General features: G+C 48.2%; 7 protein-coding genes across 13 annotated transcripts; 6 read left to right on the top strand and 1 right to left on the bottom strand.

Moving 5' to 3' along the window:
- Positions 1-26,598: 26,598 nt before the first annotated feature.
- On the top strand, positions 26,599-39,182 carry Znf8 (zinc finger protein 8). Its single transcript, XM_052171048.1, has 3 exons — positions 26,599-26,770; positions 31,012-31,138; positions 36,832-39,182. Exons 1-3 carry the CDS (start codon positions 26,705-26,707, stop codon positions 38,250-38,252), a joined length of 1,614 nt encoding a protein of 537 aa, XP_052027008.1. The 5' UTR covers positions 26,599-26,704; the 3' UTR covers positions 38,253-39,182.
- Positions 39,183-44,000: 4,818 nt separating this feature from the next.
- Zscan22 (zinc finger and SCAN domain containing 22) lies at positions 44,001-56,023 on the top strand. 2 transcript variants are annotated; one of them, XM_052171073.1, is made up of 3 exons: positions 44,001-44,114; positions 50,498-50,982; positions 53,311-56,023. In XM_052171073.1, the coding sequence occupies exons 2-3, from the start codon at positions 50,580-50,582 to the stop codon at positions 54,426-54,428; spliced, it is 1,521 nt and encodes a 506-aa protein (XP_052027033.1). In that variant the 5' UTR covers positions 44,001-44,114; positions 50,498-50,579; the 3' UTR covers positions 54,429-56,023. The 2 variants fall into 2 exon arrangements, with proteins under 2 accessions (XP_052027033.1, XP_052027040.1); XM_052171080.1 differs by lacking the exon at positions 44,001-44,114 and adding an exon at positions 44,122-44,403.
- Positions 56,024-66,295: 10,272 nt separating this feature from the next.
- Positions 66,296-70,748, top strand: Rps5 (ribosomal protein S5). Its single transcript, XM_052171153.1, has 6 exons — positions 66,296-66,411; positions 67,026-67,134; positions 69,485-69,694; positions 69,831-69,959; positions 70,448-70,546; positions 70,634-70,748. The coding sequence occupies exons 2-6, from the start codon at positions 67,027-67,029 to the stop codon at positions 70,700-70,702; spliced, it is 615 nt and encodes a 204-aa protein (XP_052027113.1). The 5' UTR covers positions 66,296-66,411; position 67,026; the 3' UTR covers positions 70,703-70,748.
- Positions 70,749-70,847: 99 nt separating this feature from the next.
- Rnf225 (ring finger protein 225) lies at positions 70,848-73,718 on the top strand. The gene has a single exon (XM_052171118.1). It carries the CDS (start codon positions 71,685-71,687, stop codon positions 72,669-72,671), a length of 987 nt encoding a protein of 328 aa, XP_052027078.1. The 5' UTR covers positions 70,848-71,684; the 3' UTR covers positions 72,672-73,718.
- A 28,828-nt stretch (positions 73,719-102,546) lies between these two features.
- On the top strand, positions 102,547-108,917 carry Znf324 (zinc finger protein 324). 2 transcript variants are annotated; one of them, XM_052171014.1, is made up of 4 exons: positions 102,547-103,001; positions 105,324-105,450; positions 105,881-105,997; positions 106,720-108,917. In XM_052171014.1, exons 1-4 carry the CDS (start codon positions 102,921-102,923, stop codon positions 108,132-108,134), a joined length of 1,740 nt encoding a protein of 579 aa, XP_052026974.1. In that variant the 5' UTR covers positions 102,547-102,920; the 3' UTR covers positions 108,135-108,917. The 2 variants fall into 2 exon arrangements, with proteins under 2 accessions (XP_052026974.1, XP_052026982.1); XM_052171022.1 differs by lacking the exon at positions 102,547-103,001 and adding an exon at positions 103,014-104,841.
- Positions 108,918-113,962: 5,045 nt separating this feature from the next.
- Positions 113,963-123,373, top strand: Znf446 (zinc finger protein 446). 4 transcript variants are annotated; one of them, XR_007975439.1, is made up of 7 exons: positions 113,963-114,298; positions 115,027-115,407; positions 115,480-115,684; positions 115,929-116,023; positions 118,152-118,233; positions 118,391-119,265; positions 123,028-123,373. XR_007975439.1 is itself a non-coding variant. In XM_052171106.1 (6 exons), exons 1-6 carry the CDS (start codon positions 114,206-114,208, stop codon positions 123,072-123,074), a joined length of 903 nt encoding a protein of 300 aa, XP_052027066.1. In that variant the 5' UTR covers positions 113,963-114,205; the 3' UTR covers positions 123,075-123,373. The 4 variants fall into 4 exon arrangements, 3 of the variants coding, with proteins under 3 accessions (XP_052027066.1, XP_052027059.1, XP_052027047.1); XM_052171106.1 differs by lacking the exon at positions 118,391-119,265; XM_052171099.1 differs by lacking the exon at positions 123,028-123,373 and having other exon boundaries at positions 118,421-120,533.
- A 4,619-nt stretch (positions 123,374-127,992) lies between these two features.
- Slc27a5 (solute carrier family 27 member 5) lies at positions 127,993-137,585 on the bottom strand. 2 transcript variants are annotated; one of them, XM_052170998.1, is made up of 10 exons: positions 136,898-137,585; positions 136,357-136,566; positions 134,407-134,565; positions 132,868-132,992; positions 130,851-131,045; positions 130,442-130,532; positions 129,361-129,559; positions 129,011-129,108; positions 128,363-128,493; positions 127,993-128,283 (listed from the first exon to the last, which is right to left on the bottom strand). In XM_052170998.1, exons 1-10 carry the CDS (start codon positions 137,583-137,585, stop codon positions 128,107-128,109), a joined length of 2,073 nt encoding a protein of 690 aa, XP_052026958.1. In that variant the 3' UTR covers positions 127,993-128,106. The 2 variants fall into 2 exon arrangements, with proteins under 2 accessions (XP_052026958.1, XP_052026964.1); XM_052171004.1 differs by having other exon boundaries at positions 137,150-137,585.
- Positions 137,586-139,753: the final 2,168 nt, after the last annotated feature.

Genomic DNA, 139,753 nt, shown 5'->3' with positions numbered 1-139,753 from the left:
GTAGTAGGATTTGGGTTTTTTTTTTAATTTCCTCAGTTTCTATTGTTACATCTCCCTTTTCATTTCTGATTTTGTTAATTTGGATATTGTCTCTGTGCCCTCTGGTTAGACTAGCTAAGGGTTTATCAATCTTGTTGATTCCCTCCCTCCCTTCCTCTCTCCCTTCCTCCCTCCTCCTCCTCCTCCTCCTCTTCCTTCTTCTTCTTCTTCTTCTTCTTCTTCTTCTTCTTCTTCTTCTTCTTCTTCTTCTTCTTCTTCTTCTTCTTCTTCTTCTTCTTTCTCTCTCTCTCTCTCTCTCTCTCTCTCTCTCTCTCTCTCTCTCTCTCTTTGGTTTTTCAAGACAGGGTTTCTCTGTGTAGCCCTGGCTGTCCTGGAGCATACTCTGTAGACCAGGCTGGCCTCAAACTCAGAAATCTGCCTGCCTCTGCCTCCCAAATGCTGGGGTTAAAGGCATGCACCACCACTGCCCAGCCTTATTGATTTTCTCAAAGAGTCAGCTCCTGGTTTTGTTGATTGATTGTATAGTTCTTTTTATTTCTACTTGGTTGATTTCAGCCCTGAGTTTGATGATTTCCTGCCATCTACTCCTCTTGAGTGTATTTGCTTCTTATTTTCCTAGAGCTTTCAGGTGTACTGTCAGGTTGCGAGTGTATGTTCTCTCCTGTTTCTTTTTGGAGGCACTCAGAGCTATGAGTTTTCCTCTTAGCACTACTTTCTTCATGTCCCATAAGTTTGGATATGTTTTGCCTTCATTTTGTTAAATTCTAAAAAGTCTTTAATTTTTCTTTATTTCTTCCATGACCAAGTTATCATCGAGTAGGGCATTGTTCAGCTTCCATGTGTATGTGGGCTTTCTGTTCTTTTTGTTGTTATTGAAGACCAGCCTTAGTCTGTGGTAATCTGATAGGATGCATGGGATTGTTTCAATCTTCTTGTATCTGTTGAGGCCTGTTTTGTGACCCATGGTCAATTTTGGAGAAGGTACCATGAGGTGTTGAGAAGAAGGTATATTCTTTTGTTTCAGGATGAAATGTTCTACAGATAACTGTTATATCCATTTGGTCCATAACTTCTGTTAGTTTCGCTGTCTCTGTTTATTTTCTGTTTCCATGATCTGTCCATTGACAAGAGTGGGATGTTGAAGTCTCCCACAATTATTGTGTGAGGTGCAACGTGTGCTTTGATCTTTAGTAAAGTTTCTTTTATGAATGTGTGTGCCCTTGCATTTGAAGCAAAGATGCTCAGAATTGAGAGTTCTTCTTGGTGGATTTTTCCTTTGATGAGTATGAAATGTTCTTTTTTATCCCTTTTGATAACTTTTGGTTGAAAGTCTATTTTATTGGATATTAGAATGGCCACACCAGCTCGTTTCTTGGGACAATTTGCTTAGAAAATTGTTTCCAGCCCTTTACTCTGAGGTAGTGTTTGTCTTTGACACTGAGATACGTTTCCTGAATGCAGCAAAATGCTGTGTCCTGTTTGTGTACCCAGTCTGTTAGTCTATGTCTTTTTATTGGGGAATTGAGTTCATTGATGTTAAGAGATATTAAGAAATAGTGATTGTTGCTCCCTGTTATTTTTGATGTTTATTTTTACATTTGGGTGGTTACCTTTTGGTTTGGTTGAAAGATTACTTTATTGCTTTTTCTAGAGTGCAGTTTCCCTCCTTCTGTTGGCGTTTTCCATCTATTACCCTTTGTAGGACTAAATTTGTGGAATGATATTGTATAAATTTGGTTTTGTCATAGAATATCTTGGTTTCTCCATCTGTGGTAATTGAGAGTTTTGCTGGGTATAGTAGCTCAGGCTGGCATTTGTGTTCTCTTAGGGTCTATATGACATCTGCTCAGGATCTTCTAGCTTTCATAGTCTCTGGTGAGAAGTCTGGTGTAATTCTGATAGGTCTTCCTTTATATGTTACTTGACCTTTTTCCCTTGCTGCTTTTAATATTCTTTCTTTATTTTGTGCCTTTGGTGTTTTGACCATTATGTGATGGGAGATTCTGGCCCAATCTATTGGAGTTATGTAGGCCTCTTGTATGTTCATGGGCATCTCTTTCTTTAGGTTAGGGAAGTTCTCTTCCATAATTTTGTTGAAGATATTTACTGGCCTTTTAAGTTAGGAATCTTCACTCTCTTCTATACCTATTATTTTTAGGTTTGGTCTTCTCATAGTGTCCTGGATTTCCTGGGTATTTTGGATTACGAGCTTTCTGCATTTTTCATTTTCTTTGTCTGTTGTGTCAATGTTTTCTATGGTATCTTCTGTACCTGAGATTCTCCCTCCTATCTGTTGTGTTCTTTTGTGATGCTTGCATCTATGACTCCTGGTCTCTTTCTTAGGTTTTCTATTTCCAAGGTTGTCTCCCTTTGTGATTTCTTTATTGTTTCTATTTCCATTTTTTGATCCTGGATGGTTTTGTTCAACTTCTTCACCTATTTGGTTGTGTTTTCCTGTAATTCTTTAAGGGATTTTTGTGTTTCTTCCTTAAGGGATTCTACCTGTTTACCTGTGTTCTCCTGTATTTCTTTAAGTGAGTTATTTATGTCCTTCTTAAAGTAATGAGATGTCATTTTAAATCAGAGTCTTGCTTTTCTGGTGTGTTGGGATATCCGGGACTTGCTGGTGTGTTGGAGTATCCAGGACTTGCTGTGGTGGGTGAACTTGGTTCTGATGATGCCAAGTAGCCTTGGTGTCTGTTGCTTGTGTTCTTGCCCTTGCCTCTCACCATCTAGTTATCTCTGGTGTTAGCTGGTCTTGCTGTCTCTGACTGCGGCTTTTCCCTCCTGCAAGCCTGTGTGTCAGTACTCCCGGGAGACCAGTTCTTTCTGGGTGGAATTTGGGTATGGAGAGCTGTGGCACAGGGTCTGCTCTGGGGTGCAGATGGAAGCTGGAAGGGTCTGTACCAGGCTGCTCCTTCGTTCTTGTGACCTGAGGCTCTGGGTGGGTCCCTCTGAGCAGAAGTGGTGGTCTTACCTGTGCTCACAGGCATGCCAGCACTTCTGGGAGACCAGCTGTCTCGGGGCGGTATTTTGGTATGGAGTCCTGTGGCACAGAATCAGCTCTGGGCTCCAAGACAAAGATTCTTGATACAGTGATTGGAAATGTGGTTTTCCCAGGATAGAGCTCATTCATTCATTGCACTCAGGATATGCGAGTCCCTGCAATTTCTCCAGGTGCAGGAAACTCGGTTGCATGATTTGTGGTAGTAGAGGACTGCATCTGTACTCATTTTTAGAAAATAAATAAAAGAAGAGGCTGGAGAGGTACCTCAGTGTTTAAAATCACTGCCTGCTCTTCCAGAGGACCTGGGTTCAGCTCCCAGCACTGACATGGCAGCTCACAACCACGTGTAACACCAGTCCCAGGGTTTCCAATGCCACCTTCTGAGTGAGCTCAGAGTTTGAGATCACCAGGAGTTGAGCCACTCCCTACCCAGTTCTGTACTTGGGTACTGAAAATGGATGGCACACAAACACAAGTGCAGGAAAAATCATTTGTACACATAAAATAATAACTTAAAAAAGTAATGGGAGCTGGAGAGATGGCTCAGTGGTTAAGAGCACTGACTACTTTTCCAAAGGTCCTAAGTTCAAGTCCCAGCAACCACATAGTGGCTCACAACCATCTGTAATGAGATCTGATGCCCTCTTCTGGAGAGTCTGAAGACAGCTACAGTGTACTTACATATAATAATAAATAAATCTTTAAAAAACTTAAAATAAAATTTAAAAAAGAATTGGAGTGTAGCTCAGTTTTAGAGCACTTGCCTATAATGTGAATAGTTCTGAGCTCATTCCACACTATCTCAAAAAATAGAAGAAACAGAGAAATTTTAAGATATCTTCTTTGCCAGTGGTCTTACAATGAAGGACAAAGAGCTAAAAACTGAACATGCTAAGCTTCTAAAAGTACTAGTAGATTGTAAGGTACGTGGGCCCTGCTACCAATCAGAACTGGTAAGGCTGAGTGAGCTAGGAGTCTGAGATCAGCAGGAGTGGAGCCACTCCCTACCCAGTTCTATACCTGCTCTGGAAAGCTAACCGTGACGCCCCACTGAGAGGACGTTGACTGTGAGAGGATGTTGGCAGTCAGTCACTTAATGCAACACCCAGAGTCCTTCCTCCTGCCAGTAGAGCACCCCAATACCTCAAACTGAGCCAATAGGACACACCCACCCTAAATCCCACCCACCCCACTCCTAAATGTTCTTTATAGTTCCTGTCCCCGGGAAATAAAGCACACAAGTTGTTTCATTGAGGAGGATCATCTGCGAGTGGCTGTCTTTACTGAGGTGTAATGCTTGAGGAAGAGTGCTCTTTCCTGAAGCATTCATCGCTTGACCTTGGACCTGCTTGGCTGCCCCCCCCCTCAAGCCACTGATCCTGCCTCCGCTGACTTTGCTGTGCTGCTGCCGCACCTCAGCCACTGGCCCTCTCAGGCCACCCAGACCTCACTTCCCCTCTAAGATCTGTCACACTCTTGGTATTCCCGGCCCGACCAGAGCCCTGTGGAACCTGTTCTCCTGGCTCTGCTTCTCCCTTTGGGCAGCCAGCGGATGACGGTAGATCCTGTTGCTCATGGGTTCTCTAGAGACTTTACCAGGGAAGACCCATTAACTATGGGGGACAGGACTTGGAAAAACCACTGGAAAATTGTCAGGGTGGTATAGCGTGTATGTGTGTTGTATACATACACAGGAGTTCTACTTACCCAGAACATTTTACATGATCATCATTTCATACGGATGAAGTAACTAGAACTACGGGAAACCTCAGGGCTTTATTCATGCTTCATGTAACATGAGGACCAGCAGGAAACCGCATGCTTCATGTAACATGAGGACCAGCAGGAAACCGCAGCAAGAGCTTTTCCTATGACACTTCCTTAAAGTTGGAGGTAGGTTATTTTTCTGGTCTCCTAGATCACAGGCTTTTAGTTGGGTTTTATGTGTCCCGAAAAGTTGAATTAAAGTTTTCCAAACTGGATATAGTAGTACACACCTTTAATTCCAACACTTGAGAGGCAAAGACAGGTGGATCCAGCCTGGTCTACAGAGGGTGTTGTGTGTACACAGAGAAACCCTGTATTGTACATATTAACAAAAAACCAACAAGCAAACAACAAATTTTTGACAGTCCTCTGACAAAGCTTCATCTTGCATCAATGTCTCCTGTGGGGTTGGTGTGTGGTTGGTAAGGCATTTTCTCCATGGATTAGAATTTCTAGAATCCATGATAGTGGCAAGATTAACTCTTAAAGAGATCTTTAGGGGTTTATGTCATCAATCCTAGCACTTTGGGAGGAAGAGGAAGGTAGACCTCTGAATTTGAGGTCACCCAGGGATGCACACCAAGACTCTTTTTCACAAAACAAAACAAAACAAAAGCAATGGAGTGGTTTGTGGATTGAGAGATATCTCAGCAGTTAAGAGTATGCATTGCTCTTCTAGAGGACCTGAGTTAAATTCCCAGGATCCACAGCATGTAGCTCATAACCACCTATAACTCCAGTTCCAAGGGAAATCCTATACCTCTGGCCTCTGCTGTCACCTGCACTCATGTGCGCATAGCCACACACATAAACACATATAATGTAAAATGAATTTTTAAATGAAGGAAAAAAAGACCTTTGGTTTTGTTTATTTTTAAAATATTATTTTATGTGTATATTTTGCCTGCATATACATCTGTGCACCACATGCATGCTCTGTGCCCAAAGGGGATAGGAAGAGAGCACTGGATCCTTTAGAACTGTGATTACAGACAGTTGTGAGCCACGTGGGCGCTCAGAACTGGATCCAGGTCCTCTGCAAGAACAACAAGGTATAACCAATGAGCTACTCTGCAGCCCCTGGTTTTATAAATCTTAACATCAAAATATTTGCAATGATGAATTCTTTAGTAAGGCTGAGTGTGGTCAGGATGCTATCTCATGTTTGGGGCTATACAGATCCACATTCTGTCAGAAACAAATGACCCTGTGTTCTCCATACTAGCCAGATGTCCCTCTTTGAGGCCTTGAGATTAACCCCTTTTTTTCTATATCATGCTATATTTCCTAGGAAGATTATTCAATGATTAATCATAATGTGACATCAAGATAGAAGAAACACTGTTTACAATGCTCAATATCTGGTGCAAAACTACTGACACCTAGCTCCCTTTCCCTGCATTTTCATCTCCAAGCTACAGTTTTCCTTAACCAAGAGGCTGCTTAGACTGCTCAGAAGCCATCTCTGTGGGATCTTCTAGGGAAGTAGAGTAGAATTCTTTTGATGAGTTTGACATTAGAGCAAAGTAAAGGCAGTGACCACCTGTTGACTTTCAAGCCTTGAATAGCTTGAATAGCTCAAGATGTCTTCATACAATCACAAGCCTGCTCACCGAGCTTTGACATCATTGATTATTTTATTAAATCATAACATCAGCATTATAAAAGTGCCATCATTACAAAAAAAACAAAAACAAAACAATACTTTTCCTTCCTCCTTAGCCACTCCCACTGGGTCAGTCAGCCCCTGACCTTATTTTGCACTACAAAGCACAAATTCAGCAAGCTAAAAATAAATGTCTAGCCAGGTATGTCCTATAGACATGAGCACATACCCAGCTGGTAGCAAATGCAGTTTGAAAACAGAGTTATGCAAGGTGAGAGACAGATTAAACATTTGTGGGTATAAGTTCAGTCATCAAATAGCACACCCTTCTGTCATGATACTTTTTCAATTGCAGAGACATGGTCATTGTACCAAGCAACCTTTCCTGATACACACCTATCAATCCTGATACCATTTTTCCAAGAACCATTTTTGTCTCTACTGAACAGAGATATTTTCTAATATCTAATAAATAGCTTCGATATTTTCAGAGTCTCTGTTAATCAGATATAACTTCCCTATTTTATAAATCTGTTCATCAGACATGGTTTCCCCATTTTAAGTCTCTGTTGATCAGACATAGCTTCCTCAGAACAGGTGTGCAAACAGGACCTACAACTCTCCACGACTGCTCACTTGGTGTGACTGTAGCTGTTTCTCTAGGGAAATGATTACATGTCCCAAAATAGCCAGGATTTATGGTCACATCTTGAGTGGTGATAGAGTCAGAAAAAAAGAGAGGAGGGCCTTACCCCTCAAAAAAGCATTGAGAAAAACATAAAATTAACCACAGGGCTTCCAGCCTATGTGATTCCTGCCTTGCCCATGACTGACAAAGTGAAACTAAGTATAACCGTGGGTCTAGACAGCATAGCAAAAGCAAAGAGAGTTTGTAGCACATGCAATCTAGGTAGTAAAGCCTAGAACACTGCCTGCTCTTCCGTAGTCCTGGAGTTTGATTCACAACACCCACGCATGTCAGCTCACAACTGTAGCTCAACTTTTGTATATCCAGGGGCACCATACACCCATATTGTGCACAGAAACACATGCAGACAAAACACATAAAATACAATTTAAAAACCAGAAAACAATGTGTTCTTGTTAGTGACACTAAGGTAAAAGGAACTGAGGCAAATGCTGTCTGGTCCGAGGAGTCTACCTGGTACTTCCTTTGCCATTCCGTCTGGTTCTGTGCTTGTTCTGCGAGCTTCCGCGTGGGTACCGGGGATTGAACCTGGGTCCTGTGAAAACGCAAGTGCTCCTAAACACTGAGCCATGTCTCCATCCTGACAAAAACATTACCATAAGCTCAACTCACAAGTTTAAAAACTCCAGATTTTGGTTTTCAGTAACCATCACAAAGTCTGGACAGTTCTGAAGCCCTGTGAAAAAGTGCCAATGTGTGAGAACCAAGTTCCTTAGCATTTGAATAAACTTGCAAATGCTGAAATTTTCTTAATTTTTCTAAATGTACTAAATATATCAGTAGTGACTTTTTGCCTTGTTTTTCTTTCTTCTTTTTTTGTTTCATTTTTTATTTTTTGGTTTTTCGAGACGGGGGTTCCTCTGTGTATCCCTAGCTGTCCTGGAACTCACTCTGTAGACCAGGCTGGCCTCAAAATCAGAAATCTGCCTGCCTCTGCCTCCCAAGTGCTGGGATTACAGGCTAGTAGCCTGGCTCTTAACCACTGAACCACTCCCTCCACAGCCCCCAGGGGTGACTCTTAAGCCTCCTTTCCTTTTCATGGCCAAAGTTTTCCACTGGAGATTAGCACTGACTATGAGGAATGTTGAAACTTCATTAATCATAGGATGAGCTCATGAAGGGAGGACTCTGAATGTGTGGAGACTGTGGAGAAGCCCATGCTGAGAGCGCACACCTTGTACATATGGAAGGAAGAGGCCCTGGGGTGGTTTTATCTGGGTGCAAGCAAGAGCTTTGATGTCTTCCCCACAGCTATTCAGACTGAAAAGAAGCCACAGTTATGTAGTCAGTGTGGAAAATCATTCAGCCACCATTCTAAGTTTCTTGTACACCAAAGAGCAAGCAACAGGTCGTTCGGGGTGAGCGCTGGGAGCAGCGTACTTTGGTGCTGGAAATCTTCTGGCCAGAGCTATAATCTTATTATATGTACACCAGAGGATCCGTGCTGCTCATGTGATCAGTGTGGGAAATCCTTTACCCAGATCTCTAAACTCACTAGGCATCGGCCTACTCACATAGGAGGAAAACGGGGCAATTGTTATGACTCTGAATGACACTTCAATGTCGCTCTATCCTTACTGTACATCAGAGTTCATACTTCAAAGAAACCTTTTAAGTATGCTCACTGTAGAAAGTCTTTTGGGGGCCGGGCGGTGGTGGCGCACGCCTGTAATCCCAGCACTCTGGGAGTCAGAGGCAGGTGGATTTCTGAGTTCGAGGCCAGCCTGGTCTACAGAGTGAGTTCCAGGACAATCAGGGCTACACAGAGAAACCCCGTCTCGACAAAAACCAAATCCAAAAAAAACAACAAAAAAAAATTCTTTTGGGTCTGGAGAGATGGCTCAGTGATTAAAAACACTCTGCTTTTCCAGAAGACCTGGATTCAATACCCAACATACACATGGCAGCTGACAACCATAAGAGTTACAGACCCAGAAGATCAAATGTCTTCTCTGGCTTCTGAAAGCACTAGGTTCACATATGGTGCACAGGCATACATATAAGCAAAACAACCACACTTGTAACAAAATAAAAGTTAAGAAAAAAAGTCACCCAAAATTCTGACTTCACGACATATAAAATGACACACAAACAAAAGCAATATGAGAGTAACCAATACAGAAAGTCCTTCATTTGAAGTATTCGACTCTGTAGACATCTGTGAACGCATACAAGGAAGAAGTCAGTCATAACAATATACTCACTGGTTAGGTGGCAGTGGTGCATGCCTTTAATCCAGCACAGGAGAGGCAGGACCAGTTGGTTATCTGTGAGATCAAGGCCAGCCTGGTCTACAGAGTGAGTTCCAGGACAGCCAGGGATACACAAAGAAACTGTGTCTCAAAAAACAAAATCAAACAATGAAAAAACCACTACTTGCAGTAAAGCCTTCATGGAGAGCTCTCAGCTTATTGAACGTGAGAGAACTCATACTGCAGAGAAATGTTGGAATGTGCTTAGTGTGGGGGAAAGTTATGTTAAGTGTTTTCACCTTCTTTCCTACTAAAGAAGTCATTTTGGAGGGAAACCATATAAATGCTATGACTGTGGGAAATTCTGCTTCAACTTCATCTTGTTTAACATCATCAGACACATACTGGAGTGAAGCATTATGAGTATAGGCATTGTGGGAAGACTTTTTGTTTTGTTTTTTAAGACAGAACTTCTCTGTGTAGCCCTGAATGTTCTAGAACTCTCACTGTAGGCCTCTTAAGTCTTATATCCCCTACCTCTTCCTCCCGTGTGTTGGGATTAAAAGCATGTGCTTACGCTGTGGGAAGACTTTCAATGTACATCAGAGTTTCATCTCATTGTTCACCAGAGTATATGCATGGGAAATAAACCTTATCAGTGTAACATGTATGTTAAAACCTTCAGTTATTAGTCATACCATATTGAGCACCAGAGAACACATACTAGAAAAAAATCTTAATTTCTGACTGTGAGAAAGCCTTCAGTAATGGTTGTATGCTTAGATTTTTCAAAACCTACTTTAATAAGGGTTCTCAAATGCTTTGAGCCCCCTTCTAGCCCACTGTCCAACGGTAGGGGAAAAATGGTAAACAGGACAGGGGGGTGTGGACCTGTTTAGGAGTTCTTTGGAGTGATTCCCATCTCCATTTGTCAGCAGTCCAGTTCAGTAGTGTCAGGATAGCAAACACAAGTCAGCAGTGGTGGCATGATCCAGCAGAAACAGCCAAGCCTCTGCCAAATCAGCATGAGTCAGCAGGAGAGACCAGGCCCAGCCGGAATGCCAGGAGAAGTTCTCTTCCGTGCCTCTCTCAACAATGCGACGATCGGTGAAGATGAGAGGCCACTGGTGCATGGCACAGCTAGCTATGCAGGCACACCACCACTGTCTGCTGGGTCCTGTTATACTCTTTCCCATCACCACCTGTCCTCTCACTGGTCTTACTTCAGGAAAACACCACTCGAGTCTGTTTCAGCAAAACATTACATGAGCCTGCTTCAACAGAACATCACATGACACCACCAGAAACTTCCACTTCAAATGGTCATCTTTGGTAAACACATAAGAATGTACTCTGCTGAGAAACGGTATGAATGTAACTATCGTGAAAAGGCCTTTATTCAACAGTGTCAACTGACAGGGCATAAGAGAATTCATGCTAAAGAAAAGTCTTAGCAAGTGCACTGGCTTTAATACCAGCACTCAGAAGGTAAAGACAGTTGGATCTCTGAGTTCAAGGTCAACCTGGTCTACAGAATGAGTTCCAGACAGTCAGGGCTACACAGAGAAACCCTGTCTTGAATAACAAATGAACAAAAAAAAGTCTTATGAATGAAAAAAATTTAGGAGAAACCTTCAATTGTAAAACAACCCATATTCAATACGAGAATATTAATGAACAAGAAACTACGGTTAATTAAGATAGAAGACTCCATTGCCACACCCTCTGCTAAAAATGCGATAGTTAGGATGTAGCTTTCAGAGTAGGATACAATGATTACATGCATCAGAGATGCCTGGAATGTATGTTAAATCCACATTATTACTGAGATTATCCTGTACCATTTCATAGGGTTCCCTTAGGAAAACTCAGAGCCTACACATACCTTTAATTCCTGGGGAGGCAGGGGCAAGAGGAGCTCTCTGAGTTCGAGGCCAGCCTAGTGTACAAAATTAGGACAGCCAGGGTTACACAAAGAAATTCTGTCTCAAAAAACAAAAACGGGGGGGGGGGGGGGGGGGGGGGCGGGGGGGGGGGGGGAGTGATTTGAGAATCTGTGAATAGGATAACTATGAAAAGCATTCACTCACACAATCAGAGTTATGATATTCATTATGGAATGAGTTGGGTTTTTTTGGTTTTGTTTTGTTTTTTGTCAAGATGGGGTTTCTTTGTGTAACAGCCCCAGCTACCCTGGAACTCGCTTTGCAGACCAGGCTGGCCTCTAACTCACAGATATGCTTGCTTCTGCCTCCTAAGTGCTGGGATAAAAGGCATGCACCACTGTCACCCAGCTAGATAATCTTTTTATTCAGATGACTAAGTCAGACATTATGGTAGGATGGTGTGGGTGCTGTGGACCCCAGGTGAGGCCTGGTACACAGTTAGGGAGGCTTCCATGTTGCTCTAACAGTACGAGTGCCTGTGCCCACTGGCATGACGGAGCCACTGCAATGATGCTAGGCGATCCTTGCCAACCAGTGAGCCTCTGATTGGGCCTGGGACACAGTGCTGGCTGCTTTCCCATCTGCACAGAAGCTCTCTCTGGAGCAGACTGAAAAAACCCAAGAAAGCAATCCAGTAAGCCGCACTCCTCCATAACTTCTGCATCAGCTCCTGCCTCCAGGTCCCTGCCCTACTGAAGTTCCTGCCCTCGCTGATGAACTGTTATGAGGAACTTTAATGAAATAAGCGCTTTCTTCCCCAAGTTACTTTTGGTCATGGTGTTTCATCACAGCAATAGTAATCCTAAGACACATCCATTTTCCATCTTTTCTTTTTTGAGACAGGATTTCTCTGTGTAACAGAGCCATGGCTGTCCTGGAACTTGCTCTGTAGACCAGGCTGGCCTCAAACTCATAGAAATCTGCCTGATCCTACCTTCTGAGTGCTGGAATTAAAAGCATATGCACGACCACCCTGCTGCATTTTACATCTTTAAATTACATATTTATCCCTTTATTTTGTGCGCATGCATGTGTGTGTGTAAGTGTATATATGTGTATATGTGTGTGTATGTGCGTGTATGTGCATGTGTGTGTATGTGTGTTTATGTGCATGCATGTAAGTGTGTGTATGTGCATGTGTGTGTGTATGTGCATGCGTGTAAGTGTGTGTATGTGCATGTGTGTGTGTGTGTGTGTGTGTGTGTGTGTGTAAGTGCAGTGGACATATGGAGGTTAGGTTATAGGACAACTCTCTTCTGCTAACTTGTATGAACTCAGGTTATCAGGCCTGCCTTTTACACCTTTATCCACACCATCTTGCCAGACCACTCTATTTTATAAAAACAGTGACAAAGGCCTAAACTAATGTAATTATGATGGGGGGAAAAACAGACTTGGGGCAAGACTCTCAGGATCCAGGCAGAGTGGCCCACACCCTTAATCCCAGCCCTCAGGAGGCAGAGGCAAGTGGATCTTTGTTCCTTCAAAGCCAGCCAGGGCTACATAAAAAGATCCTGTCTCAAATACTTTTAGGAGGTGAAGTTTTACAAACCAGTTTCGTTTTCTGATGCTTCAAAACATCAGAAGTTTCTGAAGGCTGACGAGAATACTTAGCCATTAACACTTGTTACTATTGCAGAAGACCAGATTCAGTTCCTAGTACCCATGTGGTGGTTTACAAGCATTCATACCTCCAGCTTTAAGAGATATGACATCTTCTTTTGACCTCTGCAGGCACCAGACATGCACTTATTACATGTATATGCAGGAAAAACACATACAGACAATAAATCTTTAAAAAAACATCTTGAAGAAGTATTTTATGGCATCTATAGTTTCTTACCCTAATATTGATGGAGTCAGGAGAACCAACCGGGCGTTTGTTTGTTTTTTTTGATGTGTTGTTTTATAGAACAGGGTTTCTCTGTGTAGCTCTGACTGTCCTGGAACTCACTCTGTAGTCCAGGCTGGCTCGGAGATCCCACCTGCCTCCAGCACTGGGATTAAAGGGCTGCACCGCCACTGCCCAGCAGCTAAATGGCTCTTTTCTCTCTGTTTTACTGGTTGGTTCTTATTGAGAGCATCTTGGGACATTTTTGTTAGAAGCAGTGAAAGAAAAGTGGACTCCTGTGAGGATTCTGTGTCCAAAATAACATATTCCCAGCCGGGCGGGTGGTGGCGCACGCCTGTAACCCCAGCACTTGGGAGGCAGAGGCAGACAGATTTCTGAGTTTGAGGCCAACCTGGTCTACAGAGTGAGTTCCAGGACAGCCAGGGCTACACAGAGAAACCCTGTCTCGAAAAAACAAAAACAAACAAAAAAAACCAAACAAAAAAACCCTACTCCAAGACTGGCAGTTGATGCCAGCCGAGAGAGCTCAGTCACACTGCATGTCTCCAGAGTATTTTAGGCCTGCTTGGCATGGTGGATGGGTTCTAAAAGGAAGGATGTCCCAATAACGAACGTCCTAGAAAACCCTTGTAAAATCTGCAAAGTGCATTACAGCCTCACAGGTCACAAATCAGCACTTCTGCCACATTTTGTGAATGGAACGGTCAGGGAAATCCCAGAGTCAGGTGGGGAAATAAATTCCACCTCACTGACAGATGAAAATTTGAAGCAATACTTAGATTTATCACAGAGCTTCAGCAACTGGATCAGAAGTAATAAGAGAAGGAGGACTTGAGGGTCATCTCAATCTGCAATATAAAAACTTAATGGACTGAAGAGACAGGAGAGTCCTGGTCTGAGGTACAAAAGTAATATGTGTGCTTTTCAGATGGGTTTAGACTCAGGACCACAAAGGTGAAGCTGCAGAGTTTAAAATACTTGTCAGGATCAGGGAAAATATAAAATACCTCAACTTGAGCCTCACACAAAAGGCATAAGCATGTTATTAGACCATTTAACAGCTCGGCATTCACTGTCCCCTTCCGCCTAAGGCACTTTCCTCCCAAGCAACACCATGGCTCTGCCTGATCTCCTGCAGGTACCCTCTCATGTATTAGTTTCTCAGATAGTAAAGACGACCTAAATGGATTTTTACATGGCGGCACATCTGTACTCACAGCGGGTGGAGGACGGAGACAGACGGCTGGCTGCACAGGAAGTTGTCGGCCAGTCAGGGGCTCTCCGGAGAAACAGCCGGAGCATGAGAACATAAGTGAAACTTATTACAGTGCCTTACTGTTATAAGGTCCAGCTAAATCCAACAATGGCGGTCTCCAATGGAAAGTCCAGGGATCCTGTAACTGTTCAGTCCGTGAGGCCGATGGCTCAGCTGGTATTCATTGTATGGCAGAATTCCGAAGAAGCAGGCCACGCTGTCAGTGAGAGAATGAACTGGCCAGAGGAGTGAGGGCGAGCGAGCGGGGCGACACCAAGCCGCCTCCTCCACACTCTTCACAGGCTGCCGCCAGAAGGCGTGGCCCAGATCAAAGACCTGGGGAGTCTTCGCAGGGCAACTGATTACTCAGGGAAAGTCTTCCACAGGTGTACTCAGACACGTGGATTTCAGTTCACTCTAGATGTGGCCAACTCGACAATCAAAAATGCCCACCACAGCCAGCCTAGGCTACATGGGGATAATATATATAAACAATAATATAAAATAGAGACAGGTGTTCCTCTCAGTGGGTAGAGGTGTTTGCTGCCAAGCCCAACAACCTGAACGCAACTCCCAGGACCCACAGGGGAGAAGGAGAAAACCAACCACCATGATTGTCCTCTGACATCCACATATGTGGACAGATTGATTAGTTAATTAATTAGCTAATTAATTAAAATGTGCTACAATTACCATATTTTAACAGAAAAAAAGTATAAATTAGTAATTAGAGGAAAGTTCCACCTTAATATTTGTACCATCACTTTAGACAGCTGTTTAGTCAAATGAGAGATTTAAAAGAAAACTCGCTGGGACTGGCTATATGAGATAGCTCAGAGGTAAGAGTTTTGCTCTTCCCGAGGACCCAAGTTCAGTTCCCCAGCATCTATGTGCGGTGCAGTTGGCAATCACCTGTAACTCTAGCCCTAGGGGATCGACACCTTTGACCTCCATCAGCACCTGCCTGCATCGATGTGCACATGATCATGCATACTATTAAAAGCATTAAAAAATAAATATTTCGGGGGTTGGAGAGATGGCTCAGTGGGTAAGAGCACCGACTGCTTTTCCGAAGATCATGAGTTCAAATCCCAGCACCCACATGGTGGCTCACAACCATCTGTAAAGAAATCTGACACCCTCTTCTGGTGTCTGAAGACAACTACAGTGTACTTACATATAATAAATAAATAAATCTTTAAAAAAATAAATAAATAAATATTTCTTTTTTAAGATTTATTTATTATTATATGTAAGTACACTGTAGCTGTCTTCAGACACTCCAGAAGAGGGCGTCAGATCTTATTGTGAGATGGTTGTGAGCCACCATGTGGTTGCTGGGAATTGAACTCAGGACCTTCAGAAGAGCAGTCAGTACTCTTAACCATTGAGCCATCTTTCCAGCCCCAAAATAAATATTTCTAATAAAGAAAACTTATCTGCATATGGTAACACACTCCTTTAATCCCAGCACTCAAGAGGCAGAGGTGGGCCAACCTGGTCCACATAGCAAGTTCCCAGCCAGTTAGCATTACACAGGAAGGTGCTATCTCCAAAAAGAGAAGGGAAGAGGAGGGGAGGGAAGGGGAGGAGAGGGGAGGGGGGAGGGAAGGGGAGGAGAGGAGAGAGGAGGGGGAGAGCAGGGGAAGGGAGGGGAGGGGAAGGGAGGGGAGGAGAGGGGAGGGGAGGGGAGGGGAGGAGAGGAGAGGGGAGGGGAGGAGAGGGGAGGGGAGGGGAGGAGAGGGGAGGGGAGGGGAGGAGAGGGGAGGGGAGGAGAGGGGAGGGGAGGGGAGGAGAGAGGAGAGGGGAGGGGAGGGGAGGAGAGGGGAGGGGAGGGGAGGAGAGAGGAGAAGAGGGGAGGGGAGGAGAGGGGAGGAGAGAAGAGAAGAGAAGAGAAGAGAAGAGAAGAGAAGAGAAGAGAAGAGAAGAAAGAAAACTCCGTGAATGACTTACAACAAATGCTCTACACCAAACAACAGGTGTTGACGTTTGGTCTGTTGCTATATTTTATAATACTAAATATTGCCCCCCAAGGTCTGGTTGCCCACAGAGATGAGGAAATCTTAACACCACTCTGTAATTTAAAACTCTTGGTTGAAACAAAGATGCCTAGAGCCTACAGTTGGGCAAAAGAGAGGTAGTTGGAGTTTCTGTTATAGAAACGTGTCTGCGAGGGCTGGCAGATGAACTTAAGAGCCCAGAAGGGACGTGGCAGTCCGATCTTGAGGGCATTGACGGGGAGGCTTCAATGCCCAACCAACAGCTTAGAGGGCAGATGTCTACCCAGCTCTAGTGCTGTCTAAGGCTTGCTATACACACAAAGGTTTTGTATTTTAATCTGGGGACTGGCTGACCTAAGGTAGGGCAGAAACCCCTGGCTGGGATTAAGGAATTAATACAACCAATGGGCATTACTACTAAACTGTCAGCAAGGTCCCTGAGGCCTCTGATCTGCCTACTGTGTCACTCTCACAACAACCACTACAAAATTGCACTGTATTTTGAGAATGTGAAAGTGAAAGAAAAAGTAGCCTGAAACTTGTGGAAAGCTGTGAAGACCCCATCATCCAATTGTTCTTTACAACATTCTGATCTACCTGTAAAGACCCCCGATCATCCGATTGTTCTTTACAACATTCTGGTCTACCTGTGAAGACCCCTGATCATCCGATTGTTTCTTACAGCATTCTGGTCTACCTGTGCCAGCAACATCCTCACGTAATGTTTGTCTCACACCTTCTTCTCTACCTATATTTCTGAAACTGTAATAAAACACTATGACAGAGGCAATTTAAAGGAGAGGCCATCTATTTTGCCTTGTGGTCTCAAAGGGTAAGGGTCCGTGATGAGGAGCAGAGGCATGTGGACAAGGGACAATCATGGCCACTGGATCAGGAAGCTGAGAGCTCACATCTTTAGCTGCTGGGGAGCATAAAGCAGAGAGAGCCAATTAGAAGCCGTTGCGAGTATGTAAACTCTCAAAACTTACCCCCTGTAGGAGACACAGAGGCCCTTGTGCTCACAGATAAACTCTAGCATAGCTGATCTCAGCCTTCCTGGCGCCACAACCCTTTAATACAGTTCCTGGTGCTGTGGTGACCTCCAAGCATAAGATTATTTCATTGCTACTCCAAAACTGTAATTTTGCTACTGTTATGAATCATCATGTAAATATCTGACAAGCAGCATATCTGAGATGCACCCACAAAAGGGTCCCAATCCACAGGTTGAGACCCTCTGCACTAGAGGAACTAGGAAAGTTAAATGCATGGGGTCATTCCTCCAAAAGATGGGATGCATACCCGGTCTGATGCTATAAGAACATCTGGTTCTTTCCACGGATGAGTATAGGATTTAACATATCCTTTAGGCTATGTCTCCTTTAGGGAAAATGATTTTTAACAATAGAAGCAGCATTATCCTTATAAGGTAAGAAAATCAGGCCTGGAAAGATGCATCAGCACTTAAGGACACCGACTGCTCTTCCAGAGCAGCCAGGCTCAAATCCAGCATCACCAGGGCAACTCACAACTGTCTGTAACTCCAAGACCTTACATCCTCACACAAACAGATATGCAGGCAAAACACCAATGCACATAAAATGAAAATTGATTCACTAGTTAATTAAAGTGGAAAAATTAAAATTAGCATGGCATGTGGGGGTTAGGTGGCTGTATATACCCGCATTTTTATTTTTAAACTTCATGATTTAAGTATTTGATGGTATCACTCTGAAATAATTTTACCCTGTAGATTGTAAAGGATTCTAGTAATATGATCACTATTCCATCATTTGCAAAATTCCTTCAAATTGTTGCTAGTATAAGCAGGACCACAATCAGTTTTCAGGGGGATTTTTTGTTTTTGTTTTTGTTTGTATAGAACAGAGTTTATTCAGAGTAGGGGACGGGAATTAGTGGTAGAGAAAGGTAGAGAGAGAGAGTAGGGAGTAGAGAAGTGGAGTGGAGGCCAGCCATGACCACGTGGTGGGGAGGAGAGCCCAAGGGGCAGAGAGGTGGGAGTATGTGGGAGAGTGGAGAGCAAAGAGGAGTTTTCAGTTTTAAGAAGAGTTCTAGAGAGAAAATGGAGTATAATAAATGACTAATAAGACCCAAGATTGCTTTATCCCTGTGAGCAGAAGCAACAACTGTATTAGAAAAAGTATTAACCATTACATGAAAATATTTGAATTGTCCAATTTCTGTTAGATTTTAATCCTTGAGAATCAGTTCCACCAGTAGAGGGCAGTGGTGTGAAAGAACAAGAGGTGAGGGTGTTAATGAGATTTTTGAGCAGCCTGGTATTGGTAGAGAGGAGGAGGAGGCACATCAACTAGAGTTAGGGTGTTGGGGTTCTGTCTAAGCTCCACCCCACACCTACCTGGCAATAGCCAGGTATGCCCCGCCTCATAGATCTGACCCACTATAAGAGGGGCTACTTGCCCCTCCTCTCCCTCTATGCTCTCTGCTCTCCCACACACTCTTACCTCTCTGCCCCTGGGGCTCTCCTCCTCCCCCACCTCCACGTGGTCATGGCCGACCTCCACTCCACTTCTCTATCTCTTCTCTCTCTCTCTCTCTCTCTCTCTCTCTCTCTCTCTCTCTCTCTGCCTTTCTCTACCACTAACTCCCATCCTCTACCCTGAATAAACTCTATTCTATACCATGCCTGTGTGTGTGTGTGGTCCCTCAGGGGGAAGGGGTGCCTGGACAAGGGCCTGCCTGGGCACCCCCTTCCCCACACCGCCATGCCACACTCCCTTAACCCCCAATCCTCTCTTTTTAAGCCCCTTCGTTTGGTGCCGAGACTCCGATGAGAAACACCGTGGGTTTTGCTTAAGTCCTTTCATAGGTGACCTGCCAGAAAAGAATGAACGTGCTGAGTTGTGAGAACTTGAAGTCACTGTCTTACAGACACCTGAAGCAAGAGAAATCATTATGAAATAACGTTAGTGGGGTTGGGTTTAAATCTTACAGTTTCTAAAACAACAACAGCTTGAGTACAATATGCAGAACCAGTTAAAATATTCAGAGACTGAGAAACAGTTAATAAAACCTGATTGATTAGCTGGGCAGTGGTGGCGCACGCCTATAATTCTAGCGCTCAGGAGGCAGAGGCAGGGGGATCTCTGAGTTCCAGGCCAGCCTGGTCTACAGAGTGAGACCCAGAACTGCCAGGGCTACACAGAGAAACCTTTCTCAAAAAAATTTGTTTAAATGGGTTGGAGAGGTGGCTCAATGGTTAAGAGCACCGACTGCTCTTCCAGAGGTCCTGAGTTTAATTCCCAGCAACCACATGGTGGCTCACAACCATCTGTAATGGGCATCGAATGACATCTTCTGCTGTGTCTGAACACAGTGACAGTGTACACACATATATGAAATAAATATGGCTGGGCCTAAAAAATTTTAAAAAAGAAGAAAAAAACCTGGCTGACTACAGTGAGTTGGGACTGCTGAACTATACAACCAGGGATGAGTACAATCTTTTTGGTGGAGAATATGAAATGTATATATAAAACATAAGCTTCTTGTCCCTTCTTGAAAAGACATCTGTAAAAGCAGAGAAAACAGTCTCTATAGGATTTTTAGATATAATTTTAGGTCGGGCAGTGGTGGCACACACCTTTAATCCCAGCACTTGGGAGGCAGAGGCAGGTGGATTTTTGAGTTTGAGGCCATCCTGGTCTACAGAGTGAGTTCCAGGACAGCCAGAGCTACACAGAGAAACCCTATCTCAAAAAAAAAAAAAACCCAAAACAAACAAACAAAAAGGATATAATTTTAGGCAATAGCCATTGGGTATTTTAAGGTATCTTCAAAATACCTTAAAAGGAGATTTTTAGGATAATGATTATCTATAGATCCCATAACATGCTAATGCTACCTACCAATTATTGTCATCATGAAGCAAATAACCAACCTGCATTTTATTTAATGGAACCACCAGGGGCTGGTGAGATGGCTCAGCTGATAAGAGCACTGACTGCTCTCCTAAAGGTCCTGAGTTCAATTCCCAGCAACCACATGGTGGCTCACAACCATCTGTAATGAGACCTGACGACCTCTTCTAGTGTGTCTGAAGACAGCTAAATGGTATTTAAATATAATCATCATCAGAAGAAGAAGAAGAAGAAGAAGAAGAAGAAGAAGAAGAAGAAGAAGAAGAAGAAGAAGAAGAAGAAATAAAATCATTGGGCCAGAGTGAGTGGAACTGACAAGAGTGAGCATAGTTGACCGGAGTGAGCAGAGGTCTTAAATTCAATCCCCAGCAACCACATGAAGGCTCACAACCATCTGTACAGCTACAGTGTACTCATAGACATAAAAAATATAAATAAATAAATAAATAAATAAATAAATCTAAAAAAATTGTTTAAACAAAAAAGAACAACCACTTCTGACGGCTCTTTATTCCAGTAAGTGGTTTAAGATATGCCCTGACAATCATTATCAAATCTCTAATTTCTTGTAAATAAGAAGTTATGGATCAGTGCAGCGAATTATGGCATTATAAATTTCTATAACACCATTGCCCCGTTGATATATAATTCCTGTAAGTGATGAGGAGGAAAGATAAGCAATTGAAGGGGATTAATTCTATGAGCTACTGCGTTAGCAGAAGCATTATTTAATATGCTTTATTAACTAATAACTTTCTCTGTTTCAGGGTTTTATATGGAGTTTAACCAAGTATCTTAGTTAGGGTCTCACTGCTGTGAACACACACCATGAGCAAGGCAACTCTTATAAGAACAACATTTAGTTGGGGCTGGCTTACAGGTTCAGAGGTTCACTCTACTATCATCAAGGCAGGAACATGGCAGCGTCCAGGCAGGCATGGTGCAGGAGGAGCTGCGAGTTCAGCATCTTGTTCCAAAGGTAAACAGGAGAAGACTGGCTTCCAGGGAGCTAGAGTGAGGGTCTTAAAGCTCATGCCCACAGTGACACACCTACTCCAACAGGGCCAGACCTCTAATAGTGCCACTCCCTGGGCCAAGCAAATTCAAATCACCACATCAAGAGTCTCCAGAAAGCAACTTAAAGAGCAGAATCAAACACTTAGTAGTAATGGACAAATAACCCAATTTAAAACTGGAGGTACTTTGTAAAAATTTTAAGGTGATAGCAAATTTGTTGTTGAGTTGTTCAAATATATCCTAAAAAATTATTAGATAATTTTTGTTTGCTTGTTTTGTTTCGTTTTGTTTTTCAAGACAAGGTTTCTGTCACAGAACACACTTGAGTACACCAGGCTTGCCTTAAACCCACAGACATCTGCCTACCTCTGGGTTCCAAGTGTTGGGATTAAGGGTGTGCCACTACAGCCTAACAAGGCGATTGTTTTTGTATTTTACCTGAAGCTGTGTTTAAGTTTTGCTCTTTTAATGTGCTTACCATGAAAGCTAGGCACTGACTGAAGTATTCACTAGATAACTGAAAGGGGAGAATATCATCCACATGACCAAACTTTGGGAAATTAAATCAGCACCAGTTTAAATGCTTTGTGTACGTAATATTGACATATAGTGGGGCTATGATTGTGTCAATGGCTGCTAATTGTTTAAAGTAGGAAAAAAGAATGCAAAATGTTCCTTATCCTCAGAATGTAAGGAATAGAGAAAAGGCAGTCAAGTATAATAATATAATGTCCTTGAGGAATCATAGGGCCACCATTGTTTTCATAGTAGCATTTGTGAACCTCGTATCATTTAACAGTTAAAATTTAGGCCGGCCAGTGGTGGTGCACACCTTTAATCCCAGCACTTGGGAGGCAGAGGTAGGAGATTTCTGAGTTAGAGGCCAGCCTGGTCTGCAGAGTGAGTTCCAGGACAGCTAGGGCTACACAGAGAAACCCTGTCTCGAAAAAAAAATTATTCTTTGCCCTTTTATGAATTACAAAAATAGTGGAGCTCCAAGGAAACTAACAGAAGGTTCTATATGTTCTAGTTACAATTGTTCCTGTACTACAGGTTTGCTCTGTTTTAATTTTTCATCATGAAGGAGCCATTGATCAATTCATAGTAGGTCATCAGAGATCCACTGTAGTTATAAAGGTTGCATGGATGGCCCTTGATCAATGTTAAGGGGGTTATATTTTCTTACATTATAATAACAGATGGTTAACTAGTAGCTACAGTAAATACTGCTTGCATTTGTTGTAATAATATATCTCTTCCCCACAAGTTATATAAAAGTCCTAAAACGGGCTGGCAAGATAGCTCTGCAGGTAAGAGCACCTACTGCTCTTCCGAAGGGTCTGAGTTCAATTCCCAGCAACCACATGGTGGCTCACAACCACCCATAATGAGAGCTGATGCCCTCTTCTGGTGTCTGAAGACAGCTACAGTAAATCTTTGGGCTGGAGCGAGCAGGGCCGATTGGAGCTCCTAAATTCAATTCCCAACAACCACATGAAGGCTCACCACCGTCTGTACAGCTACAGTGTACTCATATACATAAAATAAATCTTTAAAAAAAAGTCCTAAAACAATACTGTACAGTTTCAGAAGAATCTTTAAGGAATCCTATTGGTCTCCAACATCTTGTAATGGTGGGCCACTAGACATTGGCCAGTGTGGGGGCCGTGCCCCTTGATGGCTGTGGTGATTTGAACATGCTTAGCCCATGGGAAGTGGCACTATTAGGAGAGGTGGCCTTGTTGGAGGAAGTGTGTCACAGCATAGGTGGGCTTTGAGAACTCTAGTGCTCAAGATCCACCCAGTGCAAAAGAGACAGTCTCCTGGTTGCAGTTGGATCAAGATGTAGAACTGTCAAGCTTCCTGGCAGGATGACAATGGACTGAACCTCTGAACCTGTAAGGCAGCCGCAGTTAAATGCTGTCCTTTATAAGGGTTGCCTTGGTCAGGTGTCTCTTCACAGCGATGCAACGCAAACTAGGACAAGGATAATAACTGAATGATCTGCCTTAGTATCTAAATGACTGTAAAGTAGCGGATCTCAACCTTCCTAATGTCGCAGCCCTTTAATCCTCATGTTGTGATGACCCCAACCATAAAATCATTTCATTGCTACTTCATAACTGTAATTTTGCTTCTGTTGTGAATTATAATATGTATATGCGATGTGCAGTATATCTGATCCCAAAGGAGTCATACATTGAGAGCCACTGTTCTAAAATTAAAGGAATACATTTCAGCTCAGCATAGAATGTCAATCTTCTGATAACAATCTTATCCATAACACTAAGGAATTTAACCGCACTGCATTAGACCCTGCTGATCTTCCTGAATGACTAGATATTGTTTTTGAGCCTGGTTATCTGGGCCAATTTCTGCCTCATTTCCAGGGTTGGGTGTTGCTCCCTTGGGAGCTTAAAGACTTACTATCCTTGTCAAATTAGGATCAACATTCCTTAGCCTAATGTTTGCCTGTTTAACATCATATGCAAAGGTAAGAGGCAGGATAACTAGAATACTTTTGCAATCATTTTTCAAATGTCTTTTATTTCCAAATTCAAAATAAGGCCCTTGAAAAGGTTTCTGAATAGCTGCTACAATGACTGCTGCAACATGAGGGAAGCTGCTAATAGCTAGGCGCTGTTAGCCAATGTTTAACAGTCGCCATGTTTTACTGGTGCTGTGGCAACTCTACACCGGGGGCTCCAGCAAGCCCAACCTGCCTGATCAGGATTATCACCATCGAAGTTTTCATTAAATCGTGCTGTGCTTAAATATGCCTAAAATAAACTATTTGGGGTCAGACTTCCAAAGTTTGAGCCAACCCTAGCTACTTGGTCCTGTAGTTCTGAGCTACCCTTTGCCTCCCTGGATCATTACTTTGATGGCTCTGGTGGCTGCAATGGCCCCCCACCCCCACCCCCTGCAGCAGGCCCCAGTGCCATGCTTCCTCCAGCAAGGTTGCACCCCAAAGAGCATCACCAACTGTTCGAATGCCTGAAACTACAGGGAAATTTCTCATCCAAACCACCACACTGCTTGATACTGAGGCAGGAAAGCACAGGAGACAGTTTAGCAGACTGAGACACGCCCCATCCTCTATTCAATGTGAGATTGTGTACACACAGTCCTCTTGTAATAACACACGTGGCAGCCTGGTTCCTTCAGTTTCACACACACACACACACACACACACCTCCAAACAATGCCCCTGGTAACCTCTACGGAGATTGAACCTCTGTCTACATCAGGCTGCCCAGACTTCCGTCTCTGAACAGTAGTATAAGTTCTCCTGTCCTTGGCAACGTTCAAATTAGACAATTTCTGTTCAAGAATATTCTCAGCACATCTGTGAATGAAGAATGGAGAAGCTAATCTGGTCTGAACTAATTTTGGATACATGCACAAGAAAGCAAAACTGTGCACTTTCAGGGGGAGACCCTGTTTACCACCGTATGCTTATGCATAACCGGGCCCACTTAGGTTTAAAATCAGATGCATTACAAAAAGGACTTGCACAGTAGAAAGGACGAATATATGACTTACTCCATCAATCAAAGTAGAGAGACACCCAAACTACATGTTTAGTAGCCAGCACCCCTTCTCTGGAGCCTTACAAAAGGAAGCTTGGAGCGCCAATCTGGACACTGAGAATCCTCACCCCGCACCACCCACTGCAGATCTTGAGTGGTGCACCTACAGAATCTGTAATATCACTTGCTCCAGATAACATTATCTTACTTCTTTTCTGAGAGCTCTTAATTTCAATTATTTGGAAAAGAGGCCAAGAACCTAAAATACCCAGGCCAGACCCAGAGCACCAGTTGTGGCACTGCTGTCATTGTCAGACCAACTCCTGCAGAGACTGGTGGGGAAGACGCCTCAGAGAAACAAAAGCAACTACTGGGCTGAAAGGAGGGAGAGACAGAGGGGGTAGAAAATGAAAGGACCTGTTGTTTGTCTGGACAGCAGCTCTGGAATAGAGCACTTAGCTCTCCTGCATAAAGACCTAGGTTTAATATCCTGTACTGGGGTGGGGGTGGGGTAGTGGAAGAAGGGCAGAGCCTGGTGGTCTCTGTCTCTTTAAGGGTATAGTTTATTTTTGGTCTTTTCCCATTATATCATCAGCCTAGTGAGAACTAGCAAGTACCCATTGCTTCTTTTCTTTCTTTCTTCCTTTCTTTCTTCCTTTCTTCCTTCCTTCCTTCCTTCCTTCCTTCCTTCCTTCCTTCCTTCCTTTCTCTTCTCAAGGCAGGGTTTTGTAGCCCTGGCTGTCCTGGAACTCACTCTGGCCTGGAATCAGAAATCTGCCTGCCTATTCCTCCCCAGTGTTAGGATTAAAGGTTTGTACCAGCACCACCACTTGGCTAGTACCCATTTTCTTTTCTTGCCTTTTTTTTTCCTGTTTGTTTTTGTTTAGGTTGGTTGGTTGGTTGGTTGGTTGGGGGGTTTTGGTTCGGTTTTTTGTTTTTGTTTTTGTTTTGTTTTGTTTGTTTGTTTGTTTGTTTGAGATAGGGTCTCTCTATGAAGCTCTGGTTGCCTGGAACTCACTGTGTAGACCAGGCTGGCCTTGAACTCAGAGATCCGCCTTCCTTTTAAAGGAATGTACCACCATCCCTGGCCCATTTTCTTTTCAAGGTATGCCTAGTTCTTAGTTTGTTTACAAAACAAAAAACAAAAATGTGTGGTGTGTGTGAGGGGGAGGGGGATATGTTTTCTGTCCTTTCTTCTCCATCTTCCAAACCCTCCCCGCCCCCATCCCTTAGAGTGTAGCCTTGAACATGTGTCGTAGAGCAGAACCCTGAACTCCTATTGCCTCCATCTTTTAAATGCTAGGATTGCGGGTGTACCTTTAAATGGTTGTTCTGGGAAGCCTTCTAATCATCAGTCCTTCAAAGTCTATTACATAAAGAAAGCTCTTAAATGCCTACATAATTTTTTCTCGGTTAAGTTTCAATGTAACCAGAGTACACAGCATAAGAGGAAAGCCCTGGCTTCTGGTGCATTTAATTCCCGCAGCAGGTCAGATTGACCAACTCTAACACCAAGACCTTGCTGCTGCGCGTTCGTCTCACTGAGCAGACGCATATATGCCCTGAACTCAGTCGTCAGGGTGGGAGGATGGTTTTCCGGGGAACTCGGCGTCCAAGTGATGCCCGCACCCATAGGTAACAGAACGGAAGGTGGCCTCTGCTGGCACCCAGACCTGATCCTTAAACAAGACCTATGGGTGGTTTGCACTTAGGCCAGGCCTCTCCCCATTGGTCAACGCTGCGCTGGCGGTAGCTTCCATTGCTTCACTGCCGCGTGGCCTTCTGGGAGTTGTAGTTTCAGCGTCCCTGGCGCAGCCGCCATTGTCCAGCGGGAGGCCGGTCTGGGTGGTTCCCACGACGGGGCTACGTTTAAGATCAGGGTCGCCTTGGACGTCTGTGGCTGACCTGTTGGTCTAGGATGGACCAGAAGGACAAAGCGGCAACAGTGACGATGGCCTCACGGCCGCAAGCAACCCAACTTCAGGTAACAATAACGACGGAGTGAACTCCGCGTCCCGCTCCCCCACAGACTGGCCTGTATCCCACAAGGGATATAAGCGCTGTGTCTCAGCCTCCGAGGCGGGTCCGAGGCTGGTTCTTCCTGTGTGCATGCTTCAGCCTCCTGTCTCCGTGCCATGGGCTGGAGGGGAAGGAGGTGGTCATTTCCCTGAGGACAGACAGGCCCCGCTCTGGCCAACGCCCTCCCATTCATCCCGAGAGACGGTTCTCGGAGGGGACAGGTTACAGAGCAACCACATTTCAGGACTTGTCCTCATGTCCTAAGGCGCAGAATCAACAGACTTGTAGGGGAACCTCCGCACCAAGACCTCTATTTTGCAAGTAAGGTATAACTTCATGGGGCAGAGGCAACAAGTTAGTAAAGCAGAAGTAACTACCAAAGGTCACGCCCTTCGGGGCCTTAGGAAAACTGTGGTAGGTTGCTATCAGTGTCTGTCAAACTCCTGGTCATCAAAGTTCTCCACGTGTAGACAAATTGCTTATTCTGTTCACTGTAGTCTACATAGCAGAAGCCAAGACCGTCGCATACATAGGTAATGCAACTTTGAAATTATGCTCTCTGGAGGTCAGGAGGTGGGTATTTGGTTTGCTTGGGGAAAATTTGCATTATTTACATTTGGTGTGCAAAATGAGTTTATGATAGTCTTAGATAGCAAATAATCACATTCATGTTATTTGAGTTTTTCATGAAATGTGACCAGAGTGTAGAACTGAGAACTGAGGCCTATGAACAGCATATGAATGAACCGTAGTGAAGGTGGATTCTCCGACCACAGTCAAGTCTCAGGTAACAGTCGTCAGGCGACAGTTTGTCAAGGAATGAGCAATGAGACAGGCAGGAGAGGAAGTGTATTTAATCTGTTGTCATGTAACAAATGGCACGCACACAGTGTAGTGACGTGAAATAAATAATTCATGGTTTCCGATGGGATGGAGTCCAAGAGTGACTTAGTTTGTGGATCTACTCTAGGCTCTTAGAGTTATATCCAAAATGGCAGGCAACAGTTATTACTGGAGACCTGACAGAGTGAGCCCAGAAGACCCACTGTCTGGATCGTTCCTTCACATGCTACTGGCAGGAGAACTCAGTGTTTCTCCATGTAGGCCTTGCTGTGGAAGCACTTAGGTCTCACGGTGTAATGTGTAGTTTCCTATAGAGTGGTATGATCCAGAAAACGGCCAGGTAGAAGCCGTGTTGTCACCTATGACCTCAGCTCAGACTTCATGCTGTCATTTCTACCGTATCCTACCAGTTATAGAAGGCAGCATGGTTGCATGCAGATCGGAGGATTACTGAGGGGCCGTTTTGGAGGCTAGCCTGCACAGGAGCAAGTATCTAAAATGGAGACCCTAGAGGCCCAGAACATTAGGGGTTTTTTGTTGTTTTTTGTTTGTTTTTTTAGTTTTTTCGAGACAGGGTTTCTCTGTGTAGCCCTGGCTGTCCTGGAACTCACTCTGTAGACCAGGCTGGCCTCACACTCATAGAGATCTGCTTGACTCTGCCTACCAAGTGCTGGGATCAAAGGTGTATGCCACCTCTGCCTGGCACCTGGTGACTTTTTTGTATTTAATTTCATTCATTCATTCATTCATTCATTTATTCACTTATTTGCGACAGGGTCTCTTGTAGCCCAGGCTGGCCTTGACTCTTGGTCCTCCCTGCCTCACAGCCTCAAGTACTGGAATGACTGTGTAGGACATCAAATCTGGCTGTGTTTTGTTTTGTTTTGCAGCAGGATCTTGCCATATAGGCCAGGCTGGCCAAGGAAGAAACCAAATCCTCCCCCAAATACCAGCAATACACCTTAGTCAGTTTCCCAGGTGGTAAGGTCATAAGCAGGAGCCACCAAAGCCGGGCAGTGGTGGCGCACGCCTTTAATCCCAGCACTTGGAAGGCAGAGACAGGCAGATTTCTGAGTTCGAGGCCAGCCTGGTCTACAGAGTGAGTTCCAGGACAGCCAGAGCTACACAGAGAAACCCTGTCTTGGAAAATAAAAAAAAAAAAAAAAAAAAAAAAAAAGTGACAAGGATCCAATCAAGTGTTCAGAGCAGTGGTTCTCAATGCTGTGACCATTTAATATAGTTGCTCATGCTGTGGTTATCCCCAGCCACAAAATTATTTTGTTGCTGCTACTTCATGACTATAATTTTGCTGATGTTGTGAATCGATATGCAGGATGTCTGATATGCAGCTCCCATCCTAAGAACCACTGTTTTAGGGACTGCTGATGTAGCTCAGTGGGAAGAGTGCTTGCCTAGTGTGTGTGAAGTCTTAGCACCACATTAAAAAAAAAAAAAAAGCAAGAAACTGGGTATGGTGGTGCATACCCACAATCTTGGGAGATTAGAACAGGAGAATAAGAAATTCAGGGCCTGCTATACCACTCCTGGGCATACACCCAGAGGATTCCCCAGCATGCAATAAGGACACATGCTCCACTATGTTTATAGCAGCCCTGTTTATAATAGCCAGAAGCTGGAAAGAACCCAGATGTCCCTCAATGGAGGAATGGATACAGAAAATGTAGTATCTATACACAATGGAATACTACTCAGCAATTAAAAACAATGAATTCATGAAATTTGTAGGCAAATGGTTGGAACTGGAAAATATCATCCTAAGTGAGGTAACCCAATCACAAAAGAACACACATGGAATGCAATCTCTGATAAGTGGATATTAATTAACCCAGAAGCTCTGAATACCCAAGGCACAATTAGCGTAACAAATGACTCCCATGAATAAGGAAGGAGAGGGCCCTGGTCCTGGAAAGGTTTGATGCAGCATTGTAGGGGAGTACCAGGACAGAGAAGTGGGAGGGGGTTGATTGGAGAATGGGCAGAGGGAAGAGGGCTTATGGGACTTCTGGGGAGGGGGGAACCAGGAAAGGGAAAATCATTTGAAATGTAAACAAAGAATGTAGAAAATAAAAAAAAGAAAATTTCAGGGTCATCTTTGGCTATATACTGTGTCTGGGACAAACATGGGATAATGAAAATACTGTCTCAGAAGAAAAAGCAGAGATGACTCAGTGGTCAAAGTACACAGATGAGAGGACTATAGTTCAGATCCCCAGAACCCACATAAACGCTGGTTGGGCATGGTGGCCCACTGTAATTCTAGCCTCAGGGGACAAGCAGGGGATCCCCAAAGCAAGTTTGCTGTAGAAACTAACCATATCTCTGAGTTCTGGGTTTGACCGAGAAGCCCTGCTCAGTAAATACGGTGGAAGAACAAGTGAAGATGATTCTCGACATCAGCGTTGGGCCTGCACACATACACATGCAGGCACACACCTTCATGTGTGCCCACACACATGTGCATCACATATGCATGCAGGCACATGCCTTCATGTGTGCCCACACACATGTGCATCACACACACACATGCAGCCTCCACACATAAACATGCAGCCTCCACACATACACATGCAGCCTCCATACATATACACACAGGCACATGCCTTCATGTGTGCCCACACACACACATGCAACCTCCACACATACACATGCAGCCTCCACACATATACACGCAGGCACACGCCTTCATGTGTGCCCACACACATGTGCATCACATATATATGCAGGCACACGCCTTCATGTGTGCCCACACGCATGTGCATCACACACACACACACACGAAATGGAAAAGCAAGGAAAGATGTCGAGAAGGACTGGTGTAGGGTTGGAAAGAACCTCTTGCACACTGGATAAGATAGTGAAAACTGAGCTAAGATAGTGAGTTAAAAAGAGGGAGGGGTGGAGATGGGACCTGGTCATCAGATAACAAATAATGCTGATGTGGCCTGGCCTTCAATAGAAGAACCTATGGACGACAAAGATCTGATCACCCGAGATTGTCCTCTGGCCTCTATGCATACACACAAACGCTCATCAACATACTCAAAGACAAATAAACCTAGTAGCCATTTGTATAGGTCATAAGCCTGCATGTCAGTGGGCTGGTCTGTCTGACCAGCCATAGGTCCGCTGTGGCTGGCTTTGTTGATCCTGCCAAGTGCTCTCATATGTTGTCATGGTGGCCCGTGCCTACCCCATAGTGCCCCAGTGGCTCCCAGGAGGGCTGAGGCACATCAGTCAGAGTGTACAGTTTCTCAGGACCCCTGCCTGCCTGTTTTCTCCCATTCGTCCTCTAGCGCATAGTTAGAGGGTCCGACTAATCGATGCTGCCTGGAAATGTTTCAGGAGCCAGTGACTTTCCAAGATGTGGCTGTGGACTTTACCCAAGAGGAGTGGGGGCAGCTGGACCCCACCCAGAGGACTCTGTATTGTGATGTGATGCTGGAGACCTTCGGGCACCTTCTCTCTGTGGGTGAGTCCTGCGTCCCTGCCTCGAGTGCTGGCGTCTCCCTGAGGTAGGGCTGTGGGCCTCTGACACAGAGCTAGCTCAGCCTCGAGTGCTCACTCCCTCTAGGACACGCTGTGTCCTCCCTGTCACAGCGAAACCCTCGTGTGAGTGTAAGATGCCCACATGTCCCGAGCTGCGGCCTGGGCTTATTTTTCCCAGGGCAGCTTCCGACATCCTGTCTTCCCCTTCCCGACATCCTGTCTTCCCCTTCCTGGGCCCTGATCGTCCCAAGCTTGCAGTTATCTCCCAGGCCTGCCATCCAGCCAAGAACCCCAGCAAGTGGGCGTCCCCAGTGAGGGGGCTCCAGGAAGCGCTGGAGACGCGCCTATGGGAAGAATATGCTTTCATGGCCCTCAGACCCCCGTTCACAGGACTGAGCACCAAACTAAAAGTATGACTGGTTATAGCCAAAGATGCAGAGAAAAAAAATGTGTGAAGGGAAAAGGCAGGAGGCAAAATCTAGATCAGTGGCTCTCCACCTTCCTAGCACTGTGAGTGACCCATTAATACAGTTCCTGATGTTGTGGTGACCCCCAGCCATAGCTTTATTTTCGTTGTTGCTTCATAACTGTGATTTTGCTGCTGTTATGATTGGTGATGTAAACATATGATATGCAGGATATCTGACATGTGACCCCCTTCACGACCTCCAGGTGGTCTAGAGGCAGCAGACATGGGTTTCCAGATCTTCAGACTCTAGAGTCAGAGAGCATGTGCTCAGTTCCTCCAGCGGTGAACTGTAATAGCACATGAGGGACTGTGATCTCCAGGAGGATCAGAGTCTGTCCTGGGGACACCCTGTGCCTAGTGAATACTGTCATTCTGGTGCTTGAAATAAAAATAGATCGGTGAACTTTAACCAGTTAGGATGGTGGGAGCCCACCCCAAATCCAAGCCAAAGGCCAAGCTGTGAGCCAGCTTCTCTTAGACTGCCAGCTTGTATGTGTGGAGGGTCCAGGGGGGCCTCACCCACCTCTGCTCACCAAAGCCATTTGCTTCCTCCCCAGCAGTGAGAGGCCTGCCTTGATTGTGTCTCTGCTGCGTCTTAGGTTCCGGGCCACACCCTTTCTCATTAGCCTTAGCAGCATCCTGCGCTCGGCTCCCATGGTGGCCTTCTCTTCAGTCCTCGAATGTTGGATTCTGTATGTTCCTCATACCCTCCGCTAGTCTATTATCACATGAACAGATTCTATTTAGGTATTAAAATCCTGTCCTGGGACTGAAGAATTGGCTCAGTGGTTAAGAGCTTTTGTTCTTGCCAGGGATCCAGGTTCAGTTCCCAGCACCCATATGAAGGCTCAACACACTCATGAATAAAATACATCTCAAAAATTTAAAAAAGCAAAAAACAAAAACCTGTGGCCCAGTGTGGTGATGCATGTTCTTACCCAAGCACTCCAGAGGCAGACACAGGTGAACCTCTGGAGGTCAAGGTCAGCCTAGTCTAAATATTGAGATCCAGGCAAGCTAAGGATACATACATACATACATACATACGTATGTATTATGTATAGTAAGAGCCTGTCTCAAAAACAAAACAAAGAGCCTTAAATCTATGTTAAGAGAAGCTCAGAAGCAGAGGGAAGAATTGTTGTTTAAAAAGCAGGACCCCTAACTTAGCTGTCACTGGTGCTGGCTTGGCATTTTAGAGATGTGCTAGGGCTGATTGTTGTGTGTTGCTCAGGGTTACAGTGTGACTACAATAGCTCTGGCCATCACATCCATGTTCCAGGTGAGAAGGGTGGGAGGAGGTGGGAACAGTGCAGGACACGTGTCCCCTGGTCCCAGTACTCTGATTGGGACTGGATTCCTTCCTCTTACCCTGACACTATTTACTGGGGAAGGTGGAAAGGAAAGGTCTAACACACAATTAAATGGGCTGGTGCACTGGGACTCTGACTGCTGGAGAGAGTGTGATACGGCTTTGATGACCCGTAACCAACAGCCTGCGGTCACCCCACCCAGATGCTTCAGGATGCTACGCCAGAGCTGCAGAGAGGCAGACTGACCTCTATGAAGAGGTGTAGACCCTCACCGAGTCTACGGAAGATCTGTTCCTTCCTCCTCTACTGGTTGTTGATAATACTGCCTCCAGCTTCTTTGGTGTCAGGAGCAAACCAACTCATGTGGACAGAGTTTTCACAGACAGCTCCTGCTGTGACTAAATCTGGGTTCTAAAATAGCTGAGCCGAGACTGTCTTGCACAGCAGGTGCGGCGTCAGAATTGCTGCAGAGTCTCTTAGTCAGACATGTTCTAGAAGCACAGGCCTCCTGAGCGCCCAGTTACAATGGAAACATACTTTGCATTAATGCTTGGGCAGATGCTCTACTGCTACTGTAGCAAAGTACTGTGACAAATACAGACCGGCTTGGCTGGGAAAACACAGATGTGGCTGCTTATGATAATGAGCTCCTGTAAGCCCAAGCAGTCGGCAGGAAAGTCTGCAAAACCCTGTCCCAAAAAAAAAAAAATCCCTCAGATCCGGAAGTCAGTGGGGTGGGAAGGAGGTCATCAGGGCTGACTGCTCTGGTCGCTCCAGGAGAGGCTCCACTGCCTTCATTTCCTCGTGTGCCGAGGCTGCCGTGCGCCGAGCCTGCCGTGCGCTGTGGCTATGGGGCCTTCTGCAGAACACGTCACTCAGCTCTGTACCCACGTGCTCACACTCAGACCAGCCCTTCCTACGTGGAACCTCTTGGTGATGTCTAAAATCCCTACAGAAGGGCACACTTCTCATAGTCTTAATCTGGGCCTGAATTTGGGGCTGGCGAGATGGCGCAGTGTTAAGAGCACTGACTGCTCTTCCAGAGGTCCTGAGTTCAATTCCCAGCAACCACATGGTGGCTCACAATCATCTGTAATGGGATCCAATGCCCTCTTCAGGAGTGTCTGAAGACAGCTACAGTGTACTCACATATATAAGATAAATAAATCATTTAAAAAAAAAAAAAGCAGAGTGGTGGTGGCGCACGCCTTTAATCCCAGTGCTTGGGAGGCAGAAACAGGCAGATTTTGAGTTCGAGACCAGCCTGGTCTACAGAGTGAGTTCCAGGACAGCCAGGGCTACACAGAGAAACCCTGTCTTGAAAAAAACCAAAATAAAATAAAAAATAAAAAGAAGAAAGAAATAAAAACCTGAATTTGGTCCCAGCTATCTCTATCTGTAGCTCCAGGAGATCTGATGACCTCTTCTGACCACGGGCCCCATACACATAAAATAAAAATAAAATTCAATAAAAACTTTTAAATTACAGTGTCCTCTTTGGCATGTAACAGTGTCCAATGACTGGGATGTGGTTGTCCTTGAGAGGCTATTGTTCAGTTTAGCACACTCTTTATCAATGAGAGTAATTCTTTTGTTTTAAAGGAAAGGGGTACTTATCCAGGCCGACCCCCGCCTCCCAGTGCAGCCATGTGATTTGGTGGGCTTGTCGCATCTGGCTTTGTTTCTTACCGGTTCCCTCTGATGGTTCCTTGACCTTACCTGATGCACTGTCTCAACCCTACCCTCACTTCCTTTTACCACAGTTCCGCTCTGGAGATGCTGTGACTTTCTAAACACTGTGGCTCACTAGTCTAGTGGGGGATCGACTGGAGCTGTGAGAGCCCCAGGTGAATTCAACAGCATTGATGCTTTCAACTATTGTGACCTGGCCCAGTGTGGTTACAGCTCAGCCCTCAGAGTGGCCTGAAATCTCCCACTCTGGGTCCTCTTCACCCCCCTTCTCTCTGGCAACATTGGTCTGGAACAGGGCTGCCCTGAGGCTGTATTTTAATAGCATCAGCTCAGAAGTCCATCCAGCAAGCATTCCTGAGGACTCACCCAAATAATAGTGCCTTTGATGCTAGGAGTGTAGTAGAAAACAGGACATCTAGACTGAGATGAGTCTTCACTCAGCCAGGGGTCTGAAGTGAAAATATCAGAGGTCATGGTTGAAAGAAAAACCTCCTGAGAAACAGGGTAGACGGTGCCCCCAGGACACACAGAAGGGCCTCTTTTCTGAGATAATGCTGAAGCAGATGTCAGGGGATGCATGCTCCAGGCAGAGAGCACAGTGTGGGGTGTGGTGGGAGGGACAGTAAGGAAGCCAGCAGGGAACTAAGTGAGAGAAGACAAGTTGGTAAGAATGGGGTCAGAGATGGAGAGCACAGTCTGCCTTCAGAAGTGATTTGCATGGCGAGCAGAGGGGTGCGCAGGATGGAAAGAGGAGAAGGTCTTTCTGGGTTTCTGGTAACGACTTCATTGAGAATCATAATACCATACGATATTCCCAGTTTAAACTGGAAGTAAAAGTTCAGTTGTGTGCATAAAGCCCTGGATATGATACACAGTTCAGCAAAACAAAAGAAAAGTCAAAAAACAAAAACCCACCTATTATATAATCCAGTAGTGATGGAGTGTATTCACAGATTGTCCATCACCAGTGTCTACTTCCATAATATTTCTCATCACTATTAGATAAATTTTTTTAAAAACAAGTGCTTATTTCTTCTAATTCTGAAGGATGAAAGTTGATTTGGTTCTTTTTTTTTTTTTGGATTTGGTTTTCTTGAGACAGGGTTTCTCTGTGTAGCCCTGGCTGTCCTGGAACTCACTCTGTAGATCAGGCTGGCCTCCGACTCAGAAATCCTCCTGCCTCTGCCTCCCAAGTGCTGGGATTACAGGCGTGCACCACCACCGCCCGGCTTGAGACAGATGTTTTTGAATATTTAGCCCCTGTCAGTTCCGGTACTGACTGGACCCTAGTGTAATGAGATAGATAGCGAATGAATGAACAAATGCACTCACCTGTGTCATAGGTGAGTCTTAAGCTGGGAAGAGGCCTCGAGAACGCTGAGGGTGGAGCTGGAAAGATGGGTCAACAGTTGAGAGCATCTACTGCTCTTGCAAAGGACGTAGGTTCTGTTTCCAAAACCCACAGGTTGGCTCACAAGTCCCTGTAACTTCCTCTCTGACTTCAGCGGACTCCTGCATGCATGTTAGGGTGGCCATGAAGGGAAGCGTGGAGTCCTCGATAAAGTGTAATCCCTGATCCCTGAACCAGCTGTCTGTGAGGTGGGGCCAGTGTAGTCATAAGAATAATTATAAGAAGCCGGGCAGTGGTGGCACACGCCTGTAATCCCAGCACTCTGGGAGGCAGAGGCAGGCGGATTTCTGAGTTCAAGGCCAGCCTGGTCTACAGAGTGAGTTCCAGGACAGCCAGGGCTGTACAGAGAAACCCTGTCTCGAAGAAACCAAATCCAAAAAAAAAGAATAATTATAAGAAGCAAGAGGGTCACAGCAAGAAAAGGATATGTAACAACAGAAGCAGAGACTACTGAGAGAGATTTGAAGATGCCACACTACTGACTTCCATAGGTTCTTCTGTGGAGCTTCCAAGAAAAACCAGCCCTGCCGACATCTGGCCTTTAGGACATCATCTGTAAGATACAAAGCACAGCTGCTTTGGGGCCCTCGATGTATGGTGGGATGTAACAGTGTCCTTGCAAGGAAATAGCACAGTTTTATTTTGTTTCCAGTAAAGTTGAGGGAGAGAGAGTTGGTGTCAAAAGGAGAAGCAGGTATTACCAGAGCAGGTTGTTATGGTCCAGGGTGCTGGGACCCGCCGCCCTCCCTCGGTCTCCCTCAACTACTCACAGCTCTTTGTGTTTCTTTCAGGCTGGATTCTTGAACCTGAAGATCACATACTGCTCATGGACCAGGGCCTCCCAAAAATGGAACCATCCCCCGTTACAGAAAAGGATGGATTTGCAAAGGCTGGGCTTTGTTGTTCTGTGATGGAGATAGATCAGGAAAGTGATGGCCAGAAGCAGGCACTCCAGGACCAGAGTAACTTAGGACAGGTGAATGATCCCAAAGAGATAGCAGTTCAAAGTCAAAGCCTCAAAAGTTATGGACTTGTGGAAACCCGAGTTCTTGGCTTAAACACGGATCTGTTAGCAGATATTTCTGGAAGAGCGTACGGCTATGCCTACGGCACAGAAGATGACCCAAGCTTTGTCAGTCAGTGGATAGATTCCTCAGCAGCACAGCCCTTCGATGACAGTGGAGGTCGAAAAGCCTTTGATCAGATTGTGCCCATTACAGAACTCACAAAAAGTCAAGTGCAAGACAAACCCTATAAGTGTGCTGATTGCGGGAAGTCATTTAACCATAATGCACATCTCACAGTGCACAAGAGAATTCATACGGGGGAAAGACCTTACATGTGCAAAGAGTGTGGGAAAGCCTTCAGCCAAAACTCCTCCCTTGTTCAACATGAGCGAATTCACACTGGGGACAAGCCTTATAAGTGTGATGAATGTGGGAAATGTTTTTGCCACAGTACACACCTTACAGTCCATCGGAGAATTCACACTGGAGAGAAACCCTATGAGTGTCAGGACTGTGGGAGGGCCTTCAATCAGAATTCATCCCTAGGGCGACACAGGAGGACACACACGGGGGAGAAGCCGTACACCTGCAGTGTTTGTGGGAAGGCCTTCTCCCGGACCACTTGCCTCTTCCTGCACCTGCGGACACACACTGAGGAAAGGCCGTACGAGTGCAATCACTGCGGAAAGGGCTTCAGGCACAGCTCCTCCCTGGCCCAGCACCAGCGGAAGCACGCTGGTGAGAAACCCTATGAGTGCAGACAGAGGCTGTTCTTTGAGCAGGCACCATCTTTAACAATGCACCAGTGGACAGGGCCCCTCAGCTGTGACCCACCGCTGAGTCAGGGTGAAAGGACTCAGCGGAGCGATAGGCCCTTCAAATGTAATCAGTGTGGAAAATGTTTCATTCAGAGTTCTCACCTCATCCGACATCAGATAACCCACAACAGAGAGGAAGAACCACTACGTGGACGTAGCAGAAAGCGGGAACAGCCCTGTAGGCGGGGCTCAAGACTCATTTGGAATCCACACTCAAACTCAAGAGAGCTTCCTATAGCCCAGGCAAAAGCAGGACAAGCGAGCAGAGCCCTGGCCTTGTTTGACCTTCATGAAATTATGCAGGAGAAAAACCCTATGCATGTTATTGGGGTAGAAGAACCTTCAGTGGACAACTCCATGCTGTTTGACACCAGAGAATCTATATAGGAAAATAATTCTTCGGGTAACTTTTGAGTTACCAGGCAAAAACAGTGTATGGGTGGCAAGAGAAGATGATACAATGTCAGTAGTGACCTCTGACCTTGTAAGGAAGGGGTGCCTCCCACACAGTTGAGGTTGGTGGTTCTCAAATGTATCAAACTCAGTTCCCGTTTTTGTTTGTTTTCTGAGACAAGGCCTCAGGCTCGCTATATATCCAAGGATGACCTTGAATTTTCTGATCCTTGTGTTTTCATTCACCTCCCTAATTCTGGCATCATGGCCATAAGCCTCTATACCCAGCAAAACAGACACCTTGCAATATCTTCTCCATTATCCCACAGTGAGTTTTCCAGTAATAAAACCTCTGCACAGGCATAGTGTGGAAATAGCATATGACCCTTGTTGTGTGTAATTTTAAAAAATTAGCTTCCATCTTTGCCCGGGACTGTGGCCCTTGCTCCTGGTTTAGCTCCAAGATCAGTCTCACTCCCGACTTGTGTGTTCCTCCCGGCTTAGCTCCGCCAACGGCCAGCCACTGCCTTTCCCGGGAGCTGCAGCCGATCCCCCGTTCTTTGTAAAGGATAGTTAAAGTAATTAATGGTGTATTGTGTGGTATCTTACCATGTCCCATGTGGGCCCATTTTTACCAGGAGATCCCAGTCTAGAATGTTCAGACTGGTTCAAGGTATACTGCTGTTCACAAAAGATGCCATAAGGGACTTAATCATGCCAAAGAGGTTTTGCAGAATAGTGATGAATTCTTATGAAAGTTTGAACAAATTAAAATGCTATTGTATTTGTGGGAAACTGCCCAAATTCCAAATGTACCCAAAGTAATGTGTGTTTCTATGTGAATTCAAGTCAGAATCCCAGTTTCTGTATCACACAGGTTAAGTCACGTGTAGCTCAGTTCCACACTTGACAGTCATCGCAGCATACTTGTCTCCTGTCCTCATTTCACTACCTGATCTGACGGGAAGTACCCGTAGACTCCTTCAACATCCTCTAAAGAAGTCACGGCTCCTATGAAAACCACTCTCTTGGAATATCCAGGGTTGTTAGTCAGAGGCACCCACCTGCAATAACTTGTCCTCAGGACATTTGGTAATGTGTTGGAGTCATTTTTGTCCCTGCAACTTGAAAGATGCTACTGGTGTCTGGGTGGAGGCCAGGGATACTGCTCAACATACTTAAGTGCCCAGGGCAACTCTTCAAAGAAATTTCTAGCCCCAAATATCAATAGTATCAACATGGAAAACCCCTGATATAAACTCAACCCAGAGGTTGGGGCGTGGCTCAGTAATAGAACATTAGCCTGGCATGTACAAAGGCCTTCAGTACAAAAGACACATATAATAACACACCTTATCTAAACTGTAAATTGATTGAGCAATGCTGTATTAACAGTCAGAAACATGAATAAATATATATGTATATGTGTGTATATATATATATATATATATACATGTATATACATATATATATATATACATATCAGTGTTGAGTAAGTCACTGATTTGCAATATTTGTATTCAGGGTGAGTAGTTCTTTTATCTTTCTGTAAATCTTGTAGCACTTTACAATGGACATTCTAGAAGACAAATGATGTATTTTCAGTGGGTCACCCACCCCCCTCACCCCGTCCCTCCCTGCATTGTTTTACATCCACCCCAGAAACCTGTCTTGCTCCTCTCTCTGAAAATGTTTGTAACAAGCTGAGACGCTAAGCACATATAACCACAACCACAGTGGTCCACGGGGACAAACCCCTTTGCATCATCGCACTAGGCCCATCATTTTGCCATGTTGGTGTGTGAGTAGTGCTTCTGGGCCAGAATTTGAAGGAAAGCAGTGACCTTGCCTTGGGTTATTGATTGGACCCAACTTCTTGGAGCAAAAAAATATTTAGGGAGAAGTTATTCTTTTACATCTCAAAGGAAAGCATTACTTATATCTAACAGACACCATCGAATGTCCAGCATCCACGTGTTCCTGGTTGCTTCACAAACTTCATATTTGATTTATCGTTTCCATAATCTACACGGGATCTACACAGTGTTTAGTTTCTTCCTTCCTTCCTTCCTTCCTTCCTTCCTTCCTTCCTTCCTTCCTTCTTTCTTTCTTTCTTTCTTTCTTTCTTTCTTTCTTTCTTTCTTTCTTTCTTTCTTTCTTTCTTTCTTTCTTTCTTTCTTTCTTTCTTTTCTTTCTTTCTTTTCTTTTTGGATTTGGTTTTATCGAGACAGGGTTTCTCTGTGTAGCTCTGGCTGTCCTGGAACTCACTCTGTAGACCAGGCTGGCCTCGAACTCAGAAATCTGCCTGCCTCTGCCTCCCTGAGTGCTGGGATCACAGGCGTGCACCACCACCGCCCGGCTTGGTTTCTTTCTTAAATCTATTAGTTGTGCTGTTTCTTAGTCTTTGTTACTTGAAGAACTCTGATACGGTGAACTGGTGTGGTGTGACGTCACTGACCTGTGCTCAGGGGGTGCGCCCCGTAAGATCACGTGACCCCCGTTGTTCTCCAAGCTCCTCCCCCCTGCTCCACGTCGTCGGAGGTTACTGCAGAACGACTACTGGAAAGCCTCCCTGTCAGCTCTTAATGCCAAGGAACGTTTATACAAAGCAAGATACTTTTTTAAAGATTCATTTCTTTATGTATATGAGTGGCATTTCTGCATATAGAGCTGGCATGCCCGAGAGGGCATCAGATCCGAGTACAGATGGCTGTGAGCCACCATATGGTTGCTGGGAATTGAACTCAGGACCTCTGGAGGAACAGACAGTACTCTTAACCACCAAGCCATCTCTCCAGGCCCCAAAAGTAAGATATTCTAATGACCATTTTAATATATACAGGGAACTTCACCCTTATCTACCTTCCTCCACATGCGCTCTTAAGAAAAAGGGGGCTGCTCTTCCAAAGAAGAAAAAGATTGCTCCTCCAAAGGTCTTGAGTTCAATTCCCAGCAACCACATGGTGGCTCACAACCATCTGTAATGGAATCCGATGGCCTCTCCTGGTGTGTCTGAAGACAACAACAGTGTACAAATATACATAAAATAAACCAAAAAAAATTTTTAAAGAAAGAAAAAAGGGGGGGGCAGTCTGTATCCATTGCTGTTCCTGACAAAAAGACCATTTATTGTTATCTCTGGCTCCTCATAGAATGAGGAAACCTACTTAGCCTAAGAAGAAACAAACTATGGAATATGCACAACTCATCTATAACCAAATGCTTGAGCCCCAGGGACACCGAATCAAATGTCTTAGTTGTACAGAACAGTTGCCTGTCAGTACGCCGCCTTGAACACTCATCCTGGTAACAGCCGTTGTTGCCACTTTGTGGGAATGGTCCAGCATCCGAGTGCGGGCCGTCACATCTTCTCACCTCTGTTCTTATCTAAGAACCGGGAAACTCCTTTGGAGTGCACCTGGCTCCCAGGATGCTTTGCATCAGCATTTTTGTTTATCTCCAGGGTACCCACAATACTCTGTTGATGTCCAGAATTTGCTTCTCTGCATTCGCATTTCTGAAGTCGGCCTCTCATTTCCTTTGCCAAGATTGATTTTTCATAATAACTCAGCTGAGTTTTCATATAACTCATAATAAGTCATACCTTGGCTGGTAGCTTTTCATTCACAAAGCTAAGAAAAGGAGCATCATGAGCTAGCTGACTGTGTGGTAGCTCTATGCAATAGCAGCATATTCTAAATGAGCCAGGAAGTGTGACACAGGCCTTTAATCCCAGCACTCAGGAGGCAAGGATAGAGGCAGGCAAATTCTATTAAGTATGAAGCTGGCCTGGTCCATAGATATCCAGTATTACACAGAAAAACCCTGTGTCAAATTCATATGGATGGATGGATGATAGATAGATAGATAGATAGATAGATAGATAGATAGATAGATAGATAGATAGATAGATGGCATATGCAACCATATTCTAAATGAAGAAAATTAGACCCAGAGCAAATATTACTAATTACCAGAACAAAGATAATTAGGTATGTTACATTAGAAAGTAATATCAGACTTTCACATGAACACCCAATTACAGTAGTTAAGATTTCAGTGACTCACTTATGTTGGAGGTGCCACTGTGGTCTTTTGCCTTTTTCTCATGGTCCTCAGCAAACTGCTAAAGCCTCAGTCATTGTATCTGTAATCAATTCTGGGAGAAACAGAAAAGTAGAGCAGCCCAATACTCACCTTTCTCATATTTCAAAGAAAGGCCTTCCCAGAAGCCTTTGTCATATACAAAGTGGGTACACTTACAATTTATTGGCCAAAAATGAGTCACGGGGCCATCTGTCATAAGAGGTTTGGACTGGTAGTGTTTAGCACTCCTAACCTCTGGTAGCTGCAGGTCAGAGATGATTAAGAAGGGCTCTGTTCCTTTTCTCTTCCAGTCCCTGGAAAGAGTCACCTGTGCTCCACATTTCCACAGTGCCAACCTTCACCTCAGGCCTCTCCTGCTGCTTCACAGAATCAGTTGTGTCCACAACTGGGTGCTGCCGTCCCTTGACAACCCCCCTGCTGCTCCCCCAGCTTGCAAACAAGGTAGGGAAGGAGGGGTGGGCACAGAGACAACAACGATGCTGATCCTCACACAAGGAGCCTGCTCAGTACCCCTGCCCCTGTTGGAAGTAGCAAAGTGTTTCTTTCTCACCGAGAGTCTCTGTGAGGAACTGAATTTGGTTGAGATTGCTGTACTAGCAATTTTCTCATCAAAGCACTGACCACCTTACATCTTTCTGTTGTGCGGTTGCCTGCATCCTGTGGCTGCTCTCTATGAAATTTGCTACCATGGAGCTGAGGCTGTTAAACAGACTGTGACTCAGCGCACTGTTCGTTCACTTTGTGTGCAGCTCGAAGACAAGCAAACTTGTAGACAGTTTAGCAAATCCCAACAGTAAAGGTCTCCGAGTTAGGCACCTTGCCTAAAAGTCTGGGAGCTGTCTGTGATGTTGAAATGGCCTACACACACACACACACACACACACACACACATTCCACCTCCAGCTGTCTCACGTGGTTACTGTTTGTTAGCTAAGACTGGTTACATTCAAATAAACTGAGGACAAAGGCTGAGGAAGGATTACAGTTTAGGGCTTGAGGTTGTGCTTAATGTGTGAGTAAAGTTCCAGGTTCCCCAGCACCGAAGAAAACCAAGCAAAATATGGCTGGCAAGCCGAAAAAGTGGGTAAAGTATTTGCTGCTAAGACTGGTTTGACCTACAGAACTCACTTGGTAAAAGGAAAGAACTGACTCCCACAAGTTGTCTCCTAACCTCTTCACGTGCATTGTGGTACATACCCCACAACACACAAGAACACACACACAGAGCAAATAAATGTAATTTAAAAAAAAAAAAAAAAGTCATGTATGTGGGTATTTTGCCTGCTCGTATATCGGTGCAGCATTTGTGTGCCTGGTGCCTACGAAGGCCAAAAGAGGGCACCAAAACTCCTGGGGCTGGAGTTAGATGGTTGTGAGCCACCAGAGGATGGACCTCACTCACTTGCATGCCCCAACTTCCCACGCATCCCACAACTTCTAATCACAGCCACCTCTGTCTCAACAACCATCACAGTCCTCCCAAAACCCAACCCCAGCAGGCATTCAGAACTACAACTCCCCGCGGGCCCAAGAAATTTGCGCTGTGCCTTCTGGAACTTGTAGTCCAGGTGGCCATTCGCCTGTACTAGGCACGCTGGGAGTTGTGGTCCCTGGGCACGAAGGCGCATGTGTTGCGTCACCAGGGCGCCTCTGGAAGTGTCTGCTGGGAGTTCTGGCGATCCGGTGAGCGCGGGAACCCTGGCGTGGAAGGGTGAGAGCTGCGAACGCCCACGGCAAACCTAACGGCCTGTGAGTACAGGACAGAGTGTGGGACGGACGGACTGAAGTGAAGGCTGACAGACCAGACGTGGGACTGGCCGACCGGCTGTTTGTGTCCGACAGGTTGTGCCACGGCTAATGCGTCGCGGCCTTGTGTGTCACGTCGAGTGACTGATGAAGCGACCGACAGAAATAGCTTTTCGATGGACTTTGAGATGGGCTTGTGACTGAAATCCTCAGTGTCTGGTTGAGACGCTGACTAACATGGTCTTCCCGCCTCTGCCTCCCAAGCCCTGGAATTGCTGGTGTAAGCCACCATGTAAGCCACCACGCCAAGCATTCCAGCTGCTTTGTTTACCTATTTTTTATTTTACGTGCATTGGAGTTTTGCCTGTATGTGTGTGTGAGGGTGTCAGATCTTGGAATTACAAGCAGTTGTAAGCTGCTGTGTGGATGCTGAGGATTGAACCTGGGTCCTCTGGATCAGCACTCAGTGCTCTCAGCCGCCGAGCCCTCTCTTCAGCCCCTGGAGCTGCTTTAATCCCCCATAAGGTGTATATTAATTGAGCCAGGTATGGTGGCTCATGTTCCTTTCGTCACAGCCTCGTCTATGTATCCAGTTCCAAGCCATCCAGGACTTTATAGTAAGCCCCTGTATGTATCCTGGTGGTTTTTATTTGGTTTGGGTTGCTTGGTTGGTTACAACTTGATGAAAGTTAGAGTTATTTGGGAAGAGGAACCTCAACTGAGAAAACGCCTCCAAGAGATGATTTGTAGGCCAATCTATAAGGGCATTTTCCTGATTAATTATTGACATGGGAGGACCCAGCCCAGGTACCACCCCTGAGTGGGTGATCCTGGGTTATATAAGAAAACAGACTGAGCAAGCCTTGGGAGCACGCATTCCGCCACGACCTCTGCTTCAGTTTTGCAACCAGGTTCCTACCGTGAGTTAATAGTCTGACTTCCTTCAAAGCTGGACTGTAATTTGTGAGAAAAATAGCCCCTTTCCTCCCCAGCTTGCTTTTGACCAATATTTTATCATAGCAGTAGAAGGTTCAAACTAAGGCAACCCTGTCTCAAAACACACACACATTTCACACACACACACACACATATAATATATGCATATGTGTTTAATATATACTAACTTATATTAATATATATTAATTTGCTGGTTTTATCTTGACTAATTTTTTTTTAAATATTTCTTCTGGACTGTTAGTTTGTACTTGGGATTTACTGCAATATCAGAGACAATATGAACATTTTGGGGATATACTAGAGTATTCTAATGACTGAGGGAGCGCATGCTGCTATGCTATATAATAGCATTGGGATGAAGTCCTGCACTGTAAGTACCAAGCCTCTGAAGGAAGTGTGGTCCCTTTCCAGATGTTAGTAGCTTCCCTATCTAGAAATGGGGATTGGTTCTGAAGCCAACTAATACTGAAGTCAGAAGGCAGGAGGATTGTGAGTTCTGTTATGTAAGGAGAGCTAGTCTTAAAATGAAATGTAATCTTGAGCCAAAATGCATGGCCATTTTAAAGCTCTTTCTATATTGTGTGTGTGTGTGTGTGTGTACATGTGTGCACACACACAGAAGCCATGGCAGATGTGTAAAGGTCAGGGGACAACTTCAAGGAGTTGGTTCTGTCCTTTTATCATAATGGGTCTTAGAGGTTGGATTTAGGGTGTCAGGCTTGGCGACAAGCTCCGTTACTTGCCAAACCGTTTTCACCAGCCCATAACATTTTCTGTGAAGGGCATTTTAGCTGAGTGGCCCCTACTAGAAATGCATGAGGTGGGTCGGTTCTCATAGCCCCAAGCAGCACTCCTTGTTTACTGTGGTGCAGTTTGGAAAGGCTGAGAGTCAGCCCCCATATAGGAAAGACCGGAGGACATCAGGTGCAGGAGGTCCGAGACCAGTTCTCCGAGTGCTGACCAAAGATAACCCTAGATGCTGACAAAAAATAACCCTGGAGGCTAATTCAGTTTCCCCAGATTTTTTTTAATGGGGTTGGGGTGGAGTTGTTTTTGTTTTGTTTTTCGAGACAGAGTTTCTCTGTAGTCCTGGCTGTCCTGGAACTCACTCTGTGTGCCAGGCTTGCATCAGCGATCTGAGGGTTGTGAGCCACCATGTGGTTGCTGGGAATTGAACTCAGGACCTCTGGAAGAGCAGTTGGTGCTCTTAACCACGAGCCATCTCTCCAGCTCCAATTCCCTGGCTTTTAAAATGGAAACAGAAGCCGGGTGGTGGTGGCTGTCTGTAATCCCAGCGCACGTCTGTAATCCCAGCACCTGGGAGGCAGAGGCAGGCGGATTTTCTGAGTTCGAGGCAAGCCAGGGCTACACAGAGAAACCCTGTCTCAAAAAACAAACAAACAAACAAAAATAAATAAATAAAATGGAAACAGAAATACTGACTCATAGAGAATCATGTGTTAACAGACGCACGCGGCTAGGGTCACCTAGCAAATAGTTTCCAGGGCCTGTCTTTATTTTCTCCTATTCCTGTTCCATATCGTTATTTTATCAACCTGCCCGTATCTGTCTAGTAAAGGCACTGAGCACAGGTCCCATGTCTTCATCATCTTGGCATCCTTAGCAGAGCTGGGTACCAAGAAGACACTCAATGAAGACTTATTAAGCAAAACTTGCATTTGCATTTGTGTAGACAATAAGGTGAACTGAAGCTCCTGTGTCTGTTCCTCTCTCTGCCCCTCCTGTTTGTGGAACAAGCAATGGCTTGCTAGGTAGCTCACACAGTCTTCAAATCCTCCTCCTTCATCCTCCCGAGTGCTGGGATTAGAGTCAGGCGTCAAAATGCCTGGACTGGAAGAGCCCGATTCTCTTCCCTTGCTCCCTTACCCTCTCCCCCTTTCTCTCCACGTGCTCATGGCCGCCTCTCCTCCTCCTCTCTCTGCCTTTCAACTCCTCTCCCCATGCCCTGAATAAACTCTATTCTATCCTAAGGGGGAAAGGCCCTGCAGTCCGGGCAGATGGATAGTAAACAAGCAGTTGCGTAACTGTGCTGTGGTCGAGGGGTGGAGAGCAATAGGAAATGCAGCAGAGCAGGGGCAGCACGTCCGCGGTTATCTGTCCGCACAGAGCCTCGGTTAAGGAGGGGAAGGATGTCCAGGGTTGATTTGTTTGTTTGCTGCTGAGAAAGAAAAGTTTTGCTCTGTAGCCCAGGATGGTCTTGAACTTTCAATCTTCCTGACTTAGGCTGCTGAGTTGTGAGATTATATTAGAAAGAACCACAACGATCATGTATTTATGACTTACAACTAAAAATGATGTTTCCTGTTCTGGGAGCATGTTGCAAAGAGTGGGGTGTGTTTTGCTGGTTAGGTGGGACAGCCAGTAGCAGTCAGTATCAGGGTCCATGTGGATCCACGGCTCAGGACGTGAGTCCTCATCAGTGGGGAAGGCTGTCTGGGGCATCACATTCCTTGTTCCTACACAGACCTTTTGCTTCCCACGTCCCGTGGTTGCCACACGCCCAGGTCTCCTGAGCCATGGTTTTCTGTGCATTTGGCTAAGTTGCTCTTGCCCAGTGTTGCTGCTGAGAGAAATCGCCCTCCCCCAAAGGATGACTTTCTGGCTCCTCTGCTGACCTGTTCCCAGGAAGTCAGCGCCAGTCGGAAAAGTGCTAAACTGCCCGTTGCTCACCTCCAGACTCTGCTGACTCGGTTGCCCTGTGTGTTGAGTTGCTGCAATCCCTCCCTCAGCATCTGTTCCGTGCCACTAGCTTGACTCTAGGCCCTTTATGAATACCCAAGTCCTGTGATGATGAACTAATAAGCAGGCAGTGTCCGCCCTCTGCTTTTCAGGGACCCGAGTCTGTGCCTTTCGCCTTCCACAGTCTGTTTGCCATAGTCTTCTAGTGTGCTGGGGAGAGAAAGTCAGGCAGGCTGCGTCGTCTACAGTGCAGAGGCTGGGGGAGGCTTGGGCACTCTGGGATACTTGGACAGGAGGGGACCTGACCCAGGACCCTCCCTGGAAGAGAGCTCAGCCCAGCTGTGTTTAAGTGAATGTGTGTATGTGTTTGCATGTGTGTGCTCATGTGCACTGTGGTGTAAAATGACTGTTATCTGCTTGTGTAACTCAGGGCAGGCTGGGGACTCACCAGAAGATTCCCTCAAGCCTGCCCAAGACAGGTTTTTTTCCTTGTACCCTCTTCAGAGGGAGCAGAGAGAGGGTCCAGGTGGGTTAAAGTGGGTGCAACAGATAACCACCAAGGCCACACTGCCGCCAGAGGAGCTGGGGAAAGGGAGGGAGATGAGGTTGCCCCAAGCTCTGGTACCTGGCTTTAGTTTTCTGTCGTCTTTCTCAGGATGCCCTGAGGCCCAGGAGCATCACCAGGGTGATCCAGCTGCTGGTGTGATGTGGGCTTCCCTCCTCTCTCAGCAGGGCAGACACTTCTGCCCCAGGGACTGGGCAACTGGCTGTTTCTATGACATATTTATTTTTATTTGTGTTTCATGTCACTTTAAAAAGGGGCGGGGGTGGCTGGTGAGATGGCTCAGCGGTTAAGAGCAGAGCACTGACTGCTCTTCCAAAGGTTCTGAGTTCAAATCCCAGCAACCACATTGTGGCTCACAACCATCCATAATGAGATCTGATGCCCTTTTCTGGGGTGTCTGAAAACAGCTACAGTGTACTTATATACATAAAATAAATAAATAAATCTTAAAAAAACAAACAGAACAATTGACAGTATAACTGCCTATCAGTTTTCTTTATCTTTTTGTAGAATAAAATTTAAACTCAAAAGAAAGAAAGAAAGAAAGAAAGAAAGAAAGAAAGAAAGAAAGAAAGAAAGAAAGAAAGAAAGAAAGAAAGAAAGAAAGAAAGAAAGAAAGAAAGAACCACAACAGAAATTAGAATTTTTTGTTTGGTTGGTTAGGTTTGGTTTGGGTTTTGGTTTTTCGAGACAGGGTTTCTCTGTGTAGCCCTGGCTATTCTGGAACTCACTCTGTAGACCATACTGGCCTCAAACTCAGAAATCCGCCTGCCTCTGCCTCCCAAGTGCTGTCCCGTGTGTGTGTGTGTGTGTGTGTGTGTGTGTGTGTGTGTGTGTGTGTGTGTGTGTGAGAGAGAGAGAGAGAGAGAGAGAGTTAGTTAGTTAGTTAGTTAGTTAGTTAGTTAGTTAGTTAGTTAGTTTACAGGTCACTCACCTGTACTCGGCCTCCATCTCCGGTGAGGTCGTGCTCACTTACCACCTCACCAGACTGAGCCATCTCCTTAGCCTTGTTGAAGTCACTTTATTCTTTTTTCAAGTTCTGCCTCAGTGTTCTGGGTGTGTTCTGAGGCAGTTTATCAAAGAGAGAGAGACCTTACAGGATGAATTTTAGGCTTCTCGGCAGCAGGGGGATCAGATCAGCCTCTCAAGGACTGAATGCAAGCAATGAGATGGTCAGCTCTGCATACCAAAACTTATCTGACCTAGGGCTTGTCTTGAAAGAACCATCACCTTAAGCAGTTTTCAGCCGCACTAGACTTCCTGGTTTGCCTGGCACATCTCAAGACTAATTATGCAAAGGCTCTGAAAATTCTTTAGAAGACCAACTCCATAAATCTCAGGTAGCAATCATTTTATATGTATGATTATTTTGCCTACATGTGTGTCTGTGTGCCGCTTGTATGCCTGGTACTTGTGGAAACCAGAAAAGGGTAACCTGACACTGCAACTACAGACACTTGTGAGCCCCTCTGTGGGTGCTGGATCCTCTGGAAGAGAATCCAATCTTACTTATTTATTTACTTATTTATTTTTGGTCAGGATCTCTTAATCTCAGCCCCTAAGTTGATTTTTTATTTTTGTATATGGTACTCAAGCAGGATTCAGTTCTTCCACCAATGTGCACCTTTACCTGTGGAGCCATCTCACTGCTGAATTGTTCCTTGAGAATTCCATCCATATATGCCATGCATTCCTATTACTGTAAACCGCCCCCCCCACACACACACACCAGTTTTCCTCCCACCTCAGTTATCCCTCCCCCCATCCTCCTTACAAATCTTCCTACACTCATGACTGTTGTGTTTTTAAGGCCCACTGAATTTAATCAGGATCATCTGTGGCCGTGGATTTGAAACTTTGTGCTGGAGCTTAGTGAGTTCCCCTCTGTTGTATATTATGAGCGCATGGAACCACTGAGTATCCTTAATTCGGCGTGGGCACTGACATGGTCATTATACTCATCTTTTTCTAGTGTGACAGTGTGTTTTGGTGGCAAAGCAGCTTTGCCGGGTAATCCATCTCACTGGCCAAATGCATACATTTAAGAGAAGCAAGGGATTGTGTCAGGCTTGGTAGTACGCACGCGCGCGGATGGGGCAGGATGGTGATGAACTGGAAGCCAGTCTGGCTATCTCAAGCCTGCCCCTCCCCTCCCTCTTTTCAGATGGTGATGAAGCTCTGACATTTCTTCAGACCTCAATCTGAGGCTTGAGTCATCCCTGTGACTCACTGAACTCTTCTGCCCTATGGCCATCCCCAAGAGCCCTCTGAGCCCAGTTCTGTGGGAACAGGATAGCTTCCTTCAGGTGAAGGTCAAAGAGGAGGAAGAAGCTAGCGAGTCCCAGAGCCAGGAATCCAGCCCTAGCTTTACTGCCCACCCTGAGGCTGCACGCTTGCGCTTCAGGCACTTCCGCTATGAGGAGGCATCCAGCCCCCACCAAGCGCTAGCCCAACTGCGAGAGCTATGTTGCCAGTGGCTGAGGCCAGAGTCATCCTCCAAAGAACAGATGCTGGAGTTGCTGGTGCTGGAGCAGTTCCTGGGTGCACTGCCCCCTGAGATCCAGGCCTGGGTGGGTGCTCAGTGCCCAAAGAGTGGAAAGGAGGCCGCCGTTCTGGTGGAGGATATGACTCAACTGCTGGACAGGAGAGGTAAGAAGGAGCAGCAGGCGCGTGCTCACTGACGGCTCTGGCACAGGCTGACTGCATGGTCGAGCTCTAGTCCGGGATTGCTGGGGTACTCCTTATCACGTGTGTACCGTGGCCATGGTTACAAGTGACCAGATCCCAAGCGATCAAGGGCAAGGGGCTTAGATCCAGCAGAATCCAGAAGATCCATCGCGATGCCGCAGGAGTGAGCACTTGACACTGAGCTAGCTGGCTTCCTCTTACCCTCTCACAGTCTGTATCTCCATTAGGCCTGCATGTTTTTGCATTAGTTTTATTTGTTTTGTTTTGTTTTTTAAAAAAAACAACCCAAGGTCTTTTGTACCCACACTTCCCTCAGATTTGCTACATAGCTGAAAATGACCTTGGTCCTCGCTCCTCCTTGTTCCACCTCCCAAATGCTGGGCTTACTGGGATGTACCGCTACACCCAGCTTTAGGTAGCTCAGGAGTCAAACCCAGGCCTTGCACGCATGTAAGTAAGCCTACTGAGTGACATCTGAGCTTAGCATCTCCCTAAGGTGAGCAGAAGCAGCCCATCAGTCCCCGACTGGTTTCTTACCTAAGTGGACAGAGGGAAACAGCAAGCAGTATCTATTAGGAGCCTCACTGAACCAGTCAGATCTTCTGGTTGCCTTTGGCCAGCAAATCCCAAGAACTAACAGTAAGCCTGACGCATTTCCCCCAGGGAAGTGTAAGCTACTGACCAAGATGAAATAGCTGGATCCCTTGAGAGGGTGTGAAAAGAAATAAGTATCCCTGTGTACGCTCTTGTAGCCTTCCCTGTGCTAGCCTATATGATCTGGGGGATGAGGAATGGTTAGATGCCCTGAGCTAGAATGGTCTCTTGTCGTTCAAGGAGACCCACACATATACATCCCAGCCCGTAGAAGTTTGGTAGGATGCAAGGACTCGATCTAGACCAAAAGCTTGCAGAGCAAGTCCCAATCTGGCTGCAAGCTAACTGATCAAGTACAAACGCCTCAGCATATCTACTAATCCTGTGATTTGTTTGTTTGTTTGTTTGTTTGTTTACTGAGGAGAGGTCTTACTATGTAGCTCCTGGATTGGAACTACTGTGTAATAGTACTATGGCTTGGAACAAGGTATGTAGACTAGGCTGGCCTTGAACTCAGATTCTCTTGGCTCCATCTCCCAAGTGCTGGGACTAAAGGCATCCTTGACAGTGCCTAGCTAACCCTGTAATCTCATACCAGGGACTCAGCACCTCAGTCTCCTCATCTACAGTGGAGACACTGAGTACCTCCTGGAATGGAAATGAGGCAGTGAAAGTTACTGCACTTGAAATGTAGCAAGTAACAAAACCTGATATAAGCCAGCAGCCCTGGCAGGCAAGCAGCATCACAGACTGAGGTCCAGATGATGGCGATGTTGTTTAAGGATTGACCACTTGGAGCCGGGCGGTGGTGGCGCACGCCTTTAATCCCAGTGCTTGGGAGGCAGAGGCAGTTGGATTACTGAGTTCTAGGCCAGCCTGGTCTACAGAGTGAGTTCCAGGACAGCCAGGGCTACACAGAGAAACCCTCTGGGAGGGGGGGGGGGGACAAAAGGAAGGATTGACTACTTGGCAGCTCAAAGTCTGGGATTAGAGCTCTCTGAGTCCACTGAGCCCTACTGTAGACTAGAACAATAACTATTACATCCTTCTCTGACTCATCCCTGGGATTCATCTGTTAAGTGTTGCCAGATGTAGTATGATCAGACACCCTCTGTACCTATGAAGGCTGGTCAGTGCAGGTGCACCTCTCCTTCCTGTTACTCTGAGCTTCAGAAGCAGATCACCCACTCTCCACAGAGATTCGCTAACTCCTGCTGTGAGAAATGACAGTCACAGGCAGACGTCTGGACTGATTTCATTTGGCCACTATTCCCAAAGACAGCTGCTGAGTTTAAGGGACAGAGCCTAGACTCACAGCGGTCTGCCTAAGATTGCAGGGAGGGGGTGCACAGGTACCTGACAAGGACCCTTCACTCTGGTTTCATTCTGATTTTGTCCACATGAAAGTTTTGCTTTTGGCATTTTAGCTGGATCAGGAGCCTTAGCAAAATGGATGTCATGGTTGAGGGTGGAAAAATCAGAACCATGGGGCAGTTTAGGGTCATATAAGAGGAGAAACCTAAATCCTTTTTCTTACCCAAGACCCCAAAGGGGAAACTTTGAAAATGAGGCCATGTGAGAAGAGTGACCCACATCTTCCCTTTCAGCGTAGGTGAGCTGGGCCTCAAGCAGATGAAGAGGCTTATGTGAGGATCCGTGGTGAAAAAAATAACTGTGCTTTTTGAATAATTGCAGGATGGGAGCCAGGCGTGGACCGTGAAGAGGCAAGTTGCAAACAGAGCAATACAGATGAATTGGAGCCACCAGAAATGGCCACTGAAACCATCATGGGAAGCGTTTCCCCAAAATCTACCCTTGCCCACACTTGTAAACCTGAGAGCAGCTCAGAGAGCCAGCCAGAGCTCCTAGGAGCACTCTGGATGAAGTCTGCTGCCCAAGAGACGGATTTCAGAAAAGCTCTGGGACCTCACGTGGATGCCCCCAAAGACCAGCCTGGCCATGAGTCTGATGCCTCAGGAAAGAGTTCCAGCATGTGGCCCAACCTCCCTTCCCAAGACAAGGCTTCTTCAGAGGAGAAGTTTGGCTCCTTACTTGATAATGGGACAGTGTCTCCAGATACACACTCAGAGAAGAAGTCCTCCAAGGATGGTGAATGTGTGAAAACATTCCAGAACACGTCAGCCCTGGGGACCCGCAAGAAGAGCCACTCCCAGAAGACACCCTATGCCTGTATTGAGTGTGGGAAGATATTCAGTCGGAGCACCCACCTTGTCCAGCACCAGGTCGTTCACACAGGAGCAAAGCCCCATGCGTGTAAAGAGTGCGGTAAAGCCTTCAGTCGCGTGGCCCACCTGACACAGCACCAGAGGATTCACACTGGGGAGAAGCCTTATAAATGTGAGGAATGTGGGAAAACCTTCAGCCGCAGCACCCACCTCACCCAGCATCAGCGAGTACACACAGGCGAGCGGCCCTATGAGTGTGATACGTGTGGCAAAGCCTTCAGCCAGAGCACCCACCTGACACAGCACCAGCGCATCCACACTGGGGAGAAGCCCTACAAGTGCGATGTGTGTGGGAGAGCCTTCAGTGACTGTTCAGCTCTGGTCCGGCACCTGAGAGTCCACTCCGGAGAGAAGCCTTATCAATGTAAGGACTGCCCGAAGGCCTTCGCACAAAGCTCCTCCCTCATTGAACACCAGCGAACTCACACGGGGGAAAAGCCTTATAAATGCACTGACTGTGGGAAAGCTTTTAGCCGAAGCTCGGCTCTCATGGTGCACGTAAAGATCCATGTCGCCGTGACTGGAAGCTCCCCTCAGAGTACAGCACAGCCTCCCGGAGATGCTTGACATCTGAGCAAGCCCAGTAATTGTGCTACCCAGTGTCCAAGGGCAGAGTGGGGCTGTCTGGGAACACCTCTACATTTGAGGTCCCAGGGCAATGAACACAGATTCAGAGCAATTGGTGAAGCTTCTAGAAGCTTCCGACTGCCTTCCATATCCCACTCAGGCTGACACCAGAGAGAAGATCCTAGTGAACTGATGATCTGGATTGCTTCTGGGAACCAGAGCCAGGTGTCTTTCCGGGCTCAGATGGCCCAAGTTCCTCCCGGCAGCAAGGACTAAGCTTCGGGTTCTCACACGCTGCTGTTCTCCCCGGTTCTGTTGCTGGTCAGCCTAGAATGGCCCACTCTGTGCCTTCCTACCTGCTTTCCCCACCAGAATACTTTTCGCCTAACTCCAAGACAGGCGTGTGAGGCTGCCTCTCCGTGCTGTCCCTCTCCTGTTCCCTGCTTTAATCCACAGGGTCCATCTGCCTTCCACGTCTCCCAGGCTCCAGCCTGTGGATGCAGCTCGGGCTCCTCTCTGATCTATCCCCTCCTCCAGCGTCACCTCCTCGGAACTCACCTTACCTCCCACTGGATTCCTACCAGGGCTCCTTTCTCACCTCCTCCTGCCTTCATTCCATCCCCACCCACTTCCTTCCTGCCCCATCTCTTTCTGCTACCCAGATCACATTCCATGACACAGTATGTTGTCAGTGAATCACCTCTCCAAGAAACAAGCATGCCAGGATACAGGACACTTTGGCCCAGGCAATTACTCTAGTTATCCTCAAATATGTATAAGAATGTTGTCATTTGTCTTTGAGCGCAGTGTGTGAAAGTGATTTCAAAGTACTGGTCTATAACTGGGCAAACTATACTCCTTGTCTGTTGTCTCGTGTTTGCTCCAGACCTGGCCTGCTCTTGCCTCTTCCACTCCTTGTCGCCTCACCTCACACATGCCAGCCATACTGTCCCCCACCTGTGTGCCTTTCTGTCCCTGGAACCCTGAGATTTTCTTTCCTCTATGTGTCTCAGATGTCCTTGAAAAGCTTCCCCAAACACTTTGACCTGACCTTATCTCGCCTGAGTCTCTTGCTGCAGGGGAACCCCAGTAACTTTCTTAAACCTCTTTACCATGTCATTGTACTTGCACTTCTTGCACAGTGCATAGGCCAGCGCTCCCAAAGTATTTTATGCTGTGGACACAGTGTACAAGATGCAGCAAATCCTTCCCAATATCTCTAGGATGAGTGGAACCAAATACCTCCCTTAGGCAGTCACTGTCCTACACCCCATGTTTTCTTCATAAAGACATTTATGGAAGAACCACTGTGCCCATATAAGTCCAGCTGCAGCGGTGAAAACAAAACATGGCTATACCAAGCCTTCCTTGCCACAGGTCCCGAAGCCCTGGGTACCATAGACTTAAGGGATGCCAGCACTCTTCCAATCCCAAAATCTACTTTGCCTGCCTTCCTTTTCCTCAGAAAGACAATCCCCCTGGCTCCTGTGCCTCCTGACTAATACGGGTAACTTCACAAGGTTTTCTTTCAGTCATGGATCTGTGTGAGCTACTGTGTCTATATCCATTAGCATAATACATTTTGTTTTCCTGAACCTCCCATGTCTCCTCTTGTGGCTTCATCTGTTTGACTATCACATACAGGAACACAGATGCTCCCACCCCCAGGATAACTTCAAACTGGAGTATTTCAATAGAAATACTGCCCAATAGCTGGGCAGTGGTGGCGCACGCCTTTTATCCCAGCACTTGGAAGGCAGAGGCAGGCAGATTTCTGAGTTCGAGGCCAGCCTGGTCTACGGAGTGAGTTCCAGGACAGCCAAGGCTACACAGAGAAACCCTGTCTCTAGAGTACTAATAATCCTATCACATGGGTAGGGACTGCACACCGGTTGGGCTTCTGCAACATCTGCGTTGACTTCTGTGCTGCCAGTGGAGAGAGTCCCCCATGTAAAGGTTCACACTGCAGGCCCAGCACAGGGCTGCCCAGGGGGTCAGATGCAGATAGGACAAGAACCTTCCCCAGTCTGTAGGGCTGCAGATCCCATGGGTCTTCTCGTCACAGGAAGACCCGGCCAGACACACTGGCACCCTGATTTATAACAGCTTTATAGAGACTTTAGTCGCAAGGCTCTCAGACCCAGGACCAAGGGCTGGAGCACAGGCTGCATTGGAGGATTGAGAAATCTCAGTACCTAAGGTGGCCTGTTGCATACAATGCCACTGAGGGCTCAGGAATCCAGACTTAGGCCTACAGGAGCTCTAACACTAAGTTCAAAGCTGTGAAGACCCAACTTTTCTCAAAGGATAACACTAGGGGGCGCCCGTCTGTGGCTGTTCTTAATGCAGGGCTTGAAATTAGCTGCAGGCAAGCACCAAGGGAAACAAATGCTACCAAGCCCCGCACAAACAGGGTCTATAGCCTCCTACCTTGTGACTGTGTAGAGCACAAGCACCGCAATTGGCTGGTGGTTAACACAAAAGTGCCTAGCCCGAGGCTACCCACCTGTCTGGTCACAGGCCATCTTCACCCCAGCTGACAGTTCCCAAGCTCAGGCCTAGGCTATGAGTCCCAGTGAGGACTATGTAGGGCAGGCGCCAGTCCCTTCTGCACCCGTGTGTGTCTCCTCATGGTGTCTCCGTGGACACCGGGAGCTACAGTGCCAGACGCTACCCTTATAGAGAAAAGCAGGCAAACATTTAGGAAAGAACGACTTGGAGGACATGTTCCTGAGACTAGCTCTAGAACTTGCAGGGAGGGAGGTAATGGGTCCCTCCAGCCTCTTAGAGGTGAGGATCTTGGAGTCAAGTCTGAAGCACACAGAAAAGGCCTTAAGCCTGCTGGGGAGGGAAACTGCAAATTGCAAAGGCACGGAGGCGGGACACAGTAGGGAAGCGGGGGAGGGGTGAGGGGGAGGTCCCGGCGTAGGCCTCCGAAAGTGTAGACGTGTGGTCGGCTCTAGGAGCCTTACACTACATGACTGGTAATAGGTTGGGCTCCCATCGTGATTTTCAATCTCCCAGCCACTAGGGAGTCCGGGCAGAAACTAGATGGCCAGAGTGAAAACGCTGCAGAACTGTAGCGAAAGGTTCGGAAGTGTTGCAGTTTCGCATCTCCTCCCTGATCCCCCTCTCGGGGAGGGAATGGCAGCTCCATTAAGGGCCGGAAGTCTCCGTCTTAGAGACCAGAGCTGCGGGACTAGGCAATATCACGTTCTCATCTCTGAACCAGAAGCAGACATTCTTTTCCCTTCTGACCCGTGGGTGTTCGGACCCGACTGGATCAAGAGCGGGGTAGTGAGCAGCGCAAGGCCTCGTGGGAAATGTAGTCTTATTGCATTCCTCCTGCAAGAGTCAGATGCGCCTCCCACCGACTCCCCAGTAGGCTATTAACCTACCTTAGCAAGGAGATAGTGACCACAGAAACGGCCTACCAGTCTCCCGCCAGGATCAGGTAAATGTTGAAAGATAAAAATATTTTTTTAAAATATTTTATGTATGTGAATGCACTGCACTGTCTTCAGACACACCACAAGAGGGCATCAGATCCCATTACAGATGGATGTGAGCCACCATGTACGTGGTTGCTGGGAATTGAAAGCAGTCAGTGCTCTACCCACTGAGCGATCTCTCCAGCCCATGTTGAAAGACTGTTGGAAAGCACTAAAATGTCCCAGTGAGTGGGCCACCCTCCAGGCTAGTGGAATCCCCTCTCTAGAAGTGTAGTTGAGCACTGAGTATCAAGAACTCTATGTGCGAGGCAGAGGCAGGCAGATTTCTGAGTTCGAGGCCAGCCTGGTCTACAGAGTGAGTTCCAGGACAGCCAGGGCTACACAGAGAAACCCTGTCTTGAAAAAAAAAAAAAAAAAAAAAAAAAAAACAAAAGAAAAAGCTATGTGCACTGTGCATGAAGAAGCAAAGCCCAAGGGAGTGTGAACCCTGCTCTCCTGGTCCTGAGTCCGACGACCTGGTCAGGCCAGCTGCCTGGTGTTGGCTTTCACCCCCATCTAGCCGGCAATTTCTACCTTCATTGATTCTGTTATTTTGAAACAAGATCTCATATAGCTGAGAGCTGGGCCTGAAGAGAGAGATAGCTCAGTGGTTACAAGCACGGGCTGCTTTTCCAGAAGACATGGGTTTGTTTTGCAACACCTACATGGTGGACCACAACAATCCATAACTCCAGTTCCAGGGACTCGTTACCAACTTCTGGTACCTTCGGGCACCAAGCAGGAATGTGGTATACATGCATTCAGGCAAAATATACACTCACATAAAATAAAATAAAATAAAATAAAGGCTGGTGAGATGGCTCAACAGCTAAGAGCACTCACTGACTGCGCTTTCAGAGACCTTGAGTTCAATTCCCAGCAACCATATGGTGGCTCACAACCATCTATAAGGGGATCTGATGTCCTCTTCAGGAAGGCAGAGATATATATGCAATAGAGCACTCATACATTAAATAAATAAAATTCAAAAAATAAAATAAAAATCACACACAAAGAATTTTGACAGCTATGAGACAAAGCCCGGCTTTCAGGAGAAGCTGAAGTGTGGCAGGCCAGGTGGTTAGAAGGCCAGGTGGTTAGAAGGCGCCGCCTTGTGTCTCTTTAGGAAAGACTCATTGTAGAATTCTGACTTTTTTTTTTCTGTTTTTTGTTTTTTTGAGACAGGGTTTCTCTGTGTAGCCCTGGCTGTCCTAGAACTCACTCTGTAGACCAGGCTGGCCTTGAACTCACAAATCTGCCAGCCTCTGCCTCCCAAGTGCTGGGATTACAGGCGTGCACCACCACCGCCCGGTGAATTCTGACTTCTGTACAAGAAAATGTGTGTTGTTTTATGTCACTGTTACACTCTGTCACGCTGGCAAGCAGGAAACTACTCATGGGGCGTTGGGGGAGGAGCTTCGTCTCCTCTCCCTCCCAACCCCCACTGAAACAGTCACCCTGTTTTATCTTATGCTACCCTCAAACTCACCATCCTCCTGCCACAGCCTCCTAAGCCCTGTGACTAGATATGCATCACCCACCAAGGCAGACTCCAATCCTTCATTCATGGGTTTGTTCTATTTTATATTTTACACTTACGTAGTTAGTGGAAGGTGGGGCACGCATGCTAACATGTCTGAGAGCCCTAGAGTACCTGTGGAGGTAGGAGACGACTGTGAGAGTTGATTTCTCTCCTTCCAGCGTGTGAGTCACGCTATCAGGCTCAGGCCATCACACTTGCGCTCAGCACTTACCTGCTAAGCCAACTTGCCACCGATCCTCCGGAGCAAGGAAGCCACAAGCCCAGTTTTCTGGTGTTTATGTCTGTGACTTCAGCACTGGCCTTACATTTTTAATATTGCCCATTCCCATTTTCCTACGTAACAGCAAGTAAATTTATGTAAATCTGTGGTTCTCAACTTGGTGACAGTTCTGTCTTCTAGGGAGCAGCTGGCCATGTCTAGAGATACCCGAGGCTATGGTGGCGCAGGGAACACTATTAGTATTTTGTGGATGGAGGCCAGAGATACTGCTAAGCATCCTGAAATGTGCAGGACAGGCCTCGCCACAAATGCAATGTGCCGAGTTAGAAACCCCAGTGAAGAGCTGGGGTCCAGGCTACTCGGTAGAATGCCCCCTGGTGTGCACAACCCCAGATCCCATACTTAGGAGGAGGAGGCAGAATAGTCAGAGATTCAAGGGCAGTCTCAGCTTCATAGGGAGTTGGAGACCAGACTGGGCTTCACAGGTCTGTCTCGGTAAAACCAAAATATAAATTGATAAGTTATCTCTGTGGACAAAATATGCCAATTCATACAGAATTTAAAAGAATAAAAGGAGGTTGACTGGGGGCGCTGTTCGATGGATTCAGCAGTCCCAAGGAATGAGGCCGGGGAGCTCACCATGCAGGCAGGGAGACAAAGGAGAGGGCGTCACAATGTCTGCCTTATACCGTGATGAGCCTTCTGGGGAGAGGAAGCCTTGGCCCTGCGTTGGAGCGTTCACGCTGGACGGTGGGGCGCGCAGGCCATGACCTGTAATAAGTAGGATTGATGGATGTGGGAAGACCCTGCCGGCCAGGTCCATGTGTGCCTGCCTGCAGCCAGAAGAGGGCGCCACACATCACTAGAGATGTTCATGAGCCACACCACGTGGGTGCAGGGACTTGAAATTTGGACCTCTGGAAGAGCAGCCAGTGCTCTTAACCGCTGAGCCATCTCTCCAGCACCTTCACTGTTCTTCGAAGTGAACTCAAATAGCTCTAAGAGGCCAGGGAGATCATTGTTTTAAAATGTTTGCTGCTGAGCCTGACAATCTAAATCCCCAAAGCTACATAATGGAGAGAGACCTCAGCTCCCCAGTAGGTCAGCAGCCCTCGGACTCCACACATGCCTCCCTGTAGGCTATAAGGAAGGAAAGATAATTTCTTTTAAAGATTTATTATTTATTATATGTGAGTACACTGTAGCTGTCTTCAGACACTCCAGAAGGGGGTGTCAGACCCCATTACAGAAGGTTGTGAGCCACCATGTGGTTGCTGGGACTTGAACTCAGGACCTTCAAAAGAGCAGCCAGTGCCTTTAACCGCTGAGCCATCTCTCCAGTCCAATATAATTTTTAAAGCAGAAAAATAATTGCATTTTGAAACTGTATTTAAGAAAACAGAACCTGACAGTTTACCGATATACCATGCATTACAGTCGTTCTTGCCTCCATGTTAAGCTGAACCCTGGGCTGGGCCAGGAGACGGCTTCATGGAGACACCAACGACATAAGAGTCGGATCACTTGCCAGCAATGGCAGTCAGCGGGACAGACATGTGGACATTCAGTATATACAGGCATCGTCCTGTGGGGCTGTGGATGTGGCTCTGTGGTAGTGTTTACGAAGCATGCAAAAGGCTCAGGGCCCAAAACAAATTAAAAACAAACAAAAGATACCAGGCATGATCCGGGAGGAACAGCTCCTCTTCCTGGGCTCCTGGACCCAACTGGGAGAGCAAGGCACCAACGAAATGAATCCTCAGATGGCTGAGATAATCAAGTATGCTTCCAAAATGGAGGTTCTGAGTCAGCCACTGCGGCCTGCTATGAAACAATAAATCTCCCTCACCGGTCTGGCAAAGAGGACCCCATCCCTTTAAAGCTGAGTGAGTTGAGAGGAAGCCAGAGCAGCAGGGCCTGCAGTCAAATTCTGAGGCTCTAGATTTCAGAAACCCCTGGACTTGAGGCTTCATGGCTCCTGCAGGCTTCTAGTGGTGGCGGGGATGAGGATGGAACTCGGGGCCTTTTTTTTTTTTTTAAGATTTATTTATTATATGTAAGTACACTGTAGCTGTCTTCAGACACACCAGAAGAGGGCATCAGATCCCATTACAGATGGTTGTGAGCCACCATGTGGTTGTGGGATTTGAACTCAGGACCTTCCAAAGAGCAGTCAGTGCTCTTAACCGCTGAGCCATCTCTCCAGCCCGAACTCAGGGCTTTTTGCAGGCTCGGACAAGTGCTCTAACGTGGAGCCACACCTCAGCCTCCCCCTGGTAGATTCTAAACAGGGTTCCAGCACTGAGAATCATCCCCAGCAAATTCTGATCTTCACCGCCAGGTTCCAGCTGAGGGAGGGACTCGATCCCATTGTCATTACCACCCAGCAGCATACATTCCTCCAGTCCTTTCCCAGTGCCACCAGCCGGCCACCCTAACGACACGTGGTCCTAACTTACAGTGAAGTGAAGCGCCTTGAAGGGGCTCTAAAGCAAGGCTCCACCCAGCACAGCTGCTTCTGTGTCATGTGACCGGTTTCCAGGGAGAGGCGAGACACCCACTCACGTTAGATGAGCCCCAACAGCAGAAACAACGGATTCCTACACAGTGCAAACCCTGACAAAATCACTTGTTTAACTGCAGCATCAGCAGATCCTGGCTGCCTTGCTGAAGCTAATCTCTCTCGTACCAAGCAACCTAGTGAGTGTCCATCAACCCTCAGAGGAGAGAGTGCCTCATAACGCCCCTCTCCTACCTGGCAGAAAGGGTCTCCTGGTAATCATATCTGCTGACGATTTGAGAGCAGTCGCCATGTCCTGCCCGGAGGACAGAATTCCATAATACTGTGCTTTGAAGTCCTTTTCCTGTAACACGTATGCCGCCCACATGGGAGGCCAGCCTGGGTTGGGCATGCTGTTTGGTTACAGCAGCAATAAAGGCCCAGAGTATTGGGAATAGTCAGCTTGTCTGCCATGGAGTCTACAGATGGAGACACAAAATTGTCCTGTAGGAGCTGGGGTAGCAACAAAGAGGTCTATCATTGCTTCAGTCTGTTTTTTTTACTATTATTATTATTATTATTATATTCACTAATCTCACGTGTGGGTGTGTCCTAAGTCATTTTGCTTAAAGAAGGTGTACTTTAAGGTGTATTTACTGGGGGTGGATGCACACTCATCACCATATACGTGGGGATCAGAGGACAACTTTTGAGGAGTTGTCTCCCGGCACCTTCTTTTTTTTTTTTCTTTTTGGTTTTGGTTTTTCTTTTGTTTTTGTTGTTGTTTTGGGTTTTTTTTTGAAACAGGGTTTCTCTGTGTAGCCCTGGCTGTCCTGGAACTCACTCTGTAGACCAGGCTGGCCTCGAACTCAGAAATCCACCTGCCTCTGCCTCCTAAGTGCTAGGATTAAAGGTGTGCACCACCACTGCCCAGCTAAGACCGTATTATTTTTTAAGAACAACAACAACAACAACAACAACAAAAAGAACCCTAAATTAAACCAACTTCTCACGGCTCCAGGTTTTTATTGGCTGTGGTTACAGCACTCCAATCTCTGCATCTACAGCCACATGACCTCTTTACCATCCACTCCTTCCCCTCTTCCTTCTTATTACCACAATTCTTTCCGAGGGGAAGATATGTGCAGTATCTACCTATTCTAAGGTTCCAATGGCAAACCAAGGCACATCCCACCACAGCTCACTCTAGGGAACCAGCATGAGTTCATTGAATTTCCTTACAAAGCACAAGTGAGGGGTTCCTGTTACTTACAAGGCTCCTCCCACAACAGGCCCTATCTGAATAGTTCTTTTCCTGTAGAAAGGAGTGTTTCCCCATAGCCACCGCTGCAGATAGAGCCTTCCTCCCCCAGTCTTCCTGGCTTATATACTCTGGCCCCTCCAGGACCACATGTAATTAAGACAGAGTTACATACAACTGTATACCTTGTTGAGAGTTCTACAATCCTTCCCACCCTTCCACGATGGTCAAGTTTGGATTGTATAACCCTTCTGCAAGGGGGCTCAGCTGAACTCCCCCAAAATAGTGGCTCTGAGGATGGCCAAACACAATTCCTCCTCCCCTACCCCTTTTTGGGGGATGGTGGTGCTGGGAATCTAACAGCTTCTTACATGATAGGCAAAGGTTTGTCTCTTTTAAAGACTGTCATTTAATTTAAGGCCCATCTCAATAATCTAGGATAATTTCATCATGAGATCCTTACTTACATCTGTTAACTATCTTAGTCCAAAAAGGTCAGTCTTAATACTAGAACAGGAACAGGCCTTTGGGGGGGGGGGGGATGGGAGCACCCACCTAGACAGAAAATGATAGCCAGGCCAGAATTAATGATGATTATGGATCTGTCAAGGATGGGAGGCCAAGTTTGGAACCCAGCAGCCCTGGGCTGATCTCTACCAAGTGGCTGGACCCATCCAATATCCCACACATTCTAAACTAGATGAAAATCAGGTTAATGATTTAAACAAACACCCAAGGATCATGAGCAAGGCCCATGAGAGGCTATCATGAGAAAGAAAACCGTAGGAATGCAAAACTGTAGCCCTGACAACATAGTAGCTAACCAACAACACACTGAAGCCTTCTACTAACAAGCCCCTGGGCCTTAGAACAAACGACTCCAAGACAGAAGGACAATTCAGGTCATAAAATTCAGCACATAGACACCACCACCTGCAAAAACAAAAACAAAGTCCCAGTCCAGCAAAATCCATAGTTCTGGGAAAATCTCTAAATGTACCATCCTTGCTTTTCGGCTTCTGTAGTTTAGTTCCACTTCTGGCAAACTGTTCTTGTTAAATGAAGTATATCACCCTAGGATATGGCTTTTGTGCTTAAAAGCTCACCCTGAAAAAGGCTTAGGACTATTCTGGGATCCCAAACACCCAGTGTAGTCCCCACCTGGCTAATAGACTTTCTGTTTCTTACTTTCTCTTTCTTTCCAGAAGAGGGTGTCAGATCCCATTACAGACGGCTGTGAGCCACCATGTGGTTGCTGGGCTTTGAACTCAGGACCTCTGAAGAGCAGTCTCTTAACCACTGAGCCATCTGTCCAGCCCTAATAAACCCATGTACAGGTCTTCTTCTCTGGTGGAGGCCCCACAAGTGTGGGGAGCCCAGGACGCAGCTAAACAACAAGCTTTTAGAGATGAAGACAACCTAAGCAGGGCCTACAAGGCCTCCATTAACCTGGTGAACGTAACACCAGTCACCTAGAGGAGCTGGAGAGATGGCTCAGCAGTCATTCTCACCATTCCCATCCTAGCACCCACCTCAGGAGGTTTATAAGCTGCTGTAACTCAGTTCCAATGAAAGAAGTCATGACTACATAAAGGGACTTTGTCTCAACATTATTAGTAATAACACTACTGTGGTAGAATCTCTCTCTCTCTTCTCTCCTCTCTCTCTCTCTCTAACTCTCTCTCTCTCTCTGGTTTTTTGAGACAGGGTTTCTCTGTGTAACCCTGGCTGTCCTGGAACTCACTCTGTAGACCAGGCTGGCCTCGAACTCAGAAATCCGCCTGCCCCTGCCTCCTGAGTGCTGGAATCAAAGGCGTGCGCCACCACCGCCCTGCGGTAGAATCTTATATAGTCCACACTGGCCCTAAAGTCACTGTGTGGCGGAAGGTGCCCCTTTACCTCTGGCCCTCCTGCTTCCGGCTCCCAAGTGCTGGGGTGCTCACGAAGTCTACAAAAAACATCCATTATCAACCACTGTGATGCAGCGACAGCTTTCAAAGATAAGTAGGGTGACACCCCCAAGAACAACGATAAAATTAGGTGAGAGTCCTGACATCCCAGTTTTCCCTCCCTCCACACTTGTATGCACTGAGATACAGAGAAGCAAACCGTATCCCCCAGACTCCTTGAGAAGGTTCTGGGTGCTAACCTCTCCCTCCCGGACTGAGCTGTTCACAGAAGACTCTTAGCGTAGCTGAGGAAGAGGAGCAAGGCCGGGGTAGGAGAAAACGTCCCCCGCCCCCCGCTTCCTCTTCTTTTTCTCTTCCCTCCTCTCCCAGCAGGCGGGAGGGGCAGAGGCAGATGAATACCTGAGTTCCAGGACAGCCAGAGCTACACGGAGAAACCCAGTCTCCAAACCGAACACACAAAACCACCCCTGGGGGTTATTATTATTATTACTATTATTAACTCTCCGTTATTAGTATCAGTGACCCCATACCGGAAGCCTGGGACCCGCCAAGCACAGCTTGCGGGAGGGTAGAGGGTGGGGCCCGTGCTTGTGACCCCGGATCGGTGATAACCACAGGACCCTACCCGACTATGCTGCTGGTGAGAAATAGTGAGCCGAGCTGGTTGCCCGGCCCCTCGGTTTTGCAGCCTAATTACGCAGAGCGTGGACTGGACGTCAGCACTACTCAGATATGGCGGTGTCGGGCGAACGAACGTTTCTGCGCATGTGCGCCGGCTTGCACGCTGGGAAGGTACTTCAGACATCCGCCAGAAGACGGGTATGGCGCTGTTTCTAAAAGTGCGCATGCTTTCTACGGCTCAAAGGGCGCGGCTCATCCGAGCGTTTGATTGGTTGGTGAGCACGCCGTGTTCATCTGCGCGTGCGCCCCTACCTCTGACCCGGAAGTTTTCGCTCGACATAAAAGCGCTAGCCCGCTGCGCGCGGCCTCTTCCTGTCTGTAGCAGGGCGGCGCGTGGTCCACGCCGAGCGACGGAGAAGCCCGGCCTGCACCCTCAGGTAAGGCTGCGGCGGGGCGCGGAGTTCAGAGGAGGCGATCGGAGTGTTGTGAGGCTCATCTGGGGTCCGGAGGCGGAACTCGAAGCCTGGGCCTTGCCGTTCCGACCCCACCTCTGCCCCCCCGGAAAAGGGCGCCGGGCGGGCCGAGCCACACTGCGCACTCGGGGCGCCAGGGGAATGGCTTCGGTTATATTTGCCGCGCACGTAAACTTCGGCTCGCGGAGACCGGTGTTGACACGTGTCCCGGGCGGGGAACACTTGCTCCGATGTCCTTCTGTACTCGTGATCTGGTCCTCACCGCCGAGGTCTGCTAATGGAGCTCTGGGGCCGGTTTGTTGGTTCCCCCCATGGAAGCTTTGTAAGAGCACGAGCGGGAGACCGACACGGGCGCCGCTCTGCGGTCCGCGTGCCAGCTGCTTAGCCGGGTGGCTGCGAGTTGCTGTGGAATCCTGAGAACAGAACAGGTTCTGCCTGGTTTTACAGCGATGTTCGAAACTTCCTGGGTCTCCCCTGAACCACATCGCCACACAGCGGGAAAGTCAGGAGTTCGGGCTGAGTGTGACTGTGCCAGAATGGCTGGGCGATAACGTCTCTTGCCACTATTGTGTCCCCAGAATGACAGAGTGGGAAACAGCCACACCAGCGGTGGCGGAGACCCCGGACATCAAGCTCTTTGGGAAATGGAGCACTGATGACGTGCAGATCAACGACATTTCTCTGCAGGTAAAAGGAGCTTCGTGGCTGTGATGGTTTTTCATTGAGACCGGGTGTAAACTCTTCCAGCCCAGAAAAGGGCACAGAAACAGCCCGCGGGTGTTTAAGACGGTACAACAGCAATAACTGGACAGCCACGCCCGCACCTTTCTCATTTGTACATTGAGTTAGTGGGTGTCAATTGAAAAGATGGCTTTAGCCAACTGAACCGTGTTGGCACCCTTGTCAGAGGCAGTTGGTAAGCTGCTACCACCCTTCAGCAAGAGGAATTGGGGTATGGGGGATGTTCCCCACTGCCCTCCCCCTGCAAAATGTCAGTTGGCTGTGGGTGCTATTTTATGGCTGAATTAGTGTGGTGACTCTTTGCTTTGCTTTTGTCCTCATAACCCGTTTTGAGGCCGTCTCATAGCTGAGGCTGGAGTGAAACCCTGTTGAGTGGGGAAAGCTAATCTGCATTTGTCCCCTGAGTGTCTGGATTGAGGGTGCTCAGTTCAACCCAGTTTAACCCACTGCTTGACGTTGAACCAGGGCTTTTTACAAAGCCAGCACCCTACCAACTCAGCTCTGTCGTTGATGTCCATTTTGCTCAGAGGAGTTAAAGTAACGTCTTTTGTCTCTAAAGATACCACAGAATGGGCCTGTGAGGTGGCTCAGCCTATAAAAAGTTAGCACTAAGCCTGAAACTTTAATTCCAAGTTTAATCCTTGGAATCCAGGGGTAGAAGGACAGAACTGACAACTGCAAGTTGTCTCCTGACTTACATGCATGCACAGAATAGAGGGGAGGAGACCACAGGACCTAGGCATTAATCTGAAGGATTCTGAGTCCTGTCTAGTGGGTGCTGAGTTTACTTTTGTGAGTTTATTTGGGGAGGTCTGCAATCATTTTTGTCGCGTGTTAGGGATTGCCAGGACTTTTTCATATGCTAGGCCAACACACACTGCCCCTGAGATGCAATGTGTACACACTGGAAACTTGGTAGGCAACAGGGGGGATAGTAAATGTGGTTTATCTCATAGGTAGTCCAGAATGATCTACCCCGTGCTGGTGTGCTGCCAGGTATCCTTAACACTGGGCGACCCCTCCCTCTTTGAGGAAGTCAGGTGTCATAGCATCTTGTACCGGTGGTGCGAGCCTTTAGCCCAGCACTCGGGCAGACCTCTAAGTGCATGGCCATTGTGCTGCACAGTGAATCTCAGGGCTACATGGGAGACTGTCTCAATGTTTTTAAGTAAAAAGTCCATGGTAACATTTTTTTTTAACAATGTAGTTATTTTTATGTGTGTTGGTGTTCTGCCTGTGGGGTTGTCAAATCTGCTAACAGTAGACAGTTGTCAGTTGCTCTGTGGGTGCTTGGAATTGAAGCTGGGTTCTTTGGACGAGCATCTGAGGAACTCTGAGGCATCTCTGCAGCCCCTATAATGCTGCTCCCTGAGACACACCACACACACACACACCCAAACCACAGAGGAATTTCTCTTGTGTAGAATTGCTTTTCCTGTAACTCTGAAGAGGCTGGCCTTGAACTCACAGAAGTGCGCCTGCTTCTGCCTCCTTGCTGGCATTAAAGGTGTGTGCCATTGCCGCCTGACTCAGTACAATTACGTAATACTTCTAAAAACTGAATTTAGATCCCTTGTTTGCATATTACAGGATGTGTTCTCTTCCCTCCACTTCCGCTGAGGCAAGGCCTCCCTGTACCTTGTCTGTCCTGAAGATTACCATAGCCCAGGCTGCCGGGTCCCTCTGTCCCCAGGTGTTGGGTATGGAACACCCAGCAGGACTGTGCTTTTCCCTTTTATGTGTGTGAATGTGACTTGTGCACTCACTAGTTGGTTTCATTTTCTTTCTTCCCCCCTCCCCCTCCCAGACAGGGTTTCTCTGTGTAGCCCCGGCTGTCCTGGAACTCACACTGTAGACCAGGCTAGCCCTGAACTCAGAAATCTGCCTACCTCTGCCTTCCAAGTTCTGGGATCAAAGGCGTGTGCCATCACCGCCCACCTGGTTTCATTTTCTTTTTCTTTCTTTTTTTTTTTCTTTTTTTTTTAAAGATTTATTTATTTATTATTATATGTAAGTACACTGAAGCTATCTTCAGACACACCAGAAGAGGGTGTCAGATCCCATTACAGATGGTTGTGAGCCACCATGTGGTTGCTGGGATTTGAACTCGGGACCTTCGGAAGAGTAGTCAGTGCTATTACCCACTGAGCCATCTCACCAGCCCCACTGGTTTCATTTTCTTAAAGCTCAAGTTCACAACCTGCTGGGGGACGTGCATGGCTTGAGCCAGTTCTAGCTAATCTATCTGAGGCTGCCCCCACTACTGGCCCTTCATGCTCCTTTCTTTACCACCCAGGATTACATTGCTGTGAAGGAGAAGTATGCCAAGTACCTGCCCCACAGTGCCGGGCGGTATGCTGCCAAGCGCTTCCGCAAAGCACAGTGTCCCATCGTGGAGCGCCTTACTAACTCCATGATGATGCATGGTCGCAACAACGGCAAGAAGCTCATGACTGTGCGAATTGTCAAGCATGCCTTTGAGATCATCCACCTGCTCACTGGTGAGGTAAGGCTGTCCTTGGTTCATACCAAAGCTTCATGGTACGCATGCCAGATTCATCACCTGTGACACTGCCGCCTTGTTTAGGGTTTAGGAGGTTGGGGGTGAGTATCAGGCTCACCACCACCCCCTTTTCTGCCAGAATCCTCTGCAGGTCCTGGTGAATGCTATCATCAACAGTGGCCCCCGAGAAGACTCAACACGCATTGGGCGGGCCGGGACAGTGAGGCGGCAGGCTGTGGATGTATCCCCACTGCGCCGAGTGAATCAGGTGGGCAGAGGCTTGTGAAGAGGTGGGGCAGGAGCCATCAGCACGAGTGGGTGGGGTCTTGTCTGACATGTTTTACCTGGAACCTCACTTCCTCCAGGAAACCTTCCTGGATTTCCATTCTCTGGGGCAGATGACAGTCCAGCCTTCCCAGTCTGGTTCTTCTCATCCCTAGTGTGTACTTTTACAACAGTCTATTTCTTCGTGATCCATTTCTGAGTCTATTTCATGGTGGCACATAGACCTACCCGTAGTTTTAGTTACTCGAAAGGCACAGGATGGATTGCTTGATGACTGCGTATCATGATGATACCAAGGGTTCCAATCAAGAGCATCACATTTTGCTGGCAGTTCTTAAGTCTGTTCTCCCAGCCCTCTCTGATCAGCTGACTGATAAGTTAACTCCACATGTAGTAGGTGTCCTTGAGCTGGGTCCCAGGTCACTGGCTGGGGGGACCCTTTGAGCCCTGAGCCCTGCCTGTCTTGTCTAGGCCATCTGGCTGCTGTGCACGGGGGCTCGTGAGGCTGCTTTCCGGAACATCAAGACCATCGCGGAGTGCCTTGCAGACGAGCTCATTAATGCTGCCAAGGTGGGTCGGGTCTGGTCGGGACAGAGCACTTGGTTTTGGGCTCTGGGGGTTTGTCCAGCAGTCAGAGCTAACCACCTGTCCTTGCAGGGCTCCTCCAACTCCTATGCCATCAAGAAGAAAGATGAACTGGAGCGTGTGGCCAAGTCTAACCGCTGATTTCCCAGCTGCTGCCTAATAAACTGTGTCTTTTGGGACAATTCCACCTTCCTGTGTGCTTGTCTAATCATTTAGGGCAAAGGGTACCTCCCATGGCATAGATGATGCTCACCTTCCTGGCATGGTGTTCACCAGTGGGAATTGTATTTTCATGACCAGTACCTGCAGAATTGTAGCACCTCAGTAGTACTAGTCAGGGTGTGAGCCCAGTGCCCAGGAAAGACCCAGCAAGAATCAGGGATGAGGACCTGTGTCCGGTCTAGGTACGTTTGTTCTCCCATAGTGTGATATGTGTACGTGCGTCAAATGCCCTTGTGGAGACCAGTACAGGAGGCTTTGAAGAATGGGCCGGGGTCGTGTGCTATTAGCAGCCGGCCCCAACTCCAGCTTCTGGTATAGATCAGATTGTTCAGACTAGGAGGAGGGCCTGGGGGCGGGGCAAGTAGCCAGGCGGGTTTGACGGGTATGTGGGAACCAAGAGGGTTGGCCCAAGGTCAGGTGCACTCTTTTCAGGGAGGGGCACTAGCTACCTAGTGGCAGACAAGCCAGAAATTGGGGTCAGAAAGGAAGAGACGCTGCGGTCCCACACAAGGAAAGGTCTACAGGTGAGTGTCTTGCAAAGTGGCCAGAACTGATCGTTGGGGAGCTCTAACAACCTGAATCTACTGCTTTCCTTAGCTGTTGGGCACCTCTTAGGCCAGCGGGGGACCCGGTGGTCCAGGTGACTCAGTGCGTGTTCCATGGAGTCTACTCGGGTTGGAGTTGATTCTCTTGCATCTCCTTTCCCAGAGATGTGTTCCCTACATCTTTAAAGCTGCTCCAGTTTGTCTCTAGACCTTTGGTGACAACAGGTCCGGACCAGGACTCCCTGCCCTCTTGTTTTGTGCTTCCTTGTACCTGCTCTGCCCTCTGAAGTCCTCCAGTCTGTCCAACGCCCAGGTTCCTGCCTGAGTGAGCTCTTCTCTCCACAGGTCCAATCTGAATGCCGTGTCCTCGGCTGCCCTGGCTCCGCCGCCACCGAGCCTCCCAGGGCTCTGGCCCCGGCTCCCCAAGTACCCTCTCTGCACCCAACTCCCCCAGCAGAGGCGAAGACGAGGATGCAGAGGAGGAGGAGGGTGATGGCACCCCTGGGTCGGGCCCCATTCTGCCCCCTGCATCTCCCATGGAATGTCTTATCTGCGTGTCACCCTTCGACGACATTTTCAAGCTGCCTAAACGCCTGGACTGCGGCCACGTATTCTGTCTCGAGTGCCTGGCACGCCTGTCGCTGGCTACCGCGGGTGGCGGCGATGCAGTGGCTTGTCCCATGTGCCGCGCGCCCACACGCTTGGCCCCACGCCGGGGGCTGCCCGCTCTGCCCACGCAGCCCGGTCTGCTGCCTCGCGATGCGCGCGGGCCACTGCCGCGCCAGGGTTCTGTGCGCTTTGACCGACGCCGGGGACTCCTGTACCTGCGGCCACCACCGCCGTCTCTGGGACCACGCAAGAGCCGCACAGTGCGCGCCCCGCCACCTCCACCCCCGCTGCGCCTCGGCCGCCCGCTGTCACGTCGCCTGTCCCTGAGCAGTCCAGCATGGGCCTTCAACGCAGCAGTGGCGCTGGCTGTGCTGGTGGCCGCGGGTCTCGTGGTCTCGGGTGTCTACATCTTCTTCCTCATTCCTCATGTCACCAGCTCCGGTGCGCGGCCTCAGACTGTGGCTCTGGCCACTGAAAATGATTTCTGGGTTTCACCGCGGCCCATGCCGGTGGCGCCCTGGACACGACGCCCCACAAAGCCTGACCTGGACCTGGACGATACTTTGCCAGAGGCTAGCAAGGACACGCCCGAGCTTGAGGAGGCTACCGAGGACCCATTAGAGACACAGGGGATCCCGGATTTACCACTAGATCAAACACCAAAGGCGGAGACTGACCTTGGTTGGAACCCGAGGGCTCGGGCTGATGGGAAGAGGATGCGATTGCAGCAATAAATGCCTCCACTCCGCAGGCCCAGCCCCCGGCCTGGGAACTTCTGTGTCATACTGGAAGGCTGTAACAGAATGCACACTGGAAAGACACAAACTCTCTCAAACCACTGTAGTTGTTGTACGAGAATTCTCTGAGAACATCTGTAATTCCCATGACCATCCAGCTAAAGGTACTCTGGCCAAGACCAGCCAAAATGAGTAGCATATAGGTCTAGATGGGGTGCCCCCGGTGTTCATCTCTGGAAGTCCGGTCCGCTGCTTCCCCAGTGCCGTCTACACAGCACTGTGTCAGGGCACTTTAGCCTTGACCTTGTTGGAATGCTGTTAGGAGCACCTCACGCTATGCCAGCCCAGCCCCCTGCTGCAGATGCTCCTAGCCAGCTCTGGGGACTGAAGGATCTGCTCATCCTCTGGGCTCACCGAAGGGGCTTGGGGCTCCCATCTTGGAAGCACAAAACAACTGTTCTGATCATGCGACTTGCTACCCACAGCCAGTCTGTAAACGTCAGCACCTGCACACCCGACCGAGATTCCAGCTTGGAGGGGTAAATGTGGCCTAGCCAGGGACGGGCCCTGACTCCTGACACTGGCTTCCATTTGAGAAGTAAATCCCAGACTGACCTAAGAACCTCCACTTCTCTGGACTTCAGTTCCTGGGTCTGACTCAATATGTTGTGGAACAGCTGTGTCTTAGAGAGGCAAGGCCTCCTGTAGCTCAGACAGAAATACTCACTGAGGGAAGTTCTGGCCGTCCCTAGCTAACATGAGAGACGCTGCCAGCTACTCCTGGGATCCATCAGCTCTGCCTAGCTTTCCTTCTGCCTCAGCTAAAGTCTATGTCTGTCCCGTGTTCACGTCTGTGGCAGATGCCTCCTGTCTTCCTCCCAAAGGCGTATTTGCTTAGACAGAGTTGGAGGAAGGCAGCCACTCTCTACACAGGCTGATCAAAGGGCCTCTGGAAACCGTGTCCTACCTCACCTCATCTGGCATGAGACACTGTATATTAAGGGTGGGCAGTTATTTTCCAGAATAAAATGTGACTTGTATGTATCCGGAGGCTTCCGAGTGATTTCCTGTGTGTCCTCGGCACCAGGCATCAGTTGATTCAGAACAGTTGCCAGGGAGTGACTGCATTACGATGACCAAGAGGCAGCCTGGGAATGCCCATGGGCACACTAAGCTTGTAAGCTCCTCACTGCCATGGGCCCCAGCATGTCTGTGTGAGCAACGCAGCTGCTTCTTCCAGGTATGAAACCAGAGGAAGAGCATGGGGAACCCAAGGGTGTGTCTTCCCAGACCAGTTCTTGGCTCACACTTGGGAGCCAACATCACCCACAGGGCTGGGATCCACACTGCCCAGCTTCGCAGGCGGATCCAGGGGGAGCAGAGTGAGTGGTCTGTGTGAGTTTTCTCTGGCTACTGTAGCAGCTTATCCCCAACTCCATGTCTTAGAACCACAGACATTACCTCACAGTTCTGCAGTCCAGAAGTCTAAGATCCTACCATGGGACAAAAACAGAGATACCTACCTAAGTATGGTGGTACAGGACAGTAATGCCAACACTTGGAAGACAGAGGCAGGAAGACCACGAGTTCAAGGCCACCCTTAGCAGCATAGTGAAGTTGAGGCCAGACTGGTTACATGAAAGCCTGTCTTAAAATAAGAATCAATAGTCAATCAATAAAGTTGGGGAGCCAACAGTCCCAGGTTCTCCTGAAGATGGAGTGATTCTGTTTCTTAGTTTTCCAGGTTCTAGACCGCCTTCCTTGGCTTGTGATTTCCTCAAATCCAGCAACACCACATCTCCAAATGTCCTTGACATTCGAGCTATCTTCTTTCACTTATAAAAATATAAGGAGTACACTGGACCCACCTAGACAGATAATCCAAGAAAATTGCCCAACTCATGATTTCAGGGGGTGGGGGTGGGGGCTGGCTGGTGAGATGGCTCAGCGGTTAAGAGCACTGATTGCTCTTCTGAAGGTCCTGAGTTCAAATCCCAGCAACCACATTGTAGCTCGCAACCATCCATGAGATCTGATGCCCTCTTCTGGGATGTCTGAAGACAGCTACAGTGTACTTACATATAATAAATAAACAAATCTTTAAAAAAAAAAAAAAAGATGTGTGTGGGAGTAAGGGGAACGCTGGGGGCTGAACCCCAGGGCTTACAAATGCTAGGCAAGCACTCGCCTACTGATCTACTGTCCAGACATTTTTGAATTTTTATTTATACGTTTAATTAAAATTTTTAATTATGTATTTATGAGTATGCATATGTTTCTGTATATGTACCCAAGGAAGTGAAAGAGGTCTATTCCCTGAACCTGGAATTCTAGGAGACTGTGACCTGCCTAATGTGGGTGCTGGGAACAGAACTTGGGTCTTCGTCAAGAACAGCTGGTGCTCTTAACCACTGAGGCATTTTTCCAGTCGCAGAATTTTTGTTGTTGATGGTGATTTTTTTGTTTCTTATATTTTTGTTTTCTAAGACAAATGTTCTTTGTGTAACCCTATCTGTCCTGGAACTCTCTCTGTAGACCAGGCTGAACTTGAACTCAGAAATCTATCTGCTTTCTTCTGAATTCCAAGTGCTGGGATTAAAGGTGTACACTACCATGCCTGGTTTGACTTTTTTGGTTTTTTTGTTTGTTTGGTTGGTTTTTGGTTTTTTTCAAGACAGGGTTTCTCTGTGTAGCCCTTGCTGTCCTGGAACTCATTCTGTAGACCAGGCTGGCCTCGAACTCAGAAATCTGCCTGCCTCTGCCTCCCAAGTGCTGGGATTAAAGGCATGCGCCGCCGCCGCCGCCGCCGCCGCCGCCGCCGCCGCCGCCGCCACCGCCACCACCACCACCACCCGGCGACTTTTTATTTTTAAGACAGTCTCACTGAGTTTTTCAGGCTGACCTTGTTGAAGTTGGAATCCTTCATATCTCAGCCTGCTGCGTATCTGGGGTTACAGACCTGTCCACCAGTCACAGCCTCCCATTTTACATCCTTTATCACAACTACAAAGTCTACATTAGGTATAATCCAAGGATTAAACGTGAATGATTTTGGAGGCCACTACTCAGCCCACCGAGTGGGGGATGCTGTCTCAGAGGAGGCCTCCCTCACTCTGCCTTCCTTCATTGCAACCCAGGCAAGTGGGGGTGGGCAGGCATAGACTTGGTCTGAACGGACCAGAAAGGGGTCCTTGACTAGCAATGCACAGGGGATGGAGACTTCAGCCTGACAGTGGTCCATGGGTCCAGGAAGGGAGCCCAGAGCTGTATTTGCATTTACACTTGCAAGCTGGCATAATCCACAAGAAGGCTAGTGGACAATGTGCCAGCTGGGCAGAGGCTGAGGCCTTCATTTCTAGTCTTAATCTACTGCCTCTTAGATGTAGTGCAGCATGTTCACCCCTATTCATCCTGGAGACTGAAACCCAGGCCTTCTCTCTTCCCTAAGAGGAAGCTGGTGACAGAGCCCATAACAACAGCTAATTACTGCCTTGGTGCCTCCCTCCCTCCTACCACTGCCTACAATGGACAGACTTTAAGAAGCCTCATGTAAGCCAGGCATGGTGACTCATGCCTTTAATCCCAGCACTGGGGAGGCAGAGGCATGGCCTACATAGGGAATTCCAGGATAGCCAGAGCTACACAGAGAGACCTTGTCTCAAATAAATAAATAAATAAATAAATAAATAAATAAATAAATAAATAAATAAATAAATAAATAACTTTAAAGAAAGAAGTGAAAAGAAAAAGAGAGACCTCTCAGAATTGGATAATTGTCTCCTTCCTTCTAAAAAGCACCTCACCATCCCCACCCTATCTTTTTTTAAAGATTTATTCTATGTGTATGAATACACTGTAGCTGTCTTCAGACACACCAGAGAGGGCAAGAGATCTCATTATAGATGGTTGTGAGCCACCATGTGGTTGCTGGGATTTGAACTCAGGACCTCTGGAAGAGCAGTCAGTGCTCTTAACCGCTGGGCCATTTCTTTAGCTCCCACCATCTCTCTCCCTTTTTTAAAAAAAAATTATTGGGGTTGGGTATTTAGCTCAGTTCGGTCCTCAGCCCTGTTTTAAAAAAAATTATCGTGTTTATAATTATTAGTGTGCCATGCATGTTTGTAGAGGTCATAAACAACCTTGCAAGAGTCATTTTCTCCTTCTGTCATGTGGGTTGTAGGGACTAAACTCAGGCTGTAACTTTTACCATCTGAGCCATCACTCCAACCCAGCCCATCTCCTTCTCCTGTGGACCCAGCCCATCTCCTTCTCCTCTGTCCATGCCAAGCTGGCAGATGGCCACTCTGTTCCTTGGCTCTCTATTCCAGCAGTGTTCCTCCTTCTAGGTCATGATACCTTGGACCCTAGGAGGTGGGGACAGCTTTCTTGTCTCTCAAGCGTGCCCCTGGGCTCTCTGTTACATGAGTGACAGTAAGCCACTTAGAGAGTTCATTCACCCATAGTACTTATTGAGCTTTATGAGGTTAGTGTGTCAGAGGCAGCAGTACTGGGGCATTTGGGGAACAAGGACAGACCTCAGAAGGCAGATGAGAGGCCTAGGCAGACAAATCTACCATTCTGACTAGAGAGTCTCAGGTTCACTTATTTAAAGTGCCTCAAGTACTATTTATTTGTTTTATTCTTTGCTGACAGGGTCTTTCTGCAGAGCCCTGGCTGTCCTAGAACTCAGTATGTAGGCCAAGCTGGTCTTGAATTCACAGAGATCCAATTCTTCTGCCTCCCCAGTGCTAGAATAAAGGGCATTCACCATCATGCCTGGTCAATGCCTCACCTACTATGATCATGGGACCCCCAATTCCCCAAGACCTGTCCCCAACTCTCTGCTCCTGAAGCAGGGGAAAGAGAAGGGGGTGGCACCAGAGTCTTCATTCTACTGGGGTGTTCCAGCCTTTCTCAAGGGTCAGAAAGGTTCCCTGCCTTTGTGTGGTAAGGTCAAGATGGGGCTTCACTTTGGCCTCAAAACTAGTGTTGCTATGGTAACGTGTTGCTATGGCGATGTTGGACCCCCGCTGAGGAGCTAGGCATTGATGCATCACAATAATAATAGTGCAGGCTCACTAAGTCTGATGACTAGTCGGGGACCTTGAGAGTAGTGTTGCTATGACGACCCGGAGTCCCTTGATGGTTGATCCCTGGGTTGGTCAGGCCTGAGGTTGCCGGTCCTTGGAAGCAGAGGTGAACAGTAGGCCAAAATGCTAAGTAAGCAGCATCTGCTCCCAGGCGTATAGCTTATGGCTGAATTCAGAGCAAATAATTATGACTATATTCTAATGCACATTCGAGACAAAGTGATGAGGCCATGAGTAAATTTAAGTGCAGTTGAACTTGAACACTGATTTCTTTTCTGTGAAGATCAATTTCTGTAGCATTTCTCTTATGGCCCTGTTCAGGAGCCCCTCACCTACTCTCTGTCACCTAGTAGGTAATGCTCATGAGGTCTATGAAAATGTCCATTAGCAACCACTGTCGTACAGTGGCAACTTTCAAAGATAAATCAGGTGACACCGTGCCCTGCACATCCTCTCCCAACCCCTGCCAACAACAGGAACAAGTTGGGCACAGCTGTACACTTGGCAGCTCGGAGACTGCCTGATTAGGTGAGAGTCCTGACATCCCAGTTTTCCCTCCCTCCACACTTGTATGCACTGAGATACAGAGAAGAAAACCGTATCCCCCAGACTCCTTGAGAAGGTTCTGGGTGCTAACCTCTCCCTCCCAGACTGAGCTGTTCACAGAAGACTCTTAGCGTAGCTGAGGAAGAGGAGCAAGGCCGGGGTAGGAGAGAATCTTTCCTTCCTTCCTTCCTTCCTTCCTTCCTTCCTTCCTTCCTTCCTTCTTTTCTTTGTCTTGTTATTTAAGAGAAACACCCCAGAGCCAATAGGCGATGGCCCAAGTAGCAGTTGGGAGGGGCAGAGGCAGGTTAATCTTTGAGTTCAAGGCCAGACTGGTCTACAGAACAAGTTCCAGGGCAGCCAATGGCTTCTCAGAGAAACCCTGCCTCCAAACCAAACAAAACCAGACCAGGTTGGTGAGATATTCAAATCTCAAATCTAGAGATCCACCAGATTCCAACTCTCTATACTGGCAATAAAGGCTTGACCCAATTTTTTTTTCCTGTGTAGTCTTAACCTGGAACTCACTTTGTAGACCAGGCTGACCTTGAACTCACAGAGATCCACCTGCCTCTGCCTCCTGAGTGCTGGCATTAAAGGCATTTGTCACTGCCACCCAGCTGTCCAACATTAGCTCCTACTGCCACCCAACACCCTTTCCAAGCCTAGAAGCTTCATACCTATCATCTCCCATTCTGTTGGATCCTTCGGATCAGCCCACACAGAGCGGTTCAAACTGGCTTCATAGGTTGTAGCTAAGAGTTCCACAGGAATAGCAGACATCCAAAGACTCCACAGCAGCAGGATTCCTGTCCCAGCTGCCTATTTGCAGGGCTATCAGCCGAAAGCCTCAGTTTCTCACCACACCGACCTGTCCACGGGGCTGCTGGCATATGTTCCCCACAGGTCAACTGGTTTCTTTTAAAACCAGTGAGCCAAGAGAATAGGCAGGGAAAAAAACCCATACAGCTTTTAGACTTCATCTTGAATTCACACTTTACTGTCCTCCCAGTGTTCCAGAGATGTGAGATCTGTGCCAGAATCTATCTCACAGCCTGGCTGAGGGAGTCACTGTGTCCTGCTATCCACACCATTGAGTCAATTGGCCACCGATGTCAGCCAATCCTATATGCCGCTGTGCAGAGTTGACTTAGCAGGCCTGGACTGCTCACACCCTGCACATTCCAGACAGGCCTGGCCCTTTCCCATGATTCCAGGAGATCATCTCTAAGCCTTGGAATATCCTGCCTAGTAAGTCTTTTAAAGGCGTGCGCCACCACTCACTGCCCAGCCAGGCCACATTATCAAATTGATCTCTAGGGCATCTGGAAACTAAGTTCATTAAGTTGCTATATGTTTCTGTTGATGTTTTTCCAAATAAAAATCCTGGAAGAAGCCAAGCCTACCGTGAGGTGCTCCTGTTTGACAAACTTTTCCTGGGAAAGGAACAAAATGTCTCTTCACCCTGGAAAAAGCACCGAGAGAGACCAAAGAAATTACTCCATGGCTTTCAAGGTGTCTCAGCAGTAAAGAAGCTTTACTGCCATGTTTCATGACCCACATTCAATCGCCGGAAATCACATGACGGAAAGTGGTTGTTTTGGTTTTTTTTTAAAGCAACTGCAGGTGAAAGAATAGAAAATATAGCCTAACTCCGGCCTTCTAAGGAGCCCCAAACACTTCATATTCCAGAGCCCGCTCTTTGTGCTCTTTGTTAGAAACTAGGTAAAAGGTCACAGTCCAGAGTCCGCCCTTTAAGACCTAGGCAAAAAGGCCTTGAATAGGTGATCCTGGCCCCACAAGGTTACTGGAAATGAGCTAAGCTTATCTTGCTTCTGCAAACTGCTTATGCCATTACCCCTATGCAGGAGTTCACGCGGCTATAGACTCCAAGAAAATAGGAAACTAATTGGTCCACTGAGCGTGGGCTCCGTTAATTTAAACTGATTGGCCTAAAAACTATGCAGTGGTACAAATCGATTGGCTCGTATTTCACGGGCTCTCGATGCTAAGGAATGATTGGTGATTCACGGGCTTTGTTGTGAACTTATGAAAGCTGTCCCAATTCTGCACTCGGGGTCCACAGTCCTCTAGCCCTGTGCAGTGTACGGCTGTGGAACCTAGAATTCTGAAATAAAGAAATCCTCTTGTTATTGCATCGAGACCGTTTCTTACGAGTGATTTGGGTGTGGCCTTCTGAGGCGTGGGGTGCTGGGGTGCCCTTGGTTTTTGGGGGTCTTACACAGGCACTACCCTGGATTCAGAGTATCTTTTTATTTATATTTTAAGATTTCTTTTATTTTTAAGTGTGTGTGTGTGTGTGTGTGTGTGTGTGTGTGTGTGTGTGTGTGTTCAGGTGCTGCCACATAGGTACTGAGAACTGAATTTGGGTCCTGTGAAAAAGCAGCAAAATGGGCTGGAGAGATGGCTCAGTGGTTAAGAGCACTGGCTCCTTTTCCAGAGGACTCGTCTGGTTCCCAGCTCCCAAGCTGAGTGGCTACAACTGCCTGCAACTCCAGCTCCAGGGAACCCAGCATCCTCTTCTGGCCTCCATAGGCACCCATATACAAGGTGTACAAACTCACACACACATAAATAAAAGTCTTAAATTAAAAAAAAAAAAAGAGGCACCAAATTGTAGCAATACTCTGAGATCCCTTCCTAGAAGTTGGAGGGAAACATAGCATAAGAATATGTATGCTGGGGCTGGAGAGATGGCTCAGCGGTTAAGGGCACTGACTGCTCTCCAGAAAGTCCTGAGTTCAAATCCCAGCAACCATATGGTGGCTCACAACCATCTGTAATGGGATTTGACGCCCTCTTCTGGAGTGTCTGAAGACAGCTACACTGCACTCACATATAATAAATAAATCCTAAAAAAAAGAAGAAGAAGAAAAATAAATAAATCCTAAAAAAAAGAAAAGGCGGGAAGGATATGTCCTGCCATATCCTTCCTTCCTTTGCTGTATTCCTGCTGCCCTGACGAGCCTGTAGTCTGTGCTGCCACTGAAAAGGAAGCTTCTTTTTGCAGTGGTATCAGTGACTGTAGACTCATAATGGAGAGTGAGATGCATTGAAGATTTCTGTGACAATCTCTCCCCCCAGCCACAAAAAAGAGAAAAGAAAGAAAGAAAAAAAGAAAGAAAGAAAGAAAGAAAGAAGAAAAGAAAGAAAGAAAGAAAGAAAGAAAGAAAGAAAGAAAGAAAGAAAGAAAGAAAGAAAGAAAGAAAGAAAGAAAGAGTCTAGGTAGGAAGCCATTGAAGAGAGTCCTTTAAAACTGCGATAAAGATGTTGAGGTGTAGCCGGTCAGTGGTGGCCTTTAATCCCAGCACTTGGGAGGCAGAGGCAGGCAAATTTCTGAGTTTGAGGCCAGCCTGGTGTACAGAGTGAGTTCCAGGACAGCCAGGGCTACACAGAGGAACCCTGTCTAGAAAAAACAAACAAACAAAAAACCAACAACAGGAGGTCTGCACAGTTCATGGCTTCTGGGGTGGGGGATGGGAAAGGATTCAGTTGTCTTTAAGGGGCTGGTCACTGGGAGTCTAACCATCTCCAGGGAGTATATGATTATATGGGCAACAAGAATTGGACTTGATGTATTTTTTCCTATTTTTTGCCCGTTGTGGGGAGGGGCACAAGGGTGTGAGGGTGGACCTGGGAGGGGTAGGAAGTGAGCTTGTTTAGGGTGCATTGCATAAAATTCCCTAGTAATCAATAAAAGTATGTTGAGGGAAAAGACTGTCTGGGAGGTATCCCGTAATGCTAATGAAGTAGTATGCAAGCGGGACATAGGAGACCCTTGCCATGGGTGTGGTCCTTTGTCTGCATTTGGTTGGCGGGGAGCATTGTCCACTCACTGGCCACTGCATCCGCTGAAACCATCATGGTAGAGTTGGCAATGTTTCCTAATGCGACAGCATTATTCCCAGGTAGAATGGTAGCTCTTTCATGTGGCCCATTGTCGTTTTGACCATGACATGAGACTCAGGCACACAGATCTCACGACTCACTTGGTAAGCTCCATGCGCCTGTCGCCAGTCCACATAAGAAGTTCTGTTTGCCCCAAAAGTGGGCCACCAGACCTTCGTTTTCAGTTTTCTGTGTGATGGGTAGAATAGATAACTGGACTGTGTCTCCTTCCTTGTCTCCGTCTGAACATTCTCACATGCAATCCCAGATATTAACTCAATGCTTCCTAGGGTAGAGCTTAGGGTCCAGGTCTCTCACAGTGAGCTCCGCTGGTCCCACCAATCTCAGACTGTCCCTGCCTTGGTTAATCAGGACTCCTCTATGCTATTAAGCTTTCCTCCATAAACCGTGATGTTGCAATCAAACCTAGGGACCCTTTGGTGATAGGCAAGCACTCTACTGATAAACTATAGCCTCAGTCTCGCCACAAGTTGTCATTTGGGGCCTGCCATGCCCTAGATCAAGGTTTAATACAACTATGACATTTTCACATTAGAATGCTGCCCAGGCCTAGCTGGCCCGTGGATATGTGGGCCAGATAACACTTTGATGACGCTCTCCTGATACCTGTGGTTAGACAATCAGACCAGGTCCTTACTGGTCTCAGTATAACTTGACACATACACAGAGAGAACCTCAGCTCAGCTCTAAGTACTGCCTGTGCTCAGATTCACGGGGATTTTTTTTTTTTTTTTGTATTGCTAATTGATTTAAGAGGTCCAAGCCCACGGTGGGAATCGTTCTGGGACGTGTAAGAGACCTAACTGAGCAGAAGCCAGAGAGAAAGCCAGCGAATTTGTGTTCCGTCATGGATCAACATCCTGCTTTAGGCCCCGCCTCGCCTTCACGGCAGACTGTAAACCTGTGAACTGGAGTAAACTCTTCCTCCCCAGGCAGCTTTTGGTCGCGCTGTTTATCACAGTAACAGGAAGCGAGCGAGGACCGGCCGCATGGTTGGGCGTTAATTTGTTAACAGAGGTCCAGTAGCAATCTAAATTCTTTCTCCAAAGTAAAAGTATTAACTACAGAAGGTGTAAAGTTTTGTTTGTTTGGTTGTTGGTTGGGTTTGGTTTTAGTTTAGTTTTGTTTTGTTTGGACACAGGGTTTCTCTGCGTACCTTTGGTTGCCCTTGAACACGGAAATCCGCTTGCTTCTGCCCGCCATATGCTGGGATTAAAGGCGCATGCTACCTAACTCTTGTTTTGCTTTTTGAAATGTTTATTTCATGTGTGTGAGGGTTTGGTCTGTATGTGTGTATGTCTGTGCACCACATGCATGCCTGGTCCCTGCGGAGGCCAGAGCTGTGTCCGAGCTCTGAGGAGCAAGTGGTGCGGTCCGGATGGATTCCTTAATGCAAGTGTCTCAGCTCTGAGGGGAAAGATATTCTGGAAGGAAGGAGCTCAGGAATACCACAAAGTCACACTGCATAACAAACCTCACACAAGAGATGAATGGGAGGGAAAACCCATGGGGGTGGGGGGAGACTGCCTCTGCTTCAGGGAAAAGCAGCAGAGAACTGAGCAGAAGACAGGGTTGGTTTCTTTCTTTTTAAGATTTATTTATTTATTTTATGTATATCAGTACACTGTATGTCAGACACACCAAAAGAGTGCATCGGATCCCATTACACATGGTCGTGAGCCACCATGTGGTTGCTGGGAATTAAACTCAGGACCTCTGGAAGAGCAGTCAGCGCTCGTAACCACTGAGCCATCTCTCCAGCCCTGACAGGGTTTACTTTTATATAGGGTTTCTGGGGTAGGGTGACAGGGCTTTGCAGGTGGAGATTTCCCGGGGTGGAGTGGGTGAGTTTTCAAATCCTGAGCTTTTTACTTTGAACGGAGGAGCTGGGCCACCTGTATCTAAGAGAGGTTGGGTCCAACCATTGTGTAGTTAGAGTGTTCTGTGGGTGGAGCCTGGTGGTCGGAGGTCCTGGGGGTGGGACCTGGTTAGTCATCGACTTTGAGGAGCTTACAGGGAGGCTTCGAATTCCCCGGCTCTGTAGTTACAAAATTGCAGTAAGCCCGACACGGGTGTCAGAAACCCAGCTCTGGTTGTCTGGAGGAACAGTAAGCAGATGTGTCTACGGAGTCACCCTGCAGCCCTTTGGGCATCCATTTTGCTCAGTGCAGGACTGCTTTGTGCTTGCTTGTCTTTCTAAGTCCTCAATGGAACCACGGCAGGATCGCCACTGTCCTTCCGCTGGCCAGAAGCTCTAAGCTGAGGACTTCCAGAGTTCCCAGTATCCAGGGGCAGCTGTTGACGTCACACGTATTGCCCAGATGAGAGCAGTTAAGTTTTAGACTTTCCAATTAGAAGCTGCCCTGAATTGTGTGTCAAAGATGTCAAATAATTTGAGCCTCCCCCACCCCCATGATATTGGAATTTCTTTTCTTTTCTTTTTTTTTTTTTTTTTTTGGATTTGGTTTTTTCGAGACAGGGTTTCTCTGTGTAGCCCTGGCTGTCCTGGAACTCACTCTGTAGACCAGGCTGCCCTCGAACTCAGAAATCCACCTACCTCTGCCTCCCAAGTGCTGGGATTATAGGCGTGCGCCACCACCGCCCGGCTGTCTAAGACTGTAATTCCAATACGTGGTACTCAGGAAACAAAGACAGATCTCTGAGTTTGAGGCCATCCTAGTCTACAGAGTTCCAGGACAGCCAGGGCTACAAAGATAAACCCTGTCTTGAGAAACAAACAAGCAAACAAAAAAAGACACACTTGTAAACCACGGGTGGAGATGAGATGCTGTTGAGAACACAAGAGACACGCTATTGAATGGTGACTGCAGGGTGTTCTCTGTCCAATCCAACCTGACTCTCTGCCTTTTAGGGCTTCTGTTATCTGAGGGCTAAGTAATCACATAGGCAATAACACTTACACTATAAAGAGGAAATTCATATCTTGCCTGCTACGACCTATGCAACTAAGACCCTTTCTGTTTTCCTTTTTCTTTTTTTTATACACGATCTTGCCTAATGCAGCCTGGGCTACATAGGAATATCCTCACTTAAAAAAAAAGAGTGGAGTCGGGCGGTGGTGGTGCACGCCTGTAATCCCAGCACTCTGGGGGGCAGAGGCAGGCGGATTTCTGAGTTCGAGGCCAGCCTGGTCTACAGAGTGAGTTCCAGGACAGCCAGGGCTACACAGAGAAACTGCACCCACATGGCAGCTCGCAAGTTCCTGCAGTCCCAGTTCCAGAGGACTTGACCTCTTCACACAGGCATACATGCAGAAGAAACACCGACACACATAAAAATAAAAATTAAATAAACCAGGACAACCAGCCTTAGAGATGTCGCTCTGTGTGCATTATTGCAAATTAAGAATTCCGGGTCATCCCTGCCACGCTGACACACAGGACGTGGAGGCATGAGGACCAGCACTGGAGCTATGGCTCTCGAGTTAAGAAATGGTTCTGTTCTTGTAGAGCAGTGCTTCTCAACCGGCCTGATCCTGTACCCTTAATACAGTTCCTCATGCTGTGGTGACCTCCAACCATGAAATTATTTTCATTGCTACTTCATAACTGTAATTTTGCTATTGTTGTGAATCAACACATAAAATTATGTGTTTTCCAGTCGTCTGAGGCGACCCCCTAAAATGGTTGAGACCACTGTTTTAGAAGACCATATATAGAACCTGTGTCAGGCCAATCACAACTGCCTATAACTCTAGAGTCAGGGATCTGATACCCATTTTTGACCTCTGAAGTCATCCGCACACATGTAGCACACAGTTACAGTCACATAAATCCATAAAAATAAAAAAGCTAAATAAAGAAAAAGCCACACAATGGTGGCACAAACCTTTAATCCCAGCACTTGGGAGGCAGAGACAAGAGGATCTCTTGAGTTTAAGGCTAACCTGGTCTACAGAGTGAGTTCTGGGACAGCCAACGCTACACAGAGAAACCCTGTTTGGAACAAAATAAAAAAGGCTTGGAGAGCTGATTCAGTGGTTAAGAGCACGTCTTACTCTTGCAGAAAACCGGACTTTCGTTTCTAGCAGAGGTAAGGGGAGGAGCACTCACAACTGTGACCTCTAGTTTTGAAGGATCTAATGCCTCCTTCTGGCCCCTGGAGAAACTGCATTCAGATGATGCAAAGCCCCCAATACCATAAAAATAAACCTTTAAAACAAATAAGAAAAACGCCTATTATCTCATGCCCTGACTCTGGTGCCTCCAATGAAACACTGAACTCAGAAAAAGAAAAAAAGTGAAGCTACAGTGGTCAGAGGAGCCAGTGCAAGGCAAAGGTCAGCCTCACGAGCAGCTTCAGGGAGGGTAACGGGTTGAGGGAAGCGCCTCAGCCCAACGCACGCAGTGCTATGGCTCTGTGGCAGAGTTCTCGGTCAGCATGCATAAAGTCACAGGTTCAGTGGTAACACACATGTATGTACACACACACACAAACACACACACTCTCATGTCTGGTTTTGGTTTCCCAAACTTTCTTTTAAAATTATGGGGCTATAGAGATGGCTCTTGTAGAGGACCCAGGTTCAGTTCTTTCCCAGCCACGCCCATCCAGTAGGTCTGACGTCCTCCTTTGACCTCTGTGGGCCGGTTCACATGCACACGTGAAGGCAAAACACACATACGTAATTTTTAAAGCTGTATTTACTTATTATGGATACAGTGTGGTGCCTGCGTGTGTGCCCGCTGGTCAGAAGAGAGCACCGAGTCTCACTATAGATGGTCAGGAGCCACAGTGTGCTTGCTGGGAACTGACCTCTAGAAAACCAGCCAGCGCTCTAAACCGCTGAGCCATTTCTTTAACCCCACATACACAAACTTAAAAAACAAAACTTTAGGTTAAGAACATTTTCTTGAATTCATTTATTATGTATATGCTGTTATTTTTGTTGCTGATTAGGACATACGGTTTTTTGTTTGTGTGCATGTGTGTGGGTATTTTACCTACATTCATATGGAGCCTATGGAGGCTTGAAGACAGCATCACATCTCCTGGAGCTGGGAGTTACAGGTGGGAACAGTTTGCTATGGACCTGGGATCAGTTCCCAGCACTCATGTGGCCGCTCACAATCATAACTTCTGTTCCAAAGAATCTGAACTCTCACACAGACATCCATGCACGCAAAACACCAATGTACATAAAATAAAAATAAATCATTTAAAAATATTTGAACACCAACTAACTTTTTTTAAAAAAAGATTTATTTACTTATTATATGTGTGTACACTGTAGCTGTCTGCAGACACTCCAGAAGAAGGTGTCGGATCTTGTTACGGATTGTTGTGAGCCACCATATGGTTGCTGGGATTAGAATTCAGGGCCTCTGGAAAAGCAGTCAGTGCTCTTAACCGCTGAGCCATCTCTCTAAGCCCACTAACTAACTTTTAATCAACACTTAAACATTTGCTGCTACTTTTCAGTCAGGTGTTTGCTGAAAGGAGACTCTGCCTTACATGGTGCTCAGCCTTTACCAGCAGGCCAAGTCCTGTCGAAACCCTTCTGAGAGGACTGTCTTGGAAAGCCCAGCTCTTCCCTGTACTATATCACACTCTGTCTTGTGTCCACACCTCTGTTCATGTTTTCCCCAGCTTGTCTGTGGTCAGTAGAGCTGAATTCTGTTGGTCTAGCCTGTGCTCACCTAGAACTTTCCCAGCAACCTCATAGCATCCTTCCTTCCTTCCTTCCTCCCTCCCTTCCTTCCTTCCTTCCTCCCTCCCTTCCTTCCTTCCTTCCTCCCTTCCTTCCTCCCTTCCTCCCTTCCTTCCTCCCTTCCTTCCTTCCTTCCTCCCTCCCTCCCTTCCTTCCTCCCTTCCTTCCTTCCTTCCTCCCTTCCTTCCTCCCTCCCTCCCTTCCTTCCTCCCTTCCTTCCTCCCTCCCTCCCTCCCTCCCTCCCTCCCTTCCTACTGACTTATTTATTCACTTTACATCTGGTCGCAGCCCCCTCCCTCCTCTCCCCCCACCCCCCACCCTTTCACCCTTTCCCTTCTCCCCTTCTCCTCAAGGAGGAGAGACTGCTCCAATACCAGCCCACCCTGTTGCATCAAGTCACAGCAGGACTAATGGAATTCTCTTCCACCGAGGCCAGACAAGGCCGTCAGCCCAGCTAGGGGAAAGGAATCCAAAGGCAGCAGCGGAAGTCAGAGGCGGCTTCAGCGGTTGCAGGAGCCACACGAAGACCAAGCCGCACCTCGGCTGCATGTCTGTGGGAGGCGTCCAGTTCTTGCATGCTCTTTGGTTGGTTTCTCTGCGGCCCCCGTGAACCCTCTCTAACTGGCTCATCTAGCCATCCAAGCCTTCACGTAATGCCGCAGGCCTTTAATCCCAGCTCGTGGGAGACAGAGGCAGCCATATTTCTGAGTTCGAGTCCAGCCAGGGCTATACAGAGAAACCCTGTCTCCAAAAAAACCCAAAACCAGCCACACCCCCCAAAAGAGACTCATCTGCATGGGACAGGCAGCGTCTTCCTCCAGTAGAATCCCAGGAAGTGACTGGTCTTTGACCTCAGGTTGTCAGTGTACAGTGGAAGATGAGAAAACTCCTTGTAAACAAGTGTCAGAGAAGTTTGTATGTCTGGAGAACCAGGAAAGGATAACCCAGACATCCCTGACCTCCAGCACCAAGGAAAAGCTGTGCAGGATCAATAAGTCTAGGTCAGCCTTCCTACCGCAGGCCACCAATGGACAGCAGCAGAGATACAAGAAGCTCTTCCAATGCAACGGCTGTGGGACACGGTTCCAGAAAAGCCCTCAGCTTCCTGATAACTTACTCTGATGAGAGACATTTCATTTGCAAGATGAGCAAAAACGCCCCCAAGAGCTCAACCCCAGTCAGTCACTAAAAACATTTGCTCTGGGGTAAAGCTCACGTGTAATGGATGTGAGAAGGCCTTCAGTGTGAAGAACACCAGAAGATGACCACAGGAACAAAACCTTTCAGATGTAGTAAATGTTGGAGACCCTCAGCTATAAAGATGCACTGGCTTCGCCCCAGAGAGTTCCCAGTGGAGAGCAGCCCTACAACGCAGGGAGCTGGGGAAAGCCTTCCGTGCTCTATCCTCATTTGGCACTGGAATGTTCATGTTGGAGAAAGACCCTCTGAGCGCACGGGATGTGGTAAGTGCTTTAAAGATGGCGGCAGCAGCTGCCTTCACCAAGGAGGACACAGTGGAAAGAGGCCTTTGAATGCAAGCAGTGTGGGAAAACGCACATGGCCAGCTCTGGCCTGTATTGGCACGTGAAAGTCCACACTGGCGAGTGTCCTTATGGGTGCAGCCCATGTGGGAAAGCCTTCACCAGACAGGTCCTAGAGCAGTTGGTACCACCAGTTTCACACAGAAGAGAAGTCTCACAAGTGCACAGAATGTGAGAGAGTCTTTGTTGTTATGTCCTCATTCAATATAAGAAAGTCCATACTGGGAAGCTGAGTGGCGGCGGCGGCGGCGGTGGTGGTGGTGCACACCTTTAATCTCAGCACTCAGGAGGCAGAGGCAGGTGGATTTCTGAGTTGGAGGCCAGCTTGATTTACAAAGCCAGCTCCGGTACAGCCAGGACTACACAGAGAAGCCCTGTCTCAAAAAAGAAACAAAAATAAAACATAACAAAAGTCCATACTGGAAAAAGACCCTGGGTGGTCAGGGCACGAGAAAAAGAAAGCCTTTAGCCACTTAAGGCCATTGGAGGAGACTCACCAAAGGAACCAAAGTTTGTACATTCCCAACACCCACTCAAAAAAATTGTTCACGTATGCCATGTATGTGGGACACTCTCAAGAAGTACAGTGCTCTCTGCTAGCAGAGTTGTCACTGTCAGTTGCTGTCATCCAAGCCACCCTACCTTTACCACTTTGGCACATCCAGTGTGTCCATCAGACACTGCAGTGTGTTCAAAGAAGCTACTCTCATGTCTTCCTCCTCCTCCACATAGAAGAGATCATGAATGACGGTTCCCATCACAAGCCTCACGTCCTCCCCTTTGCTGGTGTAGACATAGGCTTGACCCAGGTCTGGCTAGGTCATGTTGGTGGTCTTTCTGTGGAGAAAGACTACGGGAAAGGCTTAACCTTTTTATTGAACCTACATGTGTTTTTTTTGTTATATTCGAGAAGGCTTTTGTGATGCTCTAGAATGTGTGGTAATGGAAGTCTTGTATTTTTTGTTTTGGGGAAGTCTGATACCTGTTGTGTGGAGAGAACTGGCCTGGTCCAGTTATGGAGGAAATCGCTATTTCAGGACTAACCTGACTTTGGTGGTGGTGGGGGTGTTGTGTGTGCGTGCAATGAGGGTGTGCACAGTAAATTTGTGTGCATGCATGTGGGGGCCAGAGTGTCAATGCTGCGTCTCATTCCTTAGTTTTGTGAGCGAGTGTGCACTATGCCCATGTACATGTACACAAAGGGCAGCGGCTGTGGGTTAGAATGGTGGCCAGCATCCTGCCCAGGGCTCGGGCCTCTGGGCCAGAGGCGGGACACAGCAAGGTTTGACTGTGCACACCCCACAAAGCTGCCAGGCAGGTGTCTGGCTGTGGGGTTGGTTCCTGCAGGGAGGAGAATCCTTGGCTTGCTCGGCGGATGGGGTGGCTTGGCTTGGTGGAGACCCGCATCTGGGAAGCAGAGAGGCCTTAGAGGAAGACCCTCTCCATTGTTCCCACAGCGTCCTGATGAGAAGAGGCAGTCCATGGTTTTAAAGCATTTATTGTTGTGGCAGAGAGCTGTGATGAATGAAACCATTCCCCAATTTCCCAGCGTTGGCCTGAGGTTAAATACCCTTTGCAGGGAGGAGTGTCTGGGAAGGAGAGCTTAATTGGCTAAGCCCATGAGGACTTTAGGTACCTCATTAAAATGGAGATCTGTCTTGAGGCCACGTGACTGATGGTCACAGGTCTATGGAGTGGAGAGCTGTGGCGTCGCGTCAGGAGCCTGGTGTCTCGGAGCATGGAAACGCCTACTGTCCCTTGCACAGTTATCTGCTGGGTCTCCAGGGTTTAAACCTAGCTCGACCAGAAACTAGGCTGCCCTTAACCGTTCACCTAACACGGCTGCTGGGGATCCGCCCTTGAGTCTTCACGCTGGTACAGCAAGTGCTCTCGCTCGCGGAGCCATCTCCCTAGTCCCCAACTTGTTTCGAGGTCCATATGTAAACCACGCCCGTCTCTGCCTCCTGAGTCCTGGGATTAACGGTATGTGCCACCACACCAGGTATGAATCTGTCTTTTCATGTAAGTGCTGGAGATAGGACAGAACTCAGGCCTTTGTGCGTGTGTATCTAGTGCTTGTGATTGATCTATCTCCCCAGCCCCCAATTCTGTGTTTCTGAGACAAGGTCTCATGTAGTCAATGAACTTGAACTTGTTACTACTACTTGAACTAACCATGAGATAGAGTCTCATGTAGTCCAAGCTGGTCTTGAACTCATGGTCTTTCTGTTTTCACCTCCTAAGTGCTGAGATTACAGATGTGTATCACCACATCTGCCTTTCTCTGACTTCTGTTTACAAAAAGAAGAGCAGTAAACAGTTTTAATCAAAGTTGGCTTGAGTGATATTTCTTGAGTCTTCTTTGTTGTTGTTGTTTTTTTGTTTTGGTTTGGTTTTGTTTTTCTTTTTTTTCCCCCGAGTCAGGGTTTCTCTGTATAGCCCTGGCTGTCCTGAACTCACTCTGTAGACCAGGCTGGCCTCGAACTCAGAAATCTGCCTGCCTCTGCCTTCCAAGTGCTGGGATTAAAGGCGTGTGCCACCACTGCCCGATCTTTCTTTCAATTTTTGTTTGTTTTTTAGACAGGGTTCTCCTATGTAGCCCTGGCTGTCCTGAAACTTGCTCTGTAGACCAGGCTGGCCTCAAACTTACGGAGATTTGCTTGACTCTGCCTCTAGTCCTGGGATTAAAGGCATGTGTCACCACCACCTGGCTATGATTTTATCTACGAAAATGTCTTTATATGTTCATGAGGCCACATAGGGAAAGAGACAAGCGGAGTGCAAACTGGAGTACCAGAACCCAGGTCACTTACAGTGGCCACTCAGGGAAGAGTGTCTGGGGCCTGGGTCTGGGATAATCTGAACCTGGAAAGAAAGACAGAAGCCGGGCAGTGGTGGTGCACGCCTGTAATCCCAGCACTCTGGGAGGCAGAGGCAGGCAGATTTGTAAGTTCGAGGCCAGCCTGGTCTACAGAGTGAGTTCCAGGACAGCCTACAAAGTCTTGGGATCTCATTTCTCCACTAAGCCTTCATTGGAGGGTCCAGGTCACATTAGTCACACGCCCTCTTCAGAACGCCCACAACCCTCCATGCCATCTTGCCTCTCCTCGTGATCTCGTTTGTACCCTCAGCTGCTCAGAACCATGAGCAATCTCAAATCCCACCTTCCTCCTCCTCTGCTTCGCTGTGAGCTATTCCCTCACGCTGCCTTTACTCTGACTAATTTCTGATCCACCGACTACGTACCCATGGCTTGGGGCTCAGTATAGGCTCACCCTTGCTGTTTCTGCTACTTGATCAGCCTGACAAAACCATAATTCCTCAAGGAAGATCACCACACTGGCTTCGACCCGACTGCGGGGACCATGGAACTAAGGCCAACGGTGAGGAGCCCCAGCCTGTCTGGGCGCAGATTGCAGAAGAGGAAAGACGCAGCTACACACTGCGGTGAGTTACACTCCGTTCTGACATTTCCTGTCCGCCCTTTAGTGGAGCACCAGGGCTGAGGAGCACGAACTGCGTGGAGAACGCAACCCAGGGCCCGCGTGGGGACCAGAGGCCCCGCCCTCCCACTGCCGCTCTCGACATTTAAATCCTACCTCTGAAGTTTCATTGGCTTAGGGTGCGCAGACAACGTCACACTGTTTCCCAGAAATCATCACGGCGCCGTTTGTCGTTGCCACGGTGATCGTGACGGAATCGGATACACGTCACTGACTGCGCGACAAGCACTACGTCGATCAGAAGAACATTTGCTGGCCAATGAAAACCCAGAGGAGCGTTTGTGGGCGGACCAAATGGAAGCCGGACCAATGAGAGGCGGGGAGTCTTTTTGTGGCCCGCGTTGTGGAGAAGGCGGGACTTCTGCTGCTGTCTGTGCAGCGGGCCGTGTCGCCGTGTGCTTTACGACGGGAAGGCGGCTTCCGGGGGTCGTGGAAACGATATCACCTTCCCCGGAGTCCCGAAGACCTTGGCGCGTCCGGGGGCTCCACCCAAAAACTGAGCGTGGGCACCATCTCCTGTGGGGATGACCCCCGGCTCAGCTCACGACCCCGCCCAGCCGCTCCCTGGCTCGCCTTTCCTTGTCAGTGCTGCTGACTTGACCTCTGACTGGAGCCTCTGGGACTTGGCGCGAGCGTTGATTTTTACGAGAAGCCGAGCTTCTTGGCTTTCACGACACAGTTAATGATGTCACCTTGACCGGGGCGTGGCTTCTCACAAACCACTGGGTGGGAAAAGGGAAAGCGGGATACTTGAATGGAGCTGTGGCCAAGGAGGGTCAGTCCCTGTGAGCGCAGGTCAGGGGTGGAGGGGCTTTGGAGCGCGTGCTTCTCTCGTCCTGACCCCGGGGAGAGTGGCCATACCTCCTCTCCGCCTTCCTCTCCCCGTTCTGACTTTTCATCTGTCGCTCCCCGACTCCTGAGTTCTCCAAGCACCACTTTTATTGGCCACCACATAAGATGTCTTGAACTGGTATGTATCCTTAGTCATTGAAAACTAGCTCTTTGAGACTAGCTTTTCCCCTCTACGTCTGGGCATAGTTGATGATTCAAAGGGCCCGTCTCTCATTGCACAGCACTTAATGCCATCTCGTTCTCCAGTTTCCCCACTTAGGCCCATCATGTGGCAACCATGTGGAAAAGTGTTTCCATAGTGATGCAGAAAAGCCCACGCTATAACCGGCTGCCCTTGATATGTGATCTTCAGAATAGAGAGTGTCATTACTGTTGGATGCAGCCTGCACTTTGGGGACAGCAAGCACCCGTCTATGAAATCTATTCTTAGCACCTACACAAAACTCTGCCAAGGGCCACCTTTACAAAATCTCTTGCTTCTAATACTGTCCTCTTCCAACAGTCCTCCCTGACTCCCTCTGTAGAACATATCTTTTTACCACTTACGTGCCCAAGTAACTGTATACAACACTATTCAAAGGCTGACACCAGCCATCTGCCAGTTTCTCTGTAAACGTGTCACAGGTATTCTAAGCACCTCACTCATTGTCTCTCCTGTCTCCACTCAAACATGGTTCCTCTCAGTTCCTGATATCTTTCCATCCAAGGCCTTCCTGGAAACCCATATCTCAAGTCACATTTAATTTCAAGGCTCACCAGGAAACCGGTGAATAGTCAAAAATAAAAAAATCTATTAAAGTGGTTTTGGGTAGCGTGCTGACTATTTGCACCCACTGTCTCTCCCCAGTCCTGGACCTTCATTTGCCACTCACACTGCCCCTGGAGATCCTAGGTGTTACCCCACTTCCCAGGTTAATGGAAATGAAACCTATTTGGAACATGGAAAAATCTCCAAGCTTCACCCTTTTAGCTTATACTTCCTGGAAATTGCCCAGATCCTCTGGAAGAGCAGCCAGTGCTCTTAACTGCTGCCCCATGTCTTCAGCGCCTCAGCTTATACATTCACCAGCCTAGCCCTTGTAGTCCCATCTGCCATAGAGGCCACCCATGTAACAGCACAGGCTATCCATCTGCAGGGTTTCGTTCATATGCATTTTGCTAAGAGAGGGCTGACACAGAATTTTGTATTTAATGCTATGGAGGCAGAACTGAAGAGGTGTCAGAACCACAGAGAATGAAAACTGAGGGAAAAGGCAACTTGGACACTATCATCCACCTGCAACTGCTGTGCTTAACTTCTAGAGTCCGGACAGTTTTCCATCCGGTCTGTGGTGCTTGGCTAATTCTGCTCTGAGCCCTGCATTTCTGGTAGGTGAAGGAGTAGCTGGTGTCACGGGAACAATTACAGGTAAAGAACTCTCTTACTCGCAGATACATAAACCTAATTAATAAAGCTTCAACAAAATTATTATTAGTGGTGAATGAAATCCAGACCTGCAGTATGCCTGTAATTACAGCACTTGAAAGACTGAAGCAGGGGGACTGCAAATTGGAGGGCAGACTTGACTACATAGCAAGTACAAGGCCAGCCTGGGCTACATTCGAGATCTTTTCTTAACCAATATCCTGCTCCCCCTCCAAAAAAAAAAAAATCAATAAACAAAAGGATCTTCTCTTCCTTTTACTCAGCAATGCTTTCCTCAATGGCAGTTGATAGGCAGGCCTCTCTTTAGCGTCAATATAGATGTCAGCAGACTCATTGGTAATTGCTCAGAATCCCGGGAGCTTAGTTTGGGATATTCTGAGACACACACACACACACACACACAAATCTAGAGAGGCCAGCTACCTTACACAGATCTTTTAAGGAGCTTAGGGGGCAAGCTCAAGTCAAGGACCTTTTGCCAGGAAGGTAGGGCTTCTTTTACAAGGTCTCCACGTAGCCGCCAGGATACAAGAGATTGAGCTCTGATGATCATTATCTTTTCTACTCTGAGACTGACACAACTGAACTTAATTTCAAATTTCACTTCCGCTTCTGGGCGGCAGAAACATCACTGAGTAAATGTTGTAGGCCAATGGGTTCTTCATGTCTGGAGAGCCCCAGGCTTTCTTTAACCTGATTTGCCTCACAGTCATTGTAGGGCCAGGAACACATGGTATATAGATTTGGGACATTGAACGAATCTACGAACCTTTAGGCTTTTTTGCTCTGTTCTGCACTAAATTTTTGTTGTTTGTTTGTTTGTTTTTGGTTTTCTCAAGACAGGGTTTCTCTATATAGCCCAGGCTATCCTGGAACTCACTCTGTAGACCAGGCTGGCCTCGAACTCAGAAATCCACCTGCCTCTGCCTCCCAGAGTGCTGGGATTCCAGGCGTGCGCCACCACCGCCCAGCTGCACTGAATTTCTTAAAGAGGTATGTCTTTGTTCTATAGAAAATGGAGGTTCAGTGACAGATCTCTGCGAGTTTGAGGCCAGCCTGATCTACAAAGCTAATTCAAATGTAGTCAAGGCTATTATATAGAGATACCCTACCTTGAAGAGCCAAAAGGAAAAAAGGAATGAAGGGAGGGAGGAAGGAGGGAAAGGAAGGAAAGAAAAAGAAGATGGCCGGCACATGGAAGTTCTCTCCTGTGCCAAGGTCACTATTAGGGCAGATTTAATAAGCACTGAAAATCAGATGGTCATAGTTGAATGTGGTGGTGCATGCCTGTAATCCACCACTGTTTGTGGTTTAAATTCCCCCACTGCAGAAAGAGATTCCCTCATTGTTCTTATTTTCAGCTACTTATTTGATGTCACTGAATATGAACTTGAATATAACCAACTCTTATAAACTAGGATAATGGGATTCAGACATTTCAATATATTTTTTCCATTTACCACAGTGTCCACTTTCTTACCTCAAATCTATTGTTTCTGTACCCACCTAGGTTTCCCATCTGGCTACTGTAAATCTCATAGCCAGTGACTTTAAAGACTCTGGTCTTCCAAGACCTTTTATATGGGTAGGTCCAGGAAACAGAGGCCCCTCAACTTCTGCGGGAATTATTGAGAACAAAGAGACCAAGTCCTGCTGCCCTAGGATTGCCACACCACTCCAGTCTCCAGTGCTGCCTTAAGAACCAAGAGTTCTGGACATACTGAGTACTGGACATACTTCCAACCCCAGAAGACTAAGTGTTGAGGTAATTCAGACAAGCATGCATTGAGAGGTGCAGCTTTGCATCGTTAGAGCTAATTAACTGTTCAGTTTCTCCCACCAAGAGGGTGGGTGATCCCTGAAATGAAAAGATGACTTTAACAGTAAGGGTTTTATGAGCTGGATCAGCAGTAAAGAACACTGCTTTTCCAGAGGTCCGAAGCTTAATTCCCAGCAACCACATGGTGGCGCACAACCCTATAAGGGGATCTGATGCCCTCTATTGACATGTGCGTATACATGCAGACAGATCACTCCTACATTAAAAAACAAAAACAAAAAAACAGAAACCCCATATTTTGTAGATTGGACAAATCCATTGCACAAGATATGCAAGATGGGAAATCCTTGGATGTCATCTGCAGCGTCCACTTCAAACCCTCTAGGTTAGGGAAAAACCTAAACCACTAAAGATGGGGATAAGTGGCAACTAAGGTGACCCAAGGGTTACCTTATTGTGGAGAATAAGAGAGCACAGAGGACTGCTTTCCCTAGGTATGGGAGCTGCACTCCGTCAGTGCTAGCAGCCTCTTGACAAGCACATGTCTGGCCAGGTCGGTGGTACAAGCCTTTGATGCCGGTGCTCTGGGAGTGGGAACAGTGTCCACTCATCCAAGTCCATCATGGTCAACACAGCGTGGTTCAGGCCAGCCCGTATTACATCATGAGAATACATAATGGTGGTAGTTTCAGACTGGCTTTTATAGATACAAAAAGCATCAGACTTTATATATTTAAGCCAAAAGCTATGTTTGTTTCCTGATGAGATTCTAAATGTATGGGGAACATGGTGGCTGTAAACTGATGATGCATTTGCTGTGTCAATTGCTATAATTGTAATATCACATATTCTGTAGTAATGTAAAGAACCAAATTTTGTCTGCTGTTTTGTAGAAGTAGCTACAAATGTCTGGATGAGAAAATAAACTATGTTTTCACATAGGAAAAAAAACAAAACAAAACATGCCAGGCAGTGGTGGCCCACGCCTTTAATCCCAGCACTTGGGAGGCAGAGGCGGGTGGATTTCTGAGTTCGAGGCCAGCCTGGTCTACAGATACAGAGTGAGTTCCAGGACAGCCAGGGCTACACAGAGAAACCTGTCTCGAAAAACCAAAAAAAAAAAAAAAAAAAAAAAAAAAAAAAAAAAAAAAAAGAAAGAAAGAAAGAAAGAAAGAAAAGAAAAAATAAAATAAACACAACGTTGCATCTGTTGTTAAACTAGCCAGATTTTATGATGTGGAAAAAAGGAATAATTAGGAATGTTCCCCTGGAGTGTGTCCTCAGTAACTACAAGTTTGACACTTGTAGAATCCTTATGAGTCTCCCTCCCTTCCCGGAGTTCACCCCAAGCATCCCATCGGCCCTGGGCAGCCAGAGGGAGCTTTGGAACACAGGTTTGCGGGTACAGGGTGTTCCAACCCTTCCCGCCTTCCAGGGCTCCCTCGCTTGGCTTGCGCTCTACGCTGTGTCCCCTCCCCATGTAACAAAGCCTGAGCTCTCCAGCTGAGCCTCACTTCAAGCGACTGCGCATGGAGTCCCTATTCACCCAACGATACTGCTTCCCAGGAGTGGGGACCCTCCACATAACGCGCAGTGGGGGCGCTGGGACCTTAAAACTGACGGGAGTCTACGATTCCCAGGAGCAGGACAAGGAGGAGGTGACCGCGAGCCCGCGTCGCGCTCGCTCGCTCGGGGACTCGATGCCCGGGGAACTACCGTCAGGCCTGCGGGGACCGGAACAGGACCATCCTCCCCGCGACCCTTGCCGTCAGGTCCCGAGGTGGCGTCTACTAAATGAAAGGACATCGCTTATATACCCCAGCCCACTCGGCGAGCAAAATACAGTCACGCCTCCGTCGCTCGCACAGCCAGAGAAAACGCTTTTCCTCTGGGCTGTGATTGACTCAGAGTCTAGAGAGACGCGGTCTTGTGGTAAATGGAGTTGCAACCCGGCATCTGGCGGTGGAGGATTGAGCTTTGGCTCTTAGTGGCATTGCCCTGGCTGCATCGTAGAGGACAAAGAGAATGGGGTTGGGCAGAGGTGGCAAACACTGTTAATTCCAGCAGGAGGGAGGCAGACATAGGCATATCTCTGGGAGTTCAAGGCCAGCCTGGTTCGCAAAGCAAGTTCCAGAACAGCTAGGGCTACACAGAGAAACACTGTATTGAGGAAAAACAAAAACGAAACAAAGAAAAAAATGTGGCATGGATATGAATTAACTTTCGTTTAGGACTCTCCTTTTAGAGATGCCCGGCCAGTACCAGTGCCCGGAGATCCTTTAATGACATGGAGTGCCTGTTGGTACCAAGACCTGGGAGGCCTGTGTCAATTAGAACAGTGTAACTATAGGCCTGTTGCTAAGGCAACAGCCGCCATATACCCAGAATTCAATGCCCCACCTTTACCTGTAATTTTCATCATCACCCGTATATAATTGGGTAGTGTTTCTCCCCACCCCTTCTTTCTTTTCCATCCTTCTTCCTGCCCGCTACCCCTTTCCCCGTCCTAAATAAAGTCCCACGTGGAACTGTTTGGCCTGGTGTATCTCATTGCGGCCCACATCTCCACCGCATCCCCGAGGTCCACACGGCGGGCAGACAGGCGACCTGTGCTGCGGCGTAGGCAGACGACCTGCGTGGAACAACCAACAGTGCCCTTCTAATTTAGTGGATTCTGACCCAAAGTTATGAGCATCTTTGAAGAAATTACTAGTACTTCAATTTCACCTGCGGGGCTCCTCTGCCACTTCCTGAGTCTGAATTCCTCCTTGACTTGAGCACCCAGGTCTCAAAGAGACTCCTGGGAATTCTGAGCTCACTTAGAAGCTACTGTAATTTGTAGTCTGGTGGTGAATTCTGGATATTACAACTTGAAATTTTTCTATTTCATGAGCGCGCGCGTGTGTGTGTGTGTCTGTCTGTCTGTCTGTCTGTCTGTCCCTGGGTGGCTTGATACTGGCTGTGTATACCAGGATAGCTTAGAACTCACAGAGAGCCAGGCGGTGGTGGCGCAGGCCTTTAATCCCAGCACTTGGGAGGCAGAGGCAGGCAGATTTCTGAGTTCGAGGCCAGCCTGGTCTACAGAGTGGGCTTGGGAGCAATCTCACCAGGAAGAGAGCTGAGGATTTAAACTCAGGTCTGCACGCATACACGGCAAGGCTCCTACCCACTGAGCCGTCGTCCTAGCTCCACAACTTCCCTTTTGAGAGATGATATAGCAGTGAGCGAAGCTTCAGAAAATAAGAGCAAGTACCAGAAAAAAAACATACTAGGCCAGTATCCAAAAGCACAGAGACGGGGTGGGTGGAGAAAAGGAAAAGTTATACCTTTCAGAAAGACCTTACAGACTCGATGGCAGCTTGTGGCTTGTAGAGATCACCTCTCTTTCTTTCTTTCTTTCTTTCTTTCTTTCTTTCTTTCTTTCTTTCTTTCTTTCTTTCTTTCTTTCTTTTTCTTTCTTTCTTTCTTTCTCTTTTTTTTCCTTCTCTTGTTCCTTTGTTCCTCATACACCACTGAGCTACAACCCTAGCCCTCTGTATTTGAGACAAGATTTCACTGAGTTGCCTAGCTTGGCTTTGAACTTACTATGTAACTGAGACTATGAAATTGTAATCCTCCTGCCTCAGTCTCTGGAAAAGCTGGGTTTATATGCTTATGTCACTACCAGATCTGCTTTGGCTGTTTTGTTGTGCTTGTTTTTATATTTTAAAGATTTAAAGATTTAGTACTTTTTTTTGTTTGTTTTGTTTTTTGGATTTGGTTTTTTCGAGACAGGGTTTCTCTGTGTAGCCCTGGCTGTCCTGAACTCACTCTGTAGATCAGGCTGGCCTCGAACTCAGAAATCTGCCTGCCTCTGCCTCCCAGAGTGTGAGTGCTGGGATTACAGGTGTGCGCCATTACTGCCCGGCTAATACTTTTTTTTGGGGTTTTTTTTTTTTTTTTGGTTTTTTTTTTTTTTTTTTTTTTGGTTTTTTGGATTTGGGTTTTTTCGAGGCAGGGTTTCTCTGTGTAGCCCTGGCTGTCCTGGAACTCACTCTGTAGACCAGGCTGGCCTCGAACTCAGAGATCTGCCTGCCTCTGCCTCCCAGAGTGCTGGGATTACAGGCGTGAGCCACCACCGCCCGGCCCGGCTAATACTTTTATTTATGTGTACATACCATGTGCCTGCATGAATGTATGTGCACCACATGTATACAGGTGCCCTTGGAGGCCTAAAGGTGCTGGATCCCTTGACACTAGAATTATAGGCAGTTGTGAGAAGGCTGGTGTGGGTGCTGTGACTGAAAGCTGGGTCCTCTGCAAGGTCGGTAAGTGTCGGCCATTTCTCCAGCCCCTCGCTTTGTTTTGAGAGAGGTCTTATGTTTAGCACTGACTGGCCTGGCAATCTTTTGTAGATCAGCCTGGCCTTGAACTCACAAAGACTCTCAGCCTGACCCTGGAGTACTGGGATTTAAGGCTCATATTACCTCAACCAGCCTTTTCTTTCCTTTAAAAACATATTTCTTTTATGTGTGAATTAGTGTAGGTGCCTGTGTGCTACGGCACTCAAGTAGAAGGCAGGGGACAACTGGCGTTGGAAATGGAACCGGGGTGTCAGGCTTGGTGACAAGTGCCTCTAACTTGCAGGCCGTCCTACCGGTCACTTCTTTTGGATTCAGGGCATCATGTATTCCAGGCTTCTTTTGAACTCACTGAACACTAAAGAATGACTTTGAATTAATGGTCCTTAGTCTTTCTCCAAAGTGCTGGGATTACAAGCATGTGCTACCACACCTGGCTTCTTCTGCTGTGTGTGTGTGTGGGGGGGGGGGGTAGGGGGAAGGTGAGGGCAGGAGGACAGACACACTCGGTAGTCCAGGCTGGCCTCAAATTTGTGACAAATCCCCTGGTGTAGCTTTCTGAGTTCTGTAATTATTGTCTCTTGCGTGTATGTCTGAAAGTGTTGGGTCGTCTGGAACTGGAAATAAAGATCGTTGTGAGTTACCTTGTGGTCCTGGGGTTTGAACCCGGATCCATTGGAAGAGCAGTCAATGATCTTAACCGCTGAGCGGTCCGGGAACTCGCTTTGTAGACCATGCTGGCCTTGAAGATCACATCTCTCAAGTGCTGAGGCTACAGGTGTGTGCTACCACACTCGCTACTGCTCCGCCCCTTTAAAAGGGGTTCCTCATTGTGTGAGTGTGTGTGTGTGTGTGTGTGTGTGTGCTTCGGGATTGTCGCCTGCCTCCCGAAATCACCAAGTTCCCACGTCTGCATCTCCAGGTTTTGGTCCAGGGCCGCTAGCCCGGCGCGGGACCTGCCCAGGAGACTCTGCTGGTGCTCAGACCCCGCAGAAACCCGACGGTGGTGATAAATTCCACTTTGCAGCACGGTGCTACGATAAGGCTGGGAGGCCGGGGAACGACGCTTTGCCTGTGGCCATGGATACCAGGGCGGCACCGCTGTCATCCAGGCGAGCCAGCAGGAACTACGTTTACGATCGGTGTTGTGCATTGGGCCGCCGCGAGCGGAGAGGCGGGGCTTCCGGCGGCCTGGGTTGTCACTTTGCAGAGTAGCCTCGGGCCACACGGGTGATCGCGGTTGCTGCGCGAAGGGCCTGGCCGATCTGCACTCTCCTGGAGGTTCTGAGGACCCAAGCCTAGGGCAAGTGAGGATGGTGCTCGCAGTTGCCCGATTCTAGCCGTGGCTCAGCACACGTCGGCACTGCAGGCCGGCCGCCCTGCCTCCTAGCCTCAGTTTCCCCTGTTGGCTCATAGGCGGCAGTTGAGACCCTTAGGGTTGTGCTGAAGCCACTCACTCTCCATCCCCCAGCCGCAGCCCGCCAGCCTTCCTCCGGGCGTACAACGCTCTTCTCTGACCGGGAAACTGAGGCCCAGGCGGGCAGCGCGAGGCCGTGGGCGGGGACGGGCTATGCCCAAATCTCCCGCCCGTCGCGCCCCGCCCCCAGGGATTCCGGTGGCGGCAACCTGGCGGCTGACAGATCCAGCGCGGGTGAGTGTAGGGATCCTTCCACGGCCCCACCAGGAGCCCTGGGGAGGGACCCAGTTGCTTCCAACATCATAGTCCAGGTCAGGGAGGTGTGCCGGTGTGGAAGCTTCTCTTGTGACGTCCGAGTGGGTGAGGTCTGGGAGAAAGTTAAAGGGAAGCACCCACGTGTGCAAAAGCCAAGGCGAGCCTTTTTATTTATTTATTTTTTTGAAGTCAGTCTCTCCTCTCCTCTCTCTTCCCCTGCCCTCCCCGCCTTCTCTCCTTTGAGGCTGGCCTCAAATTAGATCATGTAGCCAAGAAATAGCCTTGAACCTTCTGCCTTCGCTTCTCTAGTGCTAGATTTTCAGTCATGCACCATCACACCCAGTTTATTCGGTACTGGGGATGGAACCTTGTGTATACCATGCAAACACTACAACCTGAGCTACATCCCAGCCCGGAGCACACAGCAGCTTAGATGTGAAACAAACAGTCTTGTGTGTTTGAAATAGCAGGCAGAGCAGTTGGGACTGTGTCCCAAAGCCATTGGAAGACACGGAGTGCTTTAAACACAGACTGCACAGTTTCCCAGTTAAGATTTTTTAAAACGATATTTAAATTTTCATGTGCATTTTTGTGGGTGTAGGCATATGTGTCGGCTCCCCCGGGGCTTTGTTAGAGGCACTTGTGAGTCTCTGAAGTGGACACTGAGAGCTGAATTCACGCCCTTTGAAAGAGTGGCACATACTCGTAACCACTGAGCCATCTCTTTAGCCCCAGGTGTGGGGGTTTTGTTTTGAAAGGCAGGCTCACAACATAGATCTAGCTGATCTGTAGGACTCTTGAGCCGGGGTCCCACTATGTAACCATGGCCGTGCTGGAAATGAACAATTGGACCAGGCTGTTCTTGAACCCATGGAGATCCCCTTGCTTCTGCCTCCCGAGCGTTGGGGTGAAAGGCATGTGCCCTCACGCCCAGACCCCCAGTTGAGATTGTAAAAGCAGGGGCTGGAGAGATGGCTCAGTGATTAAGAGCACTGACTGCTCTTCCAGAGGTACTGAGTTCAAATCCCACCAGCCATATGGTGGCTCACAACCATCTGTAATGGGATCCAATGCCCTCCTCTGGTGTGTCTGAAGACAGCTACCTGTGATTATATGCATAAAATAAAACCTTCCCCCCCCCAAAAAAAAAGATTTTAAAAGCATCTTCTCTCTCTGAGCATAGAACAGACATGGAGGAAGTACTACTACACAGAACGGAGGCTGTTACCCCTTGGTCTGTGTGGACGATGGTGGTCCCTGGATGAGTTTAGTTATGGGAGTGGTTAACGTGGCTGAGTTATGAGCAGGCCTGCTGACACATCCGTTTTGTGTGAAGAACTCTATTTGTCAGCTTGAGCACCTGGGAGACACTACTGGAGACACAGGAAAGCCCAGGCATGTGTGATGTCCCAGGGTGGACTGATCTGACGGGCCTGGAGGGATAGATGCCCAGATAACTGATCTAGTGTCTTGAGCCAGGGCCTGGGGATTAAAGAGGGATAGTGTACTGGCTGCTTGGTTTTACGTGTCACCTTGACACAAGCTAGAGTCAGAGAGGAAGGAGCCTCAGTTGAGAAAACGCCTCCGTGAGATTTAACTAAAAGGCATTTTCTCAACTAGCGATCGATGTGGGGAGGCCCCAGCCCATGATGGGTGGGGCCTCCCTGAGCTGGTGGTCCTGGGTTCTATAAAAAAGCAGGCTGAGCAAGCCATGGGAAACAAGCCAGTCAGCAGTGCCCTCCATGGCCTCTGCATCGGCTCCTGCCCACTCGGAGTTCCTGTCTTGACTTCCTCCAGTGATGGACTGTGATCTGCAAGTGTAAGCTGAATAAACCCTTTCCGCCCCACGTTGCTTTTGGTCAGCAATACTAAGACAGATAGCTTCACAGACTTGCTTAGGGTTGGAGAACAAGAGTTGTAAGAGCAGAACGGAAGTGGAGCATTGTTACAGAGGCAAGAGGATTGGCTTCTGTATGTCCACCGTGTTGATGAGGCCACCCCACCTCTCACCCCTGACACCCCCATACCCATAGCAGTAGCTGAGATTCTCTACTTATTCCAAAGGGTCAGTTTTTTTAAATTGGTGTTTGATAGGGTTTCTTTACATAGCTCTGGCTGTCCTGGAACTTACTATGTAGACCAGGCTGGTCTCAAACTCACAGACATGTGCCTGCCTCTGTCGTCTCAACAAGTCCTACAGGGAAGGAAGAGACGTGTCTGAGAAGCATGTCCGTCAGGATAGGAGGCTGGCTCCTACCTCCCTCGGCCTTAGCAGACACCATCTTATTCTTGCTGTTGTAGGGCTTGATGACCTTTGAGGATGTGGCTGTGTATTTCTCCCAGGAGGAGTGGATGTTCCTGGATGCAGCTCAGAGGGCCCTGTACCGCCATGTAATGCTGGAAAACTTCGCACTTGTAGACTCTCTAGGTAAAGCCCTGAGTTGAGTCCTTCTCTGGAAGCAAAGCTGGGACCAGGTATGGCAGCCAGCTAAGCGCGCCGGGCTGGCAGACCGTCACGTCTGCACGCCCCTCCCCCCAGCTGCTTATGAATATGACCCTGTACCCATGGGCATGTGCGAGGAAGGTCGGAGCCCTGGACACATAGTTTGATAAACTCACCATTTCCTGTGCCCCTGGGGTGCTGGCTGGCTACATTCTTCTGGGCCTGAGCTCCAGCAGCCGCCTTTGAAGCGGCTGATCTAGTGGGTCCTTATAGGAACCCTCGAGCTGGGCCTGCAGTCCTCCTGGGTGCATTGATGGCATGGTTGATGTCCATGATACCCGCATCCTGCTCTCGGTTGGGGTCTGTCCTCCCCGTGAGCTGGGGCTGGCCTCACATGCTCCTTATCCCTTCCTAGGACCCCCTGTCTCCCGCCCTCGTGTGATCATCCAACTCCAGCGTGGCGAGGAACCCTGGGTTCCCAACAGGACAAATATAGGCCCAGGCATGGGTACCCACAGGAGATCCGGCCTTGGTGAGTTGGGGTTCACCTAGGGTGTACTCAGGGCCAACCTGGGCTACTACATTCTCCACTTCCTGGTATTACAGACACCTTCCTTTCCTGTCTAGAGACAGCTCCCTTCCGTTTTTGAATCTTTTTCCTCACCTTGTGGCCTTTTTTGCCATTAAAGGAAAGACTTGAAGGGCACAGGTGCTGTATCCGTGCAGGAAATTACCCCCTTGAGCCACACACACATACACACCCACCAGCTGTGCTGTGTGGCCTCACTTTCCCCACTGCGCTGTCACATCTGTAGGGTCATCCCTTCTTCCCACCTGTTGTTTGAACACTTCTGGTCGGGCTCTTCCCGACACTGTGCACACAGCAGTGGCCAGGACACGGCTGCGGAGTTAGGGACAAAGCCAGGGAAAAGCAGCCTGCAACAGGATTGGTAAATAGTGCAGACTCAAGAGATGAACACAGAGAGAAAGCAGGTTAAGGAGCGAGGCTGGAGGGAAAGGTCCCAGGGCAGCCAGTGCTAGTGACAGAGGGGCTGTGGCTCTCAGGACAGACTCTTCCTTACCAGCTTCTCCCGGGGGTCAGCCTGTACTTCTGGTTTTCTGTTTGTTTGTTTGTCTGTTTTCCTCCTCCCACCCTTTTACAGTCGTTTCACAGGGTCCCTTGACTGCCCAGGCAGTCTGCTGTGGTCACTTCCTGACCAGATGACCCAGGAAACATCTTTTCTCTGCCTTCAGGATCCAAGTACAGTGCAAGGGACAGACATGTGTCTGGAATACCTCCAGGGGCCACCTGTGACGGGCCCGATAGGAGGCCTACTGGTCTCCTTCCTCCTGCTGGTGCTTACCCTGATGCAAAACGTCTGGAGGGACATCAGAGTGCCTGCCCATCTCTACAGAAAAAACCCACAGGCGTGTCAGTGATTTACTGGGAGCAGCTGCTGCTAGGCTCCAGCAGCGATGAGGCGGCTGTCAGCCTGAGACTGACCTCCCCGGCAGGGTTTCCTGAAAATGGCTCATCTACAGTGAAGGCCTTCTCTGACTTCCTGGCCCCGGGGATGCAGCCACAGGTAGCAGAGCAGCACAAGCCGCTAACCCCTGGGCGAACTCTCCAAAACATTCCAGGTCTGCACGGGGCTGAGGAGGGACGTGGGGTGAATGGAGCCTGGCGCGAGTCTCAGGGAGACCCCAGTGTCCCAGAAGCCGGGGTATGGGATGAGCTGGGCGAGGCCCTCCAGGCCAGCCCGGGGCTTCTCTCGGGGGACAAACCTTTCGAATGTAGGGCGTGCAACAAAGTGTTCGTGAAGAGCTCAGACCTGCTCAAGCATCTGCGCACCCACACCGGAGAGCGGCCATATGAGTGCGCCCAGTGTGGCAAGGCCTTCAGTCAGACCTCTCACCTGACTCAGCACCAGCGCATCCACAGCGGCGAGACGCCCTATGTGTGCATGGTGTGCAGCAAGGCCTTCCGACATAGCTCCTCACTGGTGCGCCATCAGCGCATCCACACGGTCGAGAAGTCATTCCACTGCACCGAGTGTGGTAAGGCCTTCAGCCACGGCTCCAACCTCAGCCAGCACCGAAAGATCCATGCAGGAGGGCGGCCCTACGCCTGCGCACAGTGTGGCCGCCGCTTCTGCCGCAACTCACACCTTATTCAGCACGAGCGCACACACACTGGCGAGAAGCCTTACACCTGCTCCCTGTGCGGCGCAGCCTTCAGTCAAGGCTCCTCGCTTTTCAAGCACCAGCGCGTGCACACTGGAGAGAAGCCTTTCTCTTGTCCACAGTGCGGCCGCGCCTTCAGCCACAGCTCCAACCTCACACAGCATCAGCTGCTGCACACTGGCGAACGGCCCTTCCGCTGCAACGACTGTGGCAAGGCCTTCGCCAAGGGCGCAGTATTGCTCAGCCACAGGCGCATCCACACTGGTGAGAAGCCCTTCGTGTGCACGCAGTGTGGCCGCGCTTTCCGTGAGCGCCCTGCCCTCTTCCATCACCACAGGATCCACACAGGAGAGAAGGCCCTGCGGAGGCCCAGGGGCAGCGTGCACCCCCAGGCCAGGTCTCTTGGGACATCCTTAGATGGTGCACTTCCAAAGGCCACTTCTACCTTAGACCCACCAGCAGTCCCAAAGATCCCTGAGGCCTAAGGCGACAGCGGTGCCCTTCCCTGGAATCCCTTTCACTCACTGCGGAATCCACTGTCATGTGAGCAAGGTACAAGGAAGACTTGCCAGTCAGTTCCACTTACAGCTAAACCCTAAAAGAAGCTGTCCCAGAGAGGAACCGGTAGAATGCATGCACCCCCCTCGGACTGGTGGGGTGAATAGGGACCTCCCCCAGAACTAGTGGGTAACCCACAGACTTTGGTCTTCAGGTTTCCTGACTGTGGCTGTGAAAACAAGGAAAGAGCCCCCAAGAGGTGGGAGCTCTCAAACTAGCAGCTGGAGATCCAACCCCAGTGCGTTCTGTTTCCATGGTGCAAGCCTCGGGCAAACCTTCAGGTTTGTTTCTGAGCCTCAGCTTTCTCCTCTGGGAAGTGAAGAGGGAAGGAGATTTGGACCTTGGAGGATGATGCTATAAAGCACTCTAGCAGCTGGATACAGTGACACATGTCTTTAAGCCCAGGGCTTGAAAGGCAGAGGCAGGTGTGTCTCTTCTGAGTTTCAGGTCCCAACCAGAGTTACACAGTGAAACCCTGTCTAAAAAAATGTCAATGTTCTAATAGGATCCAAATAAAGTCTAAGCAGACTCACGGCCAGCCCTGTGCCTCCGTCCTGCTCACTGAGCAGCTTGTGGGCCGTGCCTAGAGGCCACAGCAGAACCCGGGTGAGCCTTGCCCACGTGGACTTGTCCAGTCTGCAGCCACACCCTCTTCATAGCCTACCAGTAGGAGATGGAGGTCTGGGGGGAGATGTGGCCCTCAGTTCCATCCTCATCCGCCTGCCATCAGCCATCAGCAAAGCCAGGCTGTAGGAGTCTTACATCTGAAGGGACCTGAAAGGAACGTCTGCTGGGCTCCACCATCATGCATCCACCTGTCCCATCCCGTCGGCCACACACCCGGGGCTAAGGAAGAGCTGAGCAGGGAGGACTTGGCGATTCCTATGATTTCTGAGACCCCCCCTCTGCCCCCCAGTAATAATGACCCTAAACTGTGAGGTAAATGTGTGTGTGTGAGATTCAGTGTGCTTGTTGAGACCTTCAGCAGAGCTGAGGTGACACCAACAGAGAAATGAATGCCAGTATTTAAAGTTAACACACACACACACACCACACACATACACTGTAACTTCTTACCTAGATAGGAAAGTCCACATCTCTTGACTCCAGGACATGCCTCCTGATTTTTACTGCTGTTGTTTATAGTTCATAATTATATGTGTGGATGCATGTATGTAAGGGCATGCATGCATGTGGAAGTCAAAGGACAATTTTCAGGAATCAGTTTTCTCCTTCCACCATATGGGTGCTGGGGATGGAACTCAAGCTGTACTACTTCATGGTACATGCTTTTAACCACCTTGTTGGCCCTGATGTTGTTTTGAGACAGGTTGTCATGTAGCCAAGGCTATCCTTGAACTTCTGTCTCCTGCCTTTACCTCCTGAGTGCTGACACTATAGGCATACAACTCCATGCCAGCTTCAGTCAATGCTGGAGATTAAACCTTGTGCCTTTTTAGCAAGCACTCCACTAACTGAACTATGTCCTTCTACCTCAGTTTTGGGTTTTAATTAGTTCAAAGAACTAAGCTGGGTGTGGCATTCCTGGAATCCCCACATTTAGGAGTTAGAGGAGGCAATTCAAGGATAGTTTGAGGCCTTGTGTTTTGTTTCAAGACAGGGTTTCTCTGTGTAGCCCTGATCATCCTGGAATAGGATGTAGCTTTCTAGAATAGGCTAGCCTTGGATTCAGAGAAATCCACCTGCCTCTGCCTCCCAAGCACTGGGATGAAAGGCATATGCCATCACAGCCCAGCTTTGAAGCCTCTATCTTAAAGAAAAAGCTGAGTTGAGATACACTTGTGTGAACGATAATACTTGTTTTTACCTTACAACAAAGCAGCTAACATTAAATGGATGGACACAGACATGCCGTTGGAGTCCGCACAGAGGATCTGGCTTTAATCTGGGTTCTCAGAGAGGCCATAGGGTGGAGATCCAGCTTCTGTGCAGCCCAGTGTACGACGGGGTCATCTCTACCCCTCGGTGGCCACGGGTGGGTGGGGGAAGCCACAGGATCTGGGAGAGGGACCGCTCCACTCCAGAGCAGCCATACTGAGGAGAGAGGGGCCTTTGGGGATCGGGCTACGGGAGGGAGGGTGGGGAGGGGGAGCCAGTGCTCACAGTGTGTGCTGCCGACTGTGTGTGCAACCACCTCCCTCACCTGGAGGTGTGGGGGTGCAGTGCTGTATCCCTAGCACTTTGGGAGGCTCCTCCAGGCCAGTGTGGGGCTGCTGAGAAGGTTGTCAGGTGCCTTGATGAACACCTTTAATCCCAGCATGCGAAAGACACAGACAAGCAGGTCTACAGAGCAGCTGCGGGTCCATAGTAAGACCTTGCCTCAAAAAAGCAGCAAAACCATTTTGCAGCTGCCCTCTGTACATAAGACACACCTGTCCCACCCATCGGCCAGTGGAGTCAGACACGTCTGTCCCCTAACGTCGGCTAAACCTCATTAATTTATGCAAGGAGGGCTGCTGTACCGGATCCAGCTGCCTAAGACCTATATGGGGAAGTTCTGAGCTAGGCCTCCTGACACCTGATAGGCCCACTGTCAGCTCCTCTTGGGTGGAGCTATGTAATGCCCGGAAGGCCCAGGACCAAAGATAAACTGAACAAATGAGTTCCCTAACAGTCACCCCGCAGTCCCCAACAGGTCCCCCAGAAACCCTGAAGCAGTGTCCTGAGCCTTCCTGGGCACACAGACTGGATGTCTCTCCTCAGCAGTCTCCGCTGCTTATGAGTCCGCTGCTCTTTGCTCTCTCCCTCCTCGAATCTGCCTCTCCCGATACCCAGAACCGGCCTGTGCTCCCCTGCGCGTGGTCGTCCCCGGAACTGTGTTATATCAGGCTAGCTCCTCTTAGCACGCTGCGCCTATAAAAATGTCCTTGGGCTTTCTAAGTCAAATGTTAGACCAGCCAAGCTTGCTAGCACCTGCCTATATTCTCAAAGCTGGGAAACGGAAGCTGGAGGATACAGAAATCCTGTCTTAAAGCAACAAAGCAACCCCCACTCCCCACCCCCAAAACCAAACAAACACATGCACCAAACTTCGCCCTTAGCTCCACAGGTGAACATGATGCACCGCACTCCACACTTAGCTAATGTAAGTCTACAGGTGACGATGGGGAGGGGAGTGACATAAATGACAATGACACGCAGAACTCGGGAGGTGAGTCAACACGCATTTAAGGGAAACCAAACACTGAGCTGACGCTGGGAACTCCGTCTCATGATTCTTGGGCATTCCAAATGGAGAGAAAGAAAACACCAGAGAAATACTCCTGCATCCCGCCTGGCAAATGAGTTTATTGGGGTTACACGTGTAAGCCCTCTGAGGAGTGGGAGTGGTCAAGCTCTGCCCACAGGACACTCGGGGCCCTAATACCTGGATCCAGCCCCTCCAGATGCATTGGGTCCAAGCTCCTCCCTACAGAGGAGCCCAAGCTTGGGCTGGAGAGATGGCTCGGTGGTTAGAAGCACTGACTCCTCTTCCAGAGGTCCTGAGTTCAATTCCCAGCAACCACATGGTGGCTCACAACCATCTGTAATGGGATCCGATGCCCTCTTCTGGTGGGCTGAAGACAGTGACAGTGCACTCACATACATAAGAAAAAAGGATTTGAGAACCCACCAAAGCCCCACTTTGAAAGCATCCCCCACCCAAGAGTGAATATATATATTATAGGATATATATCCTATAACATATATATAGGGTATATATATTACATATATTATCCTATATATATCTAGGATATATATTATATATATAATATTTTATATATAAATATCCTATAATATATAATATATATTCATTGTATTTATATTATATTTATATTATATATTTATAATATATTATATCTCCTACTTTCTGCTCAGTTTTCTGCTGCTTCTCGCCTGAGCAGACAAAGCCACCTTCTGAGTTTCTCCCTCTCAGTAAGTCTCTCGTCTGAGGTCTGCTGTATGCTGTGACTGTGATATTTCATGGCTCCCGACCTCCAAGCTACCTTTCCCTCAGCGCTGTAACATTGCCACTTCTCCCCCTCCTCCCCAGAGCTGTAACGTTTACAAGAACATGGGTGACTGAAGAATCCCAACCGTAATCAATTTTTTACCTTAAAATTTATAATTTCAAAGATCACACACAGTTGGGCAAGGACTGGTGGCCAAAATGTCTCCCCACCCCAAGAGGAAATTTGAACACCCCAGTATCATAGACCTAGTTATCTGCTGTAATTTCTATTTCCTTACCCTAAGAGCCAGGTCAATAGGTCACCACAGGCGCTCTGTTTTAAGACGGCTGAGAGGTTAACCTGGGGGAACTTAGATCCTGCCGCAAAAAATAATTTTTTTTTGGTTACGTTGGCCAACCCAATATAACAGTAGTAATTAAGGATTGAGTTGGAGCTAGCTTAATGATAGCTCACCTATTAACTATGTGGCTCTAGAGTTAGTGGGCAGGACAAAGGAGAAACAAAGATGCTGATGGCCGTGCCAAGGACAGGGGTAAGATGTACACCATCACAAAATTCAACCAGGCTAGCTGTGGCAGAGGCAGCTTAGAAACCAGCCAACCAGGGAGGGGAGCACTAGAACAAAGGTGCTTCCAAGAGAGAGCTCCCTCCCGGGGAGCCCCTCAAAGGCCAGCTTCTCCTCAATAGGTAGGTGGTGAGAGTTGTGTCCAGAGACTCTGTAAAGGACAAATTCTACCGACATAACTGCTCAGGTGCTTGGGATGTAAACCACTGCTTGCTGGCTGCACCTGCCGAGGAGGAGGTTCCTGGGACTCAGAAGAAACCGGAGTAGGCAGATTAAGTTCAGGACGGAATGGTTTATATCATGGTCCCGGCACTTGATATGTGGAAATAAAACTAATCCCATCTGCAATTAAATTCAAAAGCCTCGCTGGGCGGTGGTGGCCTGTAATCCCAGCACTCTGGGAGGCAGAGGCAGGTGGATTTCTGAGTTCGAGGCCAGTCTGGTCTATAGAGTGAGTTCCAGGACAGCCAGGGCTATACAGAGAAACCCTGCCACCAAAAAAAAAAAAAAAAAAAAAAAAAAAAAAAAAAAAAAAAAAAAAAAAAAAAATCCAAATAAATAAATAAATAACAAATAAATAAATTCAAAAGCCTGTAACTGTTGGGTCTGGTGGCCCATGCCTCCAATCTCAGCAAATGGGAGGCAAAGGCTGGCAGAACTACTGCGTGAGCTCCAGGTTAGCATGGTCTACAGAGTGAGCTCCAGGCCAGCCAGGGGCTTTTTTTTAAGGTCCCGTCCCCCACAAACAAACAAAGCGCCATAAACTGATTATTGGGGGGGAAATGTACGTCACCTTGTCTAAGTGCATCCTGCTAAGTACGGGTTGAGTATACCTCATAAATTCAAACTGAAACCTCCGTCCTTATTTTCAGTACTGTTACCTGAACTCTTAGTGCGGGGTAATTACAAGGTCACCTCCTCGAGTGCTTGCCCACCCGTGGGTCTACTGCGCCACAATATCCGGGGAGCTTAACGGAGATCCGAGGGAGGCCACACCGGGTTTCTCCCGCCCAACCCGGGATTGTCTGGAAAAGCCTCGGATGTTCTCCAAGGCAGGGCGACCCTTGCAGCGTAACTCAGAAAACTGCAAGAGGCCGTAAGTGGCGCGCGAGCTGTTACCTAGGAGACACGAGGGGCGGGAGGCCTTGGAGCGCCAGCTCTGATTGGTCAGGATGCCTCGCGGGCCAATGGGAGCCAGGTCCGCTGCGCACATGCGTAAGGAGGCTGAGGCTAACCCGCAGTCGGGTCCGCCGTCCGGGAGTCCTGCGGCTGAAGTTGCAGGAGAAGAACGGCTGCCAAGTCAGGAGAGGGAAACCCCGGAACTCTGCGGCATCGCGACCCCAAGGAGATGACGGAAGAGCCTTGCGCGCGCGAGGCCTTGGAAGTGTGCTGTGGTCCTTGCTGAGGTTCACGGGAGACGTAGTCCTAGCGAAGGGAGGGGGCTGTTCCTGCGGAGCGGATGCAGGATTGGCCCGGCTCTGTGAGTGGCAGCAGCACGCGCTCGCTCGGTGTCACTTCCTGGAAGAGCCCCTGCGGCTCCCCCACGTCAGAGGTGAGCTCATTCCTTGCTAGGTGGGCGCAGCCTCACAATCCTGCTCCTCGGATCACCGAGAGCGCCTCCCAGCCTTAGGACCTACCCCTTTCCAGTGTCAGAGCCAGACACCCCAACTCTGAGTTTCTCCAGAACACGACAGATGTCCCAAGAGAGCCGATTTAAAACCAGAGCCTCTTAAGAGCTGGGACACAGGTTCCAGTTTACGACTCCACACAAAACGGAGCTGTCTGATTTGGCTTTTGTTTCCGGGTTTCACATGCGTATTTAGGCTGTGGCATCCACAGTTCAGCTGTGGTCAGCGAGCTGTGTCTCGCAGCCCATATAAGTTCCTGGGAATGCAGCCTGGCTTTCAGCTCGGCCCCAGAGCCAACCCTTCAGCCTGCACTGTGGCCTGCCTCCTGCATGAAGCCTGAGGGATCCAGGTCACCCTGGATGATGGTCTGGCCTCTGTCCTGCTCGACCCTTTGTCTATTGGGGGAGCCACTTTCATCTCCCAACAGCCCTCTGCTGTACCCAAATGTTTGAACCAGTCCTTTGCAATTTTCTGGAAGATCCCAGGACACATTCCACCCAGTTAAGGCTTTCTCGACTGGTCTCAACCGCTGTGGACCTGCACCTCCCGTGACCTTCCTTGAAGTTCTGGCCTCCGGGTTCTCTTCACTGGCTTCCAGGAGAGGTCTGGTGTATGTCTTCTGATCTTAGATGACATTCTTCCTTCTCTTTAGGTCCCTCTGTCACCTCCAAAAAGACCCTTCAAAACAAGAATGCCATCTCCTTTGGGTACCCCACACCAATCCCTCAGAGACTCCAGGACCACCCTTGAGGAGCCGGAGGCGGCAAGGCTCCGTTTCCGGGGTTTCTGCTATGAGGAGGTTGAAGGGCCACGAGATGCACTGACCCAGCTTCGAGAGTTGTGTCACCAGTGGCTGAGGCCAGAGTCATCCTCCAAAGAACACATGATAGAGCTGCTGGTTTTGGAACAGTTCCTGGGCGTGCTGCCCCTTGAGATCCGGGCCTGGGTTCGAGGGCAGCAACCAGGAAGCCCCGAAGAGGCCGCAGCCCTTGTTGAGGACCTGCAGCACGATCCTGGGCAGCTGCTGGGCTGGGTGAGTGTAATGACATTAGCTTCTTAGAGGGACAGATTGAAGGGAGAGCCCTTGTGACACGCTTCTCTTCAGATCACAGCCCACATCCTGAAGCCAAAGGTGCTTCCTCTAGTTGAGAAGACTCAGGAGTCCTCAGGGAGCCACACCCACATCTCAGCAGCAATGGAACCCTCCGAGGCAGGCCCTGCGCAGGCACCACAGGTCGCCAGGATAGACAGATCTACGCAGATCAGTTGCAGCGTGAAGGAGGAAGCCGGTGATGACGGGCAGGAGATGGGTGAGAGATGCAACATCTGAATGTCAAATCCCGGGAGTAGGGGTGGGGTCAGAGTAGGGTGTCCTAGGAGAGGTTGTGTCAGGACTACAACTCCTGAAATGAGTCTTGGACAATCCCAGCTGAGAGACCATAAAGCTGAATTCCTAAGAAGAAACCCCCACCCCAACCCCGTCACCTGGCAGAGGCGGGCCAAAGGCCAATGTAGTAACAATTGATGCTTCTTCCCACCTGCCCCCTTTCTCAGTATCTCCAAGCGCCCTCCTTCCTGCCCGGGACCCTGTGGGACATCTTGATCATCAGGAAGCAGCCACCACGTCCTCTCAACCAGGAAGGATCCAGGTAAATAGCCTCTAGCAAGAAATGCAGACATGGTGTGTGGGAAGGGGGAGTGTCTCTGGTGACTGTGTTCTGCCCTGTAGTTTTGTAGGATCCCCTGCCAGTGATTCATGTGTTTTTCTACCACTTCTATGTAGTAAATACCTTCCCTCCCATCAAGTCCTAAGAGCTGAAGAATAGACTGGTAACATCTCACTAGAAAGGATTTAGGCCCCAGATCCAGAGTGGCTAGAACTAATAAGCGTGGCCTCCTCACCTCCAGAGAAGTCAGTTACTAGAAAGGTTTGCAGTATACACCGGCCTTGAGCCAGCTGTCATGTGTAGAGATGGAGAGGGGACTGCAGTCCTGAGGTCAGTGACATGGAACCTGAGCGTAAGCTGCTACCTGAGTGTATATAGTTAGCGTGCAGGGGTGGGGTCTCTCTGCTCTGAGCCCTCCTTCCTCAATAGAATGTCCAGCTAGGGTGTGCTTCAAGGTTAAGAAAACCTTCTCCGATCGTCTCTGGTGTCTTCCGCCATTCCAGATGGTAGGACCACCTCTAGATGTAACTGTGGCTGCCACCTTTCTTTCTCCAGATTTGCTTTGGCTTGTCCTGCAGGTTTTTTTCTCAACCTATCAAAGACCTATATGGCAGATTTCAGGGCAAGGAATTCTTTCCTTGGTGAGGCCGTCATAGCGGGACCCTGTCTTGCCACCAAACTACCCCTGCCAGCTGGTACCAAACACCTGAGCTTGCTTTCTGCATCACCTCCTCACAGTCCTGAAATAATTCCTGCTCTTCCTCCTCCTCCTGCTCCTGCTCCTCCTCCTCCTCTTCCTCTTCCTCCTCCTCCTGCTCCTAGTTCTGTTCCTGCTCCTCCTCCTCCTCCTCTTCCTCCTCTTCCTCTTCCTCCTGCTCCTGCTCTTCCCCCTCCTGCTCTTCCTCCTCCTGCTCTTCCTCTTCTTCCTCATCCTCCTGCTCCTCCTCTTCCTCTTTTTCCTCCTGCTCCTTCTCCTCTTCCTCCTCCTCTTCCTCCTTCTCCTCCTGCTCCTCCTCCTCTTCCTTCTCCTCCTCCTGCTCCTCCTCCTCCTCCTCTTCCTCTTCCTCCTCCTCCTGCTCCCCCTCCTCTTCCTCCTCCTGCACCTGCTCCTCCTCCTCCTCTTCCTTCTCCTCCTCCTCCTCCTGCTCCTCTTCCTCTTCCTCCTCCTCCTGCTCCTCCTCCTCCTCCTGCTCCTCTTCCTCCTCCTGCTCCTCCTCCTCTTTTTTTGGCATGTGTGTGGAGGAGGGCAGTTCAAGACAAGGTTTCTCTGTGTAACAAGCCCTGGCTGCCCTGGACTGGCTCCAAGTGCTGGGATTAAAGGTGTGCTCCACCATGCCCAGCTTCATTATTCTTTTTAATCTGAGTCTCCCTCCCCACTCCACCCTGTTTTTATTTTTGATTTTGTTTTATCTCTCTACGCAGCCCCCAAATGTCCTGGATCTCAGATGTAGACCAGGCTGGCCTCTGCCTCTGAGCACTGGGATCAAAGTGTGCACCTACCCTACCTGGCTCCTGAGTCCTCTTTCTAAATGATAAAATGAAATAAAGGCTTTGCAAACGTAGCCCACTTGGTAGAGTGCCTGTCTAGCAGGCATGAGGTCCTAGCTTCCATCTCCAGCACTGCATAAATGGGTAATCCCAAAACTCAGGGGGCAGAGACTGGAAAATCAGAACTTTCAAGTTATCCTCAGCTACATAGATCTACTCTTTCTCACAGGCACCCCAATGAAAAGTCTCTCACCCCAAGGAAGAATCTTCAGTTTTTGTTAATCAACCTTGACAAAAGGTATCTGAAGCTCAGGTAGTCTCCAGGCCTCTTGCTGACTTTCCAGTACATCCTGTTCATAGTGTAGTGGCTAAAGGATGGGGACAGCCCCTTCGTCTTTCTCCACGACCTACCCACAATTTCAGTCCTTTTGGCCATCCCTGAGATAGACCACTGAGAAGACAGTGATGGTCGGTTGGACAGATGACCCAGTCCTCACAAATGCCGGTTCTGGCTTAGTTCTTAGCCTCCTGCAGGTGGGGATCTAGTAGCCTGCTGCCCACAGGGTGGTGGGTAGGGTGCGAGGCTGCCTGGGAGAGGCAGTGACTGGTTGCATCCTTGCAGGAGTGGGGCCTGTTGGACTCATCACAAAAAGAGCTGTGCTGGGGTGTGATGCCGGAGAAGTACGACACAGTGGTGTCCCAGGGTGAGGATCAATGGCCTTCCCTGTCCTGTCTTCCCTGCCCTATCCTACACACACCTCCCACATGTACTCGGCACCCACTTGGCTCCCAGGGCAGCCGCCCAGCATCCGGCTGTACCTCTCTTCTACCAGAGGTGCCCACCCCCATGCTTTTGTGCAGGCCCCCAGATGAATGTTCTTTCCACCCCAGCAAGCCTGCCGCTGCTACAGCCAGAGACACGGATTGACTGTGAGCAGAGACCAAAACAGGACACGCCACATGAAGGACCAGAGTCCCTCTGGAGCCATCCCCCAGAAGTGGGAGCCATTGCAGATCCAAGGCCAGTTCAAGCCAGTGAGAGACAGAGTCCTTGCAAGGACCCTCCGGACTTGTCCCCCACACCACTGCTGGGAGCCCCGGCTAGGCCCACGCCTCGGAGGAAGCTGTACACTTGTGAGCAGTGTGGCCTCAGCTTCGATTGGAAATCGGTTTTCATCATCCATCTCCGCACACACACGAGTGGGCCAGGCCTGGAAAGACCATCACAGGTGACCTGGGAGCCAGCCAGGAGGCGCTCCCCTGGCCTTCGGGGCTATACATGCGTGGAGTGTGGGTGCAGCTTCAGCTGGAAGTCACAGCTGGTCATCCACCGAAAGAGCCATGTGGGCCAGAGGCGCCACTTCTGCCGGGACTGTGGGTGTAGCTTTGACTGGAAGTTTCAGCTGGTCATTCATAGGAAGATCCACCAACCAGAGGGCCCGTGAGGACCTGGAGAGGCATGTCCCACCTTGGACGCCTCCAGCCCCTAACGCACCACTTCTGGCATCCTCTGTAGCCAAGAGGAGCTTCTAAGTGAGTCAGGGATTGCAAGAAGATTGCCCTGTCCAGTGCCAGAGAGGAGGCTGTTCCCTTCCCCAGGCTCCTGCTTTGTGGAGCCAGGCCTGGGTTCGATTACTAACATATCCAGCAAGAGGTGGACACCCCCTACTTCAGGATGATCAGAAATTGCCTTAGGTCCCTCCCTGCAGTGTCTGGGCAAGAAGTCTCCGTGGAAGGTATGGGAACCCACAGCTGCCTTTCTATCCTGTTGCATGTGACCCTCAGACTAACGTGCTAGATTTTTAACCTAAGTTATGCATCTATAACAAGAATTTCTAAGTAAAAGTCCTGACTTGTGACTTTCACTGACCAAAAGAGCTGTGTGTGTGCTGGCTAGCAGGCCACAGGGACCGCAGCGCAGCTGAGCCCTGAAGATGTAGCTAGGCACTCTCCCCTCCAGCTTACCTAGTTTCTTGGCCACACATTGCTCTCCCCCCCCCCCCCTTTGAATTCCTGAACTTGGACTTGGGTGCAGAACTGACTTTGGGAACATGAGGGACATGATCTGTGTGAGCTGAAGCACTCTGTGGTGCCTCAGGCCGTGTATACCTCTGGGTGAAGGCTCCACCCCACATGGCCAGTTCACCATTAACATGGAGAACAAAGAGCCACTCCTCGGTGCCAGGGAACTGCTGCCCTCTGGATAGCCACTCAGGACTTTTCAGCACTCGGTGACCTATTAACTGTAAACTAGGTGGATCAAAACTTACTAGTTATCCCAACATCAAAGTGCATGTCTTGCTAGGTCAAAGACTTTCCATCTTTAGCAGTGAGTAGCTATTTACCTTGTTGAGTCACTGATTCTCTGACCTCTGCTTACAGGGCCTTTGCAATGGCCTGGTCCAGGGCGAGCACCTTAGGCTCAGATGATGAAGTGGGAGCTTTTCTTTTGTTTAAGACAGTCTCCTAATGCAGCAGCTGCTGGCCTCTAACTGGCGATCCTCCTGTCTCAGCTTCCTATGTGTTGGAACTATAAGCATGTACCACCACACCTAGGTTGGTATTTTAAATTCTCGGTATATATGTTTAAGACAGTCTCACTTCAGTGCCCTCAAACTATCTGCAATCCTCCTGAGTGTTGGGATTAAAGTTGTGTGTCATTGGGCCAGGCTAAGACTTTAAATACTTTTAATTTTAAAATTTAGAAATACGGAGCAGGATTCAGTGCTGTAGGCAGATCTCTGTTAGTTTGAGGTTAGACTGCTTTACCTAGTGCGTTCCAGGACAGCCAGGCGCTATTATAGTGAGATCCTGTCTTAAAAATAAGTAAAGGAGCCAGGCAGTGGTGGTGCATACCTTTAATCCCTGCACTCTGGGAGGCAGAGGCAGGTGGATTTCTGAGTTCGAGGCCAGCCTGGTCTACAGAGTGAGTTCCAGGACAGCCAGGGCTACACAGAGAAACCCTTTCTCAAAAAAAAAAAAAAAAAAAAAAAAAAAAACCAAACCAAATCAAACCAAACCAAAACAACAACAAAAAAGTAAAGGAATAAGCAAACAAATTCTGCAGATGGGCAAATCGAAGTTTTGTCTAGAAACCTGAGATTTCAACACTGTCCGTTCTTGCTCACTAGTCCAGTTTGTCGTTGTTTTAGAGGTGTGTGTGTGTGTGTGTGTGTGTGTGTGTGTGTGTGTGTGTTTACGTACACGGAAGCCAGAAGAGAGTATCGGTGTCGACTATTCACCTCTGCTCCTTAATGTTCATCCTGGAATCCAAGCTGCAGTGACAGACTTGAACTCTGGTCCTAATGATTTCACATCGAGTGCTTCTAACAGCTGAGCCATGTCTCCAGTTCACGATGTTATCGCAGCATTTGCTTCAGTCGGAGTCCCTCCCTGCTGCTCACATGTGCTCCTGCCATGTCCCTGATCTACCTGCTCGTGAGGGGTTTGGGTTTTCCTGTGTTCTGTAGACTGCTTGCCCAGCCATTATATTTCACAACTGAAGAGCAGTGTCAGTTCCTACAGCAAGCTCCGGAACATGCTCTTCAAAGGTTGGTCGGTTGGTTTGTTCCTTTGGGGGAGCTGAAATGATCTCAGCTTCTTTTTATTTAGTGTGCATGTGCGTGTGTACACACACATATCTGTGTAGGTTTGCATGCACCATATGCATGCACAGCACCCACAGAGGTCATAAGAGAGAATAAAATCCCCTGTACTGGACCTGCAGGTGGTTGTGAGCCACCATATATGGCTGCTGGGAGCTGGACCAAGGTTGCCGCAAGGTCAGCACACGCCCTTAACCACCGAGCCATCTCGCCAGCCTCTATCTTAAATTCTTGATCTTTTTTTAGTTTTGTTTTCTTGAGTCAGGGTTTCTCTAACAGCCCTGGCAGTCCTGGAACTTTCTGTATGTACTGCTGGCCTTAAACTCACAGATGTTCACCAGTCTCTGCCACCTGTGTGCTAAAATTAAAGGTATGCACCAGAAGACCATATATATAATTTTAGATGTATTTATTGTGTGAACAGCATTCTGTCTGTCTGTAGACCTACAGGTCAGAAGAAGACACCAGATCTCATTATAGATGGTTATGGGCCACCATGTGGTTGCTAGGAATTGAACTCTGGACCTCTGGAAGAGTAGCTAGTGTTCTTAACCTCTGAGCCATCTCTCCAGCCCAAGGCTGTCTTACTTGTGAAACCTTTTGTGTTTGTCATAGCTGGTCATGGTGCAAACCTGTAATCCTAGCAGGCAGAAGGATCAGGTTTTTCACAGCTACATAACAGGTTCCAGCCTGTATAACATGAAATCCTTTCTGATAAAACAGCCTCAAAATAAAACAAAGTAATAAAATTGGTACCATCTTTTGGTGGTTTTTCTAATCATAATAAAGTTAGAACAAAAGACAGAATGTAAAGTAACTGTGTGTGTGTGTGTGTGAATAAATATGGTATATGTGTGTTTGAATATGTGGGTACAGGTTTTGTGTGGAGGCCTGAGGTTGATGTTGGGAATCTTTTTCCAGTGTATTCCTTGAGGAAGGGTCTCAGTCACATCCTGAGGTTGCTGACACACTAATCTCACCAACCATTTTTGCCCTGGGGGTTATCTCTGAATTCAGAGGCTGGGATGACAGGAGGAGCCACACCCCAACCCAGCATTTATGTGGGTTCAGGGATCCAAACCCTTGTCCCCGTGTTTGTACCATGATCACTTTCAAAGATGAGCCACAGGGCTGGAGAAATGGCTCAGCCGTTAAGAGCACTGATGGGCTGGAGAGATGGCTCAGCGGTTAAGAACACTGACTGTTCTTCTGAAGGTCCTGAGTTCAAATCCCAGCAACCACATGGTTCACAACCATCTGTAACGAGATCTGACTCCCTCTTCTGGAGTATCTGAAGACAGCTACAGTGCACTTACATATAATAAGTACATCTTAAAAAAAAAAAAAGATAAGCCACAACCCAACAGTTTATAAATTTTCTTGGGGAAAAAAAAAGCTGCAGGGGCTGGAGCAATGGCTCGGCGGTTAAGAGCACATTGTCTGCTTTTCCAGAAGACCTGGGTTCAATTCTCAGCAATTCCATGCAGCTCACAACTATCTGTAACTCCAGATCCACGAGATCCAGTGCCCTCTTCTAGCCTTCATGGGCACTGCATACGCATGGTGCAGAAATAATGGCAGACAAAAGACCTATACATGTGAAGTAAAATAATATATAAAAAGGAAAAAAGAAGCACTCTGCACTGTGTGAGACGTGTAAGCAGACAGCTGTCTGTGAGATGGGAAGTCTCATAGAGCCTGGCCGTGCCCACATTCCAGTCTGGAGTTTAGAGCCTCCATAGCTAGGAAGAGCGCAGTGTGCTGGGGTCCAGCACATTTGGAGAGAGTACTGGCTAGTTTTATGTCAATTTGACCCAAGCTATAGTCATCTAAAAGAAGAGAATCTTAATTAAGATATATCTTCTCTCTTCCCGTCTCTGGCCTGGCTGGTAGAAGCCAGATGGCGAAAGAGCATCATCCTTTGGGAAACGTCGCAGTAAGAGGCATGCGCTGTGCGGCCGCTGTGGCTCCAAGGCCTACCACCTTCAGAAGTCGACTTGCGGCAAATATGGCTGCCCTGTGACTGGAGTGCCAAGGCTCAGAGGTGAGAACTACCAGGACTGGTCCGATGCGGCCCCTAAAGATTGTCTGTCGCAGATTCAAGCATGGATCCTCTGACGCAACAACGCCTAAACCCAAGAGGGCAGCGTCACAGCATCTAGTTCATCTTGTGGATTTCAATCAGTTATAAATGTTCTGGTTTCGAAAACAATAAACAAAAAGATATAGCCTTCCTTAAGACTGGACTGTAAACAAACATACAGCATTTTCTTATTTAGTGATTGAAGAGGGAGGGCTTAGGCCATCATGGGCAGTACCACTCTGGGCTGGTGGTTCTAAGTTCCATAAGAAAGCAGACTTAACCGGGCAGTGGTGCACACCTTTAATCCCAGGGCTTGGGAGGCAAAGGCTGGTGTAGCTGTGAGTTCAAGGCCAGCCTGGGCGACAAAGCAGTTCCTGGATAGTCAAGGCTACATAAAGAAATCCGGTCTCGAAAAACCTAAAAATAAAAATAGGAAAAAAAGAAGAAGAGGAGGAGAAGGAGGAGGAGGAGGAAAAAGTTGAAGGCAGTCTGAGCAAGCCATGAGGAGAAAGCTAGCAAGCAGGGAGCGCCCTCCATGCCCTCAGCCCTTCGGCTCCTTCCCAGATCCCTGGGGGTTGAGTTCCTGCTTTGGCTTCCCTTAGTGAGTTTTGATTCAGGTTATATAAGTCAGATAGATCTGAACCTCCCCAAGCTGCTTTTGGCCATTGTGATAGTTTGAATGACAATGACTCTCAGGGAGTGGCACTATGAGGAGGTGTGGCCTTGTTGGAGTAGGAAGAAATGTGTCACTCAAGGAGGGCTTCACGGTTCAGAAGCTCAGGCCAGGCCCAGTGTCATTATTTTCCCTGCTGCCTGCCTATCCTGATGCAGAAGTCTCACTACCTCTTCTGTACCTGGCTCAGAAGTTAAGAGCACTGACTGCTCTTCTGAAGGTCCTGAGTTCAAATCCCAGCAACCACATGGTGGCTCACAACCATCTGTAATGAGATCTAACACCCTCCTCTGGTGTCTGAAGATAGCTACTGTGTACTTATTTATAATAATAATAAATATATCTTTGGGCTGGAGTGAGCAGGGACTGAGTGGACAGGTTAAACGGAGCGAGCAGAGGTCCTAAATTCAATTCCCAGCAAACACATGAAGGCTCACAACCATCTGTACAGCTACAGTATGCTGTACACTTGTACTCAGTGGGCAGAAAATAAATAAATCTTTAAAAAAAAGAAACAGCTTTTCTTATTTGTTTATTATTTACTTAAATACTTATCTATAGAGGGCCTTCCTATGTAACCCTGGCTGGCTTGGGACTCACTGTGCAGGGCAGGCTTGCCCCCAGCTTACTGCAATCCTCTTGTGTCTGTCTCCCAAGTACTGGGATTTTAGGCCTATATCACCACAATTAGCTTGATTTTTGTTTTTTTGTTTTTAGAAATGGTATCTTGCAGCCCAGGCTAGCTATGAGCAAGCCTTTTGCTTTCAGATTCCGTTCATAGCACCACAACTACCTAAAAATATATTCTCTCCAAGACATGCAAAGAATATCAGAAATCCAGTTGTTTTAATGAAATGGGGTTAAAAAAAAAACCCTCATGTTGCCATATAAGGGACTAATTTTGATTCAGGCATGGGTAGCACCTGTGATCCCAATACTAGGTAGGCATGGTAAAAGGATTAAAGTCCAATGTTAGCTTGGGTAAGTAGTCAACCTCTAGCCAAAATACACAAAGACCACTTGGGGCAAATATTTGCCACAAATATTTGGGCAAATATTACAGGGTTTTTTTTTTTTTTTTTGGATGGCCCTGGCTTTCCTGAAACTCACTCTGTAGACCAGGTTGGCTTCAAAGTCACAGAGCTCCGCCTGCCTCTGCCTTTCTAGTGCTGGGATTGAAGACCTGTGCCACCAGCACCAGGCTGAACAATCTCTTTTAAAAACAAAACTAGGGGTCGGGCGTAGTGGTGCGCACCTGTAATCCCAGGACTTGGGAGGCAGAGGCAGAAGTATTTCTGAGTTCGAGGACAGCCTGGTCTACAGAGTGAGTTCCAGGACAGCCAGGACTACACAGAGAAACCCTGTCTGGGGTGGGGAGAACTAGGGCTGGAGAGAAGGCTCAGTGTTTAAGAGCACTGACTTCTCTTTCTAGAGGTACTGAGTTCAATTCCTAGCAACCACATGGTGGCTCACAACCATCTGTGATGGGATATGATGCCCTCTTCTGGTGTGTCTGAAGACAGCTACAGTGTACTCACATACATAAAATAAATAAATCTTTTTTAAAAAGTCAAAAGAAACAACAGAGCCGTTGCAGTCATGAACTCACAGCTACTGTGGTTCCTAACCAAGGGCTGGCTGGTTACAGCTATTCACCAACAATGTGGTTACACTTCTTTTGTGTGTGTGTGGGGGTGGGGTGGGGGAGCAGGGAGTAGGGGAGAGTTGGTCTCAAGCTCACCCACTAACAACTGACCCTGGGCTGGGGGCTGTGCCACAGCTCCAGCAGACTCTTCCCTGCCCACCATTCAACACTGAGCCCCTCAAAGCACTTTTGGGTCCTGACCTATATAGAGAAGACTTCCCAGAGACCTCAGCATTCTGTAGTCTGTGGTTCTTAGACTCTCTCTCAGGGGCATTTCTGGTCCCAGTATTTCTGAGGTCAGGAATGGGGGTGGGGCGGGGAGTGGGAACACTCAATTCTGTCCATCAATTCATATGAGTACTTCTACCTCCTGACAGTACAGACCTTATTTCCAGAGGCCATGATGATGAGGACAGGAGATAAAAACAGATCAGGCAGCTCAGGGCAGAGACCCCTAAACAGCTGTTCTCGTCTTGTGCTTAGCCTGAAATGCCTCAGATCCTGGCTTGGCTGGAGTCCAAAGATGCTAGAATAACATTCTGGTCCGTGGTCTGTGTTTGTCTTATCTCCTTCCCCTAAGCTAGCCAGATGCAGTATGTCAGAGTATGACCTAAACTTCTAGTCCAGACACTAATCCCTTCTGGTGAATACCTTTAAAATTGGGTCTCTAGGTTTTCACGGTTTATAGCAATTCCCAAATTTTAGCCCATCTCCTAAATGATTTTACTGTTCACAATTCTTGGCAGGGGAATATTCTTTTGTTTCCCATTGCAGCCCCACCCATACTCCCAGTCCCCCTACACAGTCCCTCCCCCTATACTCCTTTACCCGACTCTGAGAAAGGGAATGCCCCCCCCCTTGGGTACTAACCCACCCTGGCACCTCAAATCCCTGCAGTACTAAGTACATGCACTGCCACTGAGGCCAGACAAGGGAGTCCATTTATGGGAATAGGATCCACATGAAGGCAGCAGTCAGGGACAGCCCCCACTCCAGCTGCTGGGCGACCTGCACATCTGCTACGTATGTGCAGGGGCCTAGGTCCCCCCCCCCAGGTATGCTCTTTGATTGGTTCAGTATCTGGGAGCCCCAAGGGTCCAGGTCAGTTGGCTCTGTTGGTCTTCTTGTGGAGTCCATATCCCCTCTAGGTTTCTCAACCCCTCCCCCAACTCCTCCACAAGATCTCAAGAATGAGGTCCTTGAGAAGGGAATGTTACAGTAGCATTAGATGCCACTGAGGCTTTAAACCCCACCTGCCCTTCCCTCATGTCCTGGCTGGTTTAATTTCAACTTGACACGAGTGAAAGTCATCAGAGAGGAGGGCGCCCCAGTTGAGAAGATGCCCCCATAAAACCCAGCAGTAGAGAAGCCTGTAGAGCATTTTCTAATTCGTGATTGATGTGCAAGGACCCAGCCCATTGTAGGTGGGGCCCATCTCTGGGCTGGTGGTTCTGGGTTCTCTAGGAAAGCAAGCTAAACAAGCTATGAGGATCGAGCGCTCCTCCATGCACTCTGTGTGAACTTCTGCAGCCAGGCCCTGCTCTTTCTAAGTTCCTGTCCTGACGTCTTACTAAAATGGACTGTGATATGTAAGCCAGATAAAGAGTTTCTTCTCCATTTTGCATTTGGTCATGGTGTTTCATCAATAGCAACATCAAACTAATCCTAAAACACTTGGTAACCCCAGAAGGGTGCACATCAACTTTGTCACCCCTCTGTGCTTTAAAATAACATATGAAGGGTGGAGAGGTGGCTCAGTGGATAAGAGCATATGCTGCTTTTGCAGAGGACCTGAGTTCTAGTCCCAGCGCTTACACCAGCTGAGTCACAACTTCCTGAACTCCAGCTCCAAGGGGATCTGATACCTCTGATCTCCGTGGGTATTTGCACTCACAGGCACACACCTAAGCACATGTATGCCCATAATAAAAACAATGAAGAGCTGGCCATAGTGGCAGAAGCCTTTAATCCCTTGCTGGGAGGCAGGCGTAGGCAGATCTCCTAGTTCAAAACCAGCCTGGTCTATGTAGTTTTGTACCAGTCAGGGCTACACTCAAAGACCCAGTCTCATCCTCCTGATCCCCAACAAATACACCGTAGGGCCTTAGCTTCAGAAACGCTCTCCTCCCAGTCTTTCCAGTTCACCTTTGCCTTACTTAGCCGACTTCCCCCTCTGCCTTGCTCAGATTCTGCACCCACAGCCCTCCCATGCACATCCCCCGGACAGCAGTTAGCAGGGCATCCATCATGTATACTGGGGATCCTACCCTGACCCAAACCAGCACTCTCTCCACCTCACTGGATCAGCCGACCCCATGCCTGTCATCTTGGGCTGCAGGGACAGCTCCAGGCCCGTGGTCCTTGGCAGAGAGCTCCGTGGCAGGGTGGGGTGGGGAGCAGCACCGGACAGCTGCAGTCATCTACTCAAATCCACACGCAGACTTTTGCATACACACTCAAATTTATTCTCTAAGTTCTACTGGGTCACGGGCATCTGGAACCCTGACAACTTTGTGAAGTTAGTGTTGATCTCCACACTTTTGGATAGCCTTCCAGCTGGCTAGGTGGTCGTCAGAGCTTCCAGGTTCCTTCACACACAGCCTGGTACATGTCCGGCGTCAGACTCCGGAAGGTCTGGGCCTTGTTGTCCAGTATGTAGAGGGGGTCAGCAATGATCCCCACGTCAAAGCCCTCACGCACCAGTCGTGACTTCAGTAGCTTGTAGGTGTTTGTGAGCTCCAGGGAGTCCTGCAAAACGGCAACTATGGGCCCTGAATGCGACCCCAATTGTCTTACCCACCTACTCCTGCTGCTACCTCTTTCTTACCTGGATGCGGATGAAATGAGGCGTGGCGTAGGCGGGGAGCCAGGAGCGGACGTGCTGGTATAGCTTCTGCCCATCGAAAGCCTTCCCAGGAGCCAGTTTCACAGCAGCCATGCCGACCTTACCCTCACACCCTGGGAAGGACACTGGTCACTCTGAGCTGGCCTATGTCTGCCTACTGCCTGTGCGACTGGACATAACTGGTAACATCTCTATACCCCAACATCGCCTTTAATTTGTTAAGAGAAAGATTCCCCAGAATCTATCTATCTATCTATCTACCTTTCCTCCTTTCTTTCTTTCTTTCTTTCTCTTTCTTTCTTTCTTTCTTTCTTTCTTTCTTTCTTTCTTTCTTTCTCTCTCTCTCTCTCTCTCTCTCTCTCTCTCTCTCTCTCTCTCTCTCTCTCTCTCTCTCTTTCTTTCTTTCTTGATTTTGTTTTTTTCAAGACAGGGTTTCTCTGTATAGCCCTGGCTGTCCTGGAACTCACTCTGTCGACCTCAAATTCAGAAATCAGCCTGCCTCTGCCTCCCAGAGTGCTGGGATTACAGGCGTGCGCCACCACGGCACAATTTAATTTAATTTCATTTGTAATGACAAACTCTCCACACACAAAGGTGCAAGATGTATAAAGTCAGTCGAGCTCTCCATACCTGGCACAGACACACCATAGACATTGACTTCCTCTAGGAAGTCTACGTTAGACAGCACACCCTCCACCTCTCCAGTGGAGACATTTTCACCCTTCCACCTGAAAGGAGAGAAACCACCACGCCCTAGAACAGGCATGCCCCGCCCCCTGAGAGGGCTGCTATCCTCCCTAAAAGAGATCCCAGCCCCAGGAAAGGATGTTCTGTCCCTGGGAATAGAAGCCACACCCCAGGAAAAGAGGGCGTGGGCTAGAAAGGGCACGTTCCACCCCCTGGGAAGAGAGGGCCCCATCCTTCTCTAGGGAGGTAGGACACCCCAGAGGCCCCGCCCTCCCAGCCCACCCATGCCTGACCGGAAGGTATCACCAAGGCGGTCTCGGAAGTAGAAGAAGCCTTCCTGGTCCAAAGCCAGCACATCTCCAGTGTTGAAGTACAGGTCTCCTACGTGCCGTACGTTCGCAACCAGTTTCTTCTTGGTCTCCTCCTGGGAGCCACGGTAGCCCAGGAAGGGTTGGTTCTTTCGAATCTTGGTCAAAAGAAGTCCTGGCTTTCCTGGAGGTATAAATTGAAATTAAGTCCTAAATGAGAACCCCACCAGCTCTTGAGGCAGCCTTCCTGCTAAAGGTTTCTCACTCTGGACTCTTCACCCACCCAAAGGTAGAGCTAAGATGTACTGATAAAGCCGAAGAGATATGTAGTTCAGCAGTTCTGCTGTTCCAGAAGATTTAAAATTCGGTTCCTACCATCCACATGGTGGCTCAAAATCCCTGTAGCTCAAATTCCAGGGCATCTGACACCCACTTCTGCCTTCCTCAGGTACCAAGCGCACACCAGGTGCACATACATAAATGCAGGCAAAAACTCGTACACATAAAATAAGAATTTTAAAGATAAGTTGATGGGAGACACGCAGACTTAAGGCAAGAGACACCAAGACACCAAGAGGAGGACAGAGAAACTCGGGAAATCAAATAGTTCTGAAAGCGAGAGAACGTGGGAGCACCCAGGTGTTCATGAGAAAACAAAGCAAGGTACGGAACTGCCATGTGGGTGTCGGAAGGAAGACGTCCGTGAGCCCTTGCAGACCCCAGGAGAGAAGGTACAGGAAGGGCCTGCAGCCTGCGAGCGGGTGGCCCCTACCTATATGAAAGAAAACCAACAGACACACGTCGATGCAGTAAACTAGAGTAAGATTAAGATGGGAGGCGGGCAGAGGGCCCCAGGTTTGGACCCCAGAGTGGTGGCACACTCCTGTAATCCTAGCATTTGGGAAGTGTAGGCCGGAGGATTAAGACCAGCTTGGGCTATATGAGATATTATGCCAAAAATCTGAAGGAAAAAAATAATAATAAAAGAACTTCGGGCAGGTTGTTCCAGCCAAGGAAGTGAAAGTGATCACTCCTCACACATCCAATGGCTTCCTGACGCCCTTACCTGGCTCCACAGGGATGCAAAAACCCTGCTTGTCCCTCACGGGCTGTGCGGTCTCTAGGTCAAACTGTACAAGCTCAAAAGGCATCAGCATCTGGGATAGAGGGCGGGAAGCATTGGCACAGGCACTGGGGTCTCAGCCTCAGGACCCCACCCACCGCAGGGGGGAGGGGAATCTCAGCCTCAGGACCCCACCCACCGCAGGAGGGGATCTCAGCCTCCGGACCCCACCCACCGCACGGGGGAGGGGGTGCTCAGCCTCAGGACCCCACCCACCGCAGGGGGGGTGCTCAGCCTCAGGACCCCACCCACCGCAGGGGGGTTTCAGCCTCAGGACCCCACCCACCGCACGGGGGAGGGGGGGCTCAGCCTCAGGACTCCACCCACCGCACCGGGAGCCCCGCCCACTCACGCGAAGGAAGCAGCTCATCTTGCCCACAGCCCCGCAGCGCCCCACGTAGTTCACAAAGCCCGCGTTGCCCTCTGTGGATCCGTAGAGCTCCCAGATCCGGATGGGACCAAAGCGTTGCTGGAAGTTTTCCCACACATTTGCCCGAAGTCCATTGCCCATTGCCAAGCGCACTGTATGAATCTTGTCTTCCGGTTGCTGCAGGGACCCAGAAGCATCCCAACAAGGGTCGGAGGGTGGGACGCAGCGGGGTCGGGGTAGGGCATGGCTAGGAATTCTTTCTGAAGAAGGTAGTGTCGGTGTTAATTGGGAATTACCTGGGAAGTGGTGGTGGACCTACACTTAGGGAATCTACCTGTGGCATTTAAGAACAGTTAGACATGGGTGCTAGGCAGGCCTACAATCCCTACACTGAGGAAACTGAGGCAGGAGGATTGTTAGTTGGATCTCAAAATGAGCCACATAGGCAGTTCAGACTATGTAGGGAGATCCCTATCTTAGAAAAAAATTACTGGAGTCTTTACGTAGAGTGTCCACCAGACACCACAGGGGAGTTTCGACTGGAGAAAGTTGCTTGCAGTAGCTTTAATCTGCAGTTACTTAGCTAGGAGGAACTGAGCACCCAGGCCATATAAAACTACACCATCCACACCCAGGATGAGTCTTCCACAGAAAGTCTGTCACAGGCATGCCACAGGCTAACCTAACCTACACAGTCCTTCACTGAGACTCTCCTCTCCACAGGTGACTCTCGATTGTGCCAGGGTGACAGACTAAAATGATCCTGACGTCAGGCAAACTTCTGATCATCTGATACTACTCGGGGTAGGAGAGTTGTTACTCGGAGGCATTATCTATAAACATTTCTGTTGGGTGGTGACATTCATTCTATAGGCGAACTGGGGAATTACTTGAAACCTTATCTTGAAGTGTTACCTGTGGAATGCACCTTCCCGGGAAACACTTTCACAGGGCTTTTGATTTGAAAATGAAGGGTTAGGGAGAGACTGGGGAGGAGGTGTTTTGCCTAGACAAAGTTTCCTAGGGACCACAGCTCACTGCACTATAAGAATAAAAGCATCTCACTCACATCTAGTGCGTTTATCCTGAGCCACCTTGTTCTAGGTACTTCATTTCGTGTTCACAGCGCCCCCTTCAGGTAGGAGGTATTCTTTTTATTCCCCCAGTATCTTTAGTAGTTGTATTTGTAAACTGAGACCCAGGGCTGGGTAAGGTCCAGATTGAGACTGCTCTTATCTGTGTTTTCCAAATGAAGCCACTGAAACTGGACAAGGTACCTGCTGTGATAGTTTGACATCTTGGCACGATCTAGCGTGACCTCTGGAGGGCGTCTCAGTAAAGGATTGCATAGGTTGGATTGGCCTGTGGCATGCCCGTGACAGGCTGACGCTGGAAGACCCACCGTAGATGCGAGTGGTGTAACTTTATAGGCTGGACTGAGTGAAGGAGAAACACCAAAGTGGGCGCTAGCATTCACGCATTAACTCATTACTCGAGGCTGTCGGCGGGGTGTGGTGTGACTGTGGTGTCGACTGTGGGTTAGCTTCTTTAAATGCCTGCTCCCCTGACATGGTCACAAATGAGGCGCTACAACCAAGAACTGTGAGCTAAACAAAACTTTTATTCCTTAGGTTGTTTTTATATTTTACAACAAAAGGAATCTAAAACATACCAGCCCAGGTGACTAGCCACCAAAGCGACCCACTAGAAAATGTGGGAAGTGTTTGGAACTTGTCCTGTGAGGCTCTGTCTCGATATAGTCTCAGTGTAGCCCAGGCTAACGTTCATCTTTCTGTGTAGCCAAGACGTGACCTTGCTTGAGACCCATAGCTGAGCCTTTCTGTCTTCAGTGTGGGGTCTCACACATGCTAAGTCTATATTCTGTTTCTGAGTCAACGTCTTCACTTCTTTCCTAAATCTTTATCTGATAACTTTGGAAAGCCATCTGGGGTCCCAGGCCTATGAGCTTCACTTTGGAAAGTTAACTTAAGAGCCTTACCTCAGGGACACTACACAAGTATCGCAGGATTTCGCCCACGTACAGGATCACTGTCACACCGTGCTGCCGGCACTCAGCCCAGAATCGGGAGGCAGAGAATTTGGGGGTCAGGACACAGGTGGCTCCTGGTAGGGAAAAAACAGACGATCAGATTCCATGGAGCTGTGAGAAGCTATGTGATTACCTGGTTGTGGTATTTCAAGTGCAAAATAATGCTACACTCTTTGGCACTGACAACACACACCTAAAATTCACCAGTGAGGTGCTGTGAGTTTGGCTTTTGCCTAAAATCTCTCAGAGAGGGGCTGGGGTGCGGCTGAATTCACGTGCCCTGAATTCATGCACGGCCTAGCATGTGCCCAACCCTGTACAATAAATAAACTATACAAGCCTCTATTTCTGTCCTGTTTTGATTTTTTACAAGAGATTTATTTTTTTATGTGTATATCGGAATGTCTCTCTCTCTTTCTCTCTCTCTCTCTCTCTCTGTGTGTGTGTGTGTGTGTGTTACATGTGGCGGAAGCCAGAAGAAGATGCCAGACTTCCTAGAGCAAGAGTGACAGGTGATTAGGAGTCCTGTGATATGGGCGCTAGGAACCAAACCTGGGTTCTCTGTAAGAGCCAGTGATCGCAACCACTGGGCCACCAGCCATGGCTGCCTTAGGCCGCGCTGTGTGTACAGACCAGGTTGAGCTTGGACGGCAGCTCTTCTCCAGCTTCTGCCTACTGCGTGTTGGACTGAACTTAGGGATATTAGTCACCAGTAAAAACCAATGACATTTTTGATCTAACAAGAAATGCAAGCTGGGCAGTGGTGGCGCACGCCTGTAATCCCAGCACTCTGGGAAGCAGAGGCAGGCGGATTTCTGAGTTCAAGGCCAGCCTGGTCTACAGAGTGAGTTCCAGGACAGCCAGGGCTACACAGAGAAACCCTGTCTCAAAAAACCAAAACCAGAAAAAAAAATGAAAGAAAGAAAAAAAAGAAAGAAAGAAAAAAAGAAATGCAAAAGAGTCTCTGTTTTAACACAGAGACTGTAAGTAGTTACAGAACCTGGAAACTCTGACAAGGTGTAGGCATCAAATGGTATCAAAAGGTCAGTATTGATTTTAATAGGTATCAGTTTTCATTACAGATGCACACTGTAATATTTATAAGAATAAAAATAACAGCATGTAGCCAGGCATGGTGGCACATGCCTTCAATCCCAACACTCCAGAGTTACAGGCCAGTGGATCTCCATGAAACCAGCCCAGTCTACAAATTTCATTCTGTGCCAGACATGGCTACATAGAGCGACTCTGTCTTTCTAGGAAAATAGGTAAATTAAGTGTGTACAGATGTGCATGGTGGCTCAGCTCGTATGATCAGGATAATCAGAGGGTTGAGGTCACCATAGGCTGTATACCACGCAACATGGCCCCAAATCTGGAGTGGGGAAAACAAACTCAAGGTACAGAGTATAGAATCCTGTCCTTTTGATTGCCCCACACTAATACCCACTGTGGTCCTCTGGCTAGAGAGATCCTTGAAGGACTTACCAAGTTGTAAGCAGCCGAGGACTCCAAGGACAAGCCCCATGGAGTGGTACAGAGGTAGGACATCATAGATGACATCATCAGCTGTGCACCCACAGAAGGACAGCATGCTGCACATTTGTATGACTCGCTCGTGTGACAGGATGGCTGCCTTTGGAAGTCCTAGACAATGCAGTAAAGGTTGGGGAGGAAGAGAGGCTACAGCTGCAGGGCAGGTCTCCACAGTCAGATTTGCCTGCGATTGAACCTCTCAGAGGGAATCAAGGATGGAGATTTTCTGGGTAATGTGACACAAACCTACAATCCCAGGACTCAAGAGGGTGAGGCAACTGTACGGGGAGTTCAAAGCCAATTGGGGCTGTGAGCAAAACTCTCGAAAGACCAGAAATAAATAACAGTAAAGCATGGAAATTTGTGATTGAGTGTGGTTTTGTTTTTTTCTGTATGTTCCTTCCTCCCTCCTTCCTTCCCTCCTTCTCCCACTCCTCCCTTCTTCCTGTATCAGGGCCCTAGACCTTAGTAGGCCCTGAGACCTTAACACAGCTGACTCCATGATGGAAGTGCCTTTCAGGCTGTAAAACTCAGCACGTAGACAGCACCACCTGACAGAACTAAGACAAAGACATAATCCATTAAAGTCCACAGTTTTGAGAAATGTGGACTTTGAGTAATTTGAAAAATTACTAAATGTAGTAATTTTTGCTTTTTAGCTTCTGTGCTAACTGTTCTTGTTAACTGAAGTATGTCAACCCAAAATGTAGGTTTTTTTGTGTGACTAGAAGCTTGCCCTGAAAAAGATTCTAGTCTATACTGAGGTCCTGAACTACTACAGCAGTCGCCAACTAGCTAGTAAAGAATTTCTATTGGCTCCGGGCTGTGGTGGTGCACGCCTGTAATCCCAGCACTCTGGGAGGCAGAGGCAGGTGGATTTCTGAGTTCAAGGCCAGCCTGGTCTACAGAGTGAGTTCCAGGACAGCCAGGGCTATACAGAGAAACCCTGTCTTGAAAAAAGCAAATCCAAAAAAAAGAAAAAAAAGAATTCCTATTGGCATAACCCGGGTCTGAGCAGTCTTCTCTGGTGAAACCCTACAACACTTTCTTTCTCTCCCTCTTTCTCTTCATCTTTTCTTTCTTTCTGCCAAAAAAAATTTCTTTATGTATTTATATGTCTGTTTTTTTTTTTAATTTGGTTTTTTTTTTTTTTTTTCCGAGACAGGGTTTCTCTGTATAGCCCTGGCTGTCCTGGAACTCACTCTGGAGACCAGGCTGGCCTCTGCCTCCCAAGTGCTGGGATTACAGGCACTGGCTACCTACATCAGCTTGCACTGGGGATATGCTAATTTGTGTATTGGTCCAACCTTAGTATGTGCTCCACTGAAATGAACAAACTTTGAACTCTAGACCCTCCTGCCTCTTAACCTCTTAACCTTCTGAGTACTGGGATTTACATGTGAACAGCACCAAGTCCCACTCTCGGGTAGGTTCTTTCTTTCTTTCTTTCTTTCTTTCTTTCTTTCTTTCTTTCTTTCTTTCTTTCTTTCTTTCTTTCTTTCTTTCCTTCCTTCCTTCCTTCCTTCCTTCCTTCCTTCCTTCCTTCCTTCCTTCCTTCTTTCTTTCTTTCTTTTTTTTTTTTCAAGACAGGCTTTCTCTGTATAGCCCTGGCTGTCCTGGAACTCACTCTGTAGACCAGACTCAGAAATCTGCTTGCCTCTGCCTCCCAAGTGCTGGGATTAAGGGCATGCGCCACCACCGCCTGGTCTCTCTGGTTGGTTTTCAGAGCTGGGAGTAATAAATCAAAACAAAATAGAGTCACCCTGGCAGTCAGAGTCAAAGGCAGAGGTCCGGATGGAGGGTGGAGTTGGGTGTCAGAGGATAAACTTAAGGCGTGGTGCAAGGTGAGTGGGGCTAAGATCAGAGTGTGGAGGGTGGGAGCAGGACCACAGGCATCCTCACCAGTGGTCCCTGAAGTAAAGATGAATAAGGCAGGGGATTTCCACTTAATCTTAGCTCGAAGGCTGGCAGGTACTGGGTCCGAAGGCGCAGCATCCAGGGCAGCTCCCAGAGCCTCTACGCCCGGAGTGGGTGAGCTGTGGCCAAGGTAAAAGCAGCGGATGTTCTCAGCTAGCAGCTTCGGAAGGATTTCTTCCAGGTTCTCCTGGAGGTCTACAGGGATCATCAGGGGAGAAAAGAGGCAAAATTTACCTTCTTCCAAAGTCAAGGAGACCCAGGGACAGAAAAGCAAATCCCGGAGGAAAGCGTTCCTGTTCCTAGATAAAGAACCAACCCCATAATGCAAAGCGGTGGTGGCACGCCACTTTAATCCTAGCACTCTGAAGGCAGAGGCGGGCGGATCTCTGTGATCCTGGGCCATCCTGGTCTACAGAGTGAGACCTCAGGGATCAGCCTGCCTCTGCCTCCGGAGTGCAGGGATTAAAGGCATGCGCCACCACCTTCTGCCCCTTTCTGCCCTTTCCTTTTCCCTCGGGGCACTCACCTGGATCCACAATCAGCACCCGGGCCCCAGATCTCTGCACAGAGTGTAGCAGGGGCATCCCTCGGCTGTGTGGATTGATCCAGGCCACAGGGCAGCCCAGTTTGGCCAACCCCAGCAACACACTCAAAGCAGAAATCGTCTTGGCCGGGAGAGCTAAGACAGCAGCCGGGTCCCTTGCCTCCTGGACGGTGGCGTCCTTCAGCTTGGCTTTCAGGGCCCACGCCGCCTGGCAGGCCCTGGCGTCCAGCTGGCTGTTTGTGATTGAGCAGCCCTCAGACCCGGTGCACACCAAGGCCACCTGGTCAGGCCGCGCCCGCGCTTGCCGCTCTAAAGCATCCACAAACGTCTCTGGAGGATTTCTGCTAAGGCGTCGCCTGAGCTTCATGGCAAAGAACAGCGTCTTGAAGGTGAAGGCCGCATCTTTGTGCAGCCAACGTAGCCCCGGGGGTGGCCGTACAGGCAACAGGAACAACGTGAGAGCTGCCCCTGCCAGGCTTAGCCAGTGGGGCATCCACGAGTAGATCCAGGATCTGCCCAGCACCGCCAAGCCCAGCAACACAAAGCACGTGGGGTCTCCCAGGAGCCAACGCAGGCCCAGAGCTGCAGCAGCCGGCCATAGGGGCTGCCCCAGGCCAACCAGCAGAAGCAGCGAGGGCAGCAGAAAGGTTAGTTTCGTCCAAACACCCATGGCGCTGGCCCTTTCTGAAGTAGCTGAGAGCGTGTGGTCTCAGCTCTGACCAGCACTGCGAAGCCCTGACTTCCTTCTCTACAGAGCTCTGTCTACCCACTCCACAAATATGACCAAGTGCTATCAACAACTGCGTGTGACCCCTGGACTCTGTCCTCGCTGGCTGGGAATCTTCCCACAGTCCCAGCCCCCTGCCTGATCGCCCAGCCCGCCCCACCCCCGCCAACCACCCTCCTCTCCAGGGCTAGCATTGGTCGCCATCTCCTGTTTCTTAGATATGGGAAACAGGGGAGACAGGGAGTAAGACCTGCATGACTCTAGCCAAGTGAAAAAGCCCGGGAAGAAACACAGCCTGTGCTGTGGTGGCGCACACCTTTAAACTTGGGAGGCAGAGGCAGGTGGATTTCTGAGTTCGAGGCCAGCCTGGTCTACAGAGTGAGTTCCAGGACAGCCAGGGCTACACAGAGAAACCCTGTCTCGAAAAAAACCAAATCCAAAAAGTCAAAAAGAAAAAAAGAAAAAAGAAAGAAAGAAAGAAACACAGTCTGTGGTTTTATTTGCTTGAATTATGAAAATGAGCCTGTGTTCTGAATGGAAGCAGGCTGCCTGTCAGGTAGACAGTTAATCACTCAGTAACTATTTAGAACACCTTTATCATCTGGATTTAAACATACTTTTGCTCTCCACCATGAGCCTGCTCGTCTGGTATCCCTGTGGATTGAGATTTGATATAAGAAGGAACCAGACTGAAGCCATCTTGAGTAAAACTTCCATTTTGAATAGGTGTCAAATAAACGTTTAAGTTCCTAAGACCTCCTTAGGTAACTGCCATCCTGGTTGGTAGGTTGTATGCTAGGTAAGTCCCCACCACACCCCACCTCCAGTTAAATAAATCAGTGCGAACAGGATAAATGTACCACAAAAGGAAATATCCCTAAGAAAGTTCTTTATCTTCAAGGCCAGCCTGGTCTACAGAGTGAGTTCCTGGACAGCCAGGGCTACACAGAGAAACCCTGTCTCGAAAAAAAAACCCAAAAAACCAAAAAACCAAAAATAAGAAAAAAAAGAAAGAAAAGAAAGTCCTTTATCTCCTAATCCTGATTGGTAGAAAACTCTAAGTGTAACTTGGCATAGATGCCTGTGGTTTTGAGGCTTAAAAGTTTTATAACATTCTGCCTGGAGGTCACAGTTCAACTCCTGAGTCGGTTCTGCATCTCTAATCTGTCAGAAGTGGCTAGATTGCAATACAAAAAAAATGTTTTCTGTTTTGATTTAGTGTTTTGAGTTGTGCTGGATCTAAATGGACCCCCATAACATTTGGTGCATTGGGGGGGAATCCAATCACTCTACCCAGGTCCCTGATTTGTTCAAGATTTCCAGAGGTAAGCTTGTTTCTGGTTCTGTTTAGAGCACCACTAGACTCACTGACGGAGGCTGGACGCAGTACTGCTTTCAGAGTCTGTCAGGACGGAGGGACACCTCATCTGCCTCCTGGGCTCCTGTGGTAGGAGGGCATCTGGAATGGGTCCTGCTGGTGGGACATCTGGTTCTCCTCTATCTCCCCCTCCCCCCTCCCCCACCCCCCTCCCATCCCCTGTGTATCGGCTATCCTCGGCGTGGCAGTTTGTACATGTCTGTCTGTATGGTCTGTAGTTTGTTTCCTTTCCTTTCCTTGTTGCTCTGTGTTTCATATTCAGAGAAATGGGCCAGACTTCATCTGTCACGCACCCCTTGGCACAGTGAAATAATGTGGTTGCATAATGCGGTGATGGCCTGGTGGGCAGCTTTCCCCAGTGGGGAAGCCGGCAGCCAGGCCCTCCACAGACCCGCTGTGCCCATGAGAAGTCGATTAAGCGGGTAGCTGGCTGCTCCTCCCTTGAACTTACACCTGGGGAAGATCAGGAAAGTTTTGTCTGTTTTAAATCTATAAATGTTGTGGTCAGTACATGTTTGCTTCTGACTGGTCTTAAATAAGCGTGTTGTGGTTATAGATGTTTGGTTTATAAATTATTGGATATGGCTAAATATTTGTAACTTCGGTAACAAAAAGTTAGTTTAAGATTATATAATTCAAGCCGGGCGGTGGTGGCACACGCCTGTAACCCCAGCACTCTGAGAGGCAGAGGCAGGCGGATTTCTGAGTTTGATGCCAGCCTGGTCTACAGAGT

The sequence above is a fragment of the Apodemus sylvaticus genome, chromosome 1 (genome assembly GCF_947179515.1).
Source record: "Apodemus sylvaticus chromosome 1, mApoSyl1.1, whole genome shotgun sequence".
NCBI lineage: Eukaryota > Metazoa > Chordata > Mammalia > Rodentia > Muridae > Apodemus > Apodemus sylvaticus.
This window is presented reverse-complemented; position numbering and strand designations above follow the sequence as displayed.

What these genes read in the sequence shown, in the direction of transcription:
- Znf8 (XM_052171048.1), top strand. Translation starts at nt 26,705, where the DNA reads ATGGACCAGAAGGACAAAGCGGCAACAGTGACGATGGCCTCACGGCCG. An exon ending in CGCAAGCAACCCAACTTCAG is followed by an intron (nt 26,771 to 31,011) that starts GTAACAATAACG and finishes GAAATGTTTCAG; the next exon opens with GAGCCAGTGACTTTCCAAGA. An exon ending in CGGGCACCTTCTCTCTGTGG is followed by an intron (nt 31,139 to 36,831) that starts GTGAGTCCTGCG and finishes TGTTTCTTTCAG; the next exon opens with GCTGGATTCTTGAACCTGAA.
- Zscan22 (XM_052171073.1), top strand. Translation starts at nt 50,580, where the DNA reads ATGGCCATCCCCAAGAGCCCTCTGAGCCCAGTTCTGTGGGAACAGGAT. An exon ending in TCAACTGCTGGACAGGAGAG is followed by an intron (nt 50,983 to 53,310) that starts GTAAGAAGGAGC and finishes GAATAATTGCAG; the next exon opens with GATGGGAGCCAGGCGTGGAC.
- Rps5 (XM_052171153.1), top strand. Translation starts at nt 67,027, where the DNA reads ATGACAGAGTGGGAAACAGCCACACCAGCGGTGGCGGAGACCCCGGAC. An exon ending in CACTGCGCCGAGTGAATCAG is followed by an intron (nt 69,960 to 70,447) that starts GTGGGCAGAGGC and finishes TGTCTTGTCTAG; the next exon opens with GCCATCTGGCTGCTGTGCAC. An exon ending in AGCTCATTAATGCTGCCAAG is followed by an intron (nt 70,547 to 70,633) that starts GTGGGTCGGGTC and finishes CTGTCCTTGCAG; the next exon opens with GGCTCCTCCAACTCCTATGC.
- Rnf225 (XM_052171118.1), top strand. Translation starts at nt 71,685, where the DNA reads ATGCCGTGTCCTCGGCTGCCCTGGCTCCGCCGCCACCGAGCCTCCCAG.
- Znf324 (XM_052171014.1), top strand. Translation starts at nt 102,921, where the DNA reads ATGCCCAAATCTCCCGCCCGTCGCGCCCCGCCCCCAGGGATTCCGGTG. An exon ending in GGCTGACAGATCCAGCGCGG is followed by an intron (nt 103,002 to 105,323) that starts GTGAGTGTAGGG and finishes TTGCTGTTGTAG; the next exon opens with GGCTTGATGACCTTTGAGGA. An exon ending in CGCACTTGTAGACTCTCTAG is followed by an intron (nt 105,451 to 105,880) that starts GTAAAGCCCTGA and finishes ATCCCTTCCTAG; the next exon opens with GACCCCCTGTCTCCCGCCCT.
- Znf446 (XM_052171087.1), top strand. Translation starts at nt 114,206, where the DNA reads ATGCAGGATTGGCCCGGCTCTGTGAGTGGCAGCAGCACGCGCTCGCTC. An exon ending in CTGGGCAGCTGCTGGGCTGG is followed by an intron (nt 115,408 to 115,479) that starts GTGAGTGTAATG and finishes GCTTCTCTTCAG; the next exon opens with ATCACAGCCCACATCCTGAA. An exon ending in CTCAACCAGGAAGGATCCAG is followed by an intron (nt 116,024 to 118,151) that starts GTAAATAGCCTC and finishes GCATCCTTGCAG; the next exon opens with GAGTGGGGCCTGTTGGACTC.
- Slc27a5 (XM_052170998.1), bottom strand. Translation starts at nt 137,585, where the DNA reads ATGGGTGTTTGGACGAAACTAACCTTTCTGCTGCCCTCGCTGCTTCTG. An exon ending in CTTTACTTCAGGGACCACTG is followed by an intron (nt 134,566 to 136,356) that starts GTGAGGATGCCT and finishes TGCATTGTCTAG; the next exon opens with GACTTCCAAAGGCAGCCATC. An exon ending in AGATGAGCTGCTTCCTTCGC is followed by an intron (nt 130,533 to 130,850) that starts GTGAGTGGGCGG and finishes CCTCTATCCCAG; the next exon opens with ATGCTGATGCCTTTTGAGCT.